At 38.1% G+C, this 144,179-nt stretch overlaps 2 protein-coding genes across 4 annotated transcripts; one reads left to right on the top strand and one right to left on the bottom strand.

Annotated features, from left to right (window-relative positions):
- Positions 1 to 26,916: 26,916 nt before the first annotated feature.
- On the top strand, positions 26,917 to 38,640 carry F3 (coagulation factor III, tissue factor). Of its 2 annotated transcripts, XM_069478238.1 has the most exons (6): positions 26,917 to 27,168; positions 28,333 to 28,444; positions 32,715 to 32,914; positions 35,237 to 35,415; positions 36,023 to 36,182; positions 37,856 to 38,640. In XM_069478238.1, exons 1-6 carry the CDS (start codon positions 27,072 to 27,074, stop codon positions 37,990 to 37,992), a joined length of 885 nt encoding a protein of 294 aa, XP_069334339.1. In that variant the 5' UTR covers positions 26,917 to 27,071; the 3' UTR covers positions 37,993 to 38,640. The 2 variants fall into 2 exon arrangements, with proteins under 2 accessions (XP_069334339.1, XP_069334340.1); XM_069478239.1 differs by lacking the exon at positions 36,023 to 36,182 and having other exon boundaries at positions 37,856 to 37,940.
- Positions 38,641 to 51,113: 12,473 nt separating this feature from the next.
- ABCD3 (ATP binding cassette subfamily D member 3) lies at positions 51,114 to 131,312 on the bottom strand. 2 transcript variants are annotated; one of them, XM_069478235.1, is made up of 23 exons: positions 131,124 to 131,312; positions 104,344 to 104,380; positions 97,426 to 97,524; positions 93,605 to 93,693; positions 87,159 to 87,228; positions 86,098 to 86,195; positions 85,610 to 85,733; positions 83,378 to 83,434; positions 81,286 to 81,428; positions 78,317 to 78,386; positions 75,797 to 75,866; positions 75,614 to 75,711; positions 75,418 to 75,509; positions 73,608 to 73,699; positions 73,449 to 73,521; positions 72,182 to 72,245; positions 66,038 to 66,115; positions 65,861 to 65,926; positions 65,680 to 65,769; positions 65,151 to 65,270; positions 59,047 to 59,151; positions 55,452 to 55,508; positions 51,114 to 53,226 (listed from the first exon to the last, which is right to left on the bottom strand). In XM_069478235.1, the coding sequence occupies exons 1-23, from the start codon at positions 131,231 to 131,233 to the stop codon at positions 53,149 to 53,151; spliced, it is 1,980 nt and encodes a 659-aa protein (XP_069334336.1). In that variant the 5' UTR covers positions 131,234 to 131,312; the 3' UTR covers positions 51,114 to 53,148. The 2 variants fall into 2 exon arrangements, with proteins under 2 accessions (XP_069334336.1, XP_069334338.1); XM_069478237.1 differs by lacking the exons at positions 51,114 to 53,226; positions 55,452 to 55,508; positions 59,047 to 59,151; ... (10 more) ...; positions 78,317 to 78,386; positions 81,286 to 81,428 and adding an exon at positions 83,157 to 83,177 and having other exon boundaries at positions 131,124 to 131,300.
- Between the last annotated feature and the right edge of the window lie 12,867 nt (positions 131,313 to 144,179).

Genomic DNA, 144,179 nt, shown 5'->3' with positions numbered 1-144,179 from the left:
TTTGTGTTTGGCTCCTAGTGCTAACTTCATCCTCTTGATATTTTTGGTTGAATTCCTGGATCATTTTAAGCTAGATTATGTCATAAATTGCTGGGCAACCTATACATCACCCCAGGTCAACTGCAAATACCAGGTCATTTCCTGTGGCTGGAAGAGAGCTTTGGAAAGGGGGAAGATAGGGAGGAAGGAGAGGGGGAAGAGAGGAAAGGATCCTGTGTACCAGATACAGCTAAGAGTGGACCCTTCAGCAAAAGCGCCAGAAGGTAGGGCACAACTTGACCCTGGCTGATCAAGATAGTCCCAGTTTTCAGGCCTTCTGTATTGGATAGGCCAGGATACTGAGAAATTCTTCCATTTTGCATGAAATCTGTTTCACATTCAAGGGGACAGGCATAAATGAACTGTGAAGTGTTTACAGGACTCAGCAAATTGCAGGTCTTTATGAAGGATCAAATCTAAGCAAGGTGCTAGTTTGAGAGATCACACAGAAATTAATAGGCTTAGCAGAATGTCTGAGCTTTTGTCCCAGAAGTCCTTTCCTTGTCCTGCAGGGAGGAACTTTCTATCTCTGCTTTGAATATAAGGAATTTCAGGTAACTAAGAAGACCTCTGAGTCAGGGTCAAGGGAGAGGGACTGTTGCCTTGTCAAAGCCAAGAGTCTAGCCAGAGGAGCACTTCTCTGTGTCCCCCATCATGCTGCTGTGCTGGAGAGCTATGGGCCAGCCGAGGGGTGGACTTCAGGTCTCTCCACCTCACCACTTCTCCCACGTACACATGCCATGCACCTTTGTTAGATTACTTCATCTGCTCCTGAAAAAAGAGAGGTTTAACTATGATAGTTTGTTCTTTTAAAAAAGTCACACTTGGGGACTTTAAGTCTCAGCCCCCTTGAAACAGTTATGCTCTCACAAATTTCAGCCTGACCAAGGAAAGAGGATCTTTTTGCTTCCTAGAAGAGAGAGATCAGTAAGTTGTAATAGACCATTACTCTTGGGGGACTGAGAGTTCCTGAAACCCAGTGAGCTTCCTGCATGGGACGGAAGCAGTGGGGTCAAATTCAAGAAAGGAAAGTGTTTCTTTGTGGGAAAAGCTAGTTAACTACAAGTTCCACTTCCTTGAAAAGTCAATTCTTTTGAAACTGAAAGGCCTTTCATTTAGGAATGGTTCCTATCTATTTTATTATTCTTTGTTACTGTTTTTATTATTGTAAGTAATGGATGACAACTTTTAAACCTAGTTTTTAAAAAATGATGTTCAAAACATTCATTGAGTACAAATATTGATTTGTGATATCAAGTGATACTCAAAAAAACTTTGATTTAGACAGAGCAGAAGTTACTAACCCTGTTTGCAGATGTGGAAACTGAGGCTCAGAAAAAATAGAGAACTTACCTCATACCTAGTACATAGAAGAAATAATAATGAATCTGAATCCTGATTTAAGGTCCAGGGCTGTACAACTTACTATTCTATCTCAGTTTTATATGGTGGCCAATAGCACATTACATACAATGAAGTTAAAGGCAAAGATAATAATAGTTTCATTAAAATATAGAAGAAAGTATTACTTCTTTTGGCTACTAACTCATCATTAAATGAGGCTAGGGAGAAAAAAGTACATGAAGAAGCTTCTTACTCCCTATGTTTCAGAATATGAAACCTGTTATATGAACAATTTATACCAGAGTCATCTGTTTAAGGATTTAAGATCCAACTTAAACACCTTGTTGACAAAATATAGCTTCTTATTTGAAGGAATTTTGAAAATCCATTGTTTAAGGCTTTACTGTAATGTTTCTTGGATGTATAATGGCATATCAGATTATGTTTTAGTAATTTTTAATATTGGTAAATAAAAACATATAGATCCAATTTTTCTTTAAACATAATTTTAATAAAAAAATATATAGGTAACTACATTTTGACATTTTTTCAAGACTCAAGCATTTTAAAACTGTCTTAAGATATTCCTTCTGATGAGCTCAGATATAATCAGATTCCCACATCATTACTAACATGAAACAAATTTTAAAATTAGTTTTTTTTTATTAAACAAATGTCAAGGTGAATCAGTTAATTTATTTGCTTTACTTTTTTGCTTATGAATAATCTCTGGGAGAACTCTGACATCAACCAGTCAGTATAAAAATAAAGAATAAATAGAACACTTCAAAGACTGCTAGCATTTTAGAGCTTCAAATGCCTTGTTGTAGGCTGTATGCCATCACCCTCGCATCTGAGTAATTAAGAAAGCTCTCTAACGTCAGGTGACTCCACTCCGTAAGAAATCTCTAGTTGCCAAGTGAAGTATGCGAAGCCCATGCCAGCTGATAATCACCACTGCAATCTTGCCATAAAAGAACATGTATTTTTGTGAACAAAAGAAATAGTTTAGCTGACGGATTAGATGGCCCCAGCAAGAGTACCTTGAAGAGTTCCCAGTAATGTGTTTCTCAATAGTATCCAAAATCCCTGATACAGAAATCTGTAAATCATTAGGCCTCCAAAAATCACAAACACTTGATTGTATTTACCAGGGATGCCATCATGGAAAATTTTGAAAAGTCTTAAAGGACTTTCTCCCAAGATAAATTATAAAATGCAGAAGGGGCCAAAACATAAGTGAGGGTGTCAGACTGAAATCAGAAGATTTTAGCCAATGGATTGAGAGTCACTTGCTTTACATACATCATTTTTTAAAAAGATTTTCAATGAAGTGAAACATATAAAAAGGATACATATTATTTGTGTACAATCTGATGAATTTTTACAAGAAACACAGCTGTGTAACCAGCACTCAGAGCAAAAATCCAGACTGTCATCAGTACTCCAGAAGACCCACTGATACCTCCTCCCCCAAAGGGTAATCCCTATCCTGGTTAGTTTTCCTGTTTCTGTATTTTATATAAAAGGAATCGTATAGTGTACACCTTTTGTGTCTGGCTTCTTTCATTCAACATGTTGTGAGAGTCACCCATATTGTCGTATTAGTAGCAGGCTGTTCCTTCTGATGATTGTCATGTATTCCATTGTGGTGATTATGCCCCCAAATTATTCATTCTATTACTGATGGGTATTTGGTTCATATATTGTGGACCAAAATTTATTGCTTGTGTTTGGAAGTTTTTAAAAAACAATCACATATTTGAAAAAGACGCTTGGGATTCTTATGCTGACATAGCAAAAGAAAATAGTGGGGCCATTTCATTTGCTCAGACCTCTAGCTTTGTTCTGTTTTGCTTTTTTCCCCCAGCCGCAGGAAACATTAAGAGTTATGCTTGTGAGAGTATAACCATTATAAGGAGGATGAGATCCAAGATTCCAGAAAAATGAGGGAGAACCTTGTGTCTGCAGCATAAATGATCTGCAGGGAGTAGACACAGGAAGTTGCACAGGTATATAAATTTCAGCTAAGCTCTCTCGTCACTCAAAAATCCTCTGTGAATATCTCAGACCAGCTGGGATGCCTTATTCATCCACAGCTGCCTCATTCCTCTCCATGTTGTGACTGCAGTCTTTAGCTTCTCAATAAATGTGGCTATCCAGCCACTTCTCAGCCCCAAAACTCTCAAGAAAAAGTGAGATCATGAACTGTGTATTTGGTCCAATGAAACTCAATCAGGTCCCAACATATTTATCTTCCTATTTTAGATATAACTATGGCCAAAACCTTTCTGTATTATATAGCTCTTATTTTTTTCCCCTTCTCCAAGAAAACAATTACCCTGCTTAGTTCTCTTTTGCAATTCCAAAATACTGACTACTCACTAAGTTTCCAATGACTTGAGGCACAAAAGTTAGCTTATTTCCAGACAGTCTTTGTCTGGGTGCAATGATTTAAAATATTTCTAAGTATGTTAGAGGAGGAACTCTTGAAATTTTACTCTCTGATCACCAGTACAGATTCCTCTGGGATCTAAAGAAAACAAGAGTATTCATTTGAAGGAGGGAGTCTGGGAAAATAGAAGGAAGTGTGGTGTTTAGACTCATTGGAAAGACTTTAAAAATATTTATATCAGTATTGAGGACTTGTATATGTTTCATTTCTTGGCAAGGTTTTGAAGAAGTTACATGTATATCCTCAAAACTTTTAAGCATTTTTTCATAAAGAATATGGTACTGTTTATAAACACAAATGTATGAGATGACTGCAAACTTTTTTTAAAGAATTAAGGCTTTTATTTATATTTTTTATTTTTCTTGCCTCTCTTTGATTGCACATTCTTTTTACTTTGTTTCTCCTAAACTTTGTAAGCGTTCCAATAACACGAGACAGTGGTTTATGAGACTTTTCTAAGAGGACATCTGGAATACATATTAATGACATCTCAGGTTCAACAACTACCTGTGCTGTGGTTCAGTGGCATCCTAGTCTCCTGATAAAGTTTACGTAGAGGTTTAAAGTACAATAATAATAATAACAGGATAATAATAATAATCATCATCATTATTATTATAGCAGCTATGCTATATGAATCCTGAAAAAAATAAAAGACATAGAAAGGTCTCCTTTTTACCCATGACTATCAGTTCTTCAAATGTTTTTTTGTGCTTTTAACTTTTGTGCCAGTCACTGTGTACTTTAATGCATTTTAAAAATTAATCTTTATAATGAGGTAGGTAATATTATCATCCTCACTTTACAGATTTGGAAACTGGGCTTAGAGAGGTTAGTACCTTGCCAAAGTTACAAAGTTGTAAGTGGCAGAACCGGAACTCGAAGTCCTCTCTGGCCTGAAGCCTGAGCCTTACCCAGTGTGCTTTACCACCTCCCTTGTACATCCAAGCTGCCCATGAAGACCGACACTAAGACCATGTTAGCCTGAACACAGAGACAGCACCAGGGCCTGCGGCACCAGAGGCTTAAATTGCTAACTCCAAAGGTTTGGACAACTTTTAATAAATTTGTTGAAAATAATGAAATCTAGCTCTCCAACAATTTAGAAAACATTGTCAGTATTAAAATTTGGTTTAGTTTTGTCTTCCTTCTTATGAAGGTAACGTGAAGAAAATTCCCTTTAGAAAACAAGGACCATTCTGTCCTTTGCGTGTCTACTCTAACAAAACGTGGTTCCTGCATCAAAACCCATAAACATGTGACTACCGCATTGGTTATTCTAGGAAAATATAGTTTTGCCCCTTGAGTCTGCATTTACTATGAACACCTGGTTAATCTCTTTAGGGTTAATAACTCACAATGGACCCCTCTTTGTCTACACTGCTAAAACGAGTTCTTTCATACTATACATGAGATATTGCTGAATAACACCACCAAAGGACAATACAAGAATGCAAATACTTGGTTCCTTTAAGAGTTCATTTCCAAGTTTTCTGAGTAAACTATACAATTAATCCCCCACCAAATTTTCATCACTGGTATGTACTTCTCTCCTCCCACTTTTCCTAGCAGAGCAACCTTGTTCAGAAATCAACTCAAAAACACAGATTTTTCTTTAGGCAAGAGCCACACCCCACACCTAGTGAGATGAAATTCTAGAAGGTGAGAGCCAAAGTGGTAGAACTAGTCATTTGAACAACTGATCCATCCCTTGTTTTTTAAATGGAATAATCAAGACTGGGGAGCTAAGTGGCTTGCCTGTGGTCACAGAGAAATGAGCAACAAATACAAGACTTGAACTCAGGTCGTCTTTCTTTTTCTACAACTTTATAGTTCATACCAAGTCCAAATCCTGTGATCAGAGAAGCCCCTGATGTAGCTCTGGTCTATCACTTTGCACAACGCTTGGAACAAGTAGGTTCTCAGTAAAACCTGATTGAGTAAATATATGTGAAAGAATTTCCAGCTCTTCTCTGCCCCTTGTCACCCCTCTGCCAGCTCACTCTCTCTGTGTGTTCCCTTCCTGCCTGCACGAAACCACCAGCAATGCTAATGCCACTCTTAGCTGAGCAGCAACAGCAGGCACAGCATTTCCAGAAACACATCTGGGCAGAGATGGAGGCTACTCAGAGCTATTTAGTGAGTGCATTTACCAGGATGTATTTTGCTAGTTGACTCCTAGACAAGCCACACAGAGGATGAAGCAAAGGAGCTTTAGTAATAAAGTCTGGTGACAAATTCAGAGCCAAGGGGAAAGAGAGCAGTGAAAGAGAATTGGGTCAAAGCACCTAAGAATGCAAAAGCTGGAGAAAATTGGTGAGTTAACTGACTTGCCCAAGGTCACACAGCCGTTTGGTACCAGAGCGGGGGGGTTGCACTCTGGTGTCAGGATTCCTAGTCTGGCAGCTCCGTACCAGACGTTGTGCTGCTTTCACAACAGGCCAAAAGCTGTAGTGCCTAGTTTGGGAGGTACTTGCAGAGGGGTAAGGGTGGTGCAGAAATGTAAAGGTCAAGGAGCAAAAGAGGATGCATATCATCAGTGAGTGTTTCTGCTGAACTTACTCTGTGTTAGACATTTGTTAGGAACTGAATTGTCCTCCCCTCACCGCCGCCAAAATTTACATGTTGAAGCTCTAATTCCCAATGTGACTGTATTTGGAGACAGAGCCTTAAAGGAGGTAATTAAGGTTACACGAGGTCCTAAGGGTGGGGCTCTAATCCAATAGGACTAGGAATGTGCACACACAGAAGACAGGCCTTGTAAGGACACAGCACGAAGGTGGCCATCTACAAGCCAAGAAGAGAGGCCTCAGGAGAAGCCAGCGCTGCCAGCAACTTGATCTCAGACTTCCAGACTCCAGAACTGTGAGAAGACAAATTTCGGTTGTTTAGGCCACCTAATCCGTGGTACTTTGTTACGGCAGCCCAAGCTAACTAATACAGCACTGGTGGCCGACAGCAACGGGCTGCTGAAGACCAACGCTGCCTCAGTCTCATCCTGCTTCAGGCTCGCGTGGGCCCAGGGAGGAGAGGGCCAGCCGACTCACATTTGAAATTTAGCCAGGCATTTCTGGGTTAACCAGGTCCGCACTGAGACACACAAGCACAAAGACATTACATATGATAAAAGTTGCAGGCAGCCACAAACAATTTATCTTTTTCTGTGGATTATCTCTTTGTATATCCTTTCATTGCCTTGTTTTATTGGTGGTTTTATAAGAACAAACATTTATCTCAGAAAACTCATTTCTTGAAAACAGAACAAATATAAACTATTTGGGGATTTAGATTTTTCAATGTTTGGAAAAGAACAGTTTATGTCAAGGAAAGTGTACGTGCTGTTGAAAGAATCTGTGGAGGGACATCAGTGAAAACGGTAGAGTGAGAACCTTTGAAAATCTTCTCCATAAAAGCAACGAGAACAGTGGCAAAATTTGTCAGAATCAACTTTTTCAGAATATTGAAAATTAACCAAATGCTTGCAGCAATCCAAGGAGAGCTTATTCAAGAAAAATGGCTGAATGTCAGTGAGAGCAGCAAGATTTGTGACATTTTAACTCTCTCTGTCCCCACTTTCCCTCCCCCAACTCAGCAATAGCCTTAAAAACCAACAGCCCACAAGTACAGTAAAAATCAGCATCCTGGCAGCTGCTGGAGGGGGCAGAATGGAGTAGGAGCCCCTTCAAAGCCCCATTCCCAGAGAATTGTCACTATTTGACCTGTTTGGTGGTTTCCTGGGAGACTCTACTTAGCTGTCTTTATTTGAACTGATTTGGAGCATATCCAGTGCAAAGAGCTTTTTCTTGGAGGCACTGGTTGAAAACATTATAGCTGCCTGAAGTGGTAGATAACAGTTGGGTCAAACAATAGGGCAACCAAAAAGCTTTTTAAAAATCTGGGAAATGAAATGTCTACAGGGAGCTTTGAAAAGCTTTGATAGATTCTGGGAATCTAGAAGGTTATATTCATACCCAAGCCTGTGTACATGTTCAGGAAAGACCAAAGAAGGCCCTAAACTCTCACCTCTTGTTGACTTTGAGGCTTTGCACAAGCAGGAGGTGAAGGTTAAGGCAGAGTTGGAAAATGAATTTCAAATGGTTGCTCCAAAAGGAATAGAAATTAAATGTTTTTCAGCATGTAGAGAGTATTTGGAGAGTATTTAGATGAATGCTAATTAATGACATCTATACTTACTCATAACTTACCAGCCATTTCAAGATTTCAGAGATCTTCCATGAACAACTGATTATCACAGCATCCTGTGAGAGCTCCCATTCCTTTGTGAGGTGCTCCTTTCTACAGGGAGTCAGAAGGAAAGTGAGGGGCTTGTATGAAGTCAGTAGTGGTATTTGTATGCTGTACCCATTAGAGTCTAGTCTGAAACCAGAAACCACTCTAGGCTTCTCAAACAGAGCAAGTTTGATACAGGGAATTAGTTACAAAAGTCATGTAACAGCTGAGAAACCAGAGATGACACAGTGAGGCAATCTCAAGAGCTGACGTCTGCTACCACCCGCAAGGACAGGAGGACAACAGAAAGAGGTGGAGTTACCAAATCCCAGGTATAGGACTGCCCAGTGGGGTCTCAGAAGAAGACACAGCCAACAATGGGCAATGCTGACCAAAGTAGGGGCCGAGGGTGGGCAGAAATGCCCTGGCTTTTCCCTTTCTCTTGCCCTCTAGTCTTCTGCCAGTTCCTCCCAATGAAGCTAGAGGGCAAGGGAGCCTGGGAAATGTACTTCCCTGCCATGCAGGGTGGGACAGAGAGGGGCCAGTCATGAATCTAAGGGCAAACATGCAAATGACTGGCATTATGCTGAAATCAACAATGTAATGGAAAAATAGCTTGCAAATATGGCAAGAGGTGACGTGGGTGGGAAAGGAAGGACTGGTTAACGAGGAGTAGGTAGGATGCAAGGACTTTCCTCTGCTCATCCCTGGCAAAAGTAATGTTCTCCCCAACACATTATCAAACATATTAAAACATTTTTAGGAAGGTTAAAAAAAAAAAAAGGGCCCTAAGGATGGGCTAAAATCCAGGAGGCATGAATTCCAAGGAAGTATTAAAGAATAACAAATGTATGCTCAGTTCGCAAAGTAGAAGATTTAGAAGCAGCACAGAATGAATTTCTTATAGCTATAACTCATCATAAAAAAGCTGTTCAAGAAAGGATGGAGTTTGACAACTGTCCAAGGAGAAGCAGCCAAACCAGGACGGAGTGAGCCCCAGGCTCTGGGATTGCGGAGGAGTGGACGGCTGAACATCACGTGAGCCCCAGCAATGCAGTCCACCCATGTAGGGGCCGGGGCCGGGGGGCAGGGGGATGCCCTGGTAGGGCGTGATCAACAAGAGTCCTCACCCTCTTCCTCCTTGGTTATTTCTAGCTCTGGTAGACACATCTATGTCAGTAAAACATGCAATAGGGGCACATGTGTTTCATTAATAGAGATGAACATAAAGAACAATTATATTTTCCCCTGGATTCTAGTTTATTCAGCTCAACTCAACAAACATTTGTTGTGTGCCAATTCCAAGCCTGGTATTGGAGCTACAGATGAACATATTCTTTAAAAGGCACTTCCTTGCCCTCAGAGTAGCAGGAATGACAACTGTATGCATCTTCAAATCCAGAAATGGCTGCCAGAGACCTGAGTCCCCAGCAGGTTCCCGCAGAGTGTGAAGAATAGCCCCGCACCAGGGCAAAGCGGGGGGTGGGGGAGGTACTGGTCACAGCAACATGAACCTCATCTCAGCCGGCGCCGGAGCCCTCCAGTCGATATTTCTGAGGGCTGATTTTCCATAATGGAAAAACGTTCGGACCTCCCTAGAACAGCCAGATACAAGACAAGCCCATGAGCGGCTCTGCAGGGACCAGAGAAAGTTCATCCAGTTTCTTGGATGGGAGGCCTCACAGTCCATCTGTCTCTTCCCATCTAGAAGAGGTCAGGGAGTGGAGACCAGTTTCTTTTATTTACCTCAAATTCTAATTTTCTCTTCTTAGGTTAATGCTTTGCAAAAAGTGCCTAGGTAATTTAACTCATTTACTTTCTAGTTTATTAATAATTAGGAAAAAATACAACTGAACAATTTCTTGCATTGCAAACCTTTTCAAAAAATGTGTTCATCTGCCTGATAAGGAAAAAGGAGATTCTGTTTATCATTCAAGATACTAATTTTTTCTGGCAGTATGCTCAGAATTGCATTCCTGGTACCATATTGATGTATCTTAAAAGTGCAGGTATGGCCAGGCCCAGCGTAGTGGCTCACACCTGTAATCCTAGCACTTTGGGAGGCCAAGGCCAGCTACTTGGGAGGCTGAGGCAGGAGAATCACTTGAGCCCAGGAGTATGAGGTTGTAGTAAGCTATGATGATGCCACTGCACTCCAGCTTGGGCAACAGAGAGAGACCCTGTCTCAAAAAAAAAAAAAAAAAAAAAAAAAAGCAGATATGTTTCTGTTTCACAAGAGAGAATGTGTCATGTCCAAACTTGGACATCCTTGGTGTAGAATCTCTGCTTCGTGGACTATCAGTTTGCCTTGAAAAGCTAAAATTTTCAGCATAGTCGAGGACTTAGGTAGCCAAATGTGTCCGTTTACTCATCCACAGGATGTTGGGTATCATGTAGCAATTTGTGTAGAGTTCTTAACAATCTGTTTGTGTTTTCCAGAAAGGATAAGGGCTGCTGGAGTCCTGCTAGGATTCCCCCCTCCCCCACCTCCACGGAGGTTTGCAGCCTGGAGCTCAGTGGGATAGCTCAGGAAACCACTCTTCCACCCTGATTCTGGGGCTTATCCATTTTATCTGACCTTCTGACCCGCCTCATCCCATGGCTTCCTGCTGCCTTATTCTAAGTGAATTTTCTATAGGGAAAAAAAAAAAAAAAAAAAATTCTGCCTGGATCTGTTCCTAAGTAGCATTTTGATCATGACACTAATCTAAGGTTTTTGTTACTTTCAACACCTAAAGACATCAGTGAAGTTTAGGCTCTGTCTACAAGATCAAACAGCATCACTGTTGTCATTGGCTTGAGCAGCCAAGTCTAAACATTACACGTCAGTCAAACAACTGTTCAGGGATGAACTTGAGGGCTGGGTGGATTTGGGCTTGTTCGCTTCTTTGCCTGGTTTTGTTGACTAACGCAGCTGGAGCAGTTTACCAGGTGTGGGAGGGGTGGATCAGCTTACAGGACTGTTCTTCCTCCTCTGTGTGAATTAAAAGGTTTTATGTCAACATTAACACCTTGAGAAGTAATGAAGTTCGCTGCTAAAGGAAGCTGAATTCATTCTTGGAGAGAATAGACTATAAGAGAAAGAACAAAATGAACAGAGGAATCCAAATATTCCCTGCCTACCAGGGATGCAAATGAGAAAACAGGATCAGAAATATTATTTGAAGCCATACAGCCATTTGTGTGTGTGTGTGTGAAAGGCACTTTTTCCTAGTTTTCAAAGTCCGAATCATCATTTTAATATACAATAATTCGTGTTAGCCAGGTGAGATTGAAAGATAAAAACAGTTCCCCACCCAGGATTGACCCCTGCAGTGCTCTTTTGTTCTACCTGTGTCATGGGCGTGGCACCGTGTGTTCTCTATAGCACACATTTCTGCGCCCCCGCCCGGTCCCCTGGAGGGCAGGAGGAACACCTTGTTCTCCTGGGCCCCCTGCAGTACCTCACTCTCTGCTGGCACATAGTGAGAGCTCAGGGTGGGGGTGCTAGCGGCCTGGGTCAGGGTCAAGGGCACACACTCTGGAGCAGAACAGCCTGCTTTGAGCCCCAGATCTACCACGCCCCAGTGTGTGATCTTGAGCAAGTCACATTGGCCTTGCTATCCCTCAGTTTTCTCAAGGGTAACATGCGGAAGGCTACAGTGCCTGTTTCCCAGAGTTTTCAAGAGAATTAAATTAGATAAACCTAGCGGCAAACTGGCAAACACTCAAAATATTTAGGATGTTATCAGTGACTAAACAATAATAACCTAGACCGAATGTTCATCAGTGCCAGTAAAACAATGACTTACTTACGAAGTGTTCTGGCAAAGGGAAATTTACTCCTTTAGACAAATGCTTAGTGAAGGTGGGAGTATTTGGAGATGGGTGCCGGGGTGGGGGAAACCACCATTACTTGTCCATGGTCATTAGGAAGGCTTCTACCAATTGAGAGCTCAGAAGCTGTTAGCTGAAGGGAAAATCCAGTGAGTTTGCCTGGGAGGATATCATGGGTGACAGGAGAATCCCAGAAAAGTGCTTTGAGCCTCACTCTCTGACCTGTCCCTATTAAGTCCTCTCCTCTCCACGCCCTGCCCAGAACAGCACATCCCTGCTGAAAATGGAAAGTGATGAACACTGACAAGCAGGTGCAGTGAATACTGACTGTCATGCAACCAGTTTCCACCCGGCCTTCCCCTTTGGGCATCCCCCACCCTGTTCCGAGCGTGTGGTGTGCCCGACCCGTGCGCCCGTCGGGCTGTTCCACCCTGAGAGCTGAGCATTCACCTGCACTGCCTGCGCGCGAGTCCCAGGCATGATGGGCTGCGCTGTAACCACAGCCACCAGAGTTGCTGCACGTGCCAATGCTGAAATGAAATAAACAGGTCCACAAGTACATGGCCCTTAATATCTGAGCTAATTCCGGTGAAAAGAAACGATGAGTCTGAATTTGGTGTCAAACTCTCATAACCAGTTTATATCTGGAAACACTGGATGCTTTCGCTCGAGTCAGTTTGGAAAGAATGTTCACAGAAACTATGAACTATGATCATTAGAAGAAGATAAATGTCAACTAAAAACTTGAAAATAAATTTGGAAACAGTAACTATTCCATACAACTGGCATAGACCAGCCATGAAAATAAATTCTGTCCCACATACCTTTGTTTTTAAGTAGGAAAGCATAGAACATGAGATCCGAGTAGGGAAACTAGAACCCTAAAACGTCAAACGGCTACACACAAGTGGGCACATGAGCACACACACGTCCCCCCCCACCCCCCCGCCCCCGCTTAGTGGAAGGAGCATATGCCACTTGGCTATTTCTGATGGCCTTAAACCTCGGTGTGTTTTCCTTCTGGATTAACTGAACCGTTTAAACTAAAGGCTTAACTTGTTCTTAATCTTCTCTTTGAAACACCGATGGGAGAATATTTAGTGCCCTGCCCAAAAGGTCACAGGCACACAAGAAAGCAAAGAGCTAGCATGTGCACTTACTTAGCAGCAGAAAAGGCCTGGGTCAGAGATCCTGGGACCAGATTTCCACGGAGCCTACCTTGTACCAAAGCAAGTCCCGACGCTGGGTAGGGGTTATCCTGAGGGGCATCAGATACTACCAAGAAAGAGTGCAGTGGCCAGACCTGAAACTGCAATGAAGGAAGCGGTTCTCGTGGGTAATTTGGAGTGGGGAAATTCTCTGTGAGAGAGAACCCCAGCGATGGAACCTTTGGCACACCTGTTGTTACTGTAATCCGTCGCTGTGTGAGGCGTAATAAGCGATCCCCACCCAACTAGGCTAAAATGCAGCCGGGACTCAGAATCTACTGGCATTGCCTGGTATAATTGGTGCAATATCTCCATCTACAACATCACCTCTCTGCCCTACGAAGGCACAGGCAAAATGACCTTCTCGGGCATGGGTAGAAAGTTCTCCTTTACCTCTCTTGGGGTATTCGGAGGCAGCAGGTGGGCACTTGTGGTTCACGTCCATACAACCAACTCCAAACTCCTCCCCATTTTAAAATAAAATTCCCTCCAACTCCCCCCACGACTCCCTGAAACACACACATACGCAGCCTCACTTAACTACCATTGGCCCCATGGGTTTTTCTCTCTCAGCTGCTCATGGTGATTACTGGAACCTGACTGCCAAATGATAAAAACGTTTCTGAGGGAGGAAAAGGGCACATGGTGATTTTTCCAGGGATCAGCCTCAGTCATGGGTTCTGCAGACACTGGCAACATTTTTCTAGACTGCTTTGAAGGTGACACAGAAATGACCACATAGGAAGGCCACAAAGGTAGGACCCATTCAACAAGGCCAGGCCCTAGACAGCCAGGCACTGATGTCACCTAACCTGTTCCCAGAGGCAGGCTATGAGGTTGGCACCAGGCAGCCTCGATTAGGTTTGGGGAAGTGACCTGCCATGGAGGAGTCAGGTCAGCGGTGGTGGCCGCCCTGCACCCCATAGGAGGGAGCCCATCTGAGGGGCCCCACGGGGGCTCTCAAGTAGGGAGAAGTCATCGTACAAATAGACCGGGGCAAATGTAAGTAACTCCACAACAAGCTCTGTCTTCAGCCTGGGCGCTTGTATCATGATGATAAATAGGACATACATTTGTAAGCAAGAAGAGGGTGTGGGATGGCTGGTAGATAAGTGGAGGTGACTATATATTAAACTGACTCATCAGCTCAGTTATGCCACAAGCAAGAAAGAGGTCAGAAAGGGCCTTCCTAATGCAAACCCCAGTTTATTGATTACCATCATGACCCAGATTTCTCAATAAATAACAGAAAATGCTGAGAGCATTTATTTCATGTTGTCAGGACAAATAAGCCATTTTCAGATGTAGCTTTTTTTTTTCTTCTGTTTTGGAGAGGAAAGCAATCTAGACGTGAAACAACATTAAGGACAAAATGAGTTGGAATCAAAGCACAAGAAGGAGCCCTTTATTCTTGACTAAGGCCAGGTTCTGGCTTGGTTTTCTTCTGGAAATTCCCCATATCTTAATGCCAGGAACTTCAGAGAGGGTCAGCTTCACAAGGCAGGGAAAACTGGGCGGAAAGGAGAAAGGAACTGAAAGCTCAGTGGTTTTCACCACGCTTTCGTAAAAAATGTGCGCGCTTTAGCACCATCATGGAGTGGAGGCAACACAGCATGGTGGTCATGGAGGTGCACCTTGGAGCTCCACTGCTTATGTTCAAATCCCAGCTCAGACATTTTCCAGCTGTGTAGCCTTGGGCAAGTTACTTAACCTCTCTGGGCTTCAGTAACCCATCTGTAAAATGTAAAGTTCTACCTAACTCTCACAGGGTTATTTGGGGGATTAAATATGTTAGTACCTAAAGGATGCTAAGGTAGTATTTTTTGGCCATTTTCACTGGTAGCAAATAATAGAAATAGACCCAGTACTGATAACCATTGAATATTTCCAAATAATCATTTGCTTTTCCAGCAGCATCATGACATCAGTTAACAAGAAATAAAAAAAGGGAATAAAGTCATTTTACAGATTTTCTGGATTCTTAGAAAGACCATCTCATAGTCATGACCAGGACATAACCTGTCAAAACCACATCAGGGCTATGTCTTAATTATCATCTATTTCTTTGGCAAATATTTGATGGTAGTATCTAAGCATTAGAGGTACCAGCCTTCAGTGGAGGAACAAGACATACCCATTCCTGCCTGTGTGATACTTAGACTAGAGTAGAAGAGACTGACATTGTAATTAACCTCAATACAGGGCGGGGAATGTGATAAGAGGGTAAGTGTGGGGTTCTGGCCCTGGCCGGAGACAAGGCTGCATCTTAAACAGTCTTGTACTTCACCCCAGGTGCCCAGAACTGCTCAAACAGGTAATAAGTGCTCGATAAATGTTCACTGAATTAATTAACATAGCACCTATTATGCTGTATTGTATATCTCATGTTATCCTTTATCTCAGAACCCTCAGAGCAAGAATACATCTCTGCCACTTTGGTGTCCCCAGCATCTAACATCATGCCTAGCAAGTAGGGTACGGAATCAGAAAATGTTTGTTGAATGGATCTGAATGACTGGTACAACCTAATGATTCTCTCCCCTATACAACTGTGCAGATCTTTCATGCTTTAACCCAAAGAAGTGAGAAACTTGACAAGATCTGTAGTGAAGTTATTTTTAGCAGGTGGGTCTTTTAGTACCAGTGAAAATTATATATGTACAGGCATCCCTCATTTTACTGCACTTCACTTTATTGCTTCTGAAGATATTGCCTTTATTACAAACTGAAAGTCTGTGGCAATCCTTTGTCAAGCAAGTCTATCGACACCATTTTCCCAATAGCATGTGATCACTTCATGTCTCTGTGTCACATTTTGATAATTCTGGCAATATTTCAAACTTTTTCATTATTATTGTATCTGTTATGGTGTTTTGTGATCAGTGATCTTTGATGTTACTTATTGCAATTGTTTTGGGGTGCCACAAATCCCATTCCAATGGTGACCCCCCCTTTTTTTTTTTTTAGTTGAGGTCTCTGTCTGTCACCTAGGCTAGAGTACAGTGGTATCATCATAGCTCACTGCATCCTCTGACTCCTGGGCTCAAGTGATCCTCCCACTTCAGCCTCCCAAGTAGCTGGGACTACAGGCCCACCATCAAGCCCAGCTAATGTTTAAAAAATTTTTTGTAGAGACAGGGTCTTGCTATGTTGCCCAGGCTGGTCTCAAACTCTGGGCCTCAAGCAATCCTCCCACCTCAGCCTCCCAAAGTGCAGGATTTCAGGTGTGGGCCACCACTCCAATGCCAAACTTACTTGATAAATGTCCTGTGTATTCTGACTGCCCTACTCACTGGCCGTTCCTCCATCTCTCTCCCTGTCCTCGCGCCTTCCTATAACCTGAGAGACAACAATATTGAAATTAGGCTAATTAATAACCTTACAGTGGCCTCTAAGTGGTCAAATGAAAGGAAGAGTTGCATGTCTCTCACTTTAAATCAAAAGCTAGAAATGATGACGCTCAGTGAGGAAGACATGTGGAAAGCTGAGACAGGCTGAAAGCTAGGCTTCTTGCATCAGTTAGCCAAGTTGTGATTGCAAAGGAAAAGCTCTTGAAGGAAATTAAAAGTGTTCCTTCAATAAACACACAAATGATACAAAAGCAAAACAGCCTTATTGCTGATATGGAGAAAGTTTGCCCTGGATAGATCAAACCCACCACAACATCCCCTTATGCCAAAGCCTAATCCAGAGCAAGGCCCCAGCTCTCTTCGATTTTATGAAGGCTGAGAGAAGTGAGGAAGCTGCAGAAGAAAAGTTTGAAGCTAGCAAGTGTTGGTCATGAGGCTTAAGAAAAGAAGCCATCTCTATAATATAAAAGTGCAAGGTGCTGGGAGGCCGAAGTGGGAGGATAGCTTGAAGTTAGGGGTTTGAGATCAGCCTGAGCAAGAGTGAGACCCCTTCTCTACCAAAAAATAGAAAAAATTAGCTAGGTGTGGTGGCACGCACCTGTAGTCCCAGCTACTCAGGAGGCTGAGGCAGGAAGATCACTTGAGCCCAGGAGTTTGACGTTGCTGTGAGCTGTGATGACATCACTGCACTCTAGCTGGACAACAGATAAAGACTATCTCCAGGAAAAAAAAAAAAAAAAAAAGAAAGTGCAAGGTGAAGCAGCAAATGCTGATGTAGAAGCTGCAGCAGGTTATCCAGAAGATCTAGCTAAGATAATTGATGAAGGTGGCTACTCTAAACAACAGATTTTCAATGAAGATGAAATAGCCTCCTATTGGAAGAAGATGCCATCTAGGACTTTCATAGCTAGAGAGAAGTCAGTGCCTTGCTTCAAAGCTTCAAAGGACAGGCTGACTCTCTAGTTAGGGGATAATGGTGCTGGCGGTGACTTTAAGTTGAAGCCAATCCTTTATCAAAAAAACCCAAAACAACACATGTTGGCGTGGGTGTGGAGAGACAGGAACACTCATACACTGCTGGTGGGACTGCAAACTAGTGCAACCCCTGTGGAAAGCATTATGGAGGTATCTTAAACAGATTCAAGTAGACCTGCCATTTGACCCAGCAATCCCATTACTGGGCATATACCCAAAGGAAAAAAGGTCATTCTGTAACAAAGGCACGTGTACCCAAATGTTTATAGCAGCACAATTCACAATAGCAAAGATGTGGAAACAACCCAAATGCCCATCAATACATGATTGGATTAGTAAACTGTGGTATATGTATACCATGGAATATTACTCAGCTATAAGGAATGATGAAGATACGACATCTCTATGGTTCTCCTGGAGAGAGTTGGAACCCATTATATTAAGTGAAGTATCCCAAGAATGGAAAAACAAGCATCACATGTACTCACCAGAAAATTGGTTTCCCTGATCATCACCTAAATACAAATCTGGAAACGACACCAATTGGACATCAGACTGAGGTGGGGGGTGGGGGAGGGGATGGGGGTATGCCTACACAATGAGTGCATTGCGCACCGTTTGGGGAGTGGTTACACTTGAAGGTGCTGACTCGGGAAAGGGGGGGTGGGGAAAAAAATATGAAACTATTGTTTTTAACTTGCACTGTTCACTTAATAATTTATCATGAATATTTCCCATATTATTTCATATCATTGTACAAGTAATAATGTATACATTATGAGGACATACTGTATCTAACAAGATATACTGTTAGAAAAAATAAATAAATAAAATAAAATAAAATTAAAAAAAAAAAAAAAGTTGAAGCCAATGCTCATTTACCATTCTGAAAATCCTAGAGCCCTTAAGAATTATGCTAAATCTCCTCTGCCTGTGGTCTGTAAATGGAACAGCAAAGCCCGGATAACAGCACATCACAGTTTACTGAATATTTTTAGCCCACTGTTGGGACTTCTCAGAGAAAAAGAATCTTTTCAAAATATCATTGCTCACTGAGAAGGCACCTGGTCACCCAAGAGCTCTAATGGAGGTGTACAAAGAGATTAATGTTTTCATGCAAACACAAAATCCATTCTGTAGCCCACAGATTAAGGAAAAATTTAGACTTTCAAGTCTTATTGTTTAAGAAATATATTTTATAAGGCTATAGCTGCCACAGATAGTGATTCCTCTGATGGATCTGGGCAAAGCAAATTGAGAACCCTTTGGAAAGGATTTACCATTCTAAATTCCACTAAGAACATTTGTGATTCATGGTAGGATATCAAAATAACATTAACAGGAGTTTGGAAGAAGTTTATTCTAACCCTCCTGGATGACTTCGAGAGGTTTAAGACTTCAGTGGAGGAAGTCACTGTAGACGTGGTGGAATAACAGGAGAACTAGAATTAGAAGTGGAGCCTGAAGATGTTAATGAATTGCTACAATCTCATGATAAAACTTGAATGGATGGAGAGTTGCTTCTCATGGACGAGCAAAGAAAGTGGTTTCTTGATATACACTCTACTCCATCTATGTAAACTTAGTTGATAAAACTGTGCCAGGGTTTGAAAGGATTTACTCCAATTTTGAAGGAAGTTCTACTGTGGATAAAATGTTATCAAACAGTATCACATGTTACAGAGAAACCTTTTGTGAAAAGAAGAGTCAATTGATGCAGCAAACTTCACTGCTATCTCATTTTAAGAAATTGCGGCCGGGCGCGGTGTCTCACACCTGTAATCCTAGCACTCTGGGAGGCCGAGGCGGGAGGATCGCTTGAGCTCAGGAGTTCGAGACCAGCCTGAGCAAGAGCGAAACCCCATCTCTACTAAAAATAGAAACTATATGGACAGCTAAAATATATATATAGAAAAATTAGCCGGGCACAGTGGCGCATGCCTGTAGTCCCAGCTACTCGGGAGGCTGAGGCAAGATGATTGCTTGAGCCCAGGAGTTTGAGGTTGCTGTGAGCTAGGCTGACACACTGCACTCTAGCCCAGGTAACAGAGTGAGACTCTGTCTCAAAAAGAAAAAAAAAAAAAAGAAATTGCTACAGCCACCCCAAACTTCAGCAACCACCACCCTGATCAGTCAGCAGCCATCAAGACCCTCCACCAGCAAAAAGATTACGATTTGCTGAAGACTCAGATGATTGTTAGCATTTTTTAGCAATAAAGTATTTTAAAATTAAGGTAAGTACATTTTTTCAGACATAATGCTATTGCACACTTAACAGACTACAGTATCGTAGAAACATAACTTTTATATGCACTGGGAAGCCAAAAATTTGTGTGACTCAATTTATTGCAGTATTTGCTTTGTTGCAGTGCTCTGGAAACGAACCCACAATATCTCCAAGGTTTGCCTGTAACTGGTTTTCTGCTCACTCTTAGCTGCCATGACCTCCTCTTTCTTATTAAAACTCTCCTCCTTCAGTGTTAGAGTCCCATCCTGTCCTCCCCCATCTCTCTGGACACTCGTCCATGTTTTTCCTGGGTCATCTTCCTCTTCCAGCAACATCACATGGACTTCCCAGCCTCAGCCCTAGACCTAGGGGTAGTTACTGTTTCTGTGTGCCCACTAGCTCTGCCAACCTGCTCCCTGCAGAAGCAGACCCACTCCCTGGCCCCAGGAGTAGACACTGGACCCAGGGCTGGTGTTCCTTTGACAACAGAGATTGGCTCCAAGAGCAGGCATGTGCCCCAAGCAGGGGCAGTTGGAGTCCTTCCTTGGCACTAATGGCCGGACCCTGTTGTGATGAAGCCAAGAGGATGTGAATCAGTGGCTGTTGGCAGCATTCAGGCCCTACTATGAGGAATCTGACTGCAGAAAAAAATGGAACCCAGCTAAAAGGAGAGAGAGGAGAAAGAACAGACAAGAGCAATAGAAAGGCCCAGTCCCTGAGGCCCTGGTCTCTGTGGCTCTTCCATTGGTGCTATGAGCTTCCCTGATTCATAAACCTACATACTCCCCTTTGATTTAAGCCAGGATGAGAGGGTTTCTGTCACTTGCTAATTGAATTGTCACTATGGACCCTCCTTGTCTACATTTACATCTTTGGCCAAACCTCTAGGCAAATGGCTCCCAATTTCTACCTCTAGCCTCATTTTCTTCCCAAGACCTTGGTACCCCATTGCCAACTCTCTGTGCTGGGCATTTTTCCTGGAGGTCCCATGGGCCCCTCAACCTCCACATGTCTGAAACTCATCATTCACCTTCTCGTCCAGGCTCTGTCTTGATCTATGGTGCCACCTTTCTCTGCCCCCAGAACGTCCTTCTCTCTCTCCTTCCTGCCCCGCACACAGCTAGTCACTAAGTCCTGCTGCTTCCTCCTTCATAGTGTTTCCCTCAGCTGTCCCTTCCTTTCTGTTCCTCGGCCACCCTGTGGGTTAGGGGCTTAGTTTCTCGATGTGCCCCTCAACTCAATTCTTTTGACAGACCATGACCAGAAGAGTAAACTTCTTAAGGAACTGTCTGCTGAATCCAGCCTAGAGTCCACAGCAGGGCCCACAAAGCTGCCCACGAGCCACCTTCCCAGCCTTACGCCACATTTCTCACCTGCAAAACTCTGTTCCCTAAACACATTCTGTACCTCACCGCCTTCTCACCCTGGCCTCGGCCCTGGGATCGCCTCTTCCTCCTCTCTGATATTGCTCTGTGGTCCAGCTGGCTACGGTCTGAATGTTTATGCCCCCCCAGAATTCTTGTGTTGGAACCTATACCCAATGAGATAGTATTAAGAGGTGAGGCCTTTAGGGAAGTGATTAAGTAATGAGAGCTCTGTCCTCATGCATGGGATTAGTGTCCTCAGAAAAGAGGTTGAAGGGAGCTGCTTTTCCCTTTCCACCATGTGAGGACACAGCAACAAGTTGCCAAGTAAGAATCAGAGAGTGAGCTCTTGCCAGACAGCGAATCTGCCAGTGCCTTGACCTTGGGCTTCCTAGCCTCCAGAACTGTTATTTCTCTTATTTATAAATTACCCAGTCTAAGGTATTTTGCTAGAGCAGCCCAAACAGACTAAGACACCTTAAATACTGCTTTCCTCCAGAGAACCTTCTCTCGTCACCCCAGTGAGAAGTGAACTCTCTCCTCAGAGGTCCTGAACACCTTTCATATCTTTAAACAAAACCTTATGGATACGGAGGACCTACTGTGTGCCAGATACTGTGGATATTGCTAAAGATAAAGCAGTCTTTGCTGGCACAGAGCTCTCAGTCTACTAGCAAGAGTTGTGGCAACCTATCCCACTTCCCTTATGCTGCTTTCCCTTGTGGAAGCTTATGTATTTATCTTCTCTCCCCGACAAGTTTGCAAGATATTTTACAAAAGGAATTTGCATAACAGTTCCTGGACATTGCCCTATACATAGTAATTCCTCAATAAATATTTATTAACTTATATAAGGCAGGATCTTGGTTAACAAATCCATAATGATAGGAGATGCAAAACAAATACTGTTCTTAAATGAAGGTCCAAGCATGAGATCAATCCTTTCAATTTGGTCATTTTAACAGCTTCTATAAACTTTACCATATTCTGAAAAGCCAATCACTGTCACGATACTACAAGCATCTTCCATATAATATATCCTGTATCTTAGTCCATTCAGACTGCTATAATAAAAATACCATAGTGTGATCAGCTCTAAAACAACAGAAATTTATTTCTCACAGTTCTGGAGGCTGGGAAGTCCAAGACTAAGTTTCTGGCAGATTAGGTGTCTGGTCAGGACCCACTTCCTGGTTCACAGAGAGCCGACTTGTTGCTGTGTCCTCACATGGCAGGAAGGAAGAGGGAGCTCTCCAGGTTCTCTTTTATAAGGACACTAATCCCATTCAGGAGGGCTCCACCCTTGACCTAATCGCCTACCAATGAGCCCATTTCTTAACACCATCACCACACTGGAGGTTAGGATTTCAACATATGAATTTGTGCAGGGAGAGGGGGACACAAACATCCAGTCTAAATCATTCTGTTACTTCCTTATGACATGTACCTCAAATCTATAAGTAATTTTCTGAGTTAAAGATACCTATTTGATAGACTGACCATGACACACCTAAATCTTTGGTGGGGGGGTGGTCATGGAATGAAATTTATTAATAAATACCATTGTTTTAGCCAGGCACATGGTACATGCCTGTAGTCTCAGTTATCAGGAGGCTGAGGCAGGTGAATCACTTGAGCCCAGGGAGTTTGAGACTAGCCTGGGCAGCATAGCAAGAACCCATCTCTAAAAAAAAAATTGTTTTATATTTGGTCCAAATGCTGACAGAAGATCATTCAAATCATTAAAATCTGGACATAAGTAGGAATGATGATGTACTTAATAGGTAAGGGACTTTTTATTTTACTCTGTACATTGAGAGTCTTGCGGAGAAACCAGCATCTGGGAGACATTCAAGTATTTATTGAATGAATGAATTTCTGTTCATCAATTTAGTATATATGTCAAGTAGAAGGAGTTAATAAATGAGGAAGTAAGGGATGCTTGCATAAAATGATGCCACATACAAAATTTTAAGTCATATAAACGTTAAGAACATAGGTTAAAGGTTTTCATTTTAAAGGACTTTTGTTGCTAAAACAATATTCACAATTCACATTTATGATTTATCTGTTTTGTCACCACTGTATGTAAATAATAAAAATAATATTTACTGTTCCTCAAAATGAAAGTTGACAGATAGTTTGATAAGCCTTAAGTTTACAAAGATAGGTGTGTGTTGAAAATACTTTTCCTTTTACAAGCCTTGAACTGAAAGGTTTTTCTCTAAAATGATGTTTTCCAGAATACTGATGCTATGTGATAACTTATTTGGTAAAATTTCCTGTAAGCTATTCTAGACAGTTGATAGAAGTATCTGAATGACAATGATAGTAGATTTCAGCTATTAATTTTGGTCTAAATGTAGACTGTTGGACTAGTATATAATTATTTTCACAAAATGCATAATCATGACTGCCAATTTTTCCATGACTAACTATACCCTGCCAGATGTTTCTTAGGTTCTGCTGAGTCACTTTTTTTCCAGAACTCTGTGTTCCCATTGACACTTAATTCCATCTAGCTTTTTTTTCATACTTTGCCTTTTACCTGAATTTTAAGTAAAATGGTTTCAATGCTCTTTTTACCATTTCATATGCATACAGTAGGTATTTTAAAATTACTTTCAATTTTATTTGCTATCATAAATCTTAACCTATCTCTTTCCTGGAAAGATAGACATTTTGAGGAATTTATTCTAAAAAGTCATCAAGCTTTTATATGCAAAAAAAAAAAAAAGCTATCTACAACCGCATCACATGACTGAGCATATTCTAAATCACCCTAGAATCCAGTCATTTAGAAAAATGCTACCCAGTTCCCAAACTTCTGCATTTGTTTTCTGCTCTTCAGTTTCCTCTCCTAATTAGATTTTCTAGTGGCAGCAAAGATGTTAATCACTGGTTAGACAGCTGGAGCTTGCTTTCAAGTGGTGCCTTTCGACTCATGATGGATTTTTATTTTCTTAGCAATCTGATATTATGGAACACTCACTGCCTGGCCCCTAGAAAGAAAATTTTCAGTGACTGATTTTATCTCTTGAGCATCAGTGAAAATATTTGGCTGCATGCATGGTTTCATAAAATATTCATTGATTCCAAATGTATTAAATGCCTCCTATGTTCTGCTAATTGTGCAAAGGGTGAGAGATATAAAGAAAAAACCCAGTCCCTATTCCCCTAAGGAGTTCTTATGAGGAGGGCTGACAAGTAAACATACAATTCAAAGTAAGTGAAGTTCTCATGAATTGAGTGGGTGAAATAGGCAGCAAGTACTATAAAAGTACAGAGGAAGGGCTGAAACCTTGCCTCAGTCATTTTCAAACTCCTCCTCAACCACATTTCATTACTAGTTATGCAAAGGGAACTCAAACCCTTCTGAGTGTATCCATGCATGCCTGTTTCAAGGACTAACCACCAGGATATTTCTGCCTAAGAACAATGAGTTCCCCAAACTGCAAGTGTTTTCTATACCAACTGCAGAATATTGTTGAGTGCCTATGGATGGATAAATTCACTTAATGGGCTTATGATCCAATTTTACTTGCATTCATTGGGAATAGGAGAAAGCATGGTCATGGAAGGAAAGCCCGTGGGGTCAGAAGATCAGATCTGTCTGCATTGTGTGGTTAGGCAAGCCAGGTCCCTCAGGCCAGCTGGCCAGAGGATCCTAATCTGTAAAAGGATGTCTGTGAGCTCTCCAACCTTCTGACATTCTAAGATCTAATCAGAAAGAGATTGATCAAGCCAGTGAGATTATCATTATAGTTTAGTAACTTTTGAACTTCTCAGAACCTTGAAGATGTATCACGTAGGAAGGAACTTTGGTAACTGCTAAGCTTGACTTTATTGAAGGGAGTAAAAAACTGGATGGGGTTAGGGAATAATTTTAACCATCACTTTGTTCCTGTGCAGTAAATATCAACAGTAGAATTTTAGAAATGTACTTTCAATGGTGCCACATAGCAGTTGATCTATAAAATCATCTGGCCACAATTTGATTAGTTGGGAAAAAAATTTCTATATAATATTATTTACCATCGCCAGTTTTCTTCCTTCTCGTTTTGAAAATAGTAATGATTTCAGCATTTTTCAAGGCTTGAAAAATGTCATTCTGTAGTTATTCAAAACCCTATGCAAAGACCCAACAAATTCCTCTCTTCCCTGCTTGACAATTTTAGTGGATCTGAAAAATAAATATTCATCTATGTCAAGTTTTGTGTTACAATTTAATGATAAACATATTTTTCTTATCAAACGGCTGATCTTGACGTTGTTTAAAGCCCTATGTGAGTTCAAGACATTCAGTGATTCCAAGTGGAGTTAACTACTCTGTACAGGCAGCAACGATTTCTTGGGTCTTCTAACACACTTGACTGAATTGTAACAATTTCTCTTTAGCTAACTTCAACCCAGAGAGCAAAGAATCACATCCCAGGTGGAGCTGAAGATCTGTCAGGGAAAATGACTCATGCCAGACACTGCAAAAAGGAGGATGCTATGACTTAGTTCTGCAAATATAAACTTTTTGGGTTTCAGAGCTGGCAGGGAGCTCAAAGAAGAAACCAGCAGGGGCAACTTTCAGCTTCTAGGAAGTAAGGACTGCCAGGGCTAAACCTGGATGTGCTATTTCAGTTCAGGCAAAGGGAGAAAATAATTTTGCAAATTTTTACTTCTTTCAAACGAGTGTAATGCTATGACTCAGCAGGCTATATGGAAACTTGTATATAGTGTATGCACTAAAATGCAAGGCTGACATCCCTAGGAAAAAAAGTGGGAGAGAAGGAGAGAGAAAACACTCTTCTTCCACTAAGAACTCTCCAGTTGTGTCTTGCAGGCAACTACAGAATAATAATAAACGAATGATGGGAGATGCTTTGAGAAGACTCAGTACAATGACACTCAGTAGGATAAGAATTAACATTCTCACGCCTGACAACTTTCCAGCCAAGCCCAGAAGAAGTCAGAAAAAAAAGTCAGAAAAACCAAAGCTTAAAACCAGTGGCACAAAAGTCTGATTACATTTTTCAACTTCATTTTTGGTTTCTCCACACTTGTGTGGAACTCACTCAATCCCACAGATGTCTTCTTCAATGTGAGAACCATCCTTTCTGAAACCACAGGGCTGCAGATGTCACGCTGGAATTCTCCCAGAGGCAAACTGCCAGACTGGAGGCTGTTCCTCCTCGGTCACTGTCCCGAGTCTTACCGGGTGGCGCCTGGGCCAACTGACATTCAGACCTGTGGGCTGCTCGTATCCATGGCCGAGCTGCATTCGCGCCACCTTTACACAAGCGACCGCGCTGAGGGCCGGTGAGGTAGGTGGGCCAGGCTTCCTGCCCCGCGGGGAAGAGGAGGAAACCGAGGCTGGGAGCGGGCCCCGCTCACTCCACACCGTCACTTGGCTGCAGACCCCGCGCTTCAGCCCCAGGTGGGCAAATGCCCTCCGCTCCCTGAGCGGAGCCCAGAGACCGCACTTTCTATTACATTTTGTAAATACTTGCCCCTCCCACCGGCCGGACAACAAATAGAAGGGAAGAATCCCTTTCCTCCAACTCGAGAACTCCTTCCAAGGCGCCTCTGTCTTCTCCATAAATCTGCCGCCCACCTAGGTCGCGGGCCTGGGTGGCTGGGAGGGCTGCGGGACCCGGGGACACCTGGGCCCCCGCAGCACCTGGGTCTGCCTGGGGCTCAAGGGCAACTTGGCGCTCGGTGGTGTGGTTGAATCACGGGTGAGTCACCCCTTGCAGGGTCCCGGAGTTTCCTACCGGGAGGAGGCGGGGCAGGGGTGTGGAATCGCCAGGGCCGTCCTCCGCGACGGCGAGTGACCCGGGCCGGGGGCGGGGAGTTGGGAGGGGCGGCGGGGCGGGGGCAGGCGCCAGGGGCCGGCCGAGGCGCGGGCGTCCGCGCGGCCCTTTATAGCGCGTCGGGCACGGGCTTCCCCAGACTCGGGGCTCCCCGTGCCCCATCCCGCTCTCTCTGGCCGACCCAGGGCGCCTACAGCCCGCCCTCTCCAGCCTCCGGGGTGCATCGAAACCCACCCGACCTCGCCGCCAGCTCGTGGACATGGAGACCCCTGTCTGGCCCCGACGCCCGCAGGGGACCGCCATCGCTCGGATGCTCCTGCTCGGCTGGGTCCTCTCCCTGGTGGTCAGCGCTTCAGGTGGGTAGCACCAGCTCCCAGGAGTCTGGGGCGCGCTTGCCCGTAGGAGGGAGGGGACAGTCCTGGCTGTCGGCGGGCTCGCCCTGGGTCCCCGGGGTGCCCCATGGTGTCCCCCGTGTTTGCAAGACTCGGCTGCGCTCGCCGAGCCGCGTTTGAATGAACCTGGGCCCCGAGGCGCGCCGGCGGGAGTTACACGGAGTAGTTGGCGCTCCTGCTAGAGGTGTTTGCTCTGGGCGTCCATTGTTGTTGCATAAGCGGGTTTTTGGCTCCCTCTTTAACATTGGGGAAAGAGTTTCCCAGGGAGTCGCGACCTTGAAGGTGATGGGACGTGGGTCCGCGTCTGCACAGGTCAGCGTGCAAAGGTTTGGATATCATCTTTCATTATATGTGCATCTTCTGCTAATAAAGAGCAGCCTTGGTCTTTTCTTGGTTGTCTTTGTTTTAGATTTGGGTGTAGGCGATCCTTTTGCCAAATGTAGCTTGGATTCGAGCAGGTAGGGCGTTGTGCATGCCCCATATGCCTGTTGGGTGTTTGGGGCTGTGCAGAGCTGGGGCCTGCTGCCGGGTGACAAAGCAGTCTTTAATGATAAAGCATGCGGATCGAATACATCCGATGATGTGACGGGCCACACAGCCACCTTGGTCTCTACGGAAATTTCGGTATAGAGACATTTCAGATAAAAATGGAAAGAATCAAATTTGGCGTTTTTCATTTGTATGCAGTCCTAACTTCTCACACATGTGGGATTTGCCTTATTCCATAATTTATTGTAAGCCCTTCCTACCTGGCCTTCCCTGGTGGGTTGAACCTGAATCTTGAACTTCCCAAGGGGGGCCCCCCCAACACCCTGGCACGTTGATGGCTCTGGGCTATGTTTCCTGGTCAAGTTATGAGAAGGCTTTACCTATAAATAATTTCAAAGGAGGATTTCAAAATCCTTGCTCGTTTCGATGGGTGATAAGGTAGATATTGCCATGAGGAAATAATAGTTCTAGAAAAAAATTGAAAATTTTTCTCGATAATTCAGTAATGAAGCTTCTGTGGTTAAAAACAAAATGTGAAATTTATGGTGATGGGAGAGTGGAAAGGTGTTTTATACTGCCAACTCAAAGTCACATGCTGAGAAGTGCACATAATAATAGATGTTTCTCTGTTGTTTAAAGGCACTACAGATGTAGTGGTAGCATATAATTTAACTTGGAAATCAACTAATTTCAAGACAATTTTGGAGTGGGAACCCAAACCCATCGATCATGTCTACACTGTTGAGATAAGGTAAGCTAGGTACAAAAAAAGAAAATTAAGGTTTTTGATGTTTCTACTCTCCTATGCTGAACACAAATGTCTTTATTTATTTTTTATTTTTTTTTTTTGAGACAGAGTCTTGCTCTGTCACCCTGGGTAGGGTGCAGTGGCGTCATCACAACTCACAGCAACCTCAAACTCCTGGGCCCAAGTAATCCCCTTGCCTCAGCCTCCCGAGTAGCTGGGACTACAGGTGTGCACCACGATGCCTGAGATGGGGTCTTGCTCTTGCTCAGGCTGGTCTTGAAATCCTGAGCTCAAGCGAGCCTCCCAGAGTGTTAGGATTACAGGAGTGAGACACTGCGCCCGGCCCACAAATGTCTTTAAAGCTGATTACTGCATGAGATTATTTAACAGAAGGCAAAGAAGAGGGCATTTATGGTAATATGCTGGCCAGTGTTACAGTCTTTCAAGCCAGCAACATTTCTGGGTTCTTAAAGTGATAGAGTGTTTAAATTGTTTTTGGAAATGATGGGAATATTCATAAGCTTAGTATAAGCTGTGGAGAGGTGAACCTTCCTGAGTAGGCCCTGAAGTATGCTTCTGGATCAATGATAGATTAATCTCACCTAAACACAGATGTCTTCTTCCTTTGCCGTCTAGACTGTGAGCCATGTCTAACAAGTTAGGGAAAAGGTGGGGAGGAATTCTGATGTATATATACATTGCCCTTAAGCAGTGTTTGATTCATTAATCTTTGGACTCTGTGAATCAAAATTTGGTAGCATACATTATCTTGGTGGAGGAGGCCAAATTGGTGAGTCACGGAGCCTCGAAGAAATACTTCGCTGTCTGCACCCTCCCTTGTCTGGGCTGCTCTGCTCACTGGGTCTCATCTCTGATCGACAGCTCTCCCTGGGAGCCAGTAATTCATCACATTCAATCTAAAGGTTATGTCTTCCTTGATGGTTTTCACCATATTCTTGGCAAGTGTTTGGTTTCTGAAATGTCCTAGGTATGGGGTGGGTGTTTTAGGTGGATGTTCTTGTTTTTCAAAATGAACTTCATCATGACTGTTGCCAAACCAACAGGGAAGAGAATTTGTGTGCTCGAGTGCGTACATGTGTTGTGTGTGTTTGTGTGTGTGTGTGTGTGTGTGTGTATTTGGACAGAGAGAGAGAGAGAGAGAGAAAGGAATGTCATAACCTGAGATAATGACTACAATTATGGTCAAATTTGTCAATTCAGATTCCACTGATTGAGAATTAGTAAGTAATTTCTCTGATACAGACCTGAAGTTTACCTTAGTAACCACTTTCCTTCTGGATAGTGAGAATTAGATTTTGGGAGGAAGGCTTACCTCCTAAATATATTCAGTCTTACATTTGAGGGACATATCGGAATATATTTATGATTTACCTGATTTTTAAACATAAGCCTTTGTTAACTCTAAGTTCTTGGACTTTATAAGGCCGCCCCTAATCTGCAAACACCAGACTCACAGGGCTACAGCTTGGGGGTGCCCACAGACTCGGGGTGCTCCTGAGGACAAGGGCAATCTGCCCACGCTCTTGCTGCGGTGCTGGAGGGCCTGGGAGCAGTTCTATCAGCCTTGCCTAAGACCTGCACTCTTCACCTTCCTGCCCCAGGGGTAAATGGGATTCCTGATCAAAAGGATTAGAGCAATCATTTTACAGACTAGGAAACTATCACCCTGGGAAGGAAGGGATTTATTCACGACTGCACTGATGCTGAGTGCCCATGCCAGCCCTGGAACCGAGATCTCCCCAGTATACCAACCACACCATCACCTCCTCAGATGGCTCTGCCACGGTATGATGGGAGGCCCCAAAGCTAGGAGAAGGGAGGAAAGCCTTGCCCACTGCATCTCGTCAGTGGGGCTCCTTCCCTGCCTGTTTTCCTTCCCTAGAGGAAGCATCTGAAGGGCTGCCTTCTCCTCCAGCCCCTGCCCTCGCTACTGAAGCCTGGCTCTAGCCACAGGCACCACTGCTGTGCTGAAGCCCCCACCTGGAGCTCTGGCTGCATCTTCCCCTTTGCAAAAAGTTTTCAGTGGTGATTGGGAAATGTTATGGGCTCAGACCTTAGCACCAAACCATCACCTGTAATATTCATTCCATGGGAATGTTCTAAATTCTAAAGCTGAATTTACAAAGTTTCTAGAAAACAACCTGCAACTAAACTAATGACAATTTGTATTCCGTTGGAATTTTTTAGCAACTCAGGAAGGACTTTTATTATTTCCAAATCACGGGGTTTGGAAATGCCTAGAGGAATCTCAAAGGCTTTTAAAGTGTTAATGCTGCTAATGGCCTTGTGAAGAATTCATACAGAATTGCCCCTTCATTACCTGTTTGCACGATTTATTGATTTATTACTTACAGTGATACTATATAGACCCTTGTGCTAAATTTTGCCGTGGAGTGCATGGTGCCTGCTTGTGAGCTGGAGGAACCAAATCCTGTGTCTGTCGGACGGTGTGCAGCTGCAGAGGCCCACGGAGTCTTTCTCCTCGTGTGCAAACAGCTGTTTGCCATAGCGATGCAAAGGAATCGCCATGTTCTCATTCACTTTTGACATGGAAATGATATAATAAAAATGTATTTTGGTCATTCTGGACCAAAATAACCTCTCTACTTTTATTAGTATTAAAAATTGAAATATAAGAAGCCAAAATATTTTAATATCAATCTTAGTTTGTGCGTGTTAGGGTAAAGAATGTGTTTACCCAAATCAGCCTTGTTATTTAGTTCAAATTTTTAAATAATAAGTATTAATGGCTGTTATGTATGGAGTTAGACAATTGAATCCATATGGTGATTTGTTTACGCCCAATGATGTATTAATTCAACCTGTAAATGCAAACTAAGACTCGGCAAGGCCCTAAAGCCCTGCTGTTGGTGAGGGAGCACAGAGTGCGGCCCCTGGTACAAAGCGGCTGTGAATTAAGCGTGCTATGGAGATACCTGTGCTGGGGGACAGGGAAGGGAGAGATAAGCACGCAGTAAGAGCTAGAGATCCCAGAGCAAGTGGGGTTGCGCTGTGGCAGTCAGTGATGTGGAAAGGAAGAGCAACATAATCGTCACTTTCTGGAGAAGTTCATGGTTCAAGTTCCAGTGACACCTGACCTATGAATTGTTTTGGTCCCTTAGAAGAATTTCATTTCTAGTAGAAATTCCTTAGATTATTTCTTTTTCAATGATGTCTTACAAAAGAAAGATCTGTCTTTAGCCTTTTAGTCTCAGGCTTTGCTAGACAGATGCTACCTGTATCACAATTCTGTAATCTTCGTGAGATGTATTCACATCTTGCGGAAGTGAGGGAGGCACGTGGTATGATGAAGCGAACAGACCCAGCTCTGCCTCTCATTAGCTGTGTTACCTTGGTCAAGTTACTTAGTGCTTCTGAGCTTCACTGTCCATATGTGTAAAAAAAATCCAATACCTTCTTAGAATGATTGTATAAAATGAAGTAACGTGTAAAGGGCCCAATACAGTACCTGGCATATAGTAGAGTCAATAAGTGATTAATATAACCACACTAATAATGGCCATGATAAACTATAATATATATAATATGTTATTATACAGACTTTGTTACTATATAGACTATGTTCTCTTACAATATAGAATGTGATGTAATAAACAATGTAATATGATATAATAAGTAGATATAATGATTTTGATGGAGATCAGCTGTGTGATTTTTGAGCTAGTCACCCAATCTCACTTTGTCTCAGTTGCCTTATTTATTTATTTTTTTTTTTTGAGACAGAGTCTCGCTCTGTCACCCTGGGGAGAGTGCAGTGGTGTCATCACAGCTCACTGCAAGCTTCAACTCCTGGACTCAAGCGATCCTCCTGCCTCAGCCTCCTGAGTAGCTGGGACTACAGGCGAGCACCACCACACACCTGGCTAATTTTTCTATTTTCAGTAGAGACAAGGTCTTGCTCTTGCTCAGGCTGGTCTTGAACTCCTGAGCTCAAGCGATCTTCCCGCCTTGGCCTCCCCAGTGGCTAGATCGCTAGTATTACAGGTGCGAGCCACCACCCCTGGCCTCAGTTGCCTTATTTGTTGTCAAAATGGGGCAAATTACAGAGCCTCTACCCCCAGGGTGCTGTGAGGACTCGGAACGAGTCTCAAGTTCTCAGCACAGTCCGCCTTGTCAGGATTGGTTGTGGAGCTCTTGTTGTCAGCACAGACCACAGCCAGAAATCAATCTGTCTTGTTGGGTGCAAATCATAATGTTCCATTTCTTTTTCTTACCTTTTTCCTTTCTTTAGTTCTAAATTTGGAAATTGGAAAAGCAAATGCTTCTACACCACAGACACAGAGTGTGACCTCACCGACGAGATTGCGCAGGACGTGAAGCAGACGTACTTGGCGCGGGTCCTTTCCTACCCTGCAAGGAACGTAGATGCCGTGGGTTCTGCAGGGGAACCTCCATTCCAGAACTCCCCAGAGTTCACACCTTACCTGGAGAGTAAGTAGCTCGGTTTGTAATACCTTTCGTTCCTGTTGTTATAAACTTCTGAAAATTCTTGTGATCCTTAGAGGCCATTGAATAAAAAATATTTGTCCATGAACACATCTTCTTTCTCAGATACTACAAAGTACCACAGCCCTCTACACACAGCCCAAAATTGGTAGGAGGTTCACAGCATGGGAACTTTGGAGTTGATCACAGTGTCCACCAGTCTGTCCTCAGACCCCACCAGTAACTGGCTGAATGTGTGTGTGTGGGGTGGGGGGGGAGGTTGGGGTAGGAAATCCACCGAGGCTGTTTCAGCTTTTCCTTATATGTATCATACATCCTGAATTTCCTGTCCCATCATCAGACCAAAAATTCCAGTTTAGGATTTTTCCCAGGTGGTCATAGATCCATGGGGAAAGTCCAGTTTCCCTTTGAGCCCATAATTAGGCTCGCTGACCTTTTCCAATCACTTGGCCGAGATTGGAGTCTCGTGATGTGCTGGCACCTGCCCAGCTCTCAGCCTGCCTCCCCACGCTGCTCTTGGAAATGTGGACCTCGTTCCTCTGGGGCCTTTGCCCCAGTGAGCCAACCCTGGGATCTAGTGAGGGAATGCAGAGAATTCACGGCCAGTAGGAGATTTCAATTCTTATCTCAGGACTGTGGTTCTGAGCTAGGTATTTTACATCCAAACATGTGGCACATTGGGAAGAGTGAAATTAACTCCTCTTGTAAGACACGCTGATTAGAATGAAAGTGTTGTATTACTAGTGTTTCTATATTTACCCCTGCGACGCCCAGGGAGAGAGACAGTTTCTCAGGTTGGCGTGGTGCGGAGGGGTCAATGGATAATCAACCATCCCTACTCCTTTAGTACCTACTCTGAGGGTCGAAATAGGGGGCCTTTCCCCAGGTGACTGTGGCTGCCTCCCCAGAGGCAAACCCCTCCAGTGCTTCTGCCTGTGTCTCGTAAGGCACCGGCTGGAGTACAGATACATTGACAGTCACCTCCAGTGACTTTGCAGGATCATTGATATTCATTTGATATCCCCAGTTGATGACATCCTTACCCTCAGTTGATGACATTCTTATGATTTCCTTTTAGTTCTTGAGTTTTTTATAAGCCACTTCACATCTATCGTTTGCAGGGTAGAAAATATTTTGTATATTTATTTATATTATGTCTACACACACATACACATACACTTTGTCCTGTGATTGGCACAGAATTAGTGTTTGTTTTACTGTCATTCAACCAAAGCACATGAAATAATTGAGCCATTATCGAGACGCAGTGGTTAAAACCAGTTCCTTGTGCTACCAAGGACATTTCCTGGGCTTGCCCACAGCCCTAAATTTATTGCACCTAGAATGTGGAACCTTACACTATGGCACTGTTCCACACAGTAGCCACTAACCACAGGTTGCCATTGACCAGTGGAAATATGGCTAATGCAATGTGTCTGAAATGTACACTACGTCTTGAAAAATACTAATTCCATGTTAAAATGATAATACTCCAGATATATACAGCTGACCCTTGAACAATGCTGGGATTAGGGGTGCCAATCTCCTGTGCAGTCAAAAATCCGAGTATAACTTTTGACTCCCCAAAAAGTTGACTACCAGTAGCCTACTGTTGACAGGAAGCCTTACTGCTAACAGTCGATTAACATATATTTTGCATGTTACACGTATTATGTACTGTATTCCTACAGTAAAGTAAGCTAGAGAAAAGAAAGCGTTACTAAGAAAATCATAAGGAAGAGGAAATACATTTACCATTCGTTAAGTGGAAATGGGTCATCGTAAAGGTCTTCATTCTCACTGTCTCCGTGTTGAGTGGGTGGAGGAGAAGGAGGAGGAGGGGTTGGTCCTGCTGTCTCTGGGTGGCAGAGACGGAAGAGGTGCAGGAGCTGGCAGGGCAGGCAGGAGAGGGAGGCATACTTGGTGTACATTTACTGAAAACATTTGTGTGTAAGTGCGCCTGTGCAGTTTAAACCCATGTTGTTCAAGGGTCAACTGTATTTGGTTAAATAAAATATATTATTAAAATTAATTTCACCTGTTCTTTTCTACGTTTTCTAATGTGGCTACAAGGAACTTTAAAATTATCTCCGTGGCTCCCATTGCATCCCACTGAGCACCGGACAGGACTGCCATAGAGTCCTGTGGTCTTGGGATTTAGCGCCGGTGCCACCAAGCCTGCTGCTATCGGGGATTTGGTTCAGTGCTGCGGTTTTATATGAGAGATAAGTTGTTAACTGTGATAAGTAGGGTTTTACTTTGTACAGAATTCTTTGATTCCACTCAAGCTCATTTCCTTTGTTTCAGCAAACCTTGGGCAGCCAACAATTCAGAGTTTTGAACAAGTTGGTACAAAACTGAATGTGATAGTACAAGATGCACGTACCTTAGTCAGAATGAATGGCACATTCCTGAGCCTCCGGGATGTCTTTGGCAAGGACCTAAACTATACGCTTTATTACTGGAAAGCTTCAAGTACAGGGAAGGTGAGCATTCTTTCATGTTTTTATGACTTGTTTGAAATTGTGACTCCTTGGTTTTATAGCCCACTTCTTCGAACCCAGTTCAAGACTGGCAGAACAGGGGTTGTTGAGCGGGTGGTGTGGTGGAGTGGGAGGGGGCCTGCTTGGGTAGGGGGTGGACAACAGGTCCTGGTTCTACCTGTGACTCTGAGCTGCTTTGTGACTTGGGCAGGGCCCCCTCGGAGACCCAGGGTCCTCAGGGGCTGGGCAGATGACCCCTAAAGGTCCCGTCAACTCTCACATTTCTCCCTCTGTAGAGGAGCCCAGAGACAAAATTTGTTTTCTATTCAATGATTAATGCTTCTTTTTTCTTCACTGCAGATATTAATATCTTCTGAAGGGGATAAATTGGGTTGTATATACCTAAATTGGATATTTTCAGTCTTGCAAAAGGCATTTTTAGCAGTGATCAAGGGAACTGATTAGCCAAGTCACTTCTAATCCTTCATATGTCGTATATGCCTGTGTAGGCTTTGCTTAGAGCTTAGGTTTTTACTTCCACGGTAACTTAATAAAGGGGAAAGAATTCACTCTGAGCCCAGATGAATAAGAACTCTTTATCTTTTCACAGAAAACAGCCAAGACAAACACGAATGAGTTTTTGATTGATGTGGATAAAGGAGAAAACTACTGTTTCAATGTTCAAGCAGTGATTCCATCCCGAAGAATTAACCAGAAGAGCCCAGAAAGCCCCATTGAGTGCACAAGCCAAGGGAAAGGTGAACTCAGAGGTGAGTGGCTCTGCCCGTCACTCTGGGAGGCGTGGGTGCCTTGGAGGACTAGCTCCACCCTCAGAGCCACGATGGACTTCTTTTGTTCACTATTCAGGGAGAAACTGCCTTAGGTGGTTTTTGGTTTTGCTTCTGGTACTCTCAAGATTTTAAGCATTTAGAAATATTTCCAAATGTTGTTCCCTTGTATCAGCAAGCATTTTCTTAGACACCCACCATGTGCCAAACTCTCTGTTGATCACTGGGTACACAAATCATGTTTAGGATTTAGCATCAAGTCACAGATTTCTCTGGGCATTTTTCATTCTTAAATTCTGATCTGTGTTTGTTAGGGGTGGGGTGGGGTGAATCTAAACCAGCTGCAGTAGCACTTGATAGGCAATTGTGACTGTGGGCTGTTGCCACAAGAATATAAAGTCTAACCCATTGCGGTAAGGGATTGAGTACATCACATATACCCGTGTACATGCCTATGGCTGACACGTGTGTATACACACGTTGGGAGCTTGGACACATTGGCTGAGGAATGGTCCCTAACTAGAAGTCCTATGGACATCCAGACACTTGCCTGAGGCTTAAAGCCTGTGAGTCTCCCACAGGCTTTATAGGGAAAGTGCTCTGAGTACTTTCAGGGAAGAAGAGTCTGAAGACAGTAATGATGACCTAGCTCCTCGCTAAGATCAGATTCAAAAATTTTAAAATATTTTTTTTTGGAGTCTCACTCTGTTGCCCTTGGTAGAGTGCAGTGGTGTCATTGTAGCTCACTGCAACCTCAAACTCCTGGGCTCAAGTAATCCTCTTGCCTCAGCCTTCCTAGTAGTTGAGACTACAGGTATGCACCACCACACCTGGCTAATTTTTCTATTTTTAGTAGAGACGGGGTCTCACTCTTGCTCAGGCTGGTCTCAAACTCCTGACCTCAAGTGATCCTCCCGCCTTGGCCTCCCAGAGTGCTAGGATTACAGATGTGAGCCACCGTGCCCAGCCTTTTAAAACACTTTTACATAAACTCTTCCCTTCTATTTATTGCCATTGACAGAAGGAGAGGCCTCTTTTTCTCTCTGGTCCTGCACCCCTCTGGCCTGTCCTACTCCCAGCCTTCAGGGGCATCGTCCTAAAGCCCAGCTCTAATTCTGCCTTTGTGCACACCCAGGTTTCTGTTTCTGCCCCTTCTCTATCTGCTGCAATGTGTTCTTCGAGAGGCGTTTGAAATGCCACCTCCACCATGAAGCCTTCTTACTGCACCAACAGTCATCATCTCTTCCTCACCTGAGTCCTGGTAGCACTTTGGACCTTGTCCTGGTAGCACTTTGGACCTCCCTCTTTGCACTTACACTTCATCTTGCACTATAATCATTGCCACCAAGCTCAGCACCATTTTTAGCCACTTGTTTCCAAGAACAACTGCTCTTACTTCCAACTATGTGTATCTTTTCTGTGAACATTATTCAGTTTATTAAATGCCCAGTGCTTTTAGCCATTGTCAATTGCTCTAAAACACCTAGGGTTTGACAAATTCTTTCCTAATCTAAGCATGGTGGAAAGAGTGGAAGAAAGAAATTTCAAGTTGTGCAAAAGCAGGATGGTGTAATTTGGGGTTATACCCTCAATTCTGCCCACTGATAAATGGGATTTGAGCTCTCCAAGTTGACTTGGTGCCTTTTCTTTTTCAGAAATGTTCTTCATCATTGGAGTAGTGGTGTTCGTGGTCATCATCCTTATTATCGTCCTGGCTGTATCTCTACATAAGTGCAGAAAGGCAAGAGCGAGGAGAAGTGGGAAGGAGAACTCTCCACTGAACGTTGCATAAAGGAAACACTGGCAGCTGCCAACTACTGCAAATGCTGTATTGCACTGTGACCAAGAACTTTTCAGAGAATATATGGAAACACAAATGAGTATTCTGGAGCATGAAGACCCTTGGGTTCGAAAAAGCTCTTGATATACCCTGTTATTGCAATTAGCATTCTTATTTTGACACCAGCATTAGTCACTTTGAAATGTAACGAACGGTACAACCAATGTTTTAATTTTTAACACTATGGCACCTTTGCACATATCATGCTTTAGATTATATATTCTGCACTCAAGGAGAAACCAGGTCACCCAAGCAAAAACAAATGAACAAATGCCTTAAAAGTTCCTGGGTGGACTTTTGAGGAGCTTTCGAGAAACTGACTTCAAACTATGTAGGCAAGTAAAATGGAAATTGGGTGGACTTTTCTAACATATATCTGTAATATGGTGTTTAGGTTCTTTTTGTTTTTTAGGAGTACATTTGAAAGTTCCAAACAATTGGCAAACTTTATATTAATGTGTTAAATGCAGGAGAATTCTATTTTGGGTACGTTTCTAATATGCATTAGAGTTTAGCACTTTAACTGACTTATGTGGTGATGATTCAACATTTGAGAGCTAACTATATTTTTATAAGACTACTATACTAACAAACTATACAGAGTTTATGATTTTAGGTACTTAAAGCTTATATGGTCAGCATTATAAATATTTATATAATTTTTTAAAAGGTTTTGTATATGGGGATTTTCTATTTATATAGGTAATATTCTATTTGTATATATTGCAGTAATTTATTTAATATACTTTTGTATAAATAAAGGTGACTGGGAATTGTTGCTGTTGTATTTATTGTGTCTTCCATTTATTATTTATTTATGATTTGGCATCTGTATTAGTCAGATCTGCTGCAGTAACAAATGACCCTAAAAATCTCAGTGGCATATAACATTTCTTTATTTGTCACTTATGTTACATTTTGATGACTGTAAGTTGGCTGCAGCTCTTCTCAATATATTACCATTCTAGGACCCAAACAACAGAGAAATCCCTGTTTGGGTCAGGGCATCGGAAAAAGCCAAAAACTGGTAGAAACCAGCAACACAGCTTCAAGCTTTAAGCCACCTCTTAAAACTCCTACTCCATACTGGCCCATTGTCATTTCTGTTCACATGCCACTGCCCCAACCAAGTGACCAAGCCTCACAACACTCTGCCTACAGGGAGACACTCCAAGTCACATGGCAGTGGGCAGGGATGTAATCTTATAGGGAAGGGAAACAGTAATACAATTTACTGCAGACTTGGAGAGATTTCTTCCCATGGGCATCAGTTTGAGTTGTGGTTGAAGATTGGAGGTGAGAAAAAAAGAAAAACTCTTTCGATTATTGTATTGAAAGAAAGTTGGATAAAAAGATTATAAGATAGGGAGAGATATAAATTGAAAGAGGTCTCTAGAGGTAATTTCAGCAAACTAGATTGAGGGTTTTTTGCAGGCAGAGACTGGATCTAGCTCATGGCTTATAGCTCCTTCAGGGTGAGAGTGCACACCGGACTCAACCAGTCACAGCTGAGTTGACTTTATTACCTTTAGAATGTAGAATGTCCTCTATTCAAATACAGCAGAACAGTCTTATCCTATCGACTGTATGAAAAGAAGATTCTAACTAGAGATGTAAATGAGGTTCTTGGGCTAGGCACAGTGCCTTACACCTGTAATCCCAGCACTATGGGAGGCTGTGGTGGGAGGATCGCTTGAGCCCAGGAGTTTGAGGTTAGAGTGAGCTATGGTCACCCCACCGCACTCCAGCCTGGGCAAGAGAAGGAGACCCTGTCTCTAAAAAAAAAAAAAAAAGAAGAAAGAAAAAGGAAATGAGGTTTTTGGCATCCAGCTGGGCCACAAAACTGTTTTTGCTTCTGACTATGGAATGCTGATCTGTTGCCATCTAGGAAAAGCATCCAGATGGCACACCTACCTGGAAGTGGTCCCACAAAGACATTGAGCAAGTGTTAAAATGAGTGAAGACTCAGTTCACTATCCAGCTATTAATCAATTTTAAATCCATTTTGTTCCTTTATACCAAAGAACTCTAAGCATTGTCAATAAAACTAAACACGAAATGTTTGATATAAACAGCACATCCTAAGGAGGAAGAATAAAATGGTAGCCTGAAAGCAGAAATGGTAGCCATGTTGGAGAAATTAGGGGAAGCAGACCAGTGGTTTATTTGGTTGGTGTTTGTCAATCTGTCAATACTGGAGAGACGGAATCTTGCACTGTTGTGTTTTGTTGTATCAGAGGAGATACGTTGGCAGTGGAGCCAACTAAAGAGAGGTTGGCCTGGGGGCATGTCCTCAAGGAAGTGTACTTTAGCCATTATCTTGAATTCCAGCTCACATGAGGCTCACATGTAGCTCAGTGAACTACAGGAGGGGGCAGAACAAGCCACAGGAGAGAGTGCCTGGCCAGACACTGCCTGCCAGGAGTAATTATAGCATTATGTCATTCTGTGGCCTCATAATCTCAGGAATTTGAATCACCCCACTAAAGAAAATATGGGTAGACTGAAAGCAGGTCTGGGTACTAATGGAGTATCTGGCTGTTCACAGGGAAGGGATTCACTGTAGACCTGACTGAGCTTGAACTGCAATGACTGGAAAGCTTCCACACTGCAAATGTTAGCCACACCTCTTGTTCTCACTGAGACTTAACAGCCCCTGCTAAAACCAACAGTCATCCAAAAAGCATACTATAAATTGTTGGCTGGTATCCAGAAACTACTGCCCTCCAGTGGGCCAAATTAGACTGCATTATTTGTAATGTACCCCCTAAAATTGTTAGTAAACCAAACTTTCATGCTTTGAAGAGATATTTTTACCATCTTAAATTATTGACTAAATTTGGCTTACATAGGAGAAACTAATACTCATGAAATCCAAAGACATTTTAGCTTAGTTACAGCTGATGGCCTATATTCTAACCTGCCTCTTAAAGAAATAATTCTCTCTATCCATCAAATAGTAAATAAACTCATTCCCAAATGTTCTATTTACCTGTTCTAGGACATGTGTATTTAACACGTGTCATTTTCCTGCAACAGTTGCCCGAGAGGGTTTGTTACTGTCATAACCTAGTATGACTTTCATTCAGATGCCTATAGTGGAGGCCAGTTCTTTGCTGTAGCCCCTGCTTTTCAGCTGGGGTCAGAGGATTCTGGCTTTCCAACCAGCATGTATCCTTATGGCTGCAGAGATTGGTTTAGGGGTAGGCACCTGACCTAACCAAGGGTAAGAAGAGTGAGTCTCAGGGTCTTTTTTGGGAATGGTGGGATGCTCTCTTTCTTGATGAACATAAATGAAAAGACATATAGCCCCAAGAGCCGCTGGCAGACATCTTGATACCACAAAGAGAGCCAGCTTTAAATGCAGCTGCCATATTGGAGAGCAGTGCAGAGTGATAGACAGAAGCTAAGTCTGTGGTGGCATCACCAAGCTGTGGATCAAGCCTCACCCAAAGTCCCTACCCAGGGACTTTTCACTGGTCTAATTGTTTAAGCAAGCTGAGTCAGGTTTTCTGTTACTTGCAGTCAAAAGCACCCTGACAGATGTGGTATAAGCAGTGACCATGAGTATAAACATCAACGAAGAAGGTGCCTATAATGTAAACTTATAATGTAAAATAACATTCATTTTCATGCCTTCCCAGCTACTATTTGACTTTGGTAGCGAAATTATCCCCTTTCCATCCCTATAAGTTTCTCCCTGTTTGATCATTCTTATCAGAATACAAACATACTGCATTATTTTCTTTTGAAAAAATTAAAACTTTTTTTAAATTTCAAAATATTAAGGGGGTATAAATGTTTTTTACATAGAAACCTTGTATAATGCTTAAGTTAGGGCTTTAAGTGCGCCTGTCACCAGAATGGTGCTCATTGTACCCAATAGGTAGGTTTTTATCCCTTACTCCCCAACCATCCTCCTCCCTTCTTGGTTTCCAATGACCTTTACATCTCTTTGTGCCTGTGTGTGCCCATTGTTTAGCTCCCAATTATTAGTGAGTACATGTGGCATTTGTTTTTCCTGAGATACTTCGCTTAGGACAATGGTCTCCAGTTTCATCCAAATTGCTGCAAACATTAATTTATTCCTTTTTATGGCTGAGTAGTACTCCATATATATACACACACACATCACATTTTCTTTACCTTCTCATCAATTGATGGGCACTTAGGTTGATTCCACATCTTTGCAATTGTGAATTGAGATGCAACAAACATTCGAGTGCAGGTGTCTTTTTGATAAAATGACTTCTTTTCGTTTGAGTAGATACATAGTAGTGGGATTGCTGGATCAAATGGTAAGTCTACATTTATTTCTTTGAGAAATCTCCACATTGTTTTCCATAGAGGTTGTATTAATTTGCAGTCCCACCAAAAATTCATAAGCATTCTTTCGCTCTGCATCCACGCCAGCATTATTGTTTTTGAACTTTTTAAATGGCCATTCTGACAGGGATGTGGTATCTCATTGTAGTTTTAATTTGCATTTCCCTGATGGTTAGTGATGTTGAGCATTTTTCATGTTTTTTGGCCATTTGTCTGTCTTCTTTTGAAAAACTTCTGTTCATGTCTTTTTGCCCACTATTTAATGGGATTGTTTTTTTCTTGCTGATTTGTTTGAGCTCTTCATAGATTCTGGATATTAGCCCTTTATTGGATGCATAGTTTGCAATTATTTTCTCCCATTCTGTAGGTTGTCTATTTACTCTGCTGATTACTTCCTTACTTTTGATCTTAAAAAAACAATCTTTCTTTGACCCCACGGAAGCCCTCATCTAGATTTTCTCCTCACTTCCTACTCCTTCTGGACACCATCTTCTTCTTTCTAACTTCTAAATGTTGGATTACCTTCATGCTCAAACCCATTCTCTGCCAATAATCACCTTCTAGGCAACATGTACAAGCCCATGGCTCTCTTACCTAGCGCTTTCGTGCTATATGCCCATAGCATCTATAGGCTGATGACTCCCAGGAGGATATCACAGCCCCCGACCTCTCTCCTAAACTCCAGTGCAGCACTGTACAGCTGCTTACACAACATCTCTACCTGGATTTCTAACAGGCATCTCTATCTCATTATGTCCAAAGAGAATTGGTAATTTCTCCCAACCCCAAAACCCATTTTTCTCCCCTAATCTTTCTCATTTCAATAAGTAGCACCATTGGCTGAGTCTGAAACCCGTGATGTCATCCATAATTGACTTCTCTTTTCTTCTCCATGTCACATGCAACCCATAGGCAGTGCTGCCAGCTCTGCCTTTACCGTACACCCCGGTTCCACAGGTCATCTCCTTCTCTGCGCTCCCACGATGACTGCAGTAGCCTCCTGGCTGGCCTCCTGCATCCACAGTTGGTCCGCTACCGTCTGTTTTCATCACAGCAATCAGAGTAATCCTTTTAAAAATATAAATTGTTTTTATGGGCATTGTTCTCAACTCCCCAAAAGGGTTCTATGGGGGGTTTTATAGAGTGTCAATTTCACTAATCTGGAACCGCATTTCCCAGAATCCTCTTACCTGTATGGTTCTAGATTATGATTAACCAAAAGAGAAATCTGCACAAGATTTGGGCAGGAGACATGAAGCAGCAGCTGTTCGAGATCAGCATGGCTAGATGTGGAGAGAGACACAGCGGTGCCGGCAGATTCCAGCTTGCCCTTGCTGTCCCTTACTCTGTGGCTAGCTTTTCTGCCTGACTTCCAACCCTGCTGACCTACAGTGACCCAGGCCCCTGCGCCTTCCTAATGACCCCACTCATCCTGCCACGTCTGGCTCCACACCTGGGTGCCCAATTGTCCGTATTTTCAATATTCCCTTTTCCCTATGAACAGATAAACCATGCTATTTCCTTTTAAGGAAAAGCTATCTGCATGGTGGCAAAGATTAAATCTTGTGAGCATATCTGATTCCCTGAAGAAATTTCATTCATTTTCCCGGACAATTCCAAACCATTGATTTGCTCCAATGTTAGTTTAATCCAATGGTTCTCAAAGTACAGTTCCCAGACCAGCAGCATTACTGTCCCCTGGGAACCTGGTAGTACAATTCTTAACCTTAGACTTACTGAACCTGTTTTTTTTTAAATAATAAATCTTTTTTGTTGTTTTTGAGACAGGGTCTTGCTCTGTCACCCTGGGTAGGGTACAGTGGCGTCATCACAGCTCACTGCAACCTCAAACTCCTGGGCTCAAGCAATCCTCCTGCCTTAGCTTCTCAGAATGCTAGGATTACAGGTGTGAGCCACTGCACCCAGCCCAAAACTGTGTTTTAACAAGAAACCCTTCAAGGGATTCTAATGCCCATTAAAGTTTGAGAACCACTAGCTTGATCTACTAATGACCACAATCAGCAACATGTGTTTACTATTTACTGCAGAGAGAGTCTTAGGGTAGCTACAGATCCAAATGGGGCATTCTGGACCTTGGAGAGGTCAGAATGCAACCTGTTCTGAAGCCAAAATAAATTAAGAATACATAGAACACAGAAGAGAGACTCCATCTGCAGACTGCAAACTCCCCACGAAGGTTTGCCACATGTGGGTCTGTTAGGATTTTTCCTGCTGCAAGGAACAGAAACTCCTTCAAAAAAGCTTGAGCAAAAGTGGGAGGCCTGGTTTTTTGTCAAGTGAGCTAACTGGTATAAGATCTTCTGCCCCTTTTAGCTTAAATTCTATGATTATACATTATTACAGCATCAATAATTAAAACTTAAAAATCACTTTCTGTGGGTAAAATGAAAATACTAAAAAAAAATTCAGGAATTTTTGGAACTGAGAATTGCAATTCATATTGAATATATAAAATTTAATAAACAGTTAAAATAGGGATCTAAAAGAGCTTTAATAAAAAGGTTCTTGACCTGACAATCTTTATCCAGTCTGGTTTTCAAAAACCAACAAAAAGCTATGCTCCATCTGCAAAGCAATTTGTCTTCTCTGAGCATATTTCAGGACACAGAATATGAGACGTCACACTCGGAGGGGCGGGAAATGCTTTTTCCTTTGCGTATGTAACAGCATTTGGGACTATGCTAAGTGTCCATTATGAGTGAGATTGTGGCGCCACCTTGCGTTCCTGAGAAGGATAGACAACTTAGCCAGAATGTTCAGACTGACTTACAGAAGAACTAAAGGAATTGTAAACAGATACCAAAACACCTGTGATTAAGAATGAAGAGACATGTCTCCAGGTTTCTGCAACTCCACCCGCCAAGGGTCTCTCTAGTCCATAGCTAAGCTCCCACCCCAAACCCTGCCACTTAAAGTTTGGTCTGGGACAGCAGCCTCAGCATCATTTGAAAACTAGTTAGAAATGAGAATTCTTGGGCTCCACCCCAGACCTACTGAATCAGAATCTGCATCTAGGTGATTTGCATGCGCACTGAAGTCTCAGAAACTCCGCCTCCCCCAACCATTTAACCCCTGTTTCTGATTTCCTTCACAAAGGGGGCCAAAGGAGGTGGGGTGGAAAAGGGAGACAGGCACCTCACCAATGGACAGAATTGCACAGCCTTGAAGATGCCATTTATTACACTTAAATATTAGCAAGTTATGAAGCCAAGCCAAAAGTAAAAGCAGAGTCTTGACATTAAAATATTACATTTTTCAAATATAATACTTTGAGGAACTCTGCCTCAATCCCCCGCTTTCCAAAGACCAAAAGCTTTCCTGCCTCAATTCCACTAATTCACGTCCTTGCTTCTAGCTACCCATTCTTTAAAACTCTTCATGTTTCTTGGATCTCACTCCGAGCTTTCATCTCCTGGATTCCCACCCCATTCTTCCTACTTCCTTGCTACACTCTTACAACTCTTAATATTACACAAAGTAGTTGTTTACCTGTTGTGGCCCCTTTTCTGGATTGTGATTTCCTCGGCAAGAACCATGCTTATGCATTTGATTTCATTTATTTGTTCACTAATTTATTCTAATACTAAGCAACTACCATGTACCAGACATTATGGATTTGATTAAAATAGGACAGATATAATCTCAGCTCTTGTGGAGCTCACATATATGTAGAGTAAAATGCCAATTACAACAGAACATAAATGCTACGATAGGGAAAGTAGGGTGCTTGGGGGAACTCACCGGGAGCCATCTAACTTGGCCTTGGAAGGGTTATCTAAAATCTCAGCTGCAGGATCCAGAGTTAACCAGGCAAAGGGGGGAGAGTGTGCAAAGTGTTCCACGAAGAGGGAATGCAGGCATCATTAAAACATCATCTTGGTCACAGATAATGCCAAAAATAAATGTGTGTTTGACAAAGTTTGGAGTTTTGTATGGCCTCGAGCATTCTAGTCAGAGTCATTTGGCAAATGACTTTGGCTAAATAGAGTTGGACTAATTAATTTATCTTTAAAAAAAAGACAAGACAGCTTTTAAAGTTTTGGCTATAGCCACTTTTATTTAGGATGATTGCTAATTTTTTCAGAAGCATGTTCAGAGAACCATAATGAAATCACAGAGCTTGCTCTTCCATTCCAAGAACTAGCAAAAGGAGCTTTACACGAGTTAACAGAAATTTCAAAGAAATTAAACATCTTGAGTCTGCTATATATAATCACTGTGAAACATCATGTTCTAAAGAACATCCCAAATCATGACCCAATTATTCATTTTGAATATTCTTGAATATACCATCCTCTTTAATACTAAAATAAGCAATCTTTTGCGAAAAAAATATAAACATAGGGACTTCAGAGTCTTTATGGACTTCCAGTTAAACACGAAACATGTGTTCCTCCTCTCCTTTCCAGTACCGCGCTATAACGTCTTAAGCAAACTTTAAAAAGTTTAAATCCATAAAAACAAAAAGAAAAGGAGTGAGGATACTAATCTATATCCTATGTGTGCAGAGGAAGAAAAGGGGAGAAGAAAATTAACTTGCCCTCACAGAGCTCTCAGGAGGACACTAGGACTTGCCAGCGCCGGCAGGGGCCATTCTTGAGAGGTGGGGCACGGACAGGCACCGAGCAAGGGAGGCAGGAAGGAGAAAGCGCAGTAGCCGTCGTCATGTGCAAAGGAACAAGAATCAGAATACTAAACTTCTCAGCAGCAAACTGAACATAAGTAGACAAATATAAGAGGATCTTAACTATTGAAAAAAATTTAAGGGAAAATGATCTTCAGTTTAAATTCATCCTAGCTGAACTTTCCACCAAGTAAAACAGAGTAGGGATATTTTCAGACATACAAAACTTCAAAGGATTTTCCTCCCATGTACCCTTTTCCAGGATGCTACCATATGACATGTTCCACTAAAGAGAGTAAACCGAGGAAGACAGGAGACCCAACACAAGACAGCTCAGTGTCAGGCTGACAGCTCAGCCAGCCTAAAGCAGCCCCAGGACAGAAGGCCCAGAAGAACATCCCCAGAAAGTAATACAACATTGATAGGATAGCATGACTGGACATAATTAAGGATTATTATCTACTATGATAATTATGGCAGGTAGGGCAAGGTTTTAAAAAAAAGGAAGGTGATCAGAGACTCTAGAGGGAAAAGACAGAAAGGAAGACAGTTCTCTACTTGGCTTTGCAGCAGACAGTATTACATATTCATTAGAAAATAAACAGACTATTAAAACGATTTAACCAGAACTTCTGCTGCACACCGCTGGCTGCAGAAGTACTCTGTGAATGAGCTGGAAATGGCGTCCCTGCTGTTCACTTCTTCACAAGCTAGGAACATTGCCCCAAAGCCTGCTGAGGCCAAACTCAAATTCTTACACCTCCGATTGATTTAAATATGGTTCCGAAAAAAGTATTTTTAGCCAATTAGAGCCTACCCACTTTACGTACCCCCCAAAACCACATTTGACATCTGCTAACCAAAAATGAGCTGTAAAAGACCCCAAACTGCCATTGCCCTTTGCAGCCCTTTGTGACCCAGGGACCCCACACCTTACTGCTGAATGACATCACCTAGGTATAAAAGCCCCTCTGACTTCCCCTGTACTCCTGGGAGCTCCCTTGCCCTATTGCCCTTCTGGGCAGTGGTCCCATGCCACCATCCCTAGGAGGAATCTTACGGGGAGGGACTTGCCCTCTCATGCAACCCTGTCCACGCACCACCCAAATAAAGCTTGTGTGTTACTGCCTCTTGTGATCTTGTCACTTCCTTGATCAATCCGCAAATCCCCCAACTTAACACAAGTGACAAAGGTTTGCAGGCTCAAGGGAGGGCATGCAGACCTACCTCTCCATGGAGGATGCTGGCACCACACTGTAAAAAAGACCACGTGGGACGGGATATATATATGGGACTATCTCTGGAAAAACAATCTGCCACAAAGATCAATATGCACAAATCAACTGCATTTTTATGCTGTACCAACAATTAGGAAAAAAGTGTTAAAAAAAATAACACTTAGAATCAACAAACAGCAAATGCCTAACAAAGCTAACAAAAGATGTGTAAGACCTCTTCACAGAAAACTATACAACATTATTGACAGAAATGGAAGAAGTCTTAAATAACCGGAGGGATTTATCATGTTCTGAGCTTGGAAGAATTCTGCATTTGCCAGAAGCACGTTTCACTTAGGTCAGGTTGGCTGTGTTCAAATATTTGTGTGTGGTGTGTTTTTTGGATTTTTTTTTTTATGTTCTATTATATCGGCTACCATGAGGTACATTCGTCTCCCTCTAAAAAACTGTGGATTTGTCTATTTTTCTCAGTTATGTTAGTTTTCGTGTTTTGAGCCTATGCTATGAGGTATATACAAATTAAGAATTGTTATGTATTCTTAATTCAAAAAGTTAACCCTGGCCGGGCGCGGTGGCTCACGCCTGTAATCCTAGCATTCTGGGAGGCCGAGGTGGGAGGATCACTCGAGGTCAGGAGTTCGAGACCAACCTGAGCAAGAGCGAGACTGTCTCTATTAAAAAATAGAAAGAAATTATCTGGACAACTAAAAATATACAGAAAAAATTAGCCGGGCATGGTGACACATGCCTGTAGTCCCAGCTACTCGGGAGGCTGAGGCAGGAGGATTGCCTGAGCCCAAGAGTTTGAGGTTGCTGTGAGCTAGGCTGATGCCATGGCACTCTAGTCTGGGCAACAGAGTGAGACTCTGTTTTAAAAAAAAAAAAGTTAACCCTTTTATCATTATGAAGTGTCCTTTATTTCTGGAAATCTTCAGTCTTAAGGTCTACTCTGTCTGATATTAGAACATTTATATCTAATAAAAGATTCATATCCAGAATATATAAAGAATCTCGGAAGTATTAATAGGACATATTTTTAAATGGGGCACTTCAAAAAAGAGGATATCTAGATAGACAATAAACATGAAATGAGTTCAACTTCATTAGTCATCAGGGAAATGCAAAATGAAACCATGATGACGTGCTGTTGATAGCTAAGATATATGACGTAAAAATAAAATAAAAAAGAAAACACTGACAATACCAAGTATTGGCAAAACCCAGGAAAAATGGAGTTCTTCTACACTTATGGTGGGAATATAAAAATGGCACAACTTTGGCAGTGTGTAACGCACCCAAACTCATTCCATTACAAGTGCACCAAAAGACATGGATAACAATGTTTATAAAAACTATTCCTAAAAGTTCTAAACAGAAAACCCAATGCCCATCACTGGTTAAATGAATAAAGTATGGTCTATTCATACATAGATGCTCCTGGACTTATGAGGGGGCTATTTCCCAATAAAACCATCATAAGTCAAAAATATGGTAAGTCAAAAAATGCATCTAATACCCTGATAAGCCCATTGTAAAACCAAAAACTCATAAATCAAACCACTGTAAGTCAGGGATGACCTGTAATTAAATATTACACAGCAAAAAAAGTGAAGGAACTATTGTCACATTTACAATGGATCAATCAGTCTCACCACGTTGAGGGAAAGAAGCCATACACAAAAGTGTATAAAGTTCAAAAACAGGCAAAACTAACTTACATGATGGAAGTCAGGAGCTAATAACTGGAAGAAGACACAAAGAAGGCTTTTGAGGTGTGAAATGTTCCATTCATTTGGGGGGTGGTTTTGAGCATGTATACTTTCTTAAAAATTCACTGTGCTTAAATTAATGGACTTTTTTATACAAATACTGCAATAAAGCGTTTACAAATTTTGGGCCAGGTGCAGTGCCTCATGCCCGTAATCCCAGCACTCTGGAAGGCTGAGGCAGGAGGATCACTTGAGTTCAGAAATTTGAGACCAGCCTGAGCAAGAGCAAGACCCCATCTCTACTAAAAATAGAAAAATTAGCCGGGTGTGGTGGCCCATGCCTGTAGTCCCAGCTACTCGGGAGCCTGAGGCAGGAGGATCACTTGAGCCCAGGAATTTGAGGTTACAGTGAGCTATGATGATGCCACTGCACTCTACCCAGCGCTACAGAGCAAAACTCTGCTTCAAAAAAAAAAAAAAAAAAGAATTCTAAAAATGCTTTAACTATCTAGGGAGAATGTGGTAAGAACACTGGTAATAGGGAATGTCTAAAATTGATAAATTAAGAAATAGCTATGTAGGCATATTGTTTAAATATTAAGGTGCAACTACCCCAATTATTAAATAGAAGAGTTTATAATGGTTGCCCTTAGGGGTTTGGAAGGGACTGTTCTTCAGGTTTTTGATACTAGATTTTTTTTAAGTGACATACATACATTATATTTATAGAAAATATCAGACCACTCCAATTCCTCACAAAGGAAAAATTACTAACATAGGTTTTTAAAAAAGTAAACAGCTTCCTATGATTAATAATGCTAATATCCATTTGACAGGAGAAGAAAATTCACTCTGCTTCTAGGTATCAATTATGGATACAAACACCAAGTTTAAGAGTTAAAAAATTATATAAGGAAATGACAGATGCTGTAATATCAACAGTTTTAAGCCAAATGTTAATCATTAAAAGAGGGGGGGAAAGTGTAAACCCTAAACACATTTTATTCATTTAATGCACAGCACACTACCAAGGTTGTTTACATACCTATTTTCTCATTATATAAAAAGTAGAAACTTGGTATTAAAATACAGAGTGATATATCTGGGATGCAGTGTGTTGCTCATGGATGAAAGTTCTTATTCTTTGGTTTATTCTTCATATTAAACTGCCACCACTTAACAATGTAATTGGTGGAAGATGTTAACAGGAACTATATAGAAAAAGATGGTCTATGGACAGCCATGTTTTAGAGACACTGGATTTCTTTATTGTAGGCCTTCTTAGAACTGTCATTATGTTACTGTACACTGTGGTTCTCCCCAAGGATCTTCCTCTATGCCTCAAACAGTGAGGCACTTTAATATTTGTTAAATAAAAAAGGAAGAAAAAAATATTTTTGAAGCCCAAATTGGGTTTTTTGATGGCAAGAACCCATTACAAAAGCAATTAGAAGGCAGCTAGGAGAATACTTCTATTAGTAGGTTTAGGGTAACCCAGAAATCTGAAAATCTGAGATTTCCCCATACCTCAAAATCTTTCCCAAGATTGATAATATCTTTTGAGGTTCCTGGCTATTTGGTAGCATTTTTCAGGTACACTGAAGATTTTATTGAACTTTTCTAAAAGAGAAATTCATTCAATTAAAAACCACATTTGACATTGGGTGCTAAAAGTGTTTTGCGAATTTAATTTATTTTTGTGTTTTTCAAGTCAAGACGAAACTATGTATGTTTTCAAGTCAAGACTGAATTATATATGAACTACTCAGTATTTAGATACCAGAATTAAAAAATAACAAGCAAAAGTTGTATAGGATATCTGACTTTTTTTAATCTGAACAGAAAATAAGTATACAAGTTTGCTAAATATAAGTGGTAAAAATCGAATGTTACGTATTATGGATCAGTATATCAAATTTATTTTGGTAGCCGATGATTGTTATAGTTAATTCTGCAAAAAACAAAACCAGTTACGCAGAAACAAGAATACAAAATGCCCCTTTCTAAACCCGAGTTTGATAAAACTGATTTCATATTTAGCTTATTGATTATACTATTTCATTTCTCCCTGTGCAAAATAATACATGTAGTCATTAACGGTGGTTTGGTAAGCTGAAATCATCTTCTCTTAGGATAGTTCAACATCATAATCCAAATATTAAAAAGTTATTCAAGATTCACAGAGATAAACCAGTGCCTGGGAAACATAATTCACCCACGTACATAATTCTATAACATATTTTTAGACATAAAATCACAGTCAAAGACAGTGATAGCATTGCATACTCAGTGCATTACTCCATGTAGTGCATTCCTATGGCTCATCTGGAGTTTAACACCACATAACCACCACACTTCTAATGAATGGGCTTCTAACACACACAAATCTATCCAATTCTTTAAAAAAATCTAAAACTCTCATATGACCTTGAGCTTGACCTGTAAGGACTTTGTGTTTTAATATCCCAAACATTGGGATGATTAGGTGTGACATGTAGTAACCACCCTTGTAAGCAAGACTGCACATACACTTTTGTTATACCACCTCAAACAACTCAATACTGCAGACTGAGAAGGGCATATTTATCATTTAACTAAAGAAAATCCAAATGGCTTTCCTGGAGTCAAATGTACTCCAAGACATATACCAGGAATGAGTATAACTGTGGCAGCTAAAGGAATCTGCCACTGTGTAATAAATGCTATTGTGCAATGATGTTACACGTGTTAATAATACATTATGATTTGTTTGTTTCCCACCATCATGGGTCACAAGAAAATGAAATTCAAAACTATCTTGTTAAAATAGGACAAGTGATGACCCCAGTTTTAAATAGGGTTCTTCATTGAAGGAAAAGATAGAGCCATAAAAGTCAAATTAGCTGACTTCCAATGGTTTACATCCCAGGATGAATCAGGTTACACTGATTTAAGCCCAATTTAATTTAGGCAGGTTTTTAACCACAAGAATAAGGACATTCTTAGTACATATTAATAATTAAACCAACATATACACAATTAGCAATATCCTATATAATATTAAATGTTTTAACAACCTGTTCTCAATTATTCTATACTTAGTTAATTTGTTGCTTTGTTTTTTAAAAAAACAAGCTCAACTTTATTTTACAATGTACTTGGTATTTCTAAGTGTATTTTGTAATTATTTCACTGAAGTAGGTACAGTCCTCTAAGAGCCAAACTCAACTGTATCTTCTGTTATCTGTTTGAATTCATAATTGCCTCTGCCGTCCATATGCAGATAGTACTATGGGAAAGAAGGGGGGAAAATCAGTAATTATGAGTAGATATATGAAAACTAAAAGATTTCCTTATTATTTTAAGGGAATCACATCTATAAGCATCCCACAAATTAGAATGCTTCTCCAACTCCACCACCAAGGATCTGAGCTCCCAGCATGGTAAACAATGCCAAATGCAAAACTGTTCAAATAGGACAGTCTTTATTACTTTCTTTAGCCTGATTTCCTAGATCAGCTAGGAATTTCGAAGTTAAGGCTTTTTATTTGTCTTTTGGTTTAGCAGATGGGAAAAAGAGCTATACAAAGTGCCTGTATGTCCTATCCTCTGAAGACACCTAGGACAACAGTTACAAAACCTTCTGTTTTTACTTAATGGCTTTTTATTTACAGAAAGATTTTTGCTTTTCCATTTTCTGTATTGCTATTTCTTAGCTATTCTAGCCTCTAACATTCCAGTTCTTTGTGTCCCCCTCCTTCACATGATGACTGGCCTGATAATTATTTTGCTATTTGTCTATTTATTCCCCCGAAAGAGGAGGAAAAGTGAAACCCACGTCCTTTCAGTGTCTTATGGCTATAATGTTTATGAACTTCTAAGAAAACACAAAGGCTTGGGTATATTTGAAACTGCTGCTTTGATTTCTAGTTACTCAATTTTCTGTTTAACCATGAAAACTGGACAAATTATAATATGCCATAAAATAATAAAAGCTGTTCTTAAAAGTCACATAGCTATACAGAATTTCATTACATTTTATGAAGCACTTTCTTTTTTTTTTTTTTTTTTTTATTTATTTATTTTTTTTGAGACAGAGTCTCACTCTGTTGCCCGGGCTAGAGTGAGTGCCGTGGCGTCAGCCTAGCTCACAGCAACCTCAAACTCCTGGGCTTAAGCGATCCTACTGCCTCAGCCTCCCGAGTAGCTGGGACTACAGGCACGCGCCACCATGCCCGGCTAATTTTTTGTATATATATATTTTAGTTGTCCATATAATTTCTTTCTATTTTTAGTAGAGACGGGGTCTCACTCTTGCTCAGGCTGGTCTTGAACTCCTGACCTTGAGCGATCCACCCGCCTCGGCCTCCCAGAGTGCTAGGATTACAGGCGTGAGCCACCGCGCCCGGCCTTTATGAAGCACTTTCATATAGGTTACCTCTTTGATCCTCTTGGTAATCCAAGAGGTAGGCAGGCAAAGATCAGTAACTTCATTATATAAAGGAAGCAAATTGAGGCTAGAAACAGCAATGCCTGAACCCAGGCTTTCTGACTTCAAACCCCATCTCTTCATTTTATCACCTGTAGACTATCAGGTGATAGTCTAAACCACAAGGTTCTCGAGGGTAAAAACTATAATCTGCATCCCTCATGACACTTAGCCCAGTAACTGGCAAAAAAGGTGCTTAATCAGGTATATATTTTGTGGGGAAAGATACCCCTACCATTGTTCCAATTTTTCTCAAATCCTTTCTTTTACCTAACATTTTTGTATCATTTAGGAAGGAAAAAAAAAAAAAAAAGAAAGAAAGAAGAAAGGAAAGAGGGAAGAGGGAAAGAAAGAAGGAAGGAAAGAAAATAAAGGAAATTAAACTTGGGTTACTTTCAGGTTTTGAGCACTTTACATTAAGAGTTGAAAAGAACTGCCAGAGTGTGAATGGCACTGCTGGAGCCCCAGAATAAATAATACATCTGTACCAATGTAGACCTCACTAGAAGATCGTTGTAAATCATAGTGACTACCTAATGAGTCCTGTGTATTACAGTGCAAAGATAAACACAGCTGACATTAGGCAATCTCCCCCCGCAGTCCTGGCCTCTACTAAAAATGCCCCTCAATTTTTTGCCATCTAATTTTTCTGAAGACTTTTCTCCACTCAGTCACTACTGGATAAGAAAAAGTTTATTTAGCTATGTTTGTGATAAGATTATGCAAATTTCAATCAGTTGCTATACAATAGTCACTTATGAAACCGGAGAACCATTAACTGGTTCTCTTAATATCTCTCATACATACTGGCAATTGTTTATATACATTGTAGCTTTCAAAACTAGCAACTACAATATTTAAGAAAATTCTTTTATTTTATAAAACAAAATCACTTTTTTTCCTTAGGGTGTATGTTTATAAAAGAATACATGCCATGAAATCTATAATAAAACCATATTCACCTGAATTCACATATTTAAATATAATAAACATTCACTGTACCATTCAATGAAAGAAACACAAACCTCATGGTGTTTCCAAAGAGATTTTCTATGTGACACAGTGAAGAGGGTGATGCCGACCTAATACAAAGAAAATGATTTGGGTTTATATTAATAACAGAGAGTCACAGATTAAACTAGTCCATATATTTTAAGCTGTCGAGACGACTGTAGTCAGTGGCTATAATTAAAAATCAATGTCAAACAGAAAAAATTACAACCGATGCCAAATGTTTATACTAATGGAATATACAGACTGTCAACCAAACAATAGAAACTAATAGGTACTGGCATTAAGTATATAATTTTGTTTGGAGCAAAAAATATATCTCCTAGCATATTTCCTATTTTACTGTGAAAAATATACGAAAAGAACATATAGATGATAAAAACAGCAAAAGGTTAAAATCAGGAAAAATTTACAGTATAGAACTGTCTATAGTCAACTTGCTTCTCAAATACAGGGTCATGATCCCCCTATTGGAAACTCTTGTTTTAGAATGTGTCTTGGAATTCAGATTTAAACACATGACTGTTTCAGCTGCCATGTGGACACTGACACTGAGACAAACAGTTTAAGTATCTTTCGTTAGTTCAGGCCAGGTTTTGTTATCCAGTGAGCTTGCTACAAAATTATTAAAATCTTTTGGTTTTAAGAGTTTTCTGGATTTCAGATTATGAATAAGGATTTACAGATCTATATTTCAGATTTTCAGAAAAACACTGACACAACTACAGTTGCTCTGGATCAGTGGTTCTCAACTGGGGATGGGGGTGGGGTAACTTTGTCCTCAGGGCTGTGGTCCCCAGTCCCCAGTCCCCAACCCCCTGGCCGACAACTAGTACTACCAGTCTGTGGCCTGTTAGGAGCCTGGCTGCACAGCAGGAGGTGAGCGGTGGGTGGGGAGCGGAAAAAAGCTTCATGTGTATTTACAGCCACTCCCCATCATTCACAACACTGCATAAGCTCTGCCTCCTGTCAGATCAGCGGTGGCATTAGACGCTCAAAGGAGCAAGAACCCCACGGTAAGCTGCGCATGTGAGGGATCTAGACTGCGCGCTCTTTACGAGAATCTAATGCCTGATGATCTGAGGTGGAGCTGAGGCAGAGATGCTAGCAGCACTGGGGAGCGGTTGCAAATAAGGATTATTATTAGCAGGGAGGTTTGACTGAACAATAAATATAATCTGCTGGAATCATCCTGAAACTACACGCCCCCGCCCGCCCCGCCCCCGGCCCGTGAAAAAATTGTCTTCCAAGAAACTGGTCCGTGGTGCCAAAAAGGTTGGGGACCGCTGCCTCAGGGTACATTTGGCAATATCTGGAGACATTTTTAGTTGTCACAATTGAAAGCACTGCTGGTATCTAATGGGTGGAGGTCAGAGATGCTGCTAAATATCCTACAATGCACAAGACAGCACCCTCCCCCCAACTAAGAATTATCTAGACAAAATGTCAATAGTGCCAAGGCTGAGAAATCCTGGTCTAGGTCATTGTTTCCCAAAATGGATATCACAAAGCTGACATATACATACTTAGGAGAGCCAGGAAATTTCCATCATAATTTTTTAGTTTTGATGATAATTTTTTAAAAATCAGCAAAAGTATATTCAGGATCATTTTTACCATGACATTTAACCCACATATGTGTTTATACTTCTACTTGCATAAAGTGATATAACTTAAAACTTAATGTGTCATAAGTTTGGTTTCCTTGTGAAAAGGTTCTTAAATCAGTAAGGAATTACATAATATAATAAGTATATTATCAGTATTAAGGAAGCATACATTTCAACTGTACAGTACTTTTCTGATTTTTGAAAGCTCATTTCAGATATTATTTCTCTGTTCATGAGTCTATAATAATTGGATTAGATATCTACTTAATAAGGGCATTCTTTATATTAGAATTACTTGAGTAAAAATTCAAAAGCAAAATTCAAAATAGAAGATGTGGACCACAGATTCTATCTTTCCATAATAAAATTCCAAAACACTAGTTTAGTTTCAGTATAACAGTATCATGGGTCTCTTTAATGCTGCAAATTCAAAATTGTGTTTACATTTTACCTATATTTAATTCGTAAATCTATATTTAGTTTTGTAGCTGTAAAAGAGCTCTAAGCTTAAGGAGTTCATATCTCATTTTATGTATATACATGCTTAAAATTTATCACAGTAATTTAATTTAAATTATCACTAGGGCCCCATTTGAACTTTTTTTTTTTCTTTTAAATGAAACCTATGTTTTATAGAATTTATAAAATCTTCGGTGGGGATTTATACCCTATAGCTAGAACCTAAGAGAAAATCACATGGTCAAAATTACCAGCCAAGAGCCACTAAATCATTGATCAAATACAGACTACATGGTTTTATGTATATGAGAATACCACAGAGATCTCTAATACCTATACATTTGAAAACCAGTATGGACAAATGAATGAAAAATATTACCAGAACTGCTTCAAGAATAGGAAATAGGCCATTAAAGATATAAAATCAGTAAACTCTTCCTACAAAAATGAATGTAGCAAATTTATTCTTTAATCATTATACCAGTGCTTCTTAAACTTTAATGTACATTCGAATCATCTGGGAATTTTGTTAAAGTGCAGATTCTGATTTAGTAGCGCTTGGATTCCGCATTGCTAACAAACTCCCAGGTGACTGATGCTGCTGATGCATGACCACACTTTGAATCATAGGAATTCATGCTACATATATGCAACACGGCCTTCTATATTTACTGTAAACTCCCAAAGAACACGTATAAAATGTTAAAATACCTCTATACCTCATTTCTTACATAGAAACTATAAAACAGGATATAACTCATTTTCTCAAAATCTAACAAGTGTACAGATGGTGGTAACAATTCCTCAAAGAAAAAAACTGAGACTAATGAATAACTACTTAAAGAATGGAACCGGTGTAGACAGCCTCAGTCTTGGCTACTAAAAATAACTTTGGTAAAATATGCTCAGGCCAGAGATGATGAATTAAAAATTACCAACTAATTATTGTTGAGTTTTCTTGATTAAAAAAAAATGATGTTTAGATAAAGTTAACAGAATGGATTAAAAAAAGACCAGTTTATTAACTATGAGTATATTTAATGAGGTAATGGGCCATATATTAAAATATAATTTCATATCTAAGAAATGGCTAAAGAAAATTATATACAGAATGCATTTATAATTCTTTTTCTTTTATTTCTACTAATTATCAGTTTAAAAATCTTTACTAAAGCAAGAAATTTGGTGATAGAAATTTGATTATTTAATAACTTGGAATCTTCTCTTTGGATAGATATTTGGTTGGCCACAGGGAAAGCTGGGCAGGGGGACGCAGCCCCCCACATGGGCCATATATTAAAATATAATTTCACATCTAAGAAATGGCTAAAAAAAATTATATACAGAATGCATTTATAATTCTTTTCCTTTTATTCCTACTAATTATCAGTTTAAAAATCTTTACTAAAGCAAGAAATCTGGTGATAGAAATTTGGTTATTTAATAACTTGGAATCTTCTCTTTGGATAGATATTTGGTTGGCCAGAGGGAAAGCTGGGCAGGGGGACGCAGCCCCCCACACTGAGAACCTGCCACTTACCTTTCGACAATGATTATAAATGTAGCCTTCCACATCCACGCTAACAGCACTTGTGCACTCATCCAAAATGGCAAACTGGGGTTTGTGATAAAATAATCTTGCCATCTGAAGTATAAAAAGAAAATTTTCAATACAACACATGCAGAATTAAAATTAATAAACTAAAATAAACTTACTTTAAATATGCTTTTACAGTCTTATCAAGCAAATGTATAAAAATTATTCTAACTCAAAAAACCTACTTCCCAGAAATAGAAGCAATATAAATAAACATAATTGTTTTTACTGTCATCTTGAACAAACAGGAAAATGTAATTCATGGGAAATATTTATTGTTCAGAGTAAAACAAAGACTTTAAGACTGATGAGACATGGGAATTTCAAACTAGTATTAAAGAAAGTTCACTAAACAAACAAGATTAGAGGGTATATATTTTAATCAAATTTTAGAATTCAGACTGTAGATGACTAAGGTGCCAAAAGGTCTTTATTTTAAACATTTTGTTGCTTAAGTAATGGTATCAATTAATATTCCCACCAATAATTTTTTATTATACCTGTTTTATATCCCTGTTTTCAGTACTGGTGTGCTCATTTTTAAAGCCTTTGCTAATTTTATAAATAAAAATTAACACCAAGATTGTCATAGCATACATTTCTTAGATTATCAGGAATGCTGAATGTTTTCCTATATTTATTTTTCACATGTATTTTATTTTCTAGGGATTGTTTATTCTGATCCTTTGTCTAACAAATATTCCAATTTGCCATCTGCCCCCAACAAGGATCTCTATGTTGTAAGATCAAGGGGCCCTTTTCTCTCCTTTCCCAATTTATCTTCTCTGTAACATTCTACTCAGATGATCACTCCCTCCCTCCTTGGGAAACGACAGTGAAACCATGCTCCTAAGTTTCCTCCTACTTCTTAGGATGCTTTCTCAGTTTCTTTTCCAGCACTTTCTTTCCCACTTGACATTAAATGTGGAAGCTCCTCAGGGGTAACTCCTAGGTCCTCTTCTCTTTTTCCCTATATCGTATCTAAGTGATCTCAACCAATCTTACAATTTCAAGTATCATTTATATTCTACAAACTCCCAAAATGTATCTCTCACCCATACTTTTCTAATTTCCAGATTGATATATAAAAATTCCTATTTGATTTTTTACTTGGAAATCTCACAAGCTTCTCAGACTTTAAAAGTCAAAAACTCAAATGCATTTTCCAGATATCCCCCCCAAAACCCATTCCTCCCGTAATCTTGGACATTTCAGAAAGTAACGCCATCAAACAGTTGCTCAAGCAGGAAAGCCAGGAGTCCTCCTGCTCCTTCCCTTCTCCTCCTCCCTTCCACCCTGCCCCCATTTTTACAATGGACTAAAAAGTCCATTCAAGTAAGTCATGTGGAGTTTAAAGTCTACTCACTTTTCCTCACCTCCACCAACATGCACTTAGTCCTGAGCACACTCATCTCCTGCTCTAATGTCTACACACAGCTTCCGACCTCCTCTTTTGCTCCTCTCCACTCCACTCTCCATGTAACCAGAGAGAATCTCTCATCAGACATGTGCATCAGAGAACTTCACTCTTTGGCTTAAAACCCTTCAACAACTTCCCATTTCGCTTAGAATAAAATTCAAACTCCTGATTCTGGCCAACAAGGCCTGGCACAATCTTATTCCTACTCACTGTCTAACCTCAATGTTCTAGCCAACACTGGCTCCTCTCAACTGCTAGGAACAAGGTGTCTTAGGCTTTAGGGGCTTAGCAGGAGTCATTCTTTCCTCATGTCTCAAATGCCTTACTCTACTTCTTTTGTCTTTCAAATCTCTGCTTAATGTCACCTTCTCAGACAAACCTACCCTGGTCCCTAACCAAAGTAGGACCAAAAGTAGATCCTTTCTGTAAAATGCCTGCAACACTGCACATATTATGAATTGTGTGTTTGTCTTTCTTTGTCTACCTATGTAGGCTATAAGATTCACAAAAGTACAGACTCTGTTTTAATTGCTACTGTATACTCAACACATACATGGCTAACATGCAAACAGCTGATAAATGAATAAAACAAACAAACAGCTTTCTTGGAGTTTATATCTATTTGTCTGAGGGGAGGAAGGGGAAGCAGTAAGTATAGCCTATCAAGAAATTAAACTGCGCAGAAAATGAAAGGTACAGACCACAGGAGACTTTTGGGTAAGGCAGAGCTTGCTTTGTAGATCAGAGAGATCTGAAAATGTCTTTCTGAAAGAGAAGGACTAGAAGAGATGAAGTGTGGGGGGGGGGGGGGGTTGGGGGAGGGTGCATACCGGAAGGAAAGGGATGTGATGAAGTCAGAGAGGGAGGGCCCATAAAACACAGGTGGAGGCATTAGCCTTTCTGGAGAGGAAGGGTGACATATCCCCCCACGCGCAGTGGAAGCAGGGAGGTCAGGACAGACCAGTGTGAAGTTAATGAAGAGGAGAGGTTATGTGAAGGCATTCCACAAACGCCACACCTCTGTGCTCCCACAGGACTCTATAAGCCTTCACTGCCACACTTGCCACACTGCATGGGCATTTTCTCATCATGTGTCTCTCTCCCCCACTTTGCTGTTGGCTACTTGATGCCACAATAGAAGAAAGTTGTCAGGTGAATAAGTATATGAACACTGGAGTTGTATAGTGTTCCTGAGCTTGACAAGCCTCCTCCCTAGGTTTAACTGGCTGTCTTTGCTTGGCAAGCTACTTAACTGCGTTAAAGTTCAATTTCCACTGTAAAATGGGGCAGTCACAGTTCTTATGTCACAAGACTGTTGTGAGGACTAAGTGAGGTAACTTGTAAAGTGCTTGGCATATTTTCTACCCTCTATTAAGCAATCGATAAAAATTATCTAACTGAAATAATACCCTTTCTTCTTTAAAAAGTAGAAGGTAGGTTATTCTGTCAAGTGTGGTAGGGTAAATAACGATGTAGAGAACCTAAGATTGGTAGTTTTTAAATGATTATTATGAAGAATGAGAGACAGAGGTAAAAGTAAGTAAAGTGATTGCCAAGACATGCTGTGAGCCCCTCTAGGATGGGAAACCATGAAGGCTTTGTAGCACTGATCCATACAGATATCATTGTTTGATTTTCTTTCAGCTGTGCTATGAAGCCTGGGTAGAGAAATACCAAGGCAAACAATTGTTCTTGGGTTGGGGTTTAGGTAATATGATGAAACAAAAAGTGGGAAAGGAAGTTAAGAGAAAGGGATCACTTGTTTTTTCCTTCAAGAAATATATCCTGAATCATCTCCTATGTGCCAGGCCCTGGATCATGTGGTCTGTACTGGGCAGGAAAGGAGGCAGAGTTAGAAGGGGAGTGATCCATTGTAAGAAAAGGGAGGAATCAATATTCTAGGAATCTCAGAGAGTTTGAAGAAGGGGAATAGTTATCAATTTGAGGTAAAAGAAAAAGATTTGTAAGAACAGATTTTTTAAAAACACTAAACATTTTCTACCAGTGGTATCTCTGGTAAAGGGGTTTGGACTCCTTCATACTTTTATAAATATTCCAACTCTTCTATCATACATACTTTTTCATAATTCAGAATAAGAAAACTTGTTACTAAAATGGAAGAACAAGAATAATAGAATGGAAAAGATAACTTTTGGTCAGAGAATAAGATATTCCAACTTATAATATTAGCTGGAGCAATCCCGGCTGATGATGGCTGGGCCTAAATGAGTGCAATGGAAATAAAGGAAATGTCACTGGACGCTTCAAAGGATAAAGAGAGGAGAACTGGGAAGACAACCACCTACAAATTGAAGGCAATGTAAGTACTGGTTCAGAGCAAGAGCTCTGGTGTCAGACACCCCTGCACTTGGATCTCAGCTCTACCACTCAGCAGCTGTATGGTATTAGGAAGCTGCTTAAGCTCTCCATGTTGTTCCTTGTCTGTACCTGACTTTCCAGGGCTGTTGGGAAGATTAAAAAGGATCTGCCATCTGAAACCAATCTTTCCCTCATCATTATCCCAGTGCACCTTCCTTGTAGCTATGACTGAAGGCTGCCTGGCATTACGGTGACTATTTGGAACCCCTACCTAGATTATAAAGGGAAGCACCTAGCACAGGGCCATGCACAGAGGAGATTCTCTGTTAATACTGCAGAAACTATACCATTTAATTTTTTTCACTGTTAAAATAATGGATTAATAATCTTATTTCCTTATATTTATGCTGACTTTTTTCAAGAGACTTTTAAAAGGGACTTAAAAATCTGTTCACTGAACCTCTCTTTGTTCAACAGCATTATTCCAGTTCCTCTCATGTGCCAAATTCAAATCTTGACCTTTCTTACCCAAGGGATCTTTCAGTTCATTTGTTTTACACCAACTCTCACTCCTACAGATTCATTGTTTTAATTGATTAGGCATTTCAAGTCTCTTCTTCCTAAAAATTATGTGTACTTTTCCCCCAACTTTTTACTTTGACAATTTTCAATCCTACCAAAATAATGAAAGAATAAAATGACCACATATATACCATCTTTATCCAAATGCACCAATGTTAATATTTGTTACATTAGCCTTCTCTTCCTCCCACTCTGAAACAAAACAATAGGCCCTCTTTTAAATTTCACATTCAATTCCCCAAACATTGGCCTATACAGAACATCCCTGTCAATGGCTTGATCATGCTCCAACTGTATGTGCAACAGTGTCATGGGTGAGCTTTCCCCATTTCCCAAACAACTCTATCATGGTTCATCTGGTTTTACAGGATTCTTCCGCCCACCTCCTTACTCTTCCAAGATATCCTCCTGTTGCTCTAGGCACACCCTTGAATTTCTAATAAAAATTACCCCCTCTGTACCTTTATGCTACACACAGAATTCCTTAGTTAGGCACATTTATTGTTCTTTCTCTGAGTTTCCATTGCGTCCATTTGGGAACCATATCCTTACAATTTCTTTGAAGTCATAGTATAGAAATTTAAATTTGTTTTCTTGACTTACAGTTATTTCTACAGTCTTCTTCTAAATTGACTCTGGGAATGCCTAGTCATTTCACATTTTCATTCCTTCAGTCCAATTTCCATTTTGAGTATAGTTAATATCTCTTTTGTTTATGATTCATTTTTCACACTAGATTAATTCACGTTACAGCACTAACCAGGCAAAAAACAATATTATGTTATGATTACCTTCATACAGAGTGGCTATGATTTTGGGAAAAACAACTGCAGAATCAGGGAGCAGGAGGCAACAAAAAGGTAAAATATAACCTGAAGATAATGGATAAGAAATGCTGCCATAAGCCATTTCTTTTGCTTTCTTTCTTCTGGCTAAAGTTTTCTCTAATTTCCATAAGGCCAACACTCTGGGGGGAAAAAAAAATCCTTTGGATCTACTCAAACTATGATATGAATAGTTTAAAAAAAAAAAAAGACTCTTTATAAAGTTACTTCTCTTAACAGGGTACCCAAAGTATCACTCTTTGTATGTAGTGTTTAGTATATATTTTTGGTTTGGGATCAATTTGGTCATGACAAAAATTAAAATAGTTCCTTTCAAATACTTCTTTATACTAGGAAAATTTAAGAATTCTAAAATAACTCTAAGAGTAGTAGACACTGAGCCATGAAACAATGTTACACAGAATAATGGAGGGAAATGGCAAGAACAAAGACTAAAATGATGATAAATCAGAATGGATAATCTCTAATACCTTCAGCTATTTCAGGTAGAATAGCTCAAGTGAAACAAAAGAGATGTCTATTAGGAAAAGACACTGAAAGAAATTTTGTAAGCCAACCGGGATTACCATATATCCCAGGATCAAAAAGTTACAAAGTTTCCCCCAACTTTTTGAAAAATGGATTAATGGTGTATAATTGGATCTGCATCTTTTCCTTTCACAGGTACTGGCAGTATATTTACAAATCTTTCAGAATTCCAAATTTACATGCAAGTTAAACATTTTCAAGCACTTCTATTATCATTTAGACTAATCCATACTGAAACAATTGCTAAATAAAAACATAAAATAAAACTTTGTGTCTCAAGTAATCAAAATGCTGGATTCTGAGAGTGACTTTACCAGTTGCATTTTTGTGCAATGTCTTCAGAGTATACTTACTGCCATTCTTTGCTTTTCTCCACCACTGAATACATCCATCCAATCCTGAACACTGTCCCAGCCTCCTTCACGTTCAAGGATATGACCCAATTGGACATTGTCTAAGTATTCCTTCAGTACCTTTCAGCAAAATGATTAAAACCAAGCTTAATATAAACAATTTCAAATGCTTCATTTTTTAAACTGGACTGACTATAATCGCACTGCCAATACCTCTTCCGAAAGAATGTGGCACAAGCCCTGAACCTTTCCACTTCTATCTACACTAACCTTGCCAAAATATGCCTAGCAGCTTAGAGAGTAACACCAGTGTACATAATTAAAGAGAAAACAAATAGTGCAACAATAAGGTTAAACACTCAATGATTCATATTCAAGCAAAGTGGTTATCATCTTACCTCAATTTGGCAAATTGTAATTAATGGTATTGGAAGGCTTTACAGGTTAGGATAAAACTACGTGGCATTTAAAATACTTAACTGATTAACGGAGTATTTTCAATAGACCTAGGACATAAATATTCCCTTACTTGGTCAGATATTCCCTTCTTTTTCTGATCTTCTCTTCCATCTGGATATATCACTTGGTCTCGAAGTGTTCCAAGGGTCATATAAGGTCTCTGATAGTGGCAGAGCAAAAGTCATTAGAAGTTAATTTTTTTAAATAAATAAAAAGATCTTTAAATCAAAATAACCCAAACTAGGTCTTACCTGAGGAACATAAAATAACTTTCCTCTCTCAGGTTTAGTTAGACGTCCTCCAAAAAGAGGCCATAACTTTAAAAAGAGAGAAGGGAGGAGTAATTGTAAAATTCACAATGTGGCAGACAGAATGACAAAATAAGACTGCAAAATTCTGAGTTTGGTTTGGGATCAACTTGTACTTACTTCACCAAGAACACGGAAAAGTGAACTCTTTCCACAGCCATTTGGACCACAAATTAGAACATTGGCCCCAGAACGAACCTGAAAGAAAATTAGTCTATGAATTAATTAGATCAAAAGAAAAATACTCAATGAACATTTCCTTAGAGTCAAATAGCTCTTTGCTAATTATAAGCTATTAAATATTTGTCAGTAAATGTGATGTTAGAACCATGAAGAGGTATGGTGAAGGGATGTTTTACTTTTGTTTGCTTTCAATTTTTACTGTTGCATTTTTTCATTCAAAAATCATTACTGATTGGTATCATCAACTTAAGATATGAAGAGCTAATGTTTAAAAAAATCTGAGAATTCTTGAAAACAATAAATACATGTGTACACACAGTCTCTTTTAAAAAATGGGGCCAGGTGCGGTGGCTCATGCCTGTAATCCTAGCAATCCGGGAGGCCGAGGCAGGAGGACTACTAGAGGTCAGGAGTTCAAGAACAGTCTGAGCAAGAGTCAGACCGTGTCTCTACTAAAAATAGACAGAAATGATTTGGACAGCTAAAAATATATACAGAAAAAAATTAGCTGGGCATGGTGGCACATGCCCGTAGTCCCAGCTACTTGGGAGGCTGAGGCAGAAGGATTGCTTAAGCCCAGGAGTTTGAGGTTGCTGTGAGCTAAACTGATGCCACGGCACTCCAGCCAGGGCAAAAGAGACTCTGTGTCAAAAAAAAAAAAAGGAATTGTACTACATAGATTGTTTTATAACTTGCTGTTATTATTTAACAATATATCACAGACAGTCTTTCAGGTCAGTATATATTCAGATTCTCCTTTAATGCCTGCAGTACCTTCCACGGTAGGATATGTCATAATTTAGTTAAACACCCCCCACTCCCGGTTAAATATTTAGCTCATCTACATATTGTTTTGTTCCTTTAGATATACTCCAATAAGCCTCCCAGTCAGCAAGTAAACTTCAGCACTACTGAGAATGTTTCTATAGATTAGATTTTTAGAAATTAGAAGTGTTGGATCAAAGTATATGTACATTTTAAATATTTACATGTGCCACTAAATTATTCTGCAACAATACAAAGATAAATGAGAAAATGCAAAGAGTGGTTAAGTTCTAGGCTTATGGTGTTATGAGACCATAATCAGCTCTACAAAAGATCAGAAAATCTGTTATAATTCTAGCATACAACATTAAACACCAATGTAGCACAAGAGGAAAGAAAACATTACAGAGATATGGGTTACTTTAGTAGCTATGTAATCTGTCTTTGATAATTTTTTAAGCTGGTTAGCCTTTAGGTTCTTTCAATAAATATTTCATTCAGTAAGTACTTATGAATATTGTGTGTCAGGCTCTGTGCTACACAATGAGGCTACATTAATGAAAAAAAAAATCCTTGCCCTTAACGGTTTACATTCTAGTGGGGACAGGCATACAATAAGGAATATGCATAATAAATAAGCAAATTAAATGTTAGAAAATAAGTGGTATGAAGAAATAAATAGATCAGGGTAAGGAAACTTAGGAGTGGGTGGGGGAAGCTGCATTTTTAAGGTAGTCAGAGTAGACCTCATTGAAAATGACAACTGGGCAAAACTTTGAAAAAAGGAGTAAATCAGGATTTATCTGTAGGAAGATTGTTCCAGCCCCACCTTTATCCACAAAAATCTAGTCCAAAAGTACTGAGGCAGGAATGTACCTGTCCTGTTCAAAAAACAGAAAGGAGGCTGATTTGCCTGGAGAAGAATGAGGAGGGAAGAATAGTAGGAAATGGGAACAGACCACATAGGATAGGGAAGTGGCAGGCAATTCCTGCAAGGCATTGTAAGCCACTGAAAGAACTTTGGCTTTTACTGTGATGAAATGGAGAGCCATCAGCATTATTTACAAGAGCCAAAAGATGGAAGCAACCCAAGAGGATGAATAGATAAGCAAAATGTGGTATATACATACAATAGAATAGTATTCAATCTTAAAAAGGAAAGAAATTCTGATACATGCTACAACATAGAAGAACCCTGAAAACATTGTGCTAAGTGAAATAAGCTAGACACAAAAGGGCAAATATTGTATGATTCCACTTAAATGAGATACCTGGAGTAGTCAAATTCAGAGACAGAAAGAATTAAGAGGTTCTCAGGGGTTGGGGAGAGGAAGGAAGGGGGTGGGGGGAGCTATTATTTAACAGGTACAAAGTTTTTATTTGGGAAGATAAAAAAGTTCTGGAAATGGACAGTGGTAATGGTTGCATAACATTGTAAATGTACTTAATGCCACTGAACTGCACTTAAAAATGGTTAAAAAGGCTAATTTTTATGTTATAAATATTTTTATCACAGTTTTTAAAATTTTTTAAAAAATGAGCTAGCCTAACACATAGTTGATCTGTAATAAAATACCACAACTTATGCACATTATCATTAGAGAATGAGCTATTCTATAATAAATGACTTTTCCAGATGAATGAAATTTTTCTGAGAAATTATTTTAAAGAATCATTTGATGGACTTCTTTCTGAACATATTTCCTTATCCTAGAAAATGTACTGAATATTACTGATAAAACAAGGTTATTATATATAATAACTGCATTCTACTGTAACAGTGACAACTTAGGAGCTCCTAAGGTTTAGGGAGTTGTGAATTAAATGGTTCCCTCCTACTCTGCTTTATTTGAGTAACGTCAGCCACATATCTATTTTTTTCCCCCAACTGTTCTTTGTGGTTTACACTGATATCCACATTCCTGCCTCCAACAAAACTTCTCTAAACTATTTGCTGCATTATGCCAGAAAACTCAAAAACCCAAGTTTGTAATGATACATATAAATAATAACTAGACTTACTTGAAATCCTTAAGTACTCTCTTATGCTCAAATGTCTTAGACTTAGCATTAACTTTTCTCTACTCCATAGCTTTTGGCAGTGTTGGATAAAACCCTCAATTATGACATCAGCCATGGTAAGTCAGTGGTAATTTTTCCATATTAAAGATTTATAAACATGTACTTTTGAGGGCTTAAGTTAAGATTAAAAGCCAAGCATAACTTTTACTGAAAATTAAGTCCTTAATAACACTGTTTAATTACAGTTCTTAGATTGTTTTACTGGGTCAACACATATTTTTACCAATAAAAACCTTCCACCAAAATAACATTCCTTGATAAATCCTACTTCCTTTGAATTTACCATAAGAAACTGAAAAATTCTACACATAAATGATTTAAATACAAGAGGAATTATATAAAAGTATGCTGTTTATGAAGACTTACTGGCTTCTTTAAACACTATAAATAGGACTTACTGAAAACATAAAAATCTAGGTAAGTTACAAAGTATTAATACTAGTTTAATCCCTACATTATAACCTGCAAGTTGTTATTGCTTAGGGTCTCTCCAGTCTATACACCTCACAGAAAAATATCGAGATAGATAAATATGCTTATGCTGGGGAGTTTATAAAGGAAAAAGGCATAAAATCTCTTATCCCAAAGCAGCTTTTATTATTTGGTTATAACGTAACCCAAAAGGCAAATTAATCATAAAGTAGGAACCATTCATTTTGGGGGCCAAGTCTCAGTTTTATTATGCCTCTTTCCAAGAAAAGAAAATCTCTATTTTCAAGTGAGCCGGAAGGGTAGAAAATAACTGGAGGTTACAAGGAACTGAAGGATGTTTGTGATGATATAAAGGATATGTTAGGGCAAACGACGGAAAGACAGAACGAACATGAAAAAGCCAAGTCTAATTTAGAATGCCTTAAATCAGAAAGACATAGAAGAGGAGTTCATAACAGTGAACCAAAAGTATAGAAATCAAAGAAACAGCTCCCAGAGGAGGAGAAAACAAGAATCACAGACTAGACACCAGGTAGTAAGGAACACGGTTACAAAGTAAAAAACTTGAATGAGCAGGGGCATAACTGGGGACTCAAGATTTTCCAAATGAAATCAAAATAAGGGCAAAATATTAAGGACCATTTTAAGACTATAAAAGTGAACTTACAGGAACTGGCCAGAAGTATATCAAATTCAAACATAAGAGATTGGGACTAAAAGAAAAGAAAAGACTTTGAAATAAAAAGAAAGTAACCACTTTAGTGTGGTAACCTTGTAACAAAATAGTATTATGGACCATAATCATGATCTGGCTCCTCTGTGTATCTGTACATACAGATCCCAAATCCCTTTTCACCATGCTTAAGCCACATGTACACCTATATTGTTGGTATATTTTATTTGTGCATAAAGACAGAAGTGAGGGAAAACGGGAGAAAGGGCTAAGAGGCATTCTTCAATAGAGAAGTCTCATGTCCCTTTTTACCCTTGTGTAGTAGTAATAAAAGGGCTGCTGGAACTCAAGGCTGGCTACCTATTCTGCCAAAGCAGCACTCAAGTAAATGGAGTACCCAGACCTAGTGAGAAAACACTTTCGTGATACTTGGAGTCATTCAATATTTATCAACTATATTTATTATTTTCTTTACTTCCTCTTGTGTTTCCTGGCTTTAAAATAAAGATGATAATGACATATATTGTTGAATAAATTCAAAGTATGTAAGTAACTAACATTTTCCATTTTTACAGTACCTTGAGAAATAGACATATACTTAATAAATATAAATTACTAAGAGCAGAACAATTGAAGACTTACCTAAGACTGTAACAATTTAAAAAAAAAATCCAATAATTACATTTTATAAACTATCAGACAATATTCCTTCAATGAAAGCCACTCGAAAAAATAACCCTGCATAAAACACACATTACAGAAGGCCAGACACAAAGGCATGTAAAGAGGAATCCTGGCGCTGTGCTGTCCAATACAGTAGCCACTAGTTACATGTGGCTACTTAATTTAAAATTATATTAATCACAATTAAATACAACTTAAAATTCAGTTCCTTAGCTGTACTAGTCACATTTCAAGTGCTCAATATCCACATGAGGTTATTGTTCTGAACAGTGCAAATATAGAACATTTCCACCATCACACAAAGTTCTGTCGGACAGTGCTATTCTAGGGAAATGGTATCTGGAACTGGGACACAGTCTACATGACATAAATTTGTTATTAATCTTCAAGATTTCCAGATCTGAGCCATTCATGAAGTCACAACATACACACAACCTAATAGCCCAATAGTAACCTTTAGATTTGTGAGTCTTACAAAATGAGACAAAAACACTCTTTTGTCTTTTATTTTTAATTTGGCCTGCCAAATCCCATTTCATTAAAAGAATACATTGAGGCCAGGTGCGGTGACTCACGCCTGTAATCCTAGCACTCTGGGAGGCTGAGGCGGGAGGATCGCTTGAGGTCAGGAGTTCGAGACCAGTCTGAGCAAGAGCGAGACCCTGTCTCTACTAAAAATAGAAAGAAATTATATGGACAGCTAAAAATATATATAGAAAAAAATTAGCCGGGCATGGTGGCACATGCCTGTAGTTCCAGCTACTCGGGAGGCTGAGGCAGGAAGATTGCTTGAGACCAGGTTGAGGTTGTTGTGAGCTAGGCTGACGCCACAGCACTCACTCTAGCCCGGGCAATAGAGTGAGACTCTGCCTCAAAAAAAAAAAAAAAAAAAATTAAAAAAAGAAAAAATTAAAAAAAAAAGAATACATTGAATCAGCATCAGAATTCACTTCGCATGAGATTTTGCTTGTTCTGAGTGACTATCTGTAGTGCTGTTGTGCTGTTTTTCCACTGTTTTCATCAGTATTATTAATAAAAGAATTCTGTATTTTGTTTTTATAGGTATAAATCCTCTTGCACAGTCAAAACAGTATCAACCAAACTGTAAGGTTTTTTTAATTTAAAGAGTGTAAAAATACATTTGCATGTTTAAGTGTTCACTGGAGATTCCACTTAAGCATATCCTCTATGGCTCTCTTGACTTGGACTTTATTTGCAAAAAGTTTTTTGACAGTAGTATTTGAAATTTTAAAGTCCTATCAATTAAGAAAAATATACTTCTAAGTTCTAAGTTCTAAGTGTTTCAAAGACTTACTTTTTAAAGCAATTCTGTGGATTCAGAGACTAAGTCAAGCCTTAAAATTAATTTAAATATTCAGACAACAGTTTGTCAGTTTACATTTTGAAGGTGATTTAAGCTTTTACATGATAATTTAAAACCTTACTTCAAAATTAAGGTCTCGGATCAAGACATCTCCATTTGGCGTTGCTAAAGGAACATGATCAAACCTATAGAGGAAATTAATAAAAAAAGGAAAATTTTAAAATATATAAGGAACTCATACAACTCAATACCAAAATTCAAATGACCTCATTAAAAATTGGGGCAAGGACCTAAATAAACATTTCTTAAAAGAAAATTCACACTGCCAACAGGCATATGAAAAAGGTGCCCAACCTGTCTAATCATCAGGGAACTGCAAATTGAAACCACAATGAGCACCTCATGCCTGTTAGGATGTCAATCACCAAAAAGACAATAGATAAGTATTGGCAAAGATGTGGAGAAAAGGGAACCCTTGTAAATTGTTGCTGGAAATGTAAACTAGTACAGCCATTATAGAAAACAATCTGGAGTTTCTTCAAAAAATAAGAAATATCATACGATCTAGGAATCCCACTCTGCGTATATACCCAAAGGAAATAAAATCAGTATCTCAAAGATATACTCCAATGTTCACTGAAGCATTATATATAATAGCCAAGATATGAAAACTACCTAAATGTCCTTTGACGAAAAGATAAAGAAAATATAATGTATATATGTGTGTATATACACATAACACACGTGTATGTATAACCACACACACATAACAGATTATTCAGCCTTTAAAAAGAAAGAAATTCTGCTATTTTCAACAATATGGATGGAACTGGAAGACATTATGCTAAGCAAAATAAGCAAGACAAAAATAAACACTGTATGATCTTACTTGTATGTGTAATCTAAAATAATCAAGCTCACAGAAGCAGAGAGTAGGATGGTGGTTGCCAGGGGCTAAGGGGAGGAGGCAAAGGGGTGATGTTGGTCAAAGGGTACAAAGTTTAGGTGATATAAGATGAATAAGTTCTGGAGAGCTAATGTACAGCACAAGGACAACAGTTAAAAATACTATATTATATACTTGAAATTTGCTAAGATAGATCTAAATTAAATTCTCACCACACACAAAAATAACTATGTATAGGTGACAGATAAGTTAATTAGCTGAAATGTGGTAATCATTTCACAATGTATACATATATCAAAATGTCAAGTTGTATACCTTAAATATATATACAATTTTTATGTCAATGATACCTCAAAGCTGTTTTTAAAGAAAAGGAGGGTAATTTTAAATTAAATACTAAGCAATTGCAAGCTGAAAGAGAAAGGCTATTATAAAGTTGAACAAAAGTTTATGGTGCTAAAGGACCTTTTTCTGTACGTACTTTATAACGTTATCTGCATTAATGATTTCTCCAGCACCCGGTATCAAGGGAATGACTTGTACGCCTTCAATACCTTAAATGGAAAATAAGTATTAAAGCATCACATTATGTCAGGAAACACTTAAAACTGTGACCTCAAACTGTGACGTTCATATTTACCCTTTTCCTGTTGCGAGACCATTGTGCGTTCATATTTGCCATTATTTAAATCCGTTAGTACTTGCATTAATTCTGTAATCCGAGCGGTAAAACTAAAATTGTTAAAAAAAGGAAACCATAATCAAAACTCCAGAATATTATCTTTTATACAAACTTAACTGAAGTTCCTAAAATTATGATTTAGTATAAATAACCTAAAAGAAGTCTCATTAACATAAAGTTTTAATGATAGTATGCATGTTTTACTATCTTTCAACAGGAGATCAGGAACATGGGGATAAGGGAAGAGGTTTCATAGGATCCCCAGCACAACAGATACTTCATTAATAGGCAAGTCAAGACAGTTGTTTGCTGCTAGAATTTTAAGGAAGTTTCTTGAGGATACTACAAAAGGACTACTGCCAGTACATTCCTTAGACCCAGAAGTATGGACCCTGAGTTCTTGCTGAAGTGACCTACAAAGTCATGTATAAGGGTAACCTTTCTATCTGAGGAAGGCATTACGTATGCCAAATGCACGCTGCCGCCCTGCAAACAGGGAAGAATCTGGAAGATTCTCTCTTTCTTACTCTGAAGAGGGGGAAAGATGAAGAGTTCTAAATATTAGATGGAAATCACTGTGGCAAATAGAGAGAAATCCAAACTAATGACAAGAGGTTGGGCAGTAAAGAGAGAAAGTACTCGATCAAAGAACAGAACAGGATTTTTTTGGTGAATAATAAGCAGAAACCTTCTAAAGGAAACTTTGGGAGGTGATGGATCTGTTTATGGTCTGGATGGTTTCACAGGTATATAACTTATCCCCATATTCATCAAATTGTATACATTATATAACTTATCCCCATATTCATCAAATTGTATATATCACATATGTATAGTTTTTTATATGTCAATCACACCTCAATGATTCAAAGAAAGAAAGAAAAAAGGAAGCAACCAACCTATCAACCAACCAACCAACCAACCTCCCAAAGGAACAGAAGCATCTCACATGCCATGAACTGCAAAGGCATGAGAAAAGTTAGTAACAAGTAGGAAGAGTGTTAGCATTCTCAAAAGAAAGACACTACTCATAGTAGTTTACAATTTCTATCTTGCCAAGAAGACCTTAACTGTCATAGGAGGAAAAAAGAGGAAGAAATATGAAGATGGATCACAGGCCTAGGAAAGACCTTAAGTCATCAAATTTCTTCAGGTAACCTAAAAGTTATGATGCTTTTTACATTACATTGTTCTTGACACCACACCACAAAAACACAAAAACCCTTTTTATTAGGGTTTGAAATACTGAAATATTTAATTCGACTGTATGTTCTAAGAACAATTTTACTACTAGACAATATGACCATATTTACAACTGTATCTACAGATATCGTAAGTTAACTTCTCATTTTTTTCCACTAAAATCAACTTCATCTCTGTTCATCTGTTTTGTTAGGTTGCCAGTATCAAAGATCTAAGGAAAAAATGTATGGTAGGGGACAAAAAAGTTCAAATGAGGAAATACTATTTATTAACTTAATTTTCCATGGATTAAGAAAACACTGCCATGATTCAACATTTCTCAGCTTATCAAATACCAGTGTCCATGGAGCAAACGGCTTGAGAACCACTAATTTAGTGTAAGGCTTAAAACAGCTATCTTCAGGAAATATAAAAAGTTCACAGTCAGAGAAAAATCTTCCATCAAAACCAGCTGCCTGGAATAGGAAATGTTGCTCCCTTATCTTAACTTCAACTGAGCACAATCATTAATGATAACATATCTTTTAAATTACAGTCTGTAACTGCTCATTATTATCAATCTTACCCAGCCAATCTAGTCATTTCACGCCCAGCCAAAACTATTCGACCCAGAGCTTGAGACATTCGCAAAAGCATTCTTCCACTTTGATAGTAATCCTTAAAAAGAAATAAGTATTAGTTTTTACTTATATTTCTAACATTACAAACTAGGCTTTCTTTATTTTTATTTTTAGATTTTCACTTTATCATAATTACTTTACCTCCAGAAGTTCTGAATGTGTACTCTTGACATGTCGAGGATGAGATAAATCTAAGAAAGGACGACTGACAACTAGGTAACCAACTACAGTGGCAAGGTCTAAAACAAAACAGATTTAAAATATTAATAATACTTCACTTTTCCCACAAATTTCATTGCATTGTGTATTTTAAAACGTACTTACATTTGGCAATTATACTATCAATGAAGCCCATAGAGAACCGAAACAAAATAAAATTATGTAGGTGCTCAACCTGGCAGAAAACAAAAACAAAATATATAAATATTTTTCTATGTATAAAAAAATGAATCTACCATGAGGATAAAATGAACTATATAATTCATTTATTCAATAAATATTTACTGAGTGCCTATGATTTCTGATTACATTGTACATCACACTTCACTGGGCACAATGCTAATCGCAGAGTAGATGGCAAACATTTCACAAAACCATTTTTATGCAAACAGAATGGAAATTACATAAACAACTTTAACAAGGTTGTTTCTCTTGTGTGTAACAGTACAATGCTATTGTGTTCACAATATTGTCAGATACATATATGCCCAAACTGATCAACAAACAAAGCAAAAGAACAGAGGGATGAGCTAATTTGGGTGAAACACTAGCCTTGTGTCCAAACTGACATTCAATGTTTTGCTTTTGGTGGAGACACATGGTCTATGCTTTCTGTAAGAATTATAGTACACTCAATCTAAACTGAATGCTAAAGTAAATCAATGCCACACAGCCCAACTCTATAGATTTAATGTGAGCAAGCATTATCTCAAAATTACAAGCCCCAAATATTTTTTATTCTGGAGTTTTAGTGTTCTCAAACTGTCCATCTATCAGCTTATTCAAGGTCCTACATGATCTGGCATTGGGCTCTATTTTCAAGTTCATCTGCTTCTACTTTGCCCCTTCTTACTGAACTCCAGAAATAATGGGTTTCTCAAACATGCTCCTGTCCTAAGGCTTTCCTATTGTTGTTTCCTTTGTCAGGAATACTCTCTTTCTAGATATTTACATTTTGTGACTAACTCCTTTACTTCATGTGGTTTCTGACTGTCACCTCCTAAAGAAAGACCTTCTTAGCCATTCTGGATAAAACAACTAGGCAATAACCCATCATATCTATCCTTTTATTCTGGTTCATTTGTGGTTACAGAATTTATTACTACCTGAAATTATACAGAACATCCAGTTGTTTATATACTTACTGTCTCTTCTACTAAAATGTGGGCTTCCTGAGTATAGGGTAGCTTATAACCTGCAACTAGACCAATGTCTGGAACATTTATTCAATGACTATCATGTGTCAGACACTGTGCTCAAGCTGGAGATCTAACAATGAATAGAACAATAAGATCCCTGGGCTCATGGAATTTACATTCTAATCAAAAGATAATTATAGACTGCAATACAGAAGTCCCTTGGAATCCAAGGGGAATTGGTTTCAGGATCTCCTTCAGATACCAAAACCCACAGATGCTCAAGTCCCTGATACAAAATAGTCTAGTATTTGCAAATAACCTAAGCACATCCTCTCACATACTTTAAATCATCTGTAGATTACTTATAATACCTAATACAATGTAAATGCTATGTAAATAGTTGTTACACTAATAGTTGTATTGTAATAATACAACAATGTACGTAATAATGATAGGAACAAAAAGTTTGTATGTGTTAAATACAGACACAATTTTTTTTTCCCAAATATTTTCAATCTGTGGATGGTTGAATCCACAAATGCAGAACCCACAGATATGGAGGGCTGACTGTATATGCTTTTAAGGAAACAGATGATTAAAACAGAAAGAAACTGTTAGAGGCCATTTTAATAAGCTAATCAGAGAAGGCAAAGCCTCAATAAAGTGTTAATTCTGGGCTAAAAATCTATAAAGGATGAGAATAAGCAAGCCATGTGAAAAGCAAGCTGAGGAACAGCAGCCCCCTGGAAAATTATCGAAAATGCATTTTATCAGTGAGTACTCTAAAAATTGAGTCATGTTAAATATTGATGAGGCAAAAATCCAATTTCTGAAATAATTTAAAAACTTTTCCTTCTGCAACTATAGAGACAAAAACCAAAAAAGGTCAGCAAACTATGACCCACAGTCCGAATCCAGCCTGCTACTTGTTTTTGTACATTAAGTTTTATTAGAACATAGCCACACCCATTTATTTATCATTCATTTATGTATTATATATGGCTACTGTTGAGTAGCAGAGCTGAATAGTTCCAACAGGGACTGTATGGTCTGAAAAGCCTAAAATACATTCCACTTTCTAGCTCTTTACAGAAAAAGTTTGCTAACTCCTGCTCTACATAATAATCTTCACTGTATTTTCATGCATGCTACAGGAACAAATTCTTTCTGTGAGAATCACTAAATTTATCACTATATAAGACCCCTAAGCAAGCTCTGTGAAAATACACTGAAGATTATCTTAATAAATCTATCCATTTTTATAAATGGGCAGTTTAATATGTTGATATGATAGTTTTTAATCTCATTTTTATTGAAAATATAATGTAAAAATTACTTATACCTATTTTTAAAGATATCTTTAAGATATGCATATATATAAAAGGCATGTTTATATACATATGTTTTTTTTTATATATATCTCCTGGCATAGGACAAAAAAAAAAATCTTTCTATGAACACATGAGCCTCAAGTATGCTTTCTTACCAGTTTTCGGAAGACTGAGTAGATTGTCTGCTTTTCTCTTTTATTTCCATCGTAAAAGGCAATTTCTTCACTATTAAAGAAAATAATTCAGCAATTAATTTTAATGTTACATATGCCTGAAAAATAATTGAAATACAGTATTTAATGACTGAACTTTTGTATTTAAATGGGCACTTTGTGATTAAGAGCTTATCTGGTTTATCTGAAGCTATGGTCTATACTTGAGATCCTGCTCCTAGCTCAGTTGATGGGAGCACAGGAATATACACCTGACTGGATTATATACTGCACTGCAACCAATACCGTATGTAGCCTGGCTGGGAAAGATACGTTGGGCTAATTCTCAGAAATTTGAAATAAGACACAGAAGGAAGCTGTGGTGATATATACAAAAGGCTGGGATAGACATTATAGACTGTAAGTGAAAGTATAGAGCCAGACAGGAGGGAGAGGAAAAAAACAACAGCTAGAAAAAGATGGGTAGTGATGCCTTAACATATAGCCTTTGAAAGAAAAGCAGGCTAAGGACTGATGGCTTCACAGTGCCAGCTCCTAGGAGGGAACCTTGGAACCCCACCACATCCTCACAGCAGCTCCCCTTTTCTTGAGCTGGCCTTGATGGGCATACAAGGCCCACAGATATGTTGACTAGAAAAAAAAGGGCATTTTATAGATGAAGAAAAGTTCAGTGTAATCGAGCAAATTTGTTAAAGTCACACAGTCAGCAAGTCAAGAAGCTGAAATTTTAACTTATATCTGACGCTAAAGTTTATAGTCTTTCTACTGTATGATGTAAACTTTTCCAGCTAAGTATCTCTTACAGCAGAGGAAAGCAAATGTTTACACAGAAGTCTAGAAGGTACAGTTCAAACAGCCTTCAATAAATACCCAATATGTCTTTAAAATCTTTTTCCCTTAAAAATGTGAATTTCATATTCCACTTGAAAATGGACATATTTTTTCATGAAAACAAGGTACCTCCTCCTTCAACCTCTTCAAGTAAAATTAACTTTCCATAAAGATGCATCACATTTGTCATGGGTTTTGTGGTTTCCATTACACAATGATACAGACCTCTAGGGTATAAGAATCCCACAAATCCACACCTATAATTACTTTTTAAAACTTCCTTCTACCTCCTCTCCATTGAAGAAGATGAGGTGAGGATTCTCCTTCTCCTGAACTGAATCATTTTATGTCTAATGAAAAATCTAAAAGGACAAAACATCCCGGAATACTGATGGCTGCCTATCTGACATCTATCGTCTTCCATGTCCTTCTTCCTAAAAGAACCCCAATTTTCTTAGTTATCTATCCTTTTCTGTGTACCCTAATGCTTTAGGAATGGCCTCAACCCCATTCCTAGGGTATGGGTCCAAATTGGTCCTAAGCCCATCACTTTGCTGTGATGGCTATTAGACATGAGCAAGTGATAATTCTGGCCAATGAGATGGGAAAGTCGGCTATGGGACTTCTGAGAAATGTTTCTTTGCTCTCTTAAAGAGACAACAGAAGATACGGCTCCTTTTTGTTTCTGGACCTTTTTGCAGGGGAGCGGGGCTAGTGAGATCTGGAACTGCTTTTGCCATCCTGTGATCAAAAGAAGGATCAGCCTGAGGAAACGGGCAGCACACAAAGGGGGGCAGAACCAAGAGAATATCAAAGAAGAGTGAGAGCTCCGTCTTTAGGGTTCTTATGGGAAGTAGGAAATGTCTTTATTGTTGAAGTCATGACTCATATTTTCTGTTTCTTGCAGTAAAAAGCACCCTAGCTGATATCATCTTTCATTTACTTGGCAAATCACCTCTCTACTTAACACCCTCTTCCTCTGCTGTCCCAGAGCACAAAAACGCACTTAAAACTGGTACCATTTCAAGCCTGGAGTGAGCTCAGGCCTGTAATCTCAGTGCTTTGGGAAGCCAAGGCAGGAGGATCACTTGAGGCCAGGTGTTCAAGAACAGCCTGGGCAACAGAGCGAGATCTCATCTCTACAGAAAATAAAAACAATTATCCAGTCACAGTGGCGCACACCTGTAGTCCCAGCTACTTGGGAGGCTGAGGTGGGAGAACTGCCTGAGCCCAGGAGATCAAGGTTGCAGTGAGCTATGATTGTACCACTGCACTCCAGCCTGGGGGACAGAGCAAGACTCTGCCTCTAAATAAATAAACAAATAAATAAAACTGATACCATTTGAGCAATCCAAGGACATAACGGAAGAGAGAACTGTTAAAAGAGTAATTTCCTAAGTAATTTTGTAAATGCCTAGAGCATATTAAATATTAGAACCCTTGAAATGACTCAAAGTTGACAAATCAACTTGAGAAAATTTAGTACTTTCTCCACATCAAAAACTGAACTAGAAGCTTTATATACATTATTAAATGTAACCATTATAATAATTCTACATTATCTACCTATTTTAAAGAAGAAAAGTGAGGCTGTGAATAATTTGCTAAAATCATATATAATTGATAAGTGGAAGAGGTAAATTTTGACACTAGCATGGCTAGCTCCAAAGCTCACATTTTTTTTTCCTATTTTAGATTGTAAAACCATCTGGCAAATAGAGAAACAAGCACTGAAACAGTAATTCCATTAAGCATTACAAACAGTCTTAAAAATACTTGTGGATAAATTAAGACAAAATTTTCTTTGAAGTACTGTAAGTATATTTGAATTTGAATTGTATGTTGACTATGTTTAAAGTGAAATTAACAGAAAATTAGTCAACAGAAGGTAATGAACAGGTGAATGAGGAATACTACATGGTTAACACAAGAAAAACAGTTCAAACTATGGAGGATTACTACCTTGTAAAAGTAATATCCTTTATAATGTGTATGTTTGAAACAAGCATATATGCACACTATTTCAATAACAGTGTTACTAGACTTTTTGGAGTCAAATAAATGACATCAATATCCACAAAAATGGATTTTTAGTACAGCTTTAATGCATTTCTCCTTACCTGTTTGTGATGAGCCGGGAATTAACATATCTATATTCTCCTTCATACTTTTGCTCAGTTATTGTCATCTTACCAATGGGTCTTCTAAGTCGAGTTAGGAATAGCCCAGAAACAACCAAGTAGGCCATCATGCTTGCTGGGCCCTATTATTATTGGGAGAGAAAGATACACAAACTTCTAGGATATCACAATAAATTCACTCGATGCGAACATGTACCATTTCTATAATTAACCCCAGTGACTGAAAGAAATTGCTCTTTTGGTTAATTTTTTCCCCCTTGTTTCTTTTCTGAAAAAATACACACTAGCCTCTACACTTTTTACTACTCATATACTTCTCCAACCACTGCAGCTCAACTCTTAGCTCTCCTGCACTTGTTCACCTAAAAACTCCTAACTGCAGTTCTTACTTTGTGGCATCTAACACTCTTCTGTTGGATCTCTTCCTGATAACCTCTTAAGATTCCACAATAATTCTCAGACCTCTTTTTTGTCTTCTCTTTGAATGTTAATATTCTCTCAGGTTCCTTCCTTAGCTCTCTTCTCATCTCAAATTTATACCTCTAGTCCTATCACTCTCATGAACCCAAGATATTATTTCCAAGTAAGTATCACACATCTTCACCTCACTACTGTGGAGATGCCTCAAGTTCAATTCCCCTAGACAAGCTCTATCTGCCTTTCCCTGCTTATGCATCTTTCTTCCAGCCGCTGTTCCTTCTAACTTTGTAAGTGACCTCATCACCCACTGACCATCCCAACAGAGAAGCTTCAGGCTTACCTTTCCAAGCTCATCACAGGCTCTTCCCTCACTCCCCTATATATCCTATGCTCTGTCATACTAAAATGAATGTAACCTTAACATGCCATTCAGTGAGGCTGTTCTTATGTTTGGGAAGCCTGACATAGCTAATGAACACCCATGTACCTCCCCAAAGTAGCTGAAATATCAACTCCTATTCCTCCAGGCAGTAAATACTTTACTGAAATTTCTATGACTGGACATATCACACTGCATTATAATTGCTTGACTATCTACCCTTTTTCACCATATTGTAATTCCTCTTCAGCAGGAACCATGTCTTACTCATCTTTTTGTTCCTACAATCTAGCACAATGTGTGAGGAATATAGTTATGTATTCAAGATTTTTTTTAATTAAATCTGATCAAGTCAATGCATTTCAACAACTACTATAAATATGGACCAAAGAGGTAATTAAAATAGTTTCTGCCTTTAAAAAATACAGAATCAGATAACAGGAAGACATGGAAACACATTTAAGTATTATAAAAATGTAGTAAGTACCCAAAAAATATTACAGCATAGAAACAAGAGGAATTGGACCTATTCCCTTGCTTACAGTAAAACAATCATTCTTATAAGAATGATTAAATCTGGATCCAAGATCATAAAGAGGAAGATGGACAAAAAAATTCAAATTAAAAACTGCCTTCCCTGGTGTTTCAGAAAGCAACAAAAATCACTATATAAATTATTTGTTAACCAAATACAAAATGCATACACATATACATACAACAACCACATTATTATATGATTGTGTTATGAGCGTATAACATTACATATTAAACAACTGAAGTTAGATTTCAATGAGAACACTCAAAGAAAATTTAAAGGTGATTCTTGCCATCACAAATATCAGAGACTGGGTGATAAAGCTTATGGAATAGCCAACCATTTACTTTATTATAAAATATTCTTGAAACTGTTATACCCATTCTAAATGCACTTTTGATGTTTTAACATTCGAATTTTATATTAAAATGGCTTTCTCCAAATCTCTTTATAGACATTACTTTGCAACAATAAGTACGTGTATATTCAATGTTTAAGTACTTCTGGTTTTTAATGTCACAAAATTTTTCCAAGTATCTATCTTAAGAAAAATTAAAAAGCCAAATGAGTCCTTTTTCAATCTCTAGTAAAGTACTATTTTATAACCAGACTGTGTTAGATAGATGATGTGAAAACATATTCTTTGGGATATATGAAAATTCTTATAGACCATTATTATTAAGCTTTTCATGATACAGTATTATAACAACTTAAAGGTAAAATAAAAATAGACTCACCTGAGCTCCAATTGCACTTGTTAACTTAAAGATATACAAAACTATGTCTAAAAATGGCTGTAAAATAAATATTAGAATGCACAGAATTAAAACAAAAGAACTAGAATGATAGCTAATACAAAATATTAAATGCAAAAACATTTAATATATAATTATCAATATGTTGAGTTCCCACCATGTATAAGGAACTATAATAGTATGTAGGTCAATGAATATAAAAACGATAACAGCTTTTATCTCAAGAAACTTAAAACGGAGACAACCTGAACAACATCTATCAAGCTGAAAAAATCTTTACCACTTTCCATTAACTAAGATAGCTCTACTGTGATAATTAACCATTACTAACTTAGCACTTGCTCAGTGTAATATAAAGACACTACATAAAATGACCTAAGTTGTAACTCCAAATCTTCTACCAACTTTTCTGGTTTCTATATATCTTCACCTGTGAAGTGAAAAGCTCTCCCTGCTCTAATATTGTTTGATTCTATTACTTTATCACATCATCTATATGTTGAAATAAGTGAGCCTTTGAATCTCATTTTGTACATAAAACTCAAGCTTCTAAAACTAAAATATTAATGTACTGCTCCTCATACATAAAGACAACTGATATGCTATCAGTTGTATATATTTTGAACTGGTTTTCAAGAAGCTCAAATTGTGTTCATTCACTTTAAGACTACAGCCACCTCTTTCTAATGTCTACATTATTACTGGGATAGATGGCTTGGTTTATTAATTGACTTGTATTAAGATTGGTCCTACTTTTTTCTTGCCACATAAATTATCAAGAAGCTAGAGATACTTGTACAATTCAAGTACAGTTAAAGGTTATTAACAAAAATGACTCTTAATTTATAAGTCAGAGATCAATTAGATGTTCAAAACAGTAAGCATACTGTAGTGTGTAGCACTACTATAACTAATTTGATATTCTTCTCTGCTACAGAAGCGACCAGACCTGAATTACAGACTTGCTCAAGTGCTAAAATGTAAAAAATATATAATGATATCTACAAAATTACATGAAAAGTTTTATACATACCCCACCCTGACCCCACGTACATGTACACACACAGAAAACAAATTTTAAAGTGTAGTAATGGGAGCAGAAAAGAAAGCTGGTTTGCTGAACTATTTGTAGTTGTTAAGACTTCCTAGAGTTTGGGGTCAGCTAGCAAAGGCTTCTGGAGAGCTAAATAAAGAACAAAGTTTGGCATGAGTGAAAATGTATCTTAGTAGTGGGCATGAGAAGAGATGCTCTTGTCCACATATATCTTTTTTTTAAGAACTGCTTATCCTCCCTCCATCCACAAGCAGGAACATTCCTGGTCTTACAGTGTGATCCAGGCCCTTGTATATAGTTTTCTGACCTAAGACTGGATATGTGGGTCAACTGTGTGACCAGAGGCAAAGGTGGTATTATCAGTCCAGTTTGAGACAAGCTTCTACCCCAGACCAAGGGCAGTCACGTGAATTAGAGTGAGAACTGGAGTTTCTCAGATGAAGAGGGAGGGCATGCTGGGTAGACATCCTGATAGGTACCCACTACATGTCCTACTCAATGCAGAAGGTAATGGCAAAGAAGATGGCTTCATGAGAAGACTATAGCAAAAGCTATAATACTGGTGGTGAGGTAAGATGAGTAACCCAAGTAAGAACTAAAATTAGCAGGAAAAAAGAAAACTAGTTAAGGCCAGTAAGAATTAAGACCTTAGGCAATATCCTGAGAAGAAGGGGAAAAACAGTAATTAGAAATTTGAAATAAACTTTTATCTTGTGAAATTTTTTTGACTACTACTTAAATGATCTATTAAAATTAGAGACACTGAAGCAGAGAAATGGGCAGAAAGGAAGTCCTAGTCTAGTGTTATAAATGTGGAATTAGAAACATAAATTGATAGTCAATCTTAGCAAGAGCTAGAAGTACACAGGTCAAGAGATGAGAATTCAAATTTCTGTGGTTTTACTGTTATCAGCCTGCAAAATCCTTACAAGAATTTTTATATGACACTAAATTATCAGTTCTTGGCCAAAGCATCTCACAAAAATAATATAAGAAATCAAATAATTATAATTAAAACTATAACAATTCTAATTTTCTTATAAAAAGTACTAAATGTTTATATGCTACTGTTCTGTCCATCAAATCAATTCTATATAAATTTTCTTACAATCAAAATTCAACAAATTAAACAAATAATTTTAAAAAGTGGAGAAACTTACCTTACTAAGATTTGAATAGAGATCAACTACACTGTTACAAAATTTTTCTACATCTTGTGTAAGTAGCTGGTCTGGATTAGCTATTCTGTTGTCCAGATTTCCCATTTTATAATATGTGAAAGCTCTAAAATTACAATAAGAAAATAATTTTAAAACAGGTTATTTTAAAAACAAAAGAAAAAAATTCACATTATACCACCTTGTGCAAATACATAGAAACAGAAAAGTCTGGAGCCAGAAGAGACTCTGCAGATTGTCCTAATTTATTTTAGAGATAAGAAAGCAAGTCCAGAGAATGACAACTTGCCAAATTATGAAATAGCCAGGGCTAGGTTCCAAATAACTGAGAGATCGCTCCCAATATGCTTCTGTGCTTAAGAGCAGTTTTCTTGAAAAACATATACAATAAATAACAAAAATTTCTGTATCTAAGTTTCATAAATATTACTATACAATTTAAATATTTTAAAAAATAGGTTATCACTTACTGAAGATACTCCTCATAGAGGTATTTAGTGAGCCTTACTCGGAAGCACAGTTTAAGCTCATTTAACCCATACTTCAAGAAGTTATTAACCAGAGAGATCTAAAATAAACAAACAAATATTATTGGTTTTGTTCTGTTTCTACTTAATAAATTATAATTTATTTCTCTATCATTTGCTGTGTCCCAAACCTACGATTTTTATAACTGATAGTCCAAATTGATAAAATTCAGTTCTGTTTTACTTTACTGCATTTAGCTAAACCAAATGCAATTGGCTTGAATTATCCTATGTCAAACTTTACTTGGAACTTTACGAAACACCAGTCTGCTGAATTTCAATCTTTCATTTCTACGTTGCTTTATCTCAATTTTGTATTTTAAGAGGTCTAAAAACTATGTATGTCCATCCTTGAGCTTTATTAAACTATTAATAGATTTTCTGACATATTTTCAATCTAATTGGATTTTATAACCAAGCTTCTCCTTTTTATCCCAAAATTTAGAACACTAAAATTCTTATAGTGCCAATAAAATAACAATAAGAACCAAGCTAAGAAAAATCACCTATGTTTTAGACTAAACTATTTTTAATAAATTCAGAACATAAATTCCAATTTAACTTAAACCACATGAGTAGTTCAAGTTACTATAAGGTTTATGGCATAAAGCAACTACGGAGATTCCCCCCCCAACACACACACCCTCTACCTTCAAATCTGGCAATGGCTAGAAACATTTTTAGTTGTCACAACTGGAAGAGGGATGCTACTGCCATCTAATGAGATGCTGCCAAAACTGACAAAAACCTGGCCTGAAGGTTTAAAAAAAAAAAAAATCACATATATGTATACTATAAATGAAACTGAACCAAACATAATTCCTTTTAATTTTCCTATTTAAAGGTTTACATTGAAAAATTATACTAGAATTACAGAACTAAACTTGAAATAGGAATTTAATATCATAAATCTTTAAAGAATTTAATAAGTAAAAATCCTTAAAGATTTTAATAAGGCATTTATTTCCCCTATGTAAATAAGATTTTTAATGAATTAAACTTACAAGAGGCATGGCAGCGATGAAGTTGAATAGGTATCTCTTGAAATCTTTTCTGTTACGACCAATGATACCACTGCAAACCACCACATGCAATGCATTAGTTGCAAAAGAAGCAAAATCTACAGCTAAGAAAACTTTTGTAAAGCTCTAAAATTACTCTAGGAAATTTCTACTGAATCAAAAGAATCAATAAGAAGAAAACCTAAACACCATTTTCTTATAAAAACCATGTTTACAACTTTTGAAATGTAATAATTTTAAACAACTTGCTTGAACCTCACTCTGCAAATGACAAAATTAAATAGAATAACTAGCTCTTTCCTTAGTAGAAATGGCAATCTTAAAAAAAAAAAGGCTTGAGCTGCCACAAAAGGAGTTTAGATGGCAAAACAATTAAAAACTTTACAGCCCCAAGAATGGATTATTATGCATAAAAAAAAGTAGCATTTGTTTGTTTTAGCAGATTTTAATATTCCAATTCTCATTTGTATGAACTAACAGCAGGAAGACAGACTAATAAGGGATCGGCGAACTTTTTACAGGAGTAATTTTTTTTTTTTTTTTTTGAGACAGGGTCTCCTCTGTTGCCCAGGCTGGAGTGCAGTGGTGTAATCACAGTTCATTGCAGCCTAGATCTCCTGGGCTCAATTAATCCTCCCACTTTAGCCTCCCAGAGCGCTGGGATTACAGGTGTAAGCCACTGCATCCAGCCAAGAATAAATATTTTAGGCTTTGTGGAGCACAAATGTCTCTGTTGCAACTACTCAAGTCTTCCATGGCAGGGCAAAAGCAGCCAAGAACGACATTGGCTGTACTGTAGTAAAATTTCCCAAAACAGATGGTAGGCAGTGACATTTAGCCTATGGGTCCTAGTTTGCCAATGAAAAACAATAGATAAGAGTAGATCAGTGGGAGTCCTCAGAGCCTCAGAATGGTTCTGTAGAAATTTCAGGTCCCTCAACACATTTCAACTAGACCGGCTCCCCTTTTACCTGATTTTAATCTGTTTTATTAACATATATTTATCTGTTTTCAAAATATACATTAAAATTTTAAGTAAGGGTTCCACTACAAAGTTTAGTAACCATTATTATATCATATAAGGATCTTTGAGTATGATATGTCTATGATCTACTAAAGAGAATTTATTTGATCACAGATCTTTTTCAAATAACACTTAATATTACCAAGTGTATTAAAGTATATTTATATAAAATGTATAAAATATATTTGAGAAACACTAGACTAAATGATTTAAACCTAGCTGCTCACAAAAAATGACTGGTATATGATGGAAAAAAATTTTTCCTTTTTATAAGGGATTAAGTAAATATATTTGGGAAAACCTGGGTTAAACAAAGATAACAAATGTCTTTATCAAAGACCTTCTCAAAGCTTTTAATGTATAATAGGTGCACTGTAACTCTCTGAGAGGGGTTTGTAGTATGTAGCATTAGCTAAGATTCCACAGAACCTACACTGGGAAATGTTACTGATAGAGAAATAGTCCAATTTTGATATAACCCCTAAAAAGCAAAAAATTTAAAAACACAAAACAGTTGAACTAGAAGAAAGTTAGAACAGAAATGTTGTTTATAGCAATAAGAATATTAGAGACAGTAAGCAATTAAGACAGTACAAAAAGTTTGAGGTTTATGTTAAAATTGTTGGAACGAAACTTTAGTTTTAACATAAAACTAAAGTGCTTTAGTGCTGCCCAAGCTGTGAAACACACAAAATTATAACATTTTGATAAAGAACATGCCATCATTCAGCAATGGTTTACCACTGGAGTAGCAGCTATAAATTTAAAAAACGGTTTCTTGAATAAAGCCTTATTTCTGCTTATTATTCCACTGCAAAAAAATAATAATAATTAGGAAAGAGTATTATCATTACTTCCAAAATATATAAAGAGTCTTATAAAAAATGGTTTGGTAATTTTTAAATGCTGCCTGTAGCCAAATGGGTGAAAATAAAATACACCTTTATGATTAGTGAAGCAGCAACAGGGTATGAAGGATTTTCCTCCATCTAATGGAATCATTACAGTGTGGATGTCTTGTCCTATTTAAGATTTGCCTATGCTCCAAAGTCATTAGCCACTACTAAAAAATAAAATTAAAATATGAAAAGGATATTAAAATGAAGTACATTAAAGACTATAACAAGTCTCTTTGAGTTTCTTATTAGCAGAAATACGTGAATCTAGACATACTTTGGAAAAGGCAAAAAGGAAAAGACAGATAAATCAATTTACAATGTAGCTTTAATAGTGAGATAGAGAATTGTTAATTTTTCAAATAAAATTGCCCCATATGATGAATGCACAGTATTTTAAAACTTTGAATTTGACCAAATATTAGATAGTGACATTTGATCAAATATTAAAGATCTCATACATAGCAGAGGCTCAAAAATATTTATTAAAGAGAAAGTTAACAATTAACTTTAAAATGTCTTACAATTGGTAAATGTGGGTTAAGAGTATAAGGAAGTTCCCTGTGCTATTCTTATAACTTTTCTGTAAGTTTAAAGTATATCAAAATAATATTTTTTAAAAAACTTTTAGAAATTCACAGAAAAAATAAAAACCAATTTTAAAAAATCTCCTAAATAAATTTTAAAACTGAGTACCCAATAGGGTGACTAGTCTATCTAATAGAATTATAAGCTTGCTCATGCTACATAACTTTCCTCTAGTCTATTATTGGGACTCAGAAACCAATACCCCAAAACACGATGCTTTGACATGCTGAACTGAAGAAGCTTCAAAGTCTCTCAAATCTTTTCCCTCCCCCCTGTCTTTCAATCCTTTGTCTCTCCCAAAATATAGGATGAAGTTCTTCTCTTAGAAGTTCCCTTATTTGCCTAAACTCCAGACCCACCAAAGAAGAAAACAATTACCTCTGGTCCCTTCCTGGAGTATTCATTAACTGAACTCACATTGCAGGAAGAAAGAGTAAAGTGTATGCACACCTGGACAGACTTTTGTCACAAACTACAAACAAACTTGTCCCAGGCCACTGTATGTTCTCCAAGCCCACTGAATGCCCCTAAAAATCATTTACTACTCTGCTAAAATCTTCCACACTTCCCCATCTCCCTTTCACCTAAGAAGGGTATTTAAGCATCTATACCCCACTTGGTGGGGTGGGAGGGGGATACAGCGGAAAAATCACAGAGTGATTTGATTAACCCGGGCACATTAATAAAAATTTGTACACCTTTTCTCCTATTAATCTGCCTTCTGTCAGCTGATTTTCAGCAAACCTTCAAAGAGCAAAGGGGAAGTTTTCCCTTAGCATCGACATCATCATTGCCAATTAAATTAACGTTAACACCTACACTTGGCATTGTGTTTTTTCCAGGTTATTAAGTCTTTGAGAAAATTAAAATTAGCATCTATTCAATTAAAACTGAAAATCTCTATTTGAGAAAAGTTAATATTCTTTTAGATTACAAAGTGTGAAATCACAAAAACCTGAACAAAAGGGAAAAAAACTTTAAAAAAAAAAACTAATTTTCTAATTAGTTTTAGTTTAGAACCCTATTATTGTATAGGATTCTTTATATGTAATATGTGACTGATTCTACATTGATATCTATATGATGTTGTTCATAATAGATGTAACCTGTATATTTCTGCCACAAGGCAGTTAACAATATTATAGTTGGAGAGATTGCATTTTTATCAACAGATCTGGACTGCTTACGCACACACATCCAGGCTCCCCCTTACAAACATCCTTCAAGAGAGACCAATCAATAAGCCCTTAACTCCTGCTTCTAATAAATTTTTAAGGCCTTAACTTTTAAATATGAATTCACAGCCAAGAGTCACAGTTTGAGGAAAGCCTCTAATGACAAAGATCAGAATAATAAAGGACCATGAAGGAAATAGAAACAATGCAGGGAGCTAAAAAAAAAAAAAAAAAATTAAACTAATTAATAGCTTCGGAGATGAAAAAATGTCACATACTTAAAAGAATGATTGCTATAAAAATTAATATCCATATAAAAGATAGAGCCTAGAAACAAAGTTATGACAAAAATTCACTGGCTGACTGGCTGATAAAGAAATTACCTAGAAATAGAATAAAATATCAGAGATGAAAATAGAAGAGAAATTATAAGATAATCAGTCCGGGGGTCCAACATTCAGCTAATAAGGATTCCAGAAAAACTAGAGGAAGAAATTTTAAAAACACAAAAAAAATTTCGCAGAATGAAGAATGAATTTCTAGATTGTAAAGAGCACACCTAGTACTCTTCACAATGAGTGAAAAGAAAATGCATACCAGTATTCAGTGAAATTTTCAAGCACCAGTAACACATCAACAATTTAAAAAAAAAAAAAGTTGAGAGGGCGGGAATGGGGGATGAACAAATCCCCAGCAAAGGAAGGGCAATCAGATGGCAATAGGCCTCGACACCCAATCTGGAGCTAGATCAGTGGTTTTCAACCTTTACTGCACATTAGAATCACCTGGGATGTTTCAAAGAGTGATGGCTGGGTGGAGCACAGTGGCTCATGCCTACAATCCCAGCACTCTGAGAGGATCGCTCAAAGCCAAGAATTCAAGATCAGCCTGACATCCCATAGAAAACTTCCGCATGCCTGTAGTCCCAGCTACTCTGAAGGCTAAGGCAAGAGGTACTCTTGAGACCAGGGGGAGTTTGAGGTTGCAGTGAGCTATGATCACATCACTGCACTCTAGCCCAGGTCTCAACAGTACCTCTTGCCTTAGCCTTCGTAGTAGTGTTTGCTAGGAAAAACAAAAAGTTGTATGGAAAAGGAACCACCACCAAAGCATACCATGTGGCTTAGCTGCAAACAATAGTCAAAATCATGTAAACGGTAAATTCTGATTTAACAAAATTGCAATATGAGAAGACAAGCATGGGTATGGGGTATGGGTAAGAGTATAAAAGAGCTAACTCTCACCTTCAAAAGTAGGAAATGAATACATATACTCTGAAACTGAAAAAAATCTATAAACAGTAATACAAGTATGCTGTATGGAAATGCAGACATAAAATAAGAGATGGAATAGTAAAAGGAATAGAAAATGATTGGCTCTGGGTAATGACAGTTGGGAGTGGGAGGAGCCAAGTCCTGTAGGAATGTTTGACTTTAAGCTACCTTCACATATTACTTTCAAAACTATGTTCATATATTACTTTGATTAAAATAAAAAGGCATGTTTCAGGGAGACTTGTCTTTAATAAAAGATCCTACAACATTTACCCATATTCAGAGGTATGTGCTTAAGGGCTTTAATCCTGTGTAGATATGCTTCTTTATTGTCCTAGAGAAATGAGTTAGAAAACATGGGCATAAACATTCTTCCTCCTAATACAAATCCTCTAAGAAGCAAATTGAGGATCTAAGAGAAAAAACTTTTATTTCAAAATTTTGGGGCATTTAAAAATGTTAAGTATTGTCATTCAAAAAGTTATATTAAATATTTTAAGAAATTTTCTGACAAAATACTGCATTACCAGGAAACAGAATTACAAAAAACATTTGATAACTCTGACATTCAAATTGGTATAATAAAAATAAATTCTTAGGCCGGACACGGTGGCTGGATCACTTGAGGTCAGGAGTTTGAGACCAGCCTAAGCAAGAGTGAGACCCTGTTTCTAATAAAAATAGAAAAAATTAGACCAGTGTTGGGGGGGTGTGCCTGTAGTCCCAACTATTTGGGAGGCTGAGGCAGGAGGATCACTTGAGCCCAGGAGTTTGAGGTTGCAGTGAGCTAGGGTGACACCACGGCACTGTAGCCAGGGCAAAGGAGCAAGACTGTCTCAAAAAAAATAATAATAATAAAAATAAAAAATAAAGTAAACTAAAATAAAATAAATAAATAAAATTCTTTATTAACAGAAATGGTAAATGGATATAACCCAAGATATCCCAACTGACACTTTTGAAGTTTTTATATTCAAAATTATCAATTGCATTAATAATGTGTAGAAAGACTACAGTAAAAAATATAAAAAGCACTAACTTCAGACACAAAAAGAAACATCTAAAAATTTTTTCCCTTCTAATAAACATGCTCAATGTGATTCTTTGAAATGCTTTGATATTTTTCTCCAAATTGTCTCATTAATTTGGATATAAAACTTGGCTTTTTTAAATCCCCATTAAAGTACTTATTATATTGCATTTTAATTTTCTGTCTACTTGTCTCTACCACTCTATAAACTGTCAGTTCAGCAAGGGGGATGCAGTTTCTCCTGTTCACTGTTATATAAAATCCCACTCACAGTATAGCACATTGCCTGGCACATGGCAAACAATAAATGAACACACACACGATTTGACTTAAGCATCTTTTACCTAATTTAGAATCTATTCCTTGCTTATAAAGATAATGCTTAAATATGAAACAAATTAGTATTTCATACATATAGGAGGAAGGTAAATGGAAAAGTACCTTTCAATGAGTGTTCCATTTTGAATCATCCAAACATCACAATATGTTCGAGACACCAACATAACAGCAATAAGCATCAAGTAACCTGTCTAAAATAAACCAGGTGTAGTAAATTAAATAAATGCATTTTAGAATATTAAAAGGAACATTACCTTAGTAAAGATTTTTGATTTCCAAAGTCAAAGCTTTTTCTAGTTTTAATACAGTTGGCTGACATTTTCCTTACATTCAATTTTTTAAAATAGTTTAAAAGGAACTTAAAAATATTATAGAAATGGTAAGAGCCTTATAGATCATTTAATCTTTCTCCTGGAGAACTAAAAAGTGAATCTCCTAGGCAGGTCAAATGACTTGTCTTCATATAAATAGTCAAGGACAGAAGCTAGGAGTATAATTCAGATCACCTGGATCATTGTGTATTGTGATTTTTCTTGTATTTTTAATATACAACTTTAACAAAGAAAAATGACAGTAACTGTCAATATACTGTTTAATAACTAACAAATATTGAACCCTAAAGTTTTGTGTAAATAGAATATATTTGATAAATTTGTTAGAAACAAATCTCTAATAGAGCCCCAGATTTCACAGGGCTTTCAATTTTGTTATGAAGGCAAGATTTACACACACAAAAAAAATAGACAAGGAAACAGACAAATTTAGGCAAGCATATTTGTATCACTTCATGTGGTAAGTGGTAGGAAGGGAAGGTTTGGAGGTGATTAGGACATTAGAAATATGCTAAATAGACCCAGTAAAACAAAGGTGAGAATGAGGATTAAGGGTTAAAAAAAGTAAAGGATTTAATGGAATAAATGGGATTAAAGCCATCTTAAGTATGCATGGTATTGCAAATCCAGCAGAGTTTACACAATATAAAATTATTGCAAGGTTCTATGTAAAACAAAAAGTGATATTTAGAGCATGTTACTTAAGCAATGCTGTGTGCAAGATGGATTATGAAGTGGGGGAGAGTTGAGAGGCTAGGCAACTGGCTAGGAGTCACCTCTGTGTGAGGTGAGAATCCTGCCAACCCTGATTCCCACACATAATTCAAAGCTGACCTTAAACCTTTTAAACTGGAAGAATAAGACAGTAATATAGAAGCTAAAGTCAAGGAACAGAGCTTACAGCGATGAGGAGGGGGTAGACATTTGTTGGATAATATATTCAGTTTCACAGTTACTAAAGGGACAACTGCATCTATTATGTAATTTTTGCCAAACAAACACTGTTTTTAAAAAAGGTGAAGATACTAGAAATATAGCCCTTTATGTGAAAGACAAGGCAGGGAGTCATAAGCATAGAAGTAATAAATAAAGATATAAGAAAACAATGTCAAAGAAAGTCTGTGCCACTGAGCTATGACATCTGCTACCCCAATATTTGCCAGACAAGGCAAGACACCATCCTCCTACTCTACCCCATAATCCCAAAGTTAAGTATTCAATTGACAATAGAAGAACGTTAATAAATGCTATCTGTAGATGTCACTTTACCTGTAATGCCAACTTTTAATTCAGACCTTAATACAATCTCAATCCTGTATTAACTATTGAGGTATAAAGGTAACATTAGACAATTATTTTTTTCCTTATTTTATATTCTTGGCTTAATTTTTCGTTAAAAGAAGTACCAAGTTTACTTGTCTCGCTTTAGCAAAATCTGGCAAACTTTGATTATTAACAGTTCTGAAATGCCATTATATAAACAATGTCCTCAGAACCACCACTGGCCCCATTATCAATGTGTTCATGCACTATGTCAGACCAAAGATTTGTAGTGATTGAGGCAGTCCCTTACCTTATGATATATACAAACTTCCACATACTATATGAATATGTGTATTCATATAACACATGTATTTTCATTTCTTTATTTCATACATCAATTAATTAATCACTCTATCTGTACCTCCCATCTTCTGTGATTTCTATGTGAATTTTTCATTTTCTTCAACTGGGGTTAAACTTGAATTTTTATATGCCTCTAGGATGGTTCATAAAATGACTTAAAGGCACAGTTAGACCCAGAAAAAATGGGAGGTTGGCCAAGTAAGTGCCTTCTGACTCCTTGAGATCTATTCAATGTCTCACATTCATTTTATATTTTACATCAAACCCATGCAACAGTTAAAATGAACATTATGCTATAACTGATTAGGTGGGTAATACACGAACCTTTCTAGAGAAGCTTGTATCTTAAATAAGGATTCTTTAAAACCAGGTAGGTTGTAGAATGAAATAACAATTAGTAATACCTGAAGAGTCACAGGAAAGCTTTACAAAGAAGATAATGAGACTTAAGCTATTTTTTTAAAAAACATACTCATTTTTGTAGGGGGGAGGAACAAGATGTCACAGACATGATGTTGTGAACAAATGAAAGCCTAAGTGTGTAGGGCTTGTTCATAAAATAGTAAAGAATCCTCTAAGCAGATGATATTGAAAGGAAAGTCAAAGTCAGGTTGTGATTTACCCTATAAGAAAAAGGAAGCCAAATGTTTTAATCAGGGTTTTAGAAAGAAGACTAACTGGAAAAGGAGAAGCAGCAAAAAGACCAATTAAGAAATTACAATAATCCAGGTAAAATACAGTGAGAACAGCAGGAATGTAAAGGGGGAAACTAATTTACGAGAACTCAAGGATAGTTGGAAAGAACATTAAAAATATAAGGAAAAGACCAGATCTTAAAAGTGTGTGATCCCATTTTTATGCTCACATACAAGGAAACCATACACCAAAATAAGTAAAAGGCTGATAGGAGCCAAAAGTAAAAAAAAGATCTAGCTGCATTTTTCAATGCATTCTTCAAGAAACATGTACTACTTCTGTCTAATTAGGAAAAACCAAGTGTTACTGCATTATTTTTTTAGAGTTTCTTAAGGGTGGAATCAACAAGACATGATGTCAAGGTGAGGGAAAAGAGAGCAAGTCCAGCAAGAGGGAAGAATGGAAGTTCTCTCTGAGCTTTGCTTTTGGAATATCTTATCCATTCTTGCTATTACTAGATTATACGGCTAATGCTTTTAAAAATTTGAACAATGCAAAACATTATGTTTTGAGAAGATAAATTTGGCAGAAAATATTTTAAGAAGAGACCCTGGAAGTAAGGCCACTTAAAGAATACTGTATATCCAGATAAGAATAGAAAAAATTAGCAGATCCCAGTGACTCAATGGTGAGGCATGGGGAGGTGGAGGAGTCAAAGTTGATGACATTTCTAGTTATAGAATGGGGAAAATGCTGAGGGGATTAGAGATGGAGAACACAGCCTTGTTTTAACAATCATTAAAAATGTTTATCAAATACCAATAAAAACACTCTAGATAAAAGGGCAAAGAAAAGAATAAGACTTTATTCCTATAACCAGCTGACTTCCTGAAATACTTGTTGGATTCAGATATCATTTTGGGTATATTAAAAACAATTAATCAAATATGAAGAAGCAGCCTTCAAACATTCTACAACAATGTGATTTTGTTACCATCTCAATTAATAAAAAGGTTTGTCTTTCTAAATTTAATTTTGTTTTTACTTACAGTACTTAACTATAATAAAGCCACACAATTTAGGGTGGCTGCACTGCAGTATTCTAGTATTTCACATAAAATAGAATGAAATAATACTTCATAATCAAGAGACTACTATTTAAAAATTAGCACTAAACAAGAGTACTTACATGACAGATGATTTTTTTTGAGAGGTGATGATTTAAAGACAAAAATTTCGTAGTCTTTCTTTACGTACACAGAACGTCTGTTCTGATCTCACATAACCTTAAAAGTTGAACACTTAATATTACAATTTCATAATACTTACCTCTTTACAAAATGTCCTAGGGACCATGATTTTCAGAATCTGTGTGAGCCTTGATAAAAACACCTTGTCCACCACAGCTCTCTCTTTTTTCCCCTCTTTCTATGTTAAAAAAGAAAAAAAAAAAAAAAAAAGCCCTTTTAAAATAGCTATAACAAATGTATAATAAAATTCAAGAACCATGTCTCATCTAAGTCAACATAAACAACTATGAGGACGGACATTGAATTTAGAGAGCAGATTTGCATCACCCCTCGTATTCAAATATGCTTTCAAAAAAATGATGCTATCTAAAAACTGGATAAGGAAGTGAAAAGTTCTAGAGCCACATGAATGTCTGGGAGAAGAACACTGCAAGCAGAAGAAACAGTAACTGCAAAATACCAAACTGAATGCCTATTCAATGTGCCTGAGGAACAAGAAAATGGCCAATCCAGCTGTGGAGCTGTGAGCAAGGGGTAGTAGATGAGGTCAGCTAAGAAATGGTCAAGTACTTATTGATTTTTTTATTATCTACTTCTTGATCAACAGATTTTTTAAAAAATCCTGAGCAGGATTTTCCCTGATATCAACTACAGGAACTTTTAGATTCTTAGATTTATCATTTAACATTTCCAATATACAATCTGCCACTCATTCTCTCCTCATAAAATTCAAAGACAGACAAGGTTCCTTCACTCATGCAGCTCACATTCTAGCAGGGGAAACACAGATGAAAACACACCAATAAATAAGTTACTACAGATAGATTAGGCAGGGCCATGAGAAACAAAAATAACAGTTCAGACAGGATAACCAGAAAGGCTTCTTGACATTTAAGCTGAGACATAAAGTGAAGCCACAAGATGATTATTGGCCTAGGGGTTGGGGGTGGAGGGTAAGGGAGTAAAGCACAAGTAATAAAAAGCACAAAAACAAAAATTCAGTGTTGGAAATAAAATCGGTGTGTACACTTCACAGCAAGATGAAAGTGTTAGAGCAAAGGGAACAAGAATGAGAGAAGCTGAAAAGGTAGGCGTGGCCTATAAAGGACAGTGCCTTGAGGCCACAGTGAGGATTGAGTTTGTTAGTGTAGAGGGATTTAAAATAATCTTATCTCCCACAGAGATTTTTTTCACTTTCACTTGATCCATGAAAATATAAGTACAAAACCATTTGCAAAGATAAGGAAGTGACATGAATAGCCTATAATAGAGGCTATTTACTTTATTATCCTTGGGTTGTTGGGAGAACAGGCAGAAGAAATTTCTTGGAAAAAGCAAGACATTTGACATTTGACAGAAAAGCCCCATCTCCTAAGTAACCCTTTTCCCCAGTTCCCACAATCACAGCTCACTTATCTGGCTAGCTACTACGCTCCTGACAAACAAATATCCATAGTATCGTAATTCTAATAGTTAGATATACTATAAGTATGTTTTAATTAAATTAATATCTAACAAGGCCGGGCGCAGTGGCTCATGCCTATAATCTTAGCACTCTGTGAGGCCGAGGCAGGTGGATCATTTGAGCTCAGGAGTTCGAGATCAGCCTGAGCAAGAGCGAGACCCCGTCTCTACTAAAAATAGAAAGAAATTAGCTTAACAACTAAAAAATATACAGAAAAAAATTAGCCAGGCATGGTGGTGCATGCCTGTAATCCCAGCTACTTGGGAGGCTGAGGCAGAAGGCTTGCATAAGCCCAGGAGTTTGAGGTTGCTGTGAGTTAGGCTGACGACACGGCACTCTGGCCTGGGCAACAGAGTGAGACTCTGTCTCAAAAAAAAAAAAAAAAAAAAAAATCTAACTTGAACATTAAGTGAATAATTTGTGTACTGAATTAGAATAATAATAAACTACCATCTATGTGTCAGACACTGTGTTAAGTGCTTTATATATACTCCTAATAAATAGGCACTGAGCATAGTACAAAATCCGAAAGCACTGTGTATACAGGATTAGATTAAAAGATTACGATAGAACTGGGTAAGAATCAGACTACCCTGTAACTGTTGGAACAGAGTTTCAGGATTTCAGGTCTTTCAGAGAAAGCTGTAAACCTCATCCTACTGATCTGCATATAGGTCCATGTACTTCATTCATACATGCAAGCATTCATTCAACATTTACTTGATCCAAGGCACTACTCCAAATGGTAAGGAAACACCAGTAACAAAACAGACAAAAAGCCCTACTGGTAGTCTATTTAGTTGAGCTAGCCTATTCTCCTCAATCCAAATCTTACCCCATTCAACATAAACCTCCGCTTTTAGTTCCCCCTATGAGAAAACATAGGAAGAAAAGAATAAAGAGAAGGCAATACACACCAACTACCTTAAGAAAAGTTAAACTTCTAAGCTCAAGTTTCTCCTCCTGTCACAGCCCCTTTCTCACCTCATCCCACCTATAGTCAACACCCTTCTCCATTCCTAGCTTGAACCTTAAGTAGAATCATTCTGAGGTGAAATGGTTACCTTCTGACTTAAACAGAAGACTACCTGTTTCTAGCTGCTCTAAAGGAATGATCTATAGCAAACAACGCAGAAGGTTAAAAAAGTTACAACAGAGTAACATGGAAGCACTTTAAAATATTAGCAGCCCGCTGGGTGCGGTGGCTCACACCTGTAATTCCAGCACTTTGCGAGGCCAGGGCAGGAGGATCACTTGAGATCAAGAGTTTGAGACCAGCCTAGGCAACATAGCAAGACCCAGTCTCCACAAAAAATTTAAAAATTAGTGGAGTGTGGCTGGTGCACACCTGTAGTCCCACCTACTTGGGAGGCCAAGGCAGGAGGATCCCTGGAGCCCAGGAGTTTGAGGTTGCAGTAAGCTATGATCATGCCACCATACTCTAGTCCAGGCAACAGAGCAAGATCCAGCCTCAAAAAAAAAAAAAAAAAATTAGCAGCTTGGCAGCTAACTGGTATATAATTCCTCCTCCTCGTTTTCTTCTGTTTCTGTTCTCACTGTTCCTATTCTTAAGCTGTCTAAAAGGTGAGTGGATTTTCATTAGTTTTCAATCCATGAAGGGAACCATATTCTTTTAAAAGTCATCACAGTGTTTTCTGCAAAGAAACACCTGGGCAGAAGGGCTGGCTCAGAAATGCTGGATTCAGAGAAGAGATGACAAGATGCTCTACCATTCTTCTTACATAATAAAATTCATACCTGAAACCAGTCTTAAGAAGAATACCTGCAGAGATAGTCATTTCATGACATTACTAGCCTTTCCTAAGAATTCATTTTAAATTCACAATTGACTTTCCCTACCTCTAAATTTCCCAGTTAAAAAAAAAAAATTGTGATGATATAAGTTTAATAAGAAAATTACAGAAACAGCAAACAAATCATTAAAGATCATTTAAGAGGTTAAATAATGCAACCGGGAAAAAAAATGTACCTAAAATTCAGGCAGTAACAAGGTCAAAGTGCAATAAGTTCCTATTGATATGTGAATCAACTTAGGCCGAGATGAACTACAATTGACTGAAAAAGAGATGTGTGAAACAGAAATAGTAAGTAAAATAAAAGGCCATATGGTGCTGACAAGAATGTAAGTATTCTGTATATTGTTGGGAAAAGTGTAAACTGATACAACTATTATGTATCACCTATCAAAATGTAAAACATATACTGACTGTAAAATATAAAATAAGCCAGCAAATTTACTTTTAGGAACTTATCCTACAGATATACCTGCATATATGCTTAGCCACATAAATGAAAAACGCATTGCATTCTGTTTATAACAACATAAAATGAAAAACAACCTAAATGTACATTTATATTACATACATACATCATAGCAAAATTACTCTATGAAGATTTTATACAGTTGTAAAAAAGGAAGTGGCTCACATTCATACAACAGACTATGATAGAACAGTTAAATTAACTAACTGATCTATAGCTATCAACATAAATGGATTAAAAAACATTACGCTGATAAAAACAAAGAATGCCATATGCAATTCATTTTATAAGTGGATTTAAAACTTTTCAAAAAAGTTTTACAAAACTTTTGAATATGTAAAATAATTCTACCTATATTGTTTATGGATATATATAAACACAAACACACCCTTCAAAAATATAAAAATATGGGCCAGGCACCGTGGTTCATGTCTGTATTCCTAGCACTCTGGGAGGCTGAGGTGGGAGGATCGCTTGCGCTCAGGAGCTCCAGACCAGCCTGAGCAAGAACAAGACCTCATCTCTACAAAAAAACAGAAAAATCAGCCAGGTGTGGTGGCGCAAGCTTGTAGTCCCAGCCACTTAGGAGGCTGAGGCAGGAGGACTGCATGAGCCCAGGAGTTTGAGGTTACAGTGAGCTATGCTGATGCCACTGCACTCTAGCCAGGGCAATAGAATGAGATTCTGTCTCCAAAAAAAATAACATAAAAAAATTAAAAAATGCATAGGAGTGTTAAATACCAAACCTAGCAGTGTTTACCTTTATACATTTTGAACTTTATACCATGTGCATTACTTCAAAATTAAATAAGTATTTTAAAATTATCTCATTATACTATTTTCTAACTCTAAATCTTCTCCTTCTTAAATCTTATGTCTTATGAAAACTGTCTCATCCTGCCCATCACAAAGGTTATGATTATAAAAAATTCCTTTTTTAATTGCTTTCTCTCATAATATATTCACTGCAGAAAAATTAGAAAATTCTGATGAACAAAAATTACATACCCTACCAAAGACAGCAGACAGACTTATTTACTAAAAATAAGTCATGTTAAACTATTCTAATTTTCTTCTTTGTTAAGGATATTACACCAGTATATTAGCTGACATGTAGAATGTAAGCCCCATGAGGGTAGGGATTTATTTGTATAACTATCATATACCTAAAGACAAGAACAATGCTGGGCATGTATGAGGAGCTCAATAAATACTTGTTGAAAGGTTGACTTATGAAATGAATCAATAAATTAATCAAGGAATTTGCCGTTTCTTAAAAATTATTGTGGCCTTAGTGCAGAAATAAGAACCAGATTTTGCTACAGTTGGATACAGTCACAGATGAACAGACAATAACTAAAAACAAAAACAAAGATTAAGACATGCCAGAGAGTAATCTCTTTGGTCCTTACCTAGTCAACACTATTAGCAATTTTGAGAACAAAGAGAAGGCAAATTAAATTTGTAGATAATACCTTCTACTTAACATACTAGATGTTAGTATTGTATCCAAAATTACACTAATAGTATAGATAGTGGATTAAACCTGATAAGCTAACATTTACAGGGATAAATTAATGTTTGTTTAAAAGACATTGACAGAGTTGCCATATGATCCAGGAATTCCACTCCTAGGTGTGTGTATATATATACCTAAGAGAAATGAAAATATATGACTATACAAAAACTCGTACACAAATGTTCATAGCAGCATTATTCATAATAGTCAAAAACTGGAAACAAGGGTCCTCAACTGATGAATGGATAAACAAAATGTGGTATATCTATACAACCGGATACTATTCAGTAATGAAGAGGAATGGAATACTGATATAGCAACAAACGATGAGCTTTAAAAACATTGTGCTAAGTAAGAGAAGCTAGGCATAAAAGCTCACATATTGCATGATTCCATTTATGTAAAATGTCCAGAACAGGCAAATCAATAGAAACAGAAAGTAAATTAGTGGTTGCCAGGGTTGGGGGAAGAGACTAATGAAGAGTAACTGCTAATGGGTATGGGATTGATGAAAAGTTTTTAAATTAGTTGTGTGATGGCCATACAACTCTGTGAATATACTAATAACTACCAATTAATATACTTAAAATAGATGAATTTTATGTATATTAATTATATCTCAATAAAGCTATTATTAAAAAAGAAATAAATCAACTGATGAATATAAAATGTAGGGGATCTGTCAACAGAGCTGCTCATCAGAAAGACACCTGAAAGTTATAATTTACCATAAACTCCACTTAATGTAAACAATAGTTATGGTGAAAGAAATAAAAGCAATTTTAGGCTGAATTTTAGCAATATGGTATTCATATCAAGGAATGTAATAACATTGATATTTTCCATGCTTGTCAGACTACATCTGGACAGCTACATTCTATTCTAAGCAAGATGTCTACATAAACTAGGAGAGGTCCCAAGAAATGTATACAGAATTGAAAAAGGATCAGAAACCAAGTCACATAAGAAACATTTGAAGAAATGAAGGTGGCTTAAGATAGAAAATAAAAAAGACTCAGAAGATACAACTATCTTCAAATATATTAGGGTCTACTAGAAAACTAGAAAAGACAGACTTGTCCTGTGTTTCTACAAAAGGCAGAATAGAATCAATCACTAAGAAGCTAGAGGTGGGGAAATTAATTTCCTCATCGGCTAGAACTATTAATAATACAGTTATGGCTGCCTCCTGGAGTAGTGCTTTCTTTTCTTTTTTTTTTTTTTTTTGAGACAGAGTATTGCTCTGTCACCCAAGCTAGAGTGCCACGGTGTCAGCCCAGCTCACAGCAACCTCAAACTCCTGGTCTCGAGTGATCCTCCTGTCTCAGTCTCCCAAGTAGCTGGGACTATAGGAGGGCACCACAATGCCCAGCTAATTTTTCTATTTTTAGTAGAGACAGGGTCTTGCTCTTGCTCAGGCTGGTCTCACATTCCTGAGCTCAAGCGATCCTCCCACCTTGGCCTCCCAGAGTGCTAGGATTACAGGCATGAGCCAACTATACCTGGCCTGGAGTAGTACTTTCCATCAAATGAACAGTAAATATTACAAGACACCTGTCAGGATTCCTATTTCAGAAAGAATTCCTACAATATGTAGTAGATTGGAGATGATACTTTTAAGTTCCCTTCTAATTATAAAATTCTATAATTTTATCCTAATTCAAAATTATACAACAAAGTAAAATAAAATAAAAATGAAATCCCAAAGAGTAGATGATTTAAAATTTTACCTCATTGTTCTGTAATGGTGGTTTTCCACTTTTCTTACTGCAGAGGGAAAAAAGAGAGAGAGCTTTATTTGGAAAGTATTATTAAAATTATTTTAAGATGTCAAAAAGAACACACCAAATTCTCCAAATCGGCTTCTTCTTTTTCATATTATGCTGAGATAGAACATGTTAACTAGTAATAGTCCAGCTGCCTCTTACTAAGCATTATTTACAGAAAGTGCTCAATAAATGTTTACTACTATTATGTAACAGGCATTGCGTTTAGTAAGTTTTATTAATATATGTGGATAAATACACATACATAAATGTATGTCTACTTCTCTGTCCTTGAATCAAAGCTTGGCCACGTGAACTGCTTTGGCCAATGGGATGTTAGCAAACTGATGCAGACAGAGGCTGGAAAAATGTTTGTGCATTTGGCCCTCTCCCTTACTACTGGGACTCTTTCCCCAACCACGTGAGTAATCCCAGGTTAGTCTCCTAAAGGATGAGAGAACACGTGTCATTCTCATATTACAAATGAGGAAACTGGCCTGGAAAGAGTAAGTAGCATGCCCAAGGCTCATACTCTACTACTGATCCAGGCTACCTCTCTACACAATATAATTAACCAGGCTTAGATCCTTTTTCTTAATATAACACATTACCATGGCACCCTGTGCTTTTACATAACATTGACCACATTTTTAATGTCTTGATGTATTTTTTTTTGCTGGTAAACTAGTTCCTACAAGATTAGAAGCTATTGCAGATTGGTTTCCTCAAAGTTCAGTTGATTATGGTATTTGGGGTATAAAATGTTTATTAGGGATCAACACCTGTGAATGGAAGGCAGTGAAAGCACGTTTGGGTAGAACTTAAACTGTGATGCAGTCCCAGCAAAATTTCAGCCACCCAGATAGAAAGCTCTAAAGCAAGTACTTTCTGTCCATCAGAGTGCTCTGTGGGGCATCAATTTACCAGACTTCAAACTATACTACAAGGCTATAATAACAAAAACAGCATAGTACTGGCACAAAAACAAAGACACAGACCAATGGATCAGAAGAGAGAGCCCAGATATAAAACCACCTCATAGAGCCATCTGATCTTTGACAAAGCAGACAAAAACATACATTGGGGAAAAGAATCTCTATTCAATAAATGGTGCTGAGAAAATTGGATAGCCACATGTAGAAGACTGAAACAGGATCTGCACCTTTTGCCTCTCACAAAAATCAACTCACAATGGATAACTGATTTAAACCTAAAGCATGAAACCACAAGAATTCTAGAAGAAAATGTTGGAAAAACTCTTGTAGACATCGGCCTAGGCAAAGAAATTATGAAGAAGACCCCAAAAGCAATTACAGCAACAACAAAAATAAATAAATGGGACCTGATCAAACTAAAAAGCTTCTACACAGCCAAGGAAAGAATCATTAGAGCGAATAGACAACCTACAGAATGGGAGAAAAATATTTGCATGCTATACATCTGATACAGGGCTGACAACTAGAATCTATAAAGAACTCAAGCAAATCAACAAGAAAAAAATAAAACAATCCCATTAAAAAGTAGGCAAAAGACATGAACAGAAACTTCAAAAGAAGACAGACTAATGGCCAAGAAACATATGAAAAAATGCTCAACATCTCTAATAATCAGGGAAATGCAAATCAAAACTGCAGTGAGATTCTCACTTAACTCCAGTGAGAATGGCTTTTATTCAAAAAGTCCCAAAACAACAAATGTTGGCATAGATGCAGAGAGACAAGAACACTCATACACTGCTAGTGGGACTGCAAACTAGTACAACCTCTATGGAAAGTAGTACGGAGATACCTCAAAGAACTAGAAGTATGTTATGCCAGGTCTTTATACCTCTGTCTTGGTCTGTCTGCAAATGCATGCTGCCTCAGGGAATTCGTGATGGGGGCTCTCAACAGCTAAGGCCAACCCTAAGGCATTGGGCAGAAGGGGCTGCCTGGATTCCAAATTTCTCACAGCTGGGTAGTAAGCCCTTCTTTAAAGGGAAATCTGGTTGGTACATCTCTGTGTCTACCAGGGTTCATGTATTACTTAACCCTCTATGGTAAACATCTAATTGAGCTCCAATGATGTGTAGAATGTACACTTTCAGTAATAAGATACCAGGTCACTAAACAAGGCTAGAAAGCCAAATTTAACTACAATTCAATAGACACTCTTATTTTAAAAAGTGCTTAGGTTTATTATCATTTCTAATTTCAATTGTATTACAGGATTATTTATCGTTTAAAATTATTTATGAATTGTAAAACTGTTTCAGAAAATGCATTTTAGTACAGCAAAGGTAATAATCAACAGAGTGAAGAGACAATCTATGGAATGAGAGAAAATATATGCAACCACAGATCTAAAAACAGGTTAATATCCAAAATATATAAGGAACACAAACAATTCAATAGCAAGAAAATAACCCAATTAAAAATGAGCAAAGGATCTGAATAGACATTTCTCAAAAGACATACAAATGGCCAAAAGGTATATGAAAAAGTGCTCAAGATCCCTAATAATTAGGAAAATGCAAATCAAAACTGCAATGAAATATTACCTCACACCTGTTAGGATGGCTATTACCAAAAAGACAAAAGGAAAGTGTTGGGAAGGATATGGAGAAAAGGAAACTCTTGTACACTGTTGGTGGGAATGTAAATTATTAATAGTAAGGCCATTATGGAAAACAACATGGAGATTTTCCACATGAGAAATTTTGATGGCCTGCATTGAAATTATAGCATTAGAGAGGAAAAGAAGAGCACAGAGAGATATTGGAAATGAAGGGTCTGAGAAAGGAAGAATTCTCTTAGAATAACTCCCAGGTTTGTTGTTTGGGTAGCTGGCAGATAAAGGCACATTCACTGAGTGAGGGCTTAAATCTGGTAAGAGAAAATGGAAGAATAGATTTGGGGTGGAAAGGTAAGTTCAGACGTACACAAAACAAGTTTAAAATGTTTTCATTAAATCCAGGTACAGATGCCTTATTAAAAATCAAATATTCAAGTTAGGAGCTCAGGAAAGAGGAGGATGCTAGAGATTCAGGAAGTCATCAGAGAAAGGGTGATAGCTGACGTCATGGTTTTGAAATCAGATGGCTTAGAACAGTATCTCTAGGACCTAGAGACAGTGGGTCTGAAGATACAGTCTTTACAGTCCTAAAGTTCTATGAGAAGTTTCTAACTTTGTGTTTTCATTTGGGTTGATAAATTGTAAATATATTAGTGTAAGCACATTCTGGGTTATCTGAATAAGTACCATACTACGACAGATTTTGGTGCCAGTATTTGTGTTGGAATGGTTGCTAACCGATCATCTAGAGATCACATGCATGATGAACAAATTTGCTGCATTAAAACTTGGATTAGGTTGATGTGTATTAGTGTAAAACTCAGAAAATCATCTACTTCAACTTTTGTACTCATACTGAATTTTTCTGTCACTGAAATTTTTAATAGTCAATTACAGGTGAAAGGTGCTTTAATAGAATTTCTGAGAAACAGAAATCTTTTAAAGAAACTTTGGTTTGAAATTGTGAAAATGACAGAGCAACATGGTAATGTACTATTTTCACTGCCACAGATTGATCAAAGAAAATAGGACTTACATGTAGATTATGTGTTCAGGCCAAGTGAGGGCCTTATAAGATGTCATGGTGAGCTCTGAACAAGGTATTTCATGGAAGCTGGAAGACAGAAAAGTGATGAGAGAGCTGACTGATCATGCAGCCCATTGCTGGGTGTGGGTATAGGTGTGTATGTATGTATATAGGTGTATGTGTGTATATATCTATATATGTATTTACATGTATATATGTACCAAACTTAAAAGTATATTTATTTTTGTGACCAGTTGTATTGCATGGATCCCTGTTTCTCTCTATAAATACCAACTTGTATGTTTATTAGCAGTAAGCGTTGTGACATTTTTATTATTTTAATCTTTAGGATTTTGTTTTAATATACATATACATTGTAAAATAATTACCACTAGCAAACTATATTCACCCTCATGAGATCATTACAACTTATGCATCTTGCATGACTGAAACTTAGTACCCTTTGACCAATATTTCCCCATTTTCTCCAACCCCCAGTCCCTGGCAACCACCATTCTACTCTCTGCTTTTCTAAATTAGACTTTTTTAGATTCCACATGTGAAATCATGCAGTATTTGTTTTTCTGTGTCTTGTTTATTTAACTTAGCATAATATCCTCCAGGTTCATCCATGTTGTTGCAAATGACAGGATTTGCTTCTTTTTAAAGACAGAATATATTCCATTGTATATACCACATTTTCTTTATTCATTCATCTGTCCATGGACACTTAAGTAGATTCCATATTCTGACTATTGTGAATAATACTGCAATGAACATGAAAGTATCTTTGAGATACCAGTTCGGATGATATCTCTTTTCCTTTGGATGTATAATTGAGGTAGGATTGCTGGATCATATGATAGTTCTATTTTTAACTTTTTTGAGGAATCTCCATACTGTTTTCCATAATGGCCATACTAATTTACATTCCCACCAACAGTATACAAGAGATTCCTTTTCTCCACATCCTCGCCAATGTTTATCTTTTGTCTTTTCGATAATAGCCATCCAAACAGGTATGGGGTAATATCTCATTGCAGTTTTGATTTGCATTTCCCTGATTATTAGGGATGTTAAGCATTTTTTCATATACTTGAAATATTTCCTCTGTCTCTATTATAATAGTTTCACGTGCTTTCTATGTAGTTTCCTTATCATTAGTCTCTATTCTCTTCCAATTCATTTCCACAGCCATATCAAATATGGTATGTATGTATATATTTACTGTACATATATATACACACATGTACATATACATACAAATATTTAACTGCACATATGTATAGACCTCATATATGTGCACAAAATACATATCCTGTGGAACTCAACTAAGGTAATGCTCATAACCTTATTTATTTCAATAAAAAAGAAAAAAAGATTCATAATTTAAGCATCCAACCAAAAGTTTAAAAGGAACAATAAATACAAGGGAAAGCAGAATAATCAATAAGAAACCAAGAATTGGTTCTTTGGGAAATAATCTAGTTTTAAAATGAAAAGCAGTACAAAAACATAGGATGAAAAATAAAGAAATAAGCACAAAAATAGATGAAATTAAGAAATAAATAAAAGACTTCTTTTTCAGCTTTTCCTTTTTTTTTGAGGCAGAGTCTCACTCTGTTGCCTGGGTGAATGCCGTGGCGTCAGCCTAGCTTACAGCAACCTCAAACTCTTGGGCTCAAGCGATTCTCCTGCCTCAGCCTCCCGAGGAGCAGGAACTACAGGTATGCACCACCACACCTGGTTAATTTTTTCTATTATTAGTAGAGACGGGGTCTCACTCTTGCTCAGGCTGGTCTTGAACTCCTGAGATCAAGCAATCCTCCCACCTCGCCCTCCCAGAGTGCTAGGATTACAGGCATGAGCCCTCGTGCCCAGCCTGCTTCACCTTTGTATAAAGAAATGTGAAAACCCGCACGGAAGAGATAATTTTCTAGAAAAATGGAATTTTTGAAACCCAATCCCCAGCAGAAACAAACAAAAAAAAAAAAAACTACATAGACCAAAAAACTGAGAAATTGAGAAAGTTGTCCAAGAGATAGCCACCTTCTACCCATTCCACTCCCTAAGACACCAAACCCAAAATATTTACTGCGGAATTCTACAAAACCCTCAGTGAAAAGATAATGCCAATGCTTTAACTGTTCCTGGGCATAGATAAAAGAAGAAAGCTTCCACATCATTTTTGCTGCAAATAAAACACTGCCACCAAAACCTAACAAAAATTGCACACACACAAAACTACAGACTATTCTCACTTATACTAACAGCTTTTTAAAAAAATTTCAGACAATGAGAATGTACTGCCTATTTAAAATTAAATAAATACTTTATAAAAAAATTTAAAATAAACATAAGCATAATCACTTTCAGAATAAAATCTAAATTCAATAGTATGGTACTCAGAGAACTTCATGATCTGGATCCTGTTCTCTTTTCCAGATTCCCCTCCTGCCGAAGTACAAATACTTTGTGCTCAAGTTACCTTAATGTATCAGGTTAAACTATGTGAAATTGCAATGATTTGACCATTTCTCACTTATAAAATGGCAACTGTACATGCTTTAACCTAATACTACACTCTCTCTCACCTCACTATTTCTTTACATATTACTCCTTCTGCTTAAAACAATCAACCTGTTTAATTCCTACTTGTCTTTAAAAGTCAGCACATAGCTTCTTTTTTTTTTTTTCCACTATGTTGGTAAAGAGATGCATGTAAACACATAGCTTCTTGAAATAAAGTGACCATCTGTATCTGTTTGCCCAGAATGGTCCTTGTTTACACCCGTCGCCCTGATAAAATGAGTAACTGCACGCCCTTTCAGTCTCAAAACTGTGCTGGTTAGAATAAATTACATGGTGAACTGTTTTAGAAGCCTTCTCTGTCCATTCTCTCCCCTCAGTGTGAATTAGCCACCCTCTGTGTTCCCTCAGCAATCTGTCCCCTCATCAGCAGGGGCCATGTCTTATTCATCTCTACCAATGCCTACAACTATGCCTGGCACATGGCAGGTACTAAAACTTTATATTGTTTGCCTTCTAAATTGTTTCAGTATGTTAGTAAATTTCCTTTCAAAATAAAAAAAAAAAAATTAAAAAGGGAGTCAGGCCAAGTCTTTTGGAGTTCGTCAACGATGAGGAAAGATCCAAGTGACCAGATATGAACCTGTGAAACCTGCCAGAGCTAACCAAATGGAACAAGTGAATGAGATAGCAGCTTCCTATGAGAAGCAATCTGAAGAGTCTGAGGATATGTTCTTCATGAAACACATTAGATAAGACAATTTTTTAAAGATACCATTTCAAAATAAATGCTCAGAAGTTCAGCTACATTTGAATCTACTTTTTTTAAAAAACAGTAACTGCCATAACTTCATTCATTCCTCCTAGTATCCAGAATTTTTCTAAATAACCTGAATGTTTTATCTAATTTTGAATATAATCAGAATTCTACACTAAAAGATCCTTACTTGGGCACAAATTACTTATCACTGACAGCTGAAGTGCTTACAAAAACACCCCTTGTTGACTCAGTAAGGTCATATTTAAAAATAAAACACAACTTGCACACAAGTAAAAAATTTTTTAAAAAACTCTTGAGGTTTTCACAATTAGCATAATATGATTTTTATATCATCATAAGGATGAAGACCTAGAAGTAGACAACAGAGGCCAAGAGTAGAAATATCCTAAAAGCCAAATCCTAATGACAATATCCCTATTTAGTAATACTGATGCAGGTTTTCTAACAATGTATACCTATAGCAAACATTATACATCTAAATTTAAGTCAGTAAGTAGTCACTTGGGGAGTCATTTATGACAACTAAGAGGACTAACCCAAAACTTTTGTTTTTCCTTGGAGAATTTTTCGTGGATTAAATCGCATTCTTCTAAATGTCCTCGTTGGTGGCAACTGTTCATCTTTTAGGGATAAGACTTCATTTTTGAAAATGCCCTAAAGAAGTTAAAGCCATGTCATAGAGTGATTATGTCAAACATTGAGGTGTCTGATCCACTGGAATTATAAATCATGTCAGAAGCACTACCATGGTGAAAAGATGGAAAGAGAAGAGAGGAAGCCACAAATATGCTGGGTACACAGTGAGGATAAGAAAGGTTAGAAATGGGCAGTTATGGACAGGAATAAATTATACAGGGCCTTCATACCAAATTATCTGATATATTAAAGAAAGTGAATTGCCTTTTATTCCACTTACTTTTTTTAAATTAAAAAACCACCAATTTAGAATAATTAAGGCAATAGCATTGTGAAATAAAAATATGAAAGTAGAAATTCTATAAACTTTCATCAAGACCCTACTATATACCACAGGATCCCCAGATATATCAAAAGGATTCAAAGATTAACAGGTATCATACTTGCCCTCAACAAGTTTACAATCTAGCTAGAGAAAAATACAGATAAGCAACTATAGTATCAAAGTATTAAGATCTAAGCAAGGTGCTATGAAAGGCAAGAACAATTGATGTTAAACCCAAGGTGGGGGAAAAGTAAAAACTTTATTCTAGAAAGATTCTGAAATCTAAATTTAGGCTTAAAAAATGAACAGGATTTAGGGTGGGGTGATAAAAAGAATGATGTGATATTCTACATCAAGGGAACATCATTAGCAAAAGAACTGTTTTCTTAAGAGGGCAGAGTATATAAGGGGAAAGGAAAACAGTCCTTTCTACTATGACGTATAAAAAATATGTACATTTTAGAGTCAGGCTAAATCTGTTCAAATGTTGATTATAATAGTAGACCGATAGTTTAAAGTATGGCTCTGGAGAAAGACTTCCTGGATTAGAATTCCAATTCTACCGTGTGCTAGCCCTGGGACTTTTGGTAAATTATGTAATCTCTCTGTACCTTGGTTTTCTCTCTTGCAAAGTGGAAACAATAATACCATTAGCTAGAACATGTAAAGTGCTTATAATAGAGCCCGACATGCAGTGAAGAGTCAAAAAATGTTCGTGATTATTATTACACTATTCACTCAGTCTGTGACTGAGAAAAAAACTGAGTGGGGACAATAATATCTACCTCAGAGGATCTCTGCCTGCAGTGACTAGAATATATTAGGCACCCAATTGATTATCCCTAGGTCAGAGATGATGAACACCTGAACAAAAGCAGTGGGTATGGGAATGGGAAGAAACAAGCAGGAAAATTACTAGAAATGACAGGGAGAGGGAATAGGCAGGAGTTAGAAACTAAATGGATATGGAAATGAGAGGGAGAGAAGACCACAAACTCAGAACTGTGTATAGAAGAAGTATTAGAAGCCATCAGCTCCAAACTGATACCCTGAAAGGCAAAGTATTTTTCCCCAAGTCTCACGGACAGTTTGTACCCTGTGTGACCGAAGGACAGTGATTTCATTGACCATAATAAAGGATAACAGTAAAAGAAGCATTCACAGAAACAATAATTAAACATGTTAATTTCACATCCCAGTAAGATAACTATATGGAATTGTCCTGAAGACAATATAAAAAAAAGTTTAGATTTGAAGTCCATGAGTGGAGATGTTGATTTGGAAGGCATTAACATGACAATGATGTGGAAATACAATGATGTAAATCCCTTGGGAAATAAAAACATAAAATCTGAAATGTGAGTCTTGCTTTTGTTTATTAAGATACTGTACCAAAAACTTTAAATGTGCCCTTAAGGAACTTGGTTTAAGTTGTTCCCTGACTGACATTACTCCTAAGCACCTAAAGAAGCAAACTTTGCTCTTAAAAGGCACTTACTATAAGTGCCTCAAAATTATTCTGACAATTAATTTTAAATAGAACAGAAATAGATCCAAGAAGATTCAGATGTTGGCATTTCCAGACACACCCTATAAAACAATACTGCCTATATTTTTTTTAAATACACAGTTTTTTTAAAAAAAGATACCTACCAAAAGTCATAACAGTAACACTGATCTGAGAGAACCAAATGGAATTTATAAAAATAAAATATATAACTGAAATTAAACATATAATGAATATGTTTAACATATTTCACACAGCTGAAAAAAATTATACCACACCAAATGCATATAAATCAGTAGGAAAATAGATTGAGATAGTATTTTAAGTACTTTTACTGTCTGGGAGGATGATAAGTATTAATGATTAACATTTAGATTTAAAAAATGAAATGCATGTCAAAATTTCTAGGGTAACCAGTAAAGGAAAAAAAGAAAGAAAATAACTTGCAAACTACTAGAAGTGGCAAAAATGAAATAATGAAAAAAAAAAAAAAAAGATCAACAGCCTCACAAGTTAACCTAGATAAAACCAACAGAACTGCCTAGCCACTGAATTGAGGGTAAAAAATAACTATTTAAAACCATTGAATTTTGGGGTGGCTTATATAGCAATATATAACTGACATAAATAAAGAGATATTCTTGTGAAAAGTCACGGGTCAAAGAAATCAGAAAATATTGTCAAATGAATGATATATATAACTAATAGTATATTTACAAAAAGAAAAAGTTTACCTAACTTAAGCTTCAACTAAAGCAGTGCTTAAAAAGAACTTTATGGCCGGGCACGGTGGCTCACGCCTGTAATCCTAGCACTCTGGGAGGCCGAGGCGGGGGGATCATTTGAGCTCAGGAGTTCGAGACCAGCCTGAGCAAGAGTGAGACCCCGTCTCTACTAAAAATAGAAAGAAATTATATGGACAGCTAAAAATAAATAGAGAAAAAATTGGCCGGGCATGGTGGCACATGCCTGTAGTCCCAGCTACTCGGGAGGCTGAGGCAGGAGGATTGCTTGAGCCCAGGAGTTTGAGGTTGCTGTGAGCTAGGCTGATGCCACGGCACTCTAGCCCAGGCAACAGAGTGAGACTCTGTCTCAAAAAAAAAAAAAACTTTATAACCTTAAATGTATACATCAAAAAAAAGTCCAAAAAGTTGTAATCTATCTCAGAATATTAGAAAAATAAAATTAATTGAAGTAGAAAAAAATAAAAGAATAGAGAAGCAAAAAATAATGAAATAAAAAACACAACAGAGAGGAAAAGTAAAAATTAAACGTTGGATTTTTAAACAATTAAGACATTTCATGAAATCATGGCAAGACTGATCAAAAAAAAAAAGAATATTAGAATCTAACCGATATTAGAATTGATCTATAGATCAGAAGCAATCCTCACCAAAATCCCAACATGCTGATTCTAAAATCTAGATACAAGTAATATCAATGCAAGAGTTTGTAACTCAGGCACATTATATAACCTGTTTGTAAGAGTCACTGCATTCATAAAATAGGGATCCTCCACAGCATCTATAAAATAGTGTTCCTTTATCAAAATATCCAAGTCCCTTAGAATAAAGGCAGAAAAGCCACATGAAACATCTTACGAAGGGGATTATGTGAAAATGGCTTATAGAAATTGCATAGCTTCCAAAAAAAACTTAAATTTTATATGATTGCAAACTTACAGCAAAGCTGCTACAACAGTACACAGAATTCTCATACCTTTCATCAAGATACCCAATTACATTTTACCACATTTTTTTTATTATTCTTTTCTCTCTACACACACACTTTTTCTAAACCATGAGTTTAAGCTACCCCTAAATAATTCAGTGTTTATTTTCTAAAAACAAGAACTTTCTCTTATATAACTACAGTATAATTATCAAAATCAGGACATTAACATTGATAAAATACTAAAACTAATCAAACCATATGCAACTTTCTCCAATTGTCCCAATTTCCTCTTACCCTGTTCCACCACCCTCTTCCTTTCCACCCTGTTCTCACTCATGCCCTCTACGTAACCAACTTCATCATTTTCTGATTTATCCATCCTATGTTTCTTTTTGTACAAAATGAGCAGATACGTATATATTTGATTTTCCCTTCTTTCTCACATAAAAGGTAGCATACCACAGTCTTTTGCACTTTGCTTTTTCACTTAATAATATTTTCTAGAAATTACTCCCTAGCAGTCCATAGAAAGCATCTTTATTCTTTTTAATAGCTCCACAGCCCTATATTATGTGTAAGGACCATAGTTTATTCAATCACCTTTTATGTAAGAACATTTAGGTTGTTTATGTAAGAACATAAGTTTGTAATAACAAGCAATGTTCTAATGAATAACCTTATACATATGTATTTGCATACTATCAGAGCTGTATCCTCAGTGGGACTGTTGAATCAACAGGTAAACGCATATGTAGTTTTGCTAGCTATAGTCAAATTCCTCTCCACAAAGGCTACAACTTTATAGCAGTGTAAGAGATTCCAGCTTCTCCACAGCTTCACCAATAAAGTATGTCGTTACATGTTTAAATTTTTGCCAATGTAATATGTGAAATAGTATCTTAGTATACAGATTAAATTTACATTTCTCATTTTTAGTAATGTCAATCATGTTTAAGGATCATTCATATATATTAACTCTTATCTGTGATAAACATACATTACAGACATATTCTACAAGTTTGTCATTTGTCTTTTGACATTACAGTGAGTTTTTGACACACACAAGCTTTTTAATTTTATATTGTCAAATTCATCAATATTTTCTTTTGTTGTAGCGGGATTTTTGAGTCATACTTACAAAGGCTTTCCCTACACCCAGGTTATAGTGGAATTCACCCATGGTTTTTTTCTGGCATTTTTCTTTAATGGATTTATTCTTACATATGGTGTGAGGTGTAGATCTCATTTTATCTTATTTCCAATGGCAAAGCAATTATCCTACCAGCATTTATATATTATTCCAGTAATCCGAGATGAATGGAACAATTTTTTAATCTCCTTGAATCCATTCCCCACTTCTCAAAAAAAAACAAAAAAAAACAAACAAAAAAAAAACCCAGACTGAGCAACTAGGATAGCAAAACCAAAAACCCATGGACAACATATATAACAAAACTAGAAAAATAAATGACAATATGTAGTTGTTGATGACAACCTACCAACAGCTACAAGACCTGAATGGCAGCAGTACCTGTGCATCTCCATCAGAGCTTCTCGGTGACTAGGTGCCCAGTCAATGAGCAGCAACAATACATTAAAAAGAATCTTTTTTCTGGCAATGGGTCTCTACAGTGGGTTTAAAATATTCAATAAACCATGCTGTAAACAGATGTGCTGTTATCCAGGCTTTGTTATTCCGTTTCTAGAGCACAGGCAGAGGAGATTTAGCATAATTCTTAAGGACCCTAGGATTTTCAGAATGGTAAATAAGACTTTAAAGTCACCAGCAGCATTAGCTCCAAACCAAAGAGTCAGCTTATTCTTTGAAGCTCTGAAGCGAGGCATTGACTTTCTCTCTCTAGCTATGAGAGTCCTCTCTAGCTAGAGGGCATCTTCTTCCAATGGAAAGCTATTTTGTCTAAATTGAAAATCTGTGGTTTAGTGTAGCCACCTTCATCAATTATCTTAGCTAGATCTTCTGGATAACTTGCTGTTTCACTTTGCGCTTTAGATAGACAGCTTCTTTCCTTAAACCTCATGAAACAATAACCTGCTAGCTTCAAACTTTTGGTCTGCAGCTTCCTCACCTCTCTCAGCCTTCACAGAACTGAAAAGTGTTAGGTCCTTGTTCTGGATTAGGCTTTAGCTTAAGCAAATGTTATGGCCGGTTTGATCTATCCAGACTACTAAAACTCTCTCTATATCAGCAATAAAGCTGTTGCATTCTTATCATCCATGTGTTTACCGGAGTAGCACTTTCAATTTCCTTTAAGAATTTTTCCTCTTCATTCACAACTTGGCTAACTGGCACAATAACACAGCTTTCAGCCTATCTTGGCTTTCCACATGCCTTCCTCACTAAACTTAATCATTTCGAGTTTTTGATTTAAAGTGAGAGATGCATAACTCTTCCTTTCATTTAAACACTTAGAGGCCATCGTAGGGTTATTAATTGGCCTGATTTCAGTACTGTTGTGTTCCAGGGAACAGAGAGGCTCAAGGAGAGGGAGAGATACTGAGGAAGGACAGGGGAGGTCAATGGAGCAGTCAGAATACACAATATTCAAGAATGCACATTTGGGTGACAAAATTATAAGGAAATGCAAAAATTCAATTACTATAGAAGTCAAGATAGCAGTTACTTTTAGTGAGAGGAAAGGTACTGTGATTGGGAAAGGGCATGACTTCTGCAGTGTCTGGCAAAGATCCATCTCTTGACCTTGGTAGTGGTTACAAAGCTATTTTGTTTTATAAAAAAAAAGTCACTGTTACATATGTTCTGTGTCTGTGGTATAATCTACAATGAAAGGGTTTTTAAAAACTCTTAAGGGCATTTCACCATAAAAAAAAAAAAAGAATATTTCACCATGATTATAATATACTCATGTGGCACATAACAATGTTCTGGTCAACGACAGATCACATATATGACAGTGGTCTCATAAGATCATAATGGAGCTGAAAAGCTCCTATCACCTAGTGACTTCCTAGCTGACATAACGTTGTAGTACAATGCATCACTCACATGTATGTGGAGATGCTGATATAAACAAACCACTACACTGCCAGTCTTACGAAACAAGTGTGTATAGTACATAATGCTTGATAATGAGAATAAATGACTATGTCACTGGTTTATTTATTTACTATACTGTACTTTTTAAATGTTACTTTAGAGTGTACTCCTACTTATAAAAAAAAAGTTAACTGTAAAACAGACTCAGGCAGGTGGCCTCAGGAGGTATTACAGAAGGCACTGTTACAATAGGAGATGACAGCTCCATGCATGTTATTGCCCCTGAAGACCTTCCAGTGGGACAAGGTGTGATGGAGGAAGACAGTGACATTATTGAAGAAAGAAAAACAAATTTTTATAAATGTAATGTGACCTAAGTGTACAATGTTCATATAATCTACAGTAGTGTACACTAATGTCATAGGCCTTTACATTCACTCTTGCCTCACTCAGAGCAACTTCCAGTCCTACAAGCGTCATTCATAGTAAGTGCCCTATACAGGTATATTTTATACCATATTTTTACTGTACCTTTTCTATGTTCAGATATATTTAGACACACAAATACTTACCACTGTGTTACGACTGTCTACAGTATTCAGTACAGTTTAACATGCTGTACAAGTTTGTGGCCTAGGAGCTACATATATATACCATATAGCCTAGGTGTGTAGGAGGATACACCACCTAGGTTTGTGTAAGTGCACTCTGTGACATTCGCATGATGACAGTATCACCTAATGATGCATTTCTCAGAACATATCCATGTCGTTAAAGCAATGCATGACTGTATTTTAATGTTAATATACTGTAATAGAATTAACTATTAATTTCACTTTGTATTTAATGTAAAATTTCTTTAACCCTGAATGATTCTTTTGAACCTAAATGCATTTTAAAGAATTTGATTTGAAAGTGTTACTTCTGTCTTTTAGCTTTCACATGACTAATTCAAACCCAAGGAATCTCATAATCAGGTACCCTTTTTACCTTTCTGATTTGATTCCTTACCTATGAAATGAAGATACTAAAACAATTATCTCAAAAGACTTATGAGGATTAAATATAAAATATTTAGAACAATAAGTGTTCGATAGTTTACCGTAATATCTCAGCTTTATGTCCTTCCAGTTCCTTCTTCTCAAATCATAACTCCATTAACTCTACACTTTTGCTCAAGCTGTTTTCCGAATGCCTTTTACTCCTTAGCAAAACACTACATATCTCTTAAGGTCAAGCTCAAATGTGAACCCTCCCACCCCTCAGGTAACAACCAGAATTAAATGTGCCCAATTCTGCTCATAGAACTGTGTTCCTACCACGAGTCTAGTCATACTGAGTTGTACAAATTTTTTATGTATTTGTAGTCCCCCAGGACTGGGATTAGAAATAATGTTCATTTAATTTAGTACCTCAAAGCCTAGCATACTAACATACAACAAACATTCAACAGAATGTATGTGATAAATGTTATATTTCCTCCCACACTGATGTATTCTCCAGTGGGGGGAGGGAGAATAGCTATTTTGTTGAACCATTGATAAAATACAGACAGAAATGTAGTCATTCATCAACAGTTAAATTAGAAATTATATGACACTTAAATAAAAAATGAGATCTTATCACTTATTCTGTCCTGCACTTGCTTCCCACCCCCCACCCCATTACTAAACAACATATCTTGGACCTTACTGGGCATAAAAAAGTCAAATGAGTTCTACAGTTGAAAATGACTTAAATCTAATTTCCTGATGCAATATAACTGTATTCACAGATAAATAAAGAACAATATTTTAAATAAAATATAACCAGAGTTTTTTGTTTTTTGTTTTTTTATCTAGAAATTTGGTGTGAAGGTACAGGATTCTCTCTTATATGGTCTACAAGTTTCTTAACAGGTGAAATCGTGTCTAATTTAATTTTTAACCTTCCTAAATACCCAGTACAAAACTAGCATGAAACAAGTTGTCTTCTCCCACTATAAGAACCAAGAAAGAGACCTGTCTTATTTACCACTGTGTCCTCAGCATTAGTAATTAAATGTTGAATTAAGGTGCAGACTTGTATTAAATCCCCCAACTCTTGAGACAGGACCTCTTAATCATCTCTACACTGAACATCTGAAAATCCAGCATCTGATACACAACAAGCACTCAACTCTAACTTGGTGGCATGATCTTTGTGTTCCTTTCTTTGAGTAGTTCATTGATTCCCTACTGATCTCAAGCCAAGATACTTCCTCCAGCCCTTATTCTGGAAGGAGGAAAAAAATCTCATTCTACTTTAATTTTTTCTTTTCCTGCTTTTTTCTTAAGCTTACCTCCAAGATATACTGAAGAATAGCAACAACACTGAATTTATAGTCAGAAATGTGAAGTTGATGCAAGCTGATACGCAGTATTTTTACAAGCAAAAGTATGCATAGTAAAAGGGATATGTAACAACATGCCAGTACTGTTTTAATCAAAGTTAAATGCATCAGTTGTAAATTGTATCCTAATTTCAGAGAAGTTAAAATGTGAAAAAGGATGCTAAAATGTGGGAAAAAATGTCTATCTTATTTTTCTTTTTTAAAAAATTTTTAATAACCCTTTTGTAGTCTTAAAAAATGCCTATCTTAGAATCAAATGAAATATGATAGTAATCAGGATAAATGATAGGTGTTTTCTCTCTTCCTTTTTCTAGTATTCAATTTTTCTATACTGTATACTTAACTTTGATAAAGTAAAAGTGTTTAATTCTTAAAACTATGAAGCATTAAAATAGTGTTTAATTTTAAAACAACTTTTTAGGTCTAGTCCTATTCACTAAATTAAGATAAACTTACAGAATCATATGTCCTTCTCAGGAGACACCATGTCTCATGCTGCTTACTTCGTAAGTTTAAGAAATTGTACATTTTTTTAAATAGCCACATGAAGTGACATATACACACAACATGCTAACTAAATTATTATTTACCTAGAGAAGTTGCCTCATTCTACACAGTGCATTTATTTTTATTGTCAACAAGTATGAAATATTAAGTCAAAATAATTTAAGCATAGAGTAAATCATATAATCCACTTTTATGTCTATTATTATGGTACTGTTATAGTGGTGAGATTGCTACATCTATTTATAGATATGAAACTAGCTGATTATGCTTTGATGAGCTTTATTTTCAATTTGATACTTTATTAATTTAACTGCATTCACTCCAGACTGACTGTCAATATAGCAAAAGGGTAAGAAATGCATGTTTTTAAAAAACACTTTCGGCACTCTCCCACTGTTTTACCTAAGACACTACAAACCATCTTAGTATGTATAAATAGTTCTCAATGAAGAACACAATCATCTATTATCCAACGAATTTTATCTTTATGCTTATGGAAGGCTATATTCTTGACAAAGATGCCTGAAACAAAAATGACTTACTCATAAAGAGAATGTTATGATGAAAGTCACGTTCTCAAGCAAGGGCCTGATGCCTAAATCTATATAGAAATACTGCGAGTGCCATTTTAGACAACTCTAACATTCTATAAAAATCTTTCCAGAATAAATAATAGAGAAATACCATTTCCCATAAAATTGTATTTAATTTGGCATATATATTAATAATTCCAAAGAAAACACATGAAGATCCTATCTTCCTTATAATTCCAGTTTATATTCTACTGCAAGAGATTAGAAGGTGATGACAGTCATCAAGGTCATGGATGAGTTTAATGTTGATCCCAGGGAAAAAATTATAACTTATTTATCTAAGTGGACAGTATGGCACAGGTACTTAGAAGGAAGTGGTAAATTCTAGGAGCAAGCATGAGTTCACCAAAAAGTTATGTCAGACTAAGTTTACTCTCTTCTCTGAAGGTATCATAAAAATTCTGTAAATTTTGTTTACTATACTACAAAGCATTTGATAAGACACAAAATCAGAGGTTCTCTGCCTTTTCCGTGTAAGAGACAGATCCAAATGCAGCTCAAGGGTCTCATCTTCACAGCTCCATGACCAGAAAAGAAAGACCCTTCCCCCTACCAACTCCACCAGAAACATACCAAAAGAGGGCTTTGACTAGCCCAGTAAAGACCAGGTTATGGAAATTGCCAGAATGCCAAGTCTATTATCAGAAGGAAATGTGCGAAAAGGTGCTGGTAAGTTAAAGAAAGATGAGAGCCAATACCATACCCAAAGGGTGTCAATTAATAGAAAGATTACAGCGGTATTTAGTAAATACACTGTTCTAAACTTAGTCCTGCCCAATCATTTATTTATTTATTGGGAAAATATACAGAAGCAATCTGTAAATGTGCAGGATCAAAAAAGTTTCAGCAGGAGGAATTGACATGCTCATACAAAGTGTAAAAGATCCACATACTCAGGTTTTTAAAAAAAATCAAACACAACAAATCGAGGAGGGGAAAGGGAACTATTAAGCTAAATATGAGTGAGGGATATTTCATTGTCATAAAAATGAATATAACTTCATACTATTTTAATAAAAGCTTAGAATCTACAAGGCAGGTCGCAGTTCTATTCTGTGTCAGTAAGAATACATTTGAATACTGAATCCCATTTAGGACCGCCTCTTTAAGAGGTGGAGAAATAAGGAGTATCACGTTCAAGAAGCAGAAACTGAAAAAATACAAAGGCTTGAAACCATGTCACATAAAACTGACTTACATATTTTCCAACTCAAAAAGTAAATGATTCTATCAATTGGAAAAGGCTTCTTTTGAGAGATTTTCATGGACACATTTGAGGAAATTTTTAGGAAACCTCAACAGTTTTTAAGAAGGTAACAATGGGATGTTTGTCCTTTCAGTTTTCCTTTAGCAAGTACAGGGATAGTTAATGAGATCTACCTTTTACTTACTGAGCACTGGGTTAAGACATTTTCTCCTTTAACCCTTACACTTAACTGCTGAGTTAAATAAATACCATTATCTCTGTTCTACTGAGGCTCGAAAAGGTTGAGTAAATTGACCAAGGTTATAGGTCTAGCACATGGTTAACTAAAAATTTTAACCCATATCTGACTCCAAAGACCATGTTTTACACTATGCCAAAATGCCTCCATAATGAAGATCAAGTTTCTGCATACAAAAATGTTCACTCTTACAAATTATAAAATACATGCAAATTAAAATAATCTTACATTATTTTCCATCTCTAAAGTAGAAAAAAAATTAAACACCCCCTGATGAGTAGACAATTAACATACATAGTATTGCAAATTGGCACAATTCTTGAATAGTATGTCAATTTTTCCAGAATGTTCATACCATTGCCACAAACACTAAGGAAGTTCATAAACTTCCATTCATTAATCCTATTTCTAGCAATGTATTCCAAGGAAGTTATGCAGCAGAGATAAAAATGTTCACCTGCAAAACTAAACAGAATTATCTATAAAATTTCTGAAGGCAATCTAGATGCTCAACATTAAGAGCAAAGTAAACTATGATACAGACACACAGAGGAATATTTATGTATTTCTTTAAAAGTATAGTTACAAAGGTCATGTATAGGGAAATACAACAAAGATGCTTTAAATCAAGACATGCATAACTAGGCAAAAATATACATATAAATAAGGAATAAAAGGGAATATACAAACATAAAACTATGTGTTGTATGGTTATGGCATTATGGATGATTTTTAAGTTTTTAAATTGTCCTTAATGTTTATACCCTATTGTTAACTGTCAAAAGCAGGCTACAAAATTATAAGATACCATTTTATATTTCTGAGATTTGCTTTACCCACGCATATAGGGAGTATAAATGGTCAGCTCCTAAAGAGCTCATAATATACTTAAGGAGATAACATTCACATTTGTAGCAAGAGAAATTTGTTACTTAAAACAACAGTAACCACAGCCCTAAGAAATGAGCATCTCAGAGGCAGAGTCATTCAACAAATGTGAATGCCTACTATATGCCAGCCACAGTTCTAGCCACTGGGCTACAACAATGAACAAAACACACAAAAATTCTTGTGCTCCAATTCACAATTGCAAAGATGTGGAAACAACCCAAATGCCCATCAATTCATGAATGGATTAGTAAACTGTGGTATATGTATACCATGGAGTATTACTCAGCTATAAGAAATAACGGAGACATGACATCTGTATGGTTCTCCTGGAGAGAGTTGGAACCCATTATATTAAGTGAAGTATCCCAAGAATGGAAAAACAAGCATCACATGTACTCACCAGAAAATTGGTTTCCCTGATCATCACCTAAATTCACATCTGGGAATGATACCAATCAGATATCAGACTGAGGTGGGGGTGGGGGGAGGGGGTGGGTGTATGCCTACATGATGAGTGCTTTGCGCACCGTCTGGGGAATGGTCACGCTTGAAGGTGCTGACTCGGGGAGGTGGGGGATGCGAGGAGGGGATGGGTATATATCTACATGATGAGTGCAATGCGCACTGTCTGGGGAACGGACATGCCTGGAGCTTTGACTTGGGGGGACAGGCGGTACATGGGCAACGTATGTAACCTGAACTTTTGTATCCCCCATAATAAGCTGAAATAAAATAAAATAAAATTCTTGTGCTCATGGCACTTACATGCTAGCAGCAAAGACATACAATATACAAGATATATATGTAAAATAAATAGTGCATTTTATAATGATAAGTGCAAAGGATAAAAGTAAACCCAAGAAGGTGGACACAGTGTGTGTACAGATGATGGTATTTTAAATTGTGTGGCAAAAGAAGGTCTCACTAAGTTGTCTGATAAAAGACTGAAAGAAGGAAGGAAGTAAACATCATGAATATTTGGGGAAAGATCATTCCAGGCAGGGGGAACAGCAAGTGCAAAAGCCCTAAAATAGAATGCCTGCCCAAGGATGCTAATATGCCCAAAACTGCGAAGAGTAATTAAACACCCTGCACCTGGTTTCCCCTAGCAGCCCACTGACACCTACACAGTTCTCGGAACAGTGCTCTGGGCCTGATTTGCTTCAGTTGGGTTCAGTATACAGCTGCTTTTGCTGGCAAATCCTTTCAAGCTTTTTTTCACCTATGGTTGCTTAAGCATCTCCTTTTTATTCTGAGGATCCAAACGGGGCCAACCCATATAATAACATCCACTCACGGTTCATCCTAAAGGTTTCATACAGCTCCAGCCTGACAACCAAAATGAGTGACTGAGGCAAGAATCTCAATCAATGGAGGTTTATTAAGCCAGAGCTTTAGGGTGTGCCCAGAGTAAAAACCTTCCAAAGAGGTTTTCGGGAGTTAAACAGGGGAAGGCATGTAGAAAGAGGGACGGTAGGCAGAAGAATGATTGATCTCATCTTGTCTTTGTTCTGTACCTGGGAAGTTAAGCTTGTAGTCAACATTGTGTGGAAATGACCAGACTTTAGTTTTAGGAGCTAGACTTAGAATGCAGACCTAAAATTACAATTGACATGTCCTTGTTTATGGGAGGCCAGCAAAGAATTTACTTATGAATGATTTTGGAAGTCAGTCATCTGGGAGATGCTTGAGGCATTTTGCCTGTCCTTTTGTCTTTCTGTGGGGGTCTGGCTAATGTATGCTTTGACACAAGGTTGTGAAGCAATAACTATTCATTTGAAAGAGGGTGTTGCATGTCTCAGCCTCTAGACTTAAATTTCCCTTTGGTATAATGAGTTTGGAGGTCCTGAGGTTTTTTATTTTCCTTTACAAGCTTCTCAAGTGACTTTGCAGAACACTCAGTGGGCCTGTGAAAATGAGAAAAGTGAAGCTAGCCCCTTTTACAGCTTGATCTGAAAGAAGCAGATCTAAGGGAGGACAGCTGAATTTCGAGTTTGCAGGAAAGTTGTAGAGGGATTAGTTGGAAGGGAGTGCAGAGAGTAAGAAGACAGAGATATGAGGACACCCAATGGGTAAAGAAAAGGTCTAGCCACAGGCCAAATGGCTGAGAATCAGGAAAAAAATAGTCAAAAAATTTCCAGTAGTGGGAATGCCCAAAGAACTCCTAAGAATTTTAAGCTGATCGCTATGCTGGGATATATTCCCTGCCCCTCCTCCCAAATTTTCAAAAAAAACTACTACAGATACCTGCTTTGTGACTGATACTTTAGAGAAATCAAAGCAGACACCAAAAAAGAGATCAGGCTCAAGAGACAAGATGTAAGTGGGATCTAAAATAGAGCAGAAGCAAAGAAGTGAAGTAAAAGAAACATAAGCTCCTTGAAACTCCTCAGAAATATTTGGGAGAGGAAACTGTTCTCACCATTTTATAGACTGGGGCTTTAAAAAGGTTGAAGAATCCCCCCCATAAGCGGGTGGACTTGGGTACACACAGCTAGATTACACCCAAGTAATGAATAGGTAAATAAGAAAGGTTAAAAAGGGGTGGTCATCATTTAAATCATCTAGAGTAGTTAAATAATACTTCATGGAAGGGGTGACTCCCGATCTCACCCTTTAAGGATGATAAGAGCTGGAGAACAAAGGATACAAAGAGATATTCCAGGTATGGCTAATGGTATGAATAAAGCTCCAAAGCCACGAATAAGGACGGCCTGTTCAAAGAACAATGCAGAAATTGGCCTATTTGAAACACACAGTACCCGCTGGAAGGCAATGGCATGTAAGATTAGCCAGGTAAAGTGAGACCAGACTAAGGAAGGCTCTGAAATCCAGTATGAGCAATCTGAACTTTATTTGACAAGCACTAATAGGAAGGGAAAGAAACTGCTTTGTTCTGTTTTTTGGAGGTTTTAAGATAGTAAAATACTGTGGCAATATAGATTGGTCCCTTTCCCTGACTTCTAAAATTGGCCCACTGATTTCACATATTACCTAGGTTATGTCATACACTCCGAAGTACACAACTATTACATCTATGAGCATAACACCTCTATTCATGTTTGTACTAGTCCCACATCTCCAACTGCCTGTCAATTACCCTTAAAAGTTCTCCAACTATCCTATATCATTTATCTTCTCCATATATACTTACTGAGTATCTATCCCATGACAAATCCAAACTAGGAATTTAAAGATGACTCAGTCCATGCCTACAAGAAACTCAGGGTCTAATGTAGGCAGAAGCCAAGAAAACAAACTAGTATAATACATAGTGGAACTGCCAGAGTAGAAGAATGCTTAGGATATCATAAAAGCAGAGGACACCTCCATCAGTTTGGAGATCAGGAAAAGATAGAAAACATCTAAGAGAAAATGTTGACTGAGTCTTGAAGGAAAATAAATATTAGAGGGTGGGGATGACAGTGATTACAATTAGGCTGGGTAGAGCTTGTCATACAGAGACTACAAGATATTCCATATGGCTGGATGAGGAGGAAAGGTAGGCAAGGACCAGATCATGAATACAAGAAGTTTGTATTTTACAGTAGCTGAAAGATTTTAATGAAGGAATATTAGGATTACATCTGGGTATCTTAAAAAGAGGTCTGGTGGCAGTGGAAAACAGATTGAAAGGACACCACAAAGTTTCTTCCAACCATCAATGCAACAAAAATTTGATAAAGGCTGCTATAATGTTCAATTTATTCCCATTATCCACTCCCTTTTTAAGCTTAGGTCACATCCTTCATAAAGCCTTCCCTCACTCTTCCCAAACACCGTAATCTGGCCTTTCTCAGAACTGCTAAGGCATGTCTGTGTGTGCACTTCATTCTGTCATCACCTTTCATTTTTAACTACTTTTTGTTTAAGTTTCTTCTCCCTAACAAGAAAAAGATGTCTTATATTTTTTAAATGTATGTAATATATTTATACACACATACATATATATGTGTATATATATCCTAAAGCACCAGCACAGTAACATAACATACTGAAGGAGACGCTGACTTTGAAATGAATAAATGGCCCTCCTTATCCATGAGTAAAAAGTTTCCACTTTTACCCATAAATAATAAAAAAATAAAATGTATGAGTAGACAAAACTAAGGTGAAAAAATTAGCACAGTCATGGTGTGAAATGACCGGAATGAATACAAGGAACTTTCTGGGTAGATATAAATGGTCTAATCTGTGATGGGTTGTGTTACACAAGTATATCCATTTGTTTAAAAAATGTAAAATTGAGATTTGTTCATTTCAATGTATATAAATTTAGCCTAAACCCTGTAAAAATAAGGAGTGAGCAGGAGGTAGATATAAAGAAACAATAGCAGAATGTTGTTGGTACTTTTAGGGGAAAGCGTACAGGGGGATCATTTTGTTATTTTATTTACTTTGTATATGTGTGAAATTTTCCATAATACAAGGTCATACACACCCACACATATGAGGTTTAACTGAATGAAAAAAAGTACATTAACAAAAATTTAAAATAACCCAGAACATTAAATTACTCATTCTAATGTTTGGAATAATGTTACATTGTAACTTTTAAAATGGTTTTACTAGCTCTATTAACCTATCCAGTTCCAAGGGAATATATATTCTAAGACAAACCTACTGTTTACAACATAGACAAAAGGTCAAGCAGCCACCAATTCCTTAATTAAGCAACAGGTATTAAAATTAACTAGTCCTGTTACCAAAGACATCCAAAAAGCTAGTAAAATATAAAGTTAGAATCTTCTAATCTTCAAACTGTGACACCAAAGTTAGTTACTGAAAAATATTCCTAAGAGTCTGGAAGTATACCATCTACAAATATTTACCAAAAAAATGTCATTCTTAATAGTTTCAAAATTGTTCAATCGTTTTATTTCAGCAATTTAAACTTCATGCTTATCTGCTCATAATCTGTATTCTCCTCCCACAAAATATTTAATGTGTAAAATAAAGATTTTCCCTATTCGTCCCAATGTAAAATACTAACAACAATCTTTTGTTCAGCAAATTACCTGCTGAATAATTTAATCTCCCCAAAAGTTCACAAAGTTTCTCAAAAAGAAATTTTTAAAGCATTTTACAATGGCAAATGAGCAGCTAAAATTATTTAACAAGACAAATCCTATTATACTATTTTACTCCTATTGCAACTAATTCTCACTAGATAATGTTTAAAATTTCCCTTACGCAATAATCTATGGTCTTATAAATCAGTTTATAGTAGATCTTGGACTACTACTGGAAGGGTGCATTGGAAGAGTTTCTGGGGTGCTGATAATATTCTGTTTCTTGATCTGGATGCTGATTACACAGGGGTGTTCTACTTGGAAAAATTCTCCAAGCTCTACACTTATATGTGTACTCTTCCCTATGTATGTGATACTCCAGTAAAGTTTTTTTAAAAAATCATAAAAGTAAGCCAGTGCTGTTAGGGCTTTCCTCAAGTCCCCTACCCCATGTTAAAATAAAACACCTGTTCTATGCTTAAACACTTCTCTGAAAAAATATAATTAAAATTAAAGCATATAACATGTTCTATTGTTATATTTCCAGATAATAGGTAACTTCCATTTGCAACTGGAAACTCAGAAGGCATACAAGCCAATAGAAAAATGTGTTCTATATTTATATTTTTATATCATTTTAAAAGCAAACTGAATAGAAGAAAAGTAGTAAGTACTGTAGTGTCTGGACTATGATGAAAATCATTTTCAACTTTGTTAAGCAGATTAAAGAAGGAAAAGAAAGACCATCGATTCAGATTTTAGTAAAATAGGAGAAGGCTAGAAAGAACTTCGTGGAAAGGGGACTATGACCTAAGAGTTCACCTCTCAGTGTTTTAGTCCAAATCCTACTACTGATTAGATATTTTAGGCAAACCAAAAACGGGAGGCAACAGTACCTGCCCAGAGGGATGAACGAAATAAAATACATGAAAGCAGCACGCCAAGATTTAATATGAAAAATCTAATGACTGGCAAATGCTTGAGAAAGAACATTTCTCATTCATTTGCTGAAGGCAAGTGTAGCCCAGCAAATAAAAATTGTTATGCCTGTAATTGCACAACCGTAACTCAGTTCTCTCTCTTCCTTTCTCTGATCTTATAACCTCCCAAAGTTAAATCTAAACATTAAAATTCTCTCATAGTGGAAGGAGTAGAGTGTAACTACAAAGAAGCTTGATCCTCACCTAAAATACACTTTAACCTTTCACCTACAGTATCAAGGGAGGGAATACTGCCCTCCAAGTATGACAGAATAGATTCAGCCTTTACCCATGAAATTCCAGGGCGTTCACCGACCAACTCCAAGGGGGCATCACTTTAGAAGGCAATCGTGCCAAGAGGACCCAGGACAGACAGTACACACGAACCACCTCGCGAATTTCAACAGCAATTACTCAGGAATCGAGCCAAACAAACCTCAGCCAAGTGACTTAGATAACAGCGTCCAGGCTGGCGAATCCAATCCCCATCCTCAAATCACACACCCACGTCCCCAAAACAAATCCTTCACAGTCTGTCTGGAGATGAGAGAGCAAAACTAGAACACACCAGAAAGTTGACACAGAGAAGAGGTGGTATGGGGAAAAGTGCGGGGGGGACACACGGCTTCCCTCCTCCCGCCCTCGACAAGAGGCGATCGACTCGGGCTGGGGCGCGGGTTTGTTTGCTGGCGTTGGAGAAAGATTCACACTCGCTGGGGCAGAGCGAGGTCGCCGGACAGGGACACCCTGACATTGAAGCCTGGCAGCAGTCCGCCCTCCCCCTTCCTGACCCCGCCGGGCAGAGGGACCCGTCGGCCGGGCGCCGGCGGGGAGGGAGAGCGTGCGGGGAGCGCCCGCTCGGGCCCGGGCTGGCTGCGGGGCCAGGAGCCTTCTTACCCGTGCAGGCCGAGGGCGCGGCGCCGCTTGTGGAGCACGAAGAGCAGCAGGAACGCGGCCCCCGCCAGCGAGGAGTTTCGCGCCGTCAAGTACTTGCTGAAGGCCGCCATGGCTCGGCCAGCGGGAGCAAGCCGTCAAAGGGGACGCGGCAGCAACTACCTTAGTGCAGGAAGCGCGGGGGAGACTGGGAGGAGAGGGGCGCGCGGAGAGAGGGCGTGTCGGCCGCACAGGACCGCCTCCTGGCGCGCGCCGCCGCGCCGCTCGCGCGCCGGAGCCCACCTTGGACTTTGGCTCGGCGGGAGCGCGCGCGGGCGCTTCGGAGGCCGGAACAGTGCCGGGGCGCGCTCTGCGCACGCGCGAACCTCTGCGGGTCTCCGGAAACGCGGCGGCTGGATGCTGCAGATCCACCCGCTGCTGCAGCTCACCCCCGCGAGGCTTTGTTGCTGCCCCTGCCTTCCTCCTTCCTCCCTATCCTCAGCCCACACACCCCGGCTTTCACAGGAACTGGAAGAGCGGGCCCTGCCTCTCCGCTCCGCTGAGGGGCTTTCCCACCCTCTTAAAGGAGCCCGGGAAGAAGGGCAGCGGCCCCACCGCGGAGCATTGACACAAAACACCAAGGCACAGTAATTATTAGGTTGAAAACAAAACAGTCGGGAACTCCAGAGAGGTGTAGGGAGATGTGGGAAGAATGACTACAGATAGATCAAATACCTTTTTCCAAGACAGTCCTTTCCAAACCATGAGTTATAATCTCTAGGGAATTGTTAAAGCATTTTGGTAAATCAGGACCACCACCTTATATTAATGAAATTGAGAAGAACAGAACACAATAGAAAAGTCTCAGAGTACATCACGTAGTAAAGGAGTTGTTTTGAGAAATTTTTATTTCAGATTTTTGTATGGATGTATCGCTGCTGGCGACATAAAATGTAATTTCTTTATGTAGGTCTGGTCAAACAAAAAGTTTGAGAAACGCTGTTCTTTGCAAAGGGACATTCAGAGGTAACAATCGTTCATTGTATTAATGCTGGCCTTCCTCCCAGATTCAGAAGGGCTTTACAGATTACAGCATTCTTCTGTCTGATCCTGTGATGCAGGAATTGTTATCCCTAGCATTTAGCCTAGCATATATACAGTAACTTAGTCCAAAAGCAAGTGTGCCAATCAGAAAATAAAGTTCCTAAAACCTCGATAATGCACATACCTATGAAAGTAGCCTACAAAATAGTGGTGCCGTTGGTGTTTTCGCCATATAAATTGGCGGTTGCCTAATACAGGTTAGGAAGTAATGGCGTGCTGTAGGAGTGCCCAGCATTCAATTCTAAATTATGCAAAAGTGAAGCTTCTAAATTCTCCATTTGTCATGTGGACATTTTCATTACCTCATGTAACATTAGGTAAGGTATGCCTAACACAGAGAAAACAAGGATGAACACATAATCCCTATTCTCTAGAAGCTGTTAGAGAAGAAAAACATGAAAAAAAAATTATATATGAGTAAGAATCATATTAGAGGTATGAACAAAGCAACTATGAGAGCATAAACAAGAAAATACTCCATTTTGTCTAGAGCTTTGAATTAAGGCTTGAAAAGGAAAATGATTTTGAGGTCCAAAGAAGTCACTCAGGAGAACAGGAGGGAAAATTACTAATTCTCTAATAAAGTGCAGAATGACATAAAAGTGTTGGGAACCTTGGGAGCAAGTGACTGTATCATCCTGGAGTTTGTAACAATAAAGGAAGTGCAAGCAAGGTAAGACAAAAACATAGTCTATTTAGGAAATAGATTTCAAAACATTCAGAGGAAAGATAGGGATGACCCATTCACAATGTATTCTAAAAGATACTCTAAAAGGTATTCTAAATAATTCTAAATACTCTAAAAGATATTCTAAAAGGTAGCCCAGGAGATTCTAAAAACTGAAATTAGTTATTTGAGCTCAAATAATTTTAGCTGTTGATAAAGCCCATCTGATAAAGATCACGAAGAACAAACCAGTAATCCAACAAAGTTAGGTTCATTAACTTGCTAAAACAAAGGACACCATACAGCAGAGGAATTATGGGCATGTCTCAAAGAAAAAAAAAAAAAAAACAGGCAGGGGAAGCAGGGTGGCGGTGGTTCACACCTATAATCCCAGCACTATGGGAACTGTGAGCTATGGGAGGCCGAGGACAGAGGTTGCTTGAGGTGAGAAGTTCCAGACCAGCCTAGGCAGCATAATGAGACTCTATCCCTACAAAAAATGTTTACAAATTTTTTTAAAAGGAAGAAATGAGAAATCATTGTAGTATTTAGGGAAAGAAAGGAATGTAGGTAAAATCTAAATGAAGCAGTGCTTAATAAACTCAAAGCAAATCAGATCTGTATGTAATATCAAACCTGGGTTGAGAAGCATACTCAAAATTCTATTTCCTTGGAAACATAAATTTAAGATTAATGTGGAATATCGTATCTGAAAACTCCTTATCTGAACCTCTGCACTGTAAATTGAGGCTGCTTGTCTAAGTCAAAGTGACTCAAAGTGTTCTGATCCTCCAGGCAAGAATGGAATATTCTGTTCTCACTGATAAGATTTTAGAGCAACAAAGTTTCTGACAGTTTAGGATATTAAAGAACACACGTCCTTTGATAATTAACCAAAGCAATTTTGCAGGTTTACACTTTATAATACTAAATAATTAAGAAAAAGAGCAAATGTGATTGTATTGGGAGATCTCCAGGAGCTCTGATTTTTAAAGAATGTGAGCTATTGGAAACAGGGAAGGGCAGGGCATAGGGAGTTAGGGAATCCAGAAATCCTCTTGCAGAAATGTTAGCCCGCATCTAGGATTGTCTCTCGTGATCACTGCTTCCTGATATGCATGTAATTTACACCATTAGGTAATTTCCCTCACATCAGAGCTTGTCTCTGTGACCAGAGTGTGATAAAGGTGGTGGTATGTGATTTTGAGGCTAGATTATGAAAGGCATTGTGGCTTCTGCCTTGATCTCTGGGATTGCTTGCTCTTAGGGTACCCAGCTGCCACAGAGAACACTCAAACAGCCCTGGAGAGAAATTGAGGGCTCCCACCAGAGCCAGCACCAGCTTGCCAGCCATGTGAGTGAACCACCTTGGAAGCAGATCCTCCATACCCAGTCAAGCCTTCAGATGACAGCCATCTCACAGGCAATCCCAAGCCAGACAGCTCAGCCAACATGTTCCTGAATTCCTGACTTATAGAAACTGTGGGAAATAAGAAATGTTTATTATGTGGAGCCACTAAACTTGGGGGTTATTTATTATGCCTCTGGTGTGATTTGGGCCAAGCTTTCAAAAACAGATGGAAAAGGGGAGGTTTAGGAGAAAGTATAATAGGCACAAAGATGCAAAAACAAGAAGGTAAAAAGCAGGTTGAGGAAGATAATTAAGTCGGGTGTGGATGAAGGTTGAAGGTTGAGGGAGGGGTGTAAAATGATAGAAAGGATTGAAATGTTTCATGGAGATCAACTTGTGGCAGGTCTAAAACACCAGGTAAAAAGGTGGGATTTTATTCTACATGTAAGAGAGAGTATTGCAGGTTTGGGGGAAGGGCGGTGACTTCAGTATTTATTTAAGGAAGATCATGTTAGTGGCAGTGTGTAGGCTGGACTGAAGGAGGAAACCTCAAACATAGAGACCAGTTTGGGCACTTGAAATGATCTAGGTAAAAGGTAGTGAGCAACTGAACTGAGTCAGGGCAGCATAGATCAAATAGGAAGAAAAGGATTTTGTGGATTCAAATAGGATGGGAATAGATGAGATTGTTAATTAATAGAAAAAAAAAACTTTTAAATTGATTCTGATATTTCCTGGCTGAGTACCTGAGAGGATGATAATATCTGCCCAAGGTCAGAGGCACAGAAATATGCATGCTGGTCAGGAAACGTGAAAAGCACATTAACAAATTCCTCACTAGTTTCTCATCACCATGATGAACTGAAAGATCCTTAGCATCTCACACAAAGCCAGTTATGTCCTAGCACTCTGGGAGGCCAAGGCGGGAGGATTCCTCGAGGTCAGGAGTTCGAGACCAGCCTGAGCAAGAGTGAGACCCCGTCTCTAAAAAAAAAAAAAAAAAAAGCCAGTTATGATGTAAGCTCTGCCTCCTCTCCTATCTTGGCTTCCTCCCATCTAACAGATGGTATTCTACCCTTATCCCAGGAAGTAGATGCCCACTGCTATTCACTTCAGTGGCCTTCCCTTGAATATACTGTTGGTATTTCTACCTGAAATACTAATCATACTAATCCCTTCCTACCCTAATATTCTCACTTCCAACTCAGTTCATCCTTTAAAATGAAGATTTGATGGTCCCCTCCCTACTCTGGACAGTCTTCTCTGACCAATCCCCCCTAACCCTCACATCCCGTTGCCAAGGCAACCACTCCCTCCTTTGTACTGCTTCTGTTTCATATATAATTCTATTAACATGCAATAGGGCATGTGGGGAGGCAGATCTTAAATTTTTTTGAAGAGAAACTGCCAGTCATTTCCATGGCAAGCCAAATACCTCAAGTCACCAGGAATAGACCATCTGTGCTTAGAAAGGAGTCACTTGAGAAGCCCCTCTTACTGATACAAATGGAAGGAGTATATGTACCCAATTGCACCAGCGAAAATATCTAATAGCACATCCTGACAAGACCATTCCTCCAAGTAGCCCTAGTTAGCCTAAACTGGTATTGGGGAAGTTTGTACAGGAGAGCTTCCTGGGAGAAAAGAGTTTGAGACCTTAACCTCTTCCCTTTTGAGGTTCAACATTATAAGACTTTTTGATAGACTGAGATAGTCCTGTCTTACTAGCTCAGGGTCCTAAGGAAGCACTCTGCAGGGGGAATAGGAAAACTAGACTGCAACAACAGAGCCCAGTGGGCACAGGAAGAGCTGGTTCCTGCACAGTACATGACTGAGCCTTGAAGGCAATCCGAGTTTGGTTACCTAGGAACTACTCATGCTTTTTGAGAACAATGTCCAAGCATAGGGAAAACTTGGGAGTCCATACTTTCAGCCCCCTTGCAACCTATGCATCCAGGACATCATGACAGGGGAGCAAGAAGACATGGGTCTGAGGAAAGCCAACTTGCAATGGCAACACTAGCTAGCAGCCAAAGGTTTTGGGTAGCCAAGAATCTGGCCCGCAGAGTACTTGGAAGTTTCAGTTCTCTCTTTTGTCTGGAAACAAGTCAAACTTCTTTGGGCTGAATAGCTCCAATAGTTTTTGGTAAATTAAGTAAGAGAGGCAGCCTCAAGTTTTCCTAATAAGGATTTCCTAATAAGAGCCCAAACTGGAAAATTAATTGTAAAAATAAATGAATGGGATTTTTACCCCATACTGCTGAAACAAGTCATATCAATTAAAAACACATATACCACACAATTGTGCTTTTTCTTTCTTTAGACTAGGTATAGGCCCTGGGCCCTGATACAGTATTGGTATTGTAAATATTGGTACTCAGTAAATATTTGTTGAGCTGAACAAATTGACTCTGATGTGCCAAGAAGAATGCCCGGTGGATACCGAAAAGGTAAGCAGAAAATTAAGATCTGGCCAGGTGCAGTGGCTCACACCTGTAATCCTAGCACTCTGGGAAGCTGAGGTGGGAGGATTGCTTGAGGTCAGGAGTTAGAGACCAGCCTGAGCAAGAGCAAGACCCCATCTCTACTAAAAATAGAAAAAATTAGCCCCATGGTGATGCACGCCTGTGGTCCCAGCTACTCGGGAGGCTGAGGCAAGAGGATTGCCTGAGCCCAGGAGTTTGAGGTTGCTGTGAGCGAGGGTGACGCCACAGGTCTAGCCCAGAAGACAGAGTGAGACTCTGTCTCAAAAAAATAAAAATAAAAATTAAGATCCAGTGTTTAGGAAAAAGATTAGTGCTAAATATTTATTCACGTGAAAATATTTGTTAACAACTTACTGTGTGCCAGAAACTAGGGCCAGTGGTAAGGAAAATAGAACAGTCCTTGCCCAGACCAGTCTCGAAGGGGATCAGACATTAATCAAATAATCAAATAAATATAAAATTCCAAATATGATGAGTTTCAAATATAGATTTAGAAAAAAATATATAAATATAAAGGTCTTCCATATGCAAAATAGATGAATCCTTAGAAATGTATAAGATTTTAAAAAAGAAGAAGGGACAAGTGAGAAGTGGGATTTAATCCTATGAAACACCTACATTGGAGGGATGGAGGAAGGAAAAGGAGGTAGGAGAGTGAGAACAATTAAAAAGATAAGGTGGGTACCTGGAGGCCTGCAGATCACAGAATCAAGACAAACAGAGTTTCCAGGAGGGTATAGTTATGTTAATTCAGATTATCAGTAAATATTGGCAATGTATTCCTTCCCAGGCCCAGCTAAAATGTAGAGACAGGGTCCTGCTGTGTTGCCTAGGCTGGCCTTGAACTCCTAGCCTCAAGCAATCCTCCTGTCTCCCAAAGTGCTGAGATTACAGGCATAAGCTACCTCATCGGGCCTATAATGTTTATTTATTTAAATTGCAGTAACTATGCAGAGGGAAAGAACCAAGTCTTACTTTTCTTTAATCCTACATAATCTGAAAAAAATAATGGATCCATACTTCCTTCATACTACAAACAGAATTTTAAAAATTAAAAATTGCTCAAAGAATGCATTTTTTTTTTTTTTTTTTTTGAGACAGAGTCTCGCTCTGTCCCCCTGGGTAGAGTGCAGTGGCATCATCATAGCTCACTGCAACCCCAAACTCCTGGGCTCAAGCGATCCTCCTCCCTCAGCCTCCCCAGTAGCTGGAACTGCAGGCCAGTGCCACTAATTTTTCTATTTTTCTATTTTTAGTACAGATGGGGTCTCACTCTTGCTCAAGCTGGTCTCAAACTCCTGAGCTCAAGTGATCCTCCCACCTCGGCCTCCCAGAGTGCGAGGGTTACAGGCATGAGCCACCATGCCTGGCCAGACTGAATTATTTAAAAAGCAAAAAAGAAACCATAAAAATACTAGAAGAAAACATGAAGGAATTCTTTATAAAATAATTATCTTATAATCTTGGCATAGGGAAGACTTTTCTAAGTATTAAAAACCCAGAAGCCGTAGGAGAAAATAACTGGATAAATTTGACTATCTAAAAGTAATTTCTTTATGATTAAAAAAAAAACTGTAAACAGATTAGAAAGAAAACTGTAGGAAAAAAATTGCACTTAATTTCACAGATAAGTTGTTAATTTTTCTGAGTACCCTTGAATCAGTAAGAAAAAGGCCAAAAGCTAAATAGGAAAATGATCAAAGGCTATGATACAGTTCACAGAATAAAAAATTAAAATGACTGTTAAACATATGAAAAGATTATTTTCATCACAAATAAGAGATACAAAATAAAACTACACTTAAATAACAATTTTTATCTGCCAGACTGGCAAAGATCCAAAAGTTTGATAACACTGTAATTTTTTATTAATATTTCTGAGAGGCAGGTAAATGAGAACAAACTCCAGAAGAATAATTGAGCAATAGCTTAAAAATAGTTACAAATGCATATATATGCACCCTCTCATCCTGTAATTCCACTTCACGAAATTGATTCTGCAGATGTACTGTCATGTAAGTGAAATGTCGTAGGTATAATGCATCTTTTTTAAAGTAAAGAATTGGGGCCAGGCATGATGTCTCAGAAAAAGAAAAGAAAAAAGTAAAGAATTGGGAATTTTTCCAAATGTCCATCAATGGAGGATTGGATAAAAAAGAAAGCAATGGAATATTTCACATCCATTAAAATAATGAGGCAATTCTGCATGTACTAATGTGATTTCCAAATATAATATTAAGCAGAAAAAAAACAAGATGCAGAAGAATATGCAGTGTGTCACCACTCATAAAAGGAATGTACTTATAGATGAATAAAATTTCTTTGGGAGGACAGTCATGGAATTGATAATATTGGTTGACTAGAGGAAGCGTGAGTAAGTGAAGGTTGGGGGTAGGAAGATTTTTCACTGAATAAATGTGTACCTTTTAAGTCTGTAACCATGTGAACATATCACCTATTATATTCAATATTTTTTAAATTAGGTAACATTCACATAATATAAAAGTAGCTATTTTAAAGTGAAGAATTCAGAGGCTTTTAGCACATTTACAATGTTATGCAACTACCACCTCTATGTAGTTCTAAAATACTTTCATTACTGATGAAGAAAACCCTATACCCATTAAGCAGCCACTCCCCAATCTGCCTTCTCTCTCCAATCCCTGGAAACCATCAATCTGCTTTCTGTCTCTATGGATTTACCTATTCTAGATATTTCACATAAATTGAATCATACAATATGGGACCTTTTGTGTCTGGCTTCTTTCACTTAGCATAATATTTTCAAGTTTCATCCATGTTGTAGTATTCATTAGTATTAGACTTCATTCCTTTGTATAATAAATAATATTTCATGGTATGGAAAGACCATATTTTTTATCTATTAGTCAGTTCATGCACATTTGGGTTGTTTCCACCATTTGGCTATTGTGAATAATGCTGCAATGAACATGAATGTACAAGATTTGTTTGAATATTTGTTTCCAGTTCTTTTGCGTATATACCTGGGAGTAGAATTGCTAGGTCATGTGGTAATTCTGTGTTTAACTTTTTGGTTGTACATTTAAAATTTTATGTTTAACTTTTTGAGTGACTGCCAAACTGTTTTCCACAGTAGCTGAACCATTTTACATTCTTCCAGTAATGAATAAGGGTTCTAATTTCTCTATAACCTTGCCAACACTGGTTATTTTTCATATATTATTATAGCCATCCTAATGGGTGTAAAGTGGTATCTCATTATGCTTTTGATTTGCATTACCCTAATGACTAATGATTTTGAGTATCTTTTCATGTGCTTTTTGGCCATTTGTATGCCTTTGGAGAAATGTCTATTCAGTTCCTTTGCCCTTTTTAAAATTGGGTTGTTTGTCTTTTTGTTGTTGAATTGTAAGAGTTTCTTATACGTTCTAGATACTAAACCTGTATCAAATATATGATTTGCAAACATTTCTTCCAATTCTGCAGTTTGTCTTTTCACGTTCTTAGTAATGTCCTTTAATATAAAAAAGTTTTAAATTTTGATAGAGTCCAATTTATCTATTTTTTCTGTTGTTGCTTATGCTTTTGGTGTCATACCTAAGAATCCATTGCCAAATCAAAGGTCATGGAAATTTACTCCCTAGGTTTTCTTTGTTTTTTGTTTTTTTTGAGACAGAGTCTCACTCTGTTGCCCAGGCTAGAGTGCCATGGCATTAGTCTAGCTCACAGCAACCTTAAACTCCTGGGCTCAAGCTATCCTTCTGCTTCAACCTCTCGAGTAGCTGGGACTACAGGTGCATGCCACCGCACCTGGCTAATTGTTTCTATTTTTAGTAGAGACAGGGTCTCACTCTTGCTCAGGCTGGTCTTGAACTCCTGAGCTCAAGCGATATTGTCACCTCGGCCTCCCAGAGTGCTAGGATTACAGGCATGAGCCACCATGCCCAGCCCCTAGGTTTTCTTCTAAGAATTTTATAATTTTACCTCTTTCATTTAGGTCTTTGATCCATTTTGGGTTAATTTTTGCATATGGTGTGAGATAGGTGTTCAACATTATTCTTTTGCACTGTGGATATCCAGTTGTTCCAGAACATTTGTTGAACCTATTACATTTTTTAATGAATTTTAAATAGGAGACAGATAAACTCAGTCTTCTCAGGCTTTCCTCCTCTGAGGGTTGTGTCAAAGTTCACGGGTCTCATACATCTTGAAGGCATTATGGAGATGCCTCCATTTATTTATCATCTGTCTACACTAGCTGTGACTTAAGTGTCATTGTCCCAGCCTGCATGGTTACTTTTACGCCACAAATGGGTTGTGGGAATTTTGGATGAGGCTGAGGTCTTTGGACCTAGCATCCAGCTGACCTGTTGCACTGTTCAGCTAAAGAACCTCCCTCTCCTCCAGCCTTTGGCATGTTTTTAGTCTCTTCAAACCTCAGTCTCAGTTCAAGCTTTGACAGTCAAAAGTCATGAAGCCCTCTACCAACCCCAATGAAGACAATGAGGCACAGAGCTTTCTCTCTTAATGGGAAAATACAGAGAAGAACCATAAACTGGTACCTCAAGAAATTATCTCGTGTGTATTGAGAACCCACCTAGAAGGAATTCAAAAGTAAATAGCATAGTCCCACCCTCTTGAAATTAACAATTTAAACACAGAAATAACAACCAAAAGGGACACTGTAGTAAAAGCTGCTGGATGTATAATCAAAGTACTATGAGAATCTATAAGAGGGTGAAACTAATCCAGTCTAGGGAGTTGCAAGGAGGCAAGTTTCTGACTTCATACATCTATTTTTATAGTTTTATTAGTTTCAATTCTCTAGTTCACTGTGCCCATGCTTGCATGTCCAGTTCCATTCATTTGTAGAATTCTGTAGATACAAAGCCACTTGCAGCTACTATACAGTTTTGATGGCCTACCTAGCAGCTCAATGCCCAGTCATCCACCTGTATATGAGATCCAGTCAACAAGATGCAGCTCATAGGTCTTGATAAAGCTTAGCTTGAATAGTAATTCAGTACAATACCACCATTCCCCTTTTAGGACCAAAGTGCTGCCGTGAACTCAGCTGGGACTGAATATGTTGCTAAGCTTTGTCAGGCCTCTCCCAGAAATAGAGCTTTGCACAACACTGTGCCCAGGCTCAGATCCTTCTCCCCACTGTCCTTATATGATAATTGCCCAGTCTGATTCTGCATTCTCTAGCACTATGTGCTACCCACTAGAGTCGAAAATTGTTAAAATTTTTGTGTCAGAAAAGCCACAATAATGCCAGAAAGTTTTAAAATAAAAAGCTATAAAAAGGTCAATGGGGTCTTATTTTCATTTCTGTAATTTTAGAAAACTGTAGTAAGTACAGTTTCACCATATATAACTATAGATTGTAGCTATAAATCTTGAGATAAGAAAAATATAAATTGGGTTAGAATACAATTAGGGTCTAAATTAATTCATACCATAGCATTTCAATTGCCTATGTTATGAAAAAAATGTATCAATGATCTATCATTGATTAATCTTTTTAGGGAGAAAAGCCTTAAATATAAAAGTTAAAAATATAAGATGGTATATGATTAAACATAAAAAAGACTAGAGGCAAAAATGCCTTAGAAGATACAAAAAGAAACAGAATAATATGGGTGAAATTAGTACGGGGAAAACAAAGAGCATAGGAGTGGACAATTGAAGATGATTACGGTAGCAGACTTTATCAGGGTCTTGCTGTATTTTAACATAGGAGGAAGCTATGTGTTCCCCACCTGCTGCCAGGCTCAAGTTCTTTAAATCTATACCCTCTACCACCAGCAGAGCTCTTTTTACAATACACAAATATGATCGTGTCAGTCTCTCATCTTAAATCCTTCAGCTCCACCACATTAAGAATAAAATCAAAGTTCTTATCATGAGAGAATGATTTATTCAAGAATGTCCATAACAGCCTCACTCATAACAGCTTAAAAGTGAAAAGACCCCCATGTCCATCAACAAAAGAATGGGTAAACAAGTTGTGGTGTAGCCACACAATGAAACACTACTCAGTGATAAAAAGAACTGCTGATAAGTACAGGAACATGGATGGATCTCAGAAACATTAAGTGCAAGGAGCCAGACATATACACACACTGCTTGATTCAATGAATATGAAGTGCAAGAACAGTAAAATAAATGCACGATAGAAGTCATGTGACAGTGGGGTGAAATCCACTAGAAGGTGGCATGAGGGGATTTCTTGGAGTGACAGAAATGTTCTATATTTTGTTTGGGATGGTGGTTTTATGGGTATTTTTACAAATATCAAAACTGAACACTTAATATCTGCACCTTTTATAGTATGTAAATCATAACCCAGACTAAATGAATGAATGAATGAATAAGGAAACAAGCTAACTAATCATTTTGTAAAAATGAAAGGTTTTAAGGTACATTCAGTTTGATAAAGAAGTTGCATCTACTTCAACATCCCTGGAATTTGTTCCATTGTTAAGACTATATATTAATACTTTTCCCTTATGTCCTGGGAAAGACCTGGAGTATCTAAAAATATGAAAAGAAAAGAATTTCTCTTAAGAAGACCTAGGGTATTTGAAAACATGGAAGGAAAATTACCTCAAACATGCCTCAGGCAACCATTAGAATAGTTAAGAATGCTCTGTAGGTTGTACAATTATTAATAAATTCCAAACACAACTAACCAGTTTGTAAACAAGAAAGATGCATACATTGCTACACTTGGAAGGATTTCTAGATTTTGCGGGTTGGAATTTTTGATTTTCATATGTAAGGAGTGGCACGTCCCCATAGAATTTGGGCCTGTTCAGGCACCGTCCTGTACTGGGCACATTGTCCTTGTCTGCCCACGCCGGGCACCAGGGCTGTGACTACACATGCTAGCAGGTTCAACTCAGCTTGGGTCTTGCTCTTAAACAGTACATGAAAGAAGTTCATTTTATTCAAGCAATAAAAGAATTAGTTCATGTCTTAACCTGTTTTCTGTTACTTAAAACAGAATACTTGAAACTGGGTAATTTATAAGAAACAAAATTTATTTCTTACAGTTCATGAGGCTGGGAATTCCAAGGTCGAGGGGCCATATCTGAGAGGCTTCTTGCTGGTGGAGACTCTCTGAAGAGTCCTGAGGCAGTGCAGGGTATCACATTGCCAGGAGGCTGGGAGTGCTCACGTGCTAGTGCTAGCTCGGGTCTCTTCCTCTTCTTGTAAAGCCACAAGTTCCCTCCCATGATGACTGGTTGATCCATTAATCCATGAATGGATTAATCCTGCAGTCCCCAACCCTTGGTCCCCGGACCAGTAGCAGTTCACAGCCTGTTAGGGACCAGGTCACTGAGCTCTGCAGCCTCCCTCCGCCTACCCCCACCCCCAACCATTCATGGAAAAATTGTCTTCCATGAAACCGGTCCCTGGTGCCAAAAAGGTTGGGGACCGTTGGATTAATCCATTTACGGGGGCAGAACCCACATGATCCA

Source organism: Eulemur rufifrons, chromosome 8, assembly GCF_041146395.1.
Source record: "Eulemur rufifrons isolate Redbay chromosome 8, OSU_ERuf_1, whole genome shotgun sequence".
NCBI lineage: Eukaryota > Metazoa > Chordata > Mammalia > Primates > Lemuridae > Eulemur > Eulemur rufifrons.
The sequence above is the reverse complement of the archived record's forward strand: the minus strand, read 5'-3'. Positions and strand labels throughout refer to the sequence as shown.

What these genes read in the sequence shown, in the direction of transcription:
- F3 (XM_069478238.1), top strand. Translation starts at nt 27,072, where the DNA reads ATGGAGACCCCTGTCTGGCCCCGACGCCCGCAGGGGACCGCCATCGCT. An exon ending in AAGCTTCAAGTACAGGGAAG is followed by an intron (nt 35,416 to 36,022) that starts GTGAGCATTCTT and finishes ATCTTTTCACAG; the next exon opens with AAAACAGCCAAGACAAACAC. An exon ending in AGGGAAAGGTGAACTCAGAG is followed by an intron (nt 36,183 to 37,855) that starts GTGAGTGGCTCT and finishes TTTCTTTTTCAG; the next exon opens with AAATGTTCTTCATCATTGGA.
- ABCD3 (XM_069478235.1), bottom strand. Translation starts at nt 131,233, where the DNA reads ATGGCGGCCTTCAGCAAGTACTTGACGGCGCGAAACTCCTCGCTGGCG. An exon ending in AATGGAACACTCATTGAAAG is followed by an intron (nt 87,229 to 93,604) that starts GTACTTTTCCAT and finishes GGTGGTTTGCAG; the next exon opens with TGGTATCATTGGTCGTAACA. An exon ending in AGTTATTTTATGTTCCTCAG is followed by an intron (nt 65,770 to 65,860) that starts GTAAGACCTAGT and finishes TGCCACTATCAG; the next exon opens with AGACCTTATATGACCCTTGG.